Source organism: Anabrus simplex, chromosome 5, assembly GCF_040414725.1.
Source record: "Anabrus simplex isolate iqAnaSimp1 chromosome 5, ASM4041472v1, whole genome shotgun sequence".
Lineage (NCBI taxonomy): Eukaryota > Metazoa > Arthropoda > Insecta > Orthoptera > Tettigoniidae > Anabrus > Anabrus simplex.
Window position 1 is genome coordinate 314,096,804 of NC_090269.1, and position 144,179 is coordinate 314,240,982.

The 144,179-nt window shown below is 39.1% G+C and overlaps 1 protein-coding gene across 1 annotated transcript; it reads right to left on the reverse strand.

Moving 5' to 3' along the window:
- Positions 1 to 43,946: 43,946 nt before the first annotated feature.
- Positions 43,947 to 101,172, reverse strand: Uev1A (Ubiquitin-conjugating enzyme variant 1A). Its single transcript, XM_067147537.2, has 4 exons — positions 100,960 to 101,172; positions 100,363 to 100,505; positions 100,139 to 100,264; positions 43,947 to 47,666 (listed from the first exon to the last, which is right to left on the reverse strand). Exons 1-4 carry the CDS (start codon positions 100,982 to 100,984, stop codon positions 47,526 to 47,528), a joined length of 435 nt encoding a protein of 144 aa, XP_067003638.1. The 5' UTR covers positions 100,985 to 101,172; the 3' UTR covers positions 43,947 to 47,525.
- Positions 101,173 to 144,179: the final 43,007 nt, after the last annotated feature.

Sequence of the window (144,179 nt, forward strand, 5' to 3'; positions counted from 1 at the left end):
AAGTTCACCTGCATGCACCCCAGCATCAGTGGGTAGGGTCTGACACATCCCACTCTGACGAGTCTAGTGTCAGACATAAGACGAAACGCTGGTTAATAGAGCAAACGCCTGAAAAGCCATACATCTAATTTTTTATCTGATTTTTGATATGCTCTATTGGTCTAAAAATATCTAATTCCCTCCATGGGAACAGAATTTCCACCCATCAGGTATCCGTTCTTCCTCCCAAATCTTAATAATCAGTTCATGTATCTCTTGTAGCATTTCTTTGCTACAATTTTTAATCAATTCACTTGTTATTCCACCTTCTCCTGCTGCTTTATGGTTATTTAATTTTGCAATAGCTTTTTTTACATCTTTCAATGTGGGGGCATTTATCCATTGTTCTGGCCTACTCTGCTCCATATGTCTTTCACTTTCTTTCACATCTTCTCTTTCCTTGGAAAGTAGCTCTCGGCAGTGTTCGGTCCATCTTTCACTTATTTCCTCTTCAATCTGTAGTAACTTACCTTCTTTACTCTTACAACCATTCAATCTTGGCTTTTACCCCTTCCTGAAATAATTCATTTCATTATAGAATTCCTTTGTCCTCTTCTGTAACCTTTGTGTCCCTATACTCTCTAGTTTCTTCTTAAGCAGCTCTCTTTTCTTCTTCTTACAGATGTTATTAGCTTCATGTCTACATTTTTCATACTTTTCCCTATTTGACCTTGTATCTCTCTGTAACATTTTTGCTCTTGCTGCATTCTTCCTTCCAATCGCTTCATCACACTCCGCATCAAACCAATTATTTCTTTTCTTTTTAGCTATTGAAATCAATCAAAGGCATTTATGTTGACAATTGGGGTTCAGTGAGAATTGATGGTAGAATGAGTTCTTGGTTCAGGATAGTTACAGGGGTTAGACAAGGCTGTAATCTTTCATCTATGCTGTTCGTAGTTTATATGGATCATCTGCTGAAAGGTATAAAATGGCAGGGAGGGATTCAGTTAGGTGGAAATGTAATAAGCAGTCTGGCCTATGCTGACGACTTGGTCTTGATGGCAGATTGTGCCGAAAGACTGCAGTCTAATATCTTGGAACTTGAAAATAGGTACAATGAGTATGGTATGAAAATTAGCCTCTCGAAGACTAAATTGATGTCAGTAGGTAAGAAATTCAACAGAATTGAATGTCAGATTGGTGATACAAAGCTAGAACAGGTCGATAATTTCAAGTATTTAGGTTGTGTGTTCTCCCAGGATGGTAATATAGTAAATGAGATTCAGTCAAGGTTTTTTTTTTTGCTAGTTGCTTTACGTCGCACCAACACAGATAGGTCTTATGGCGACAATGGAACAGGGAAGGGCTGGGAGTGGGAGGGAAGCGGCCATGGCCTTAATTAAGGTACAGCCCCAGCATTTGCCTGGTGTGAAAATGGGAAACCACGGAAAACCATTTTCAGGGCTGCCGACAGTGGGGTTCGAACCTACTATCTCCCGAATACTGGATACTGGCCGCACTTAAGCGACTGCAGCTATCGAGTTCGGTCAGTCAAGGTGTAGTAAAGCTAATGCAGTGAGCTCGCAGTTGCGATCAACAGTATTCTGTAAGAAGGAAGTCAGCTCCCAGATGAAACTATCTTTGCATCGGTCTGTTTTCAGACTAACTTTGCTTTACGGGAGCGAAAGCTGGTTGGGCTCAGGATATCTTATTCATAAGTTAGAAGTAACAGACATGAAAATAGCGAGAACGATTGCTGGTACAAACAGGTAGGAACAATGGCAGGAGGGTATTCGGAATGAGCAGATAAAGGCCAATTTAGGAATGAACTCGATGGATGAAGCTGTACTCAGTTTCTAACAATGTAAAGGAAGAGGTTTAGAACTAAATGAGGCCACAGCACTAGTTGCAAATAGAGGATTGTGGCGACGTTTAGTAAATTCACAGAGGCTTGCAGACTGAATGCTGAAAGGCATAACAGTCTTTAATGTATGTATGTATGTATGTATGTATGTATGTATGTTTAGCTATACCCAGTGTTTCTTGTGCCGCATTTTGTATGCACCTTTGAACTTTTTCCCACCTTTCCTCTATTCCAGATACTTGTCCAATCGTGTGTAAAGTATTGTTCATTTTTGACTGGAATTCTTGTTTTCCTTCTGGTTGTTGTAGTTTTTCCAAATTCCATTTCCTTCTTTCCGTAGATTGTCTCCTCTGGTCCTGTTGCCAATTTTTATCTCACTATTGCTTTTACTAAATAATGATCAGAATCACATTTTGGCCCTCTGCATGTCCTTTCGTCAGTAATGGATGCTGCATGCCTCGCAGCCACTAGTACACATGATCTGTTTGATTTACCACTGTGCTTCCTGGCATTGTCCATGTTCCTTTATGTATTTTCTTATGATCAAAGCAGGTGCTTTTAATTGTAAGACCACTCATAGTTGCAAACTCTCCCAAATGAAAACCATTCTCATTTGATTCTTTATGTAGTGTATATTTCCCTGCTATTGGTCTCATACACTCTTCCTTTCCTACTTTGGCATTAAAATCTCCTAAAATAATAATCATGTCATATCTTGGTCCCTCTTCAACGGTTTGTACTAACTCATCATAAAACTGTTCCTTCCTTTCCTCATCCACATCTTCAATTGGTGCATGTGCTGATATAACAGTTATGTTCCTAAACTTCCCCTTAATCCAAAACTTACATATTCTATCTGAGATAGATTCAAATCCTATTACACTCTTCTTCAATTTTCCATGTACTATAAATCCCGTACAGAACTGTCCTGTTCTTTCTTCCGGCACACTGTAATAGAGGTTATAATCTTCCTTTTCAATATATCCTTGCCCTTTCCATCTTATTTCCTGAATCGCTACTAAGTCGTATCCAAATCTTTTTGTTTCATTTACTGTTTCTTGCATTTTTCACGGTTTCAACATTGTTTTTACATTCCACGTTGCCATGTTTATATCCGCTTTCCTTACTCGTGTCCTTTTCCTATGCTTTTGTTGTCTTTGATTTCCGTTCGGTTTTCTTGTAGAAGTTTTCTGAACAATGATTTTTTTTCACAAGGTGAAGCCGTTAACCCCACACTCAACCCTATCCACTGGCTGGGGACATTGAGTTTGGAGCATCCTACTCCTAGACATTTTGTCTTCACCACGACTGAGGAGTCCCATCTACCCCGTCTTATGTCCTCAACTAATTAACCCCAGTGAGGATGGGTTGCCTCATCCGCCTTTTCCACCATTCCGAAGGTCTCCTTCTCTGCTGGATCCACCGTTAAGATCTTCACCCATAACCCTAAGCATGGGTTCCACGTTATACCCCATGGGACTGGCTCCCCACCTGAACTTAGCCATCCTTTTACACCGCCTACTGGAGTAGAGGATGCCCACCTCCGCTACGTGGATGCGCCAGACAAGAGTTACTCAAGTGGAGAATAGGGAAGGTGGCCCTATCTCCCTTGAGTCGGGTTAATGGTTGTGTATGGTACCACAACCAAAGGCTCCTTTGGGTTCTAAAATATTGTTAATCTGATTAATTGGCCTACATCATCATAAGTGTCTGAAGGCAATGACTTGTTTATGCAACCAATGTTCTCAGTCCTCAGCCCCTCATTTCATTTCATAATAGGAACAATAATGAAGGAATCTTTTCCTCAGTCATCCTCGGCCTTTCTTCCCTGTGATTTTCCCTCCCAGCAGATTGGTAAGAAAGATATGTCACAGGATGTGGCCAGTGAATTTAGCTCTCTCTGTATCGTTAACATAAGTTCTCTCTTCTCTTGAATTTCTTGCAGAACGCTTTTGTTTGTTCTCTTTTCAATCCATTTAACCTGTAGCATTCGTCTCCAGACCCCACATTTCAAACACTTCAAGTCGTTTCCAATCCTGATCTCTGACTGTTCAAGATTCACAGCCATACAATAGCACACTCCATATGAAAGAAATTGCAAATTTCTTCCTACTTCTAAAATCTAAATTTGCACTGATTAAAATATTTCTCTTATTATTAAATGCCTGTTTGGCAACCACTATTCACCTCTTTTATCTCTTTGCTGCACCTGTTGTCATTGTTGATCAGGCTTCCTAGATACGGGAGACTGATGACCTGCTCCACCACCTTGTCAGTAAGCTTGATGTTGGTTTGAATTCGTTCAGGATGTTTACTCACAACTAATACCTTGGTCCTCTTAACATTAATGTTTAAGTGTGTATCTGATAATACTGATGACAATACATTCAGCAACTTGGACAACTCTTTCTCGAAGTCTGCTATAATTGCTATGTCATCTGCATATGGTGTCCATTTAATTTTACTCCTGTGGTATTTGCCTTAAACTTATTTATGTCTTCAATGAATACATTAAAAAGGTATGGTGAGAGAGAACACCCTGCCTTACACCTTTCCAGGTTTTTGCTGTCTGGATATTTCGTCCGATGTCTGTCATCGTGGTCTGTCCTTCATAGAGTTGCAGTATCAGCCTCCTGTCTTTCCAGTCCAAACTTGTAGCTTTAAGAATTTTAAACAGTTTGTCCCAACTCATAATTTCAAAACCCTTTTCAATATCTACGAACGCTACATAGGTGTTCCTGTTCATCTCCAACCTCCTTTCTAATATTGTTAGGAGAGCTAAGATGGCTTCTCTTTTTCCCATCCCTGTCATAGAGCCAAACTGTTCCTGATTAATTTGTAAATTTAATTTGTTATTTATCCTGTTACTTTTTTATTATTGATAATAGTATTTTGGACATGTGAGAGCAGAGTTGTGGTGATCGAAACATTCCACACTACTTCTCATCTTTGGTATCATAACCATCATCACAGCATCCGGATATCATGACATACACAGTAGAAGTTCTTTCAGCTTCTCTCCCATATTCTTTAGCAGTTCTCCAGGTACATTATCTGTACCGGTAGCTTTATCTTCATGTAATTGCTGAAGTGCTGATTCATACTCCCTCCTTGTGATTGCAGGACCTTTATCATCTTCCTCTACTTCATGTTCTGGTTCAATCATTCAGCACATTTCCTCCTTCCTACAGTTGTTTAAGATATTCCTTCCACCATGCACTGATGTCATCATTATCTATTACTGTAATATTTTCCCATGTTTATCTCTTACTATGGAGCTCTTCGCTTTAGGTTTTTGATTTAATATTTTAATGCTCCTATATGCTCTGTCCATCCTTCCTTCAACAATATATGTTCTTATATTCTTATTTACCTGAACTAGGGTCGAAACCGGTACCATTTCTAATTATTATTAAATGAGAATGTAATTCTCTACATTTCTTATTCTTTGGTATTGAATAGGTGGAATCTCCTTATCAATTATTTCAGTTTTAATTCACACTTCTTTCGCTCTTCTACATAGAGTTGTAATTTGATTTGTTACTTTTCTGTATTGATCTTGGCTTTCTATCATGTTCCCTCTCCTGTACTGATTTCTTTTCACTGTCAGACAGTGGCGGTTTCTGGTATAGTGCAAGTATTCTCGCTGCCATCTCTGCCACAACCGCTGCCGAATTTTCTGCAAGTGCTGCCAATGTGACAAGCAGTTATCGGGTTCTCTCAACAAATCCCTTTGCACGGGTTGCACGAATTGCAAAAATGCATCAAGTGGCATGATACCAATCGACGTGAATTTAATACTGTCTCTATATCGCAAAGAATAGTGTAGATTTCTTCTAAAGTTAGCACGCGTCGCTGTGTTTCAGTCAGCAAATGTCTTTGTCATCTTTACAGCTGCTTCCCACAATCCCCCAAAGTGGGGTGACCGGGGAGGAATGAAACTCCACTGTATCTGCGGCTGAGCGAGTGAGGAGGTAATGATCGTTTACCCCTTTTCCAAAAAGGACTGGATATCTTGTAGTGCGTTGGCTGCTCCAATGAAATTCTTCTCATTATCAAAGGAAAGCTGCTTGCACAAACCTCTTCTCGCCGTAAAGCGTTGCAGTGCAGCTAAGAAAGCTTCGGTCATTAGCTCCGACACCAACTCCAAATGCACTGGCTTGGTACTGAAGCATGTAAATACAGCTACGTAACTCTTGTAAGTATGAATGCAGCCTCTTCTGTGGCTTTCTGTTACAGATATTGGACCTGCATAGTCCACTTCTGTGGTAACAAAGGGTCGAACAACTAATGTAACCCTTTCTTTTGGTAAATCTGCCATGCGTACCTCTGGAACTGTAGGATAGTAACAAAAGCACTTCAGACACCTCTTGACAATCCTTTTCGCTTCTCTTCTGCCGCTGATAGGCCAATATCGTTGTCGAGTTGCATGTAGCAGTTGCTCTGGGGGACAATGCTTCAGACGACGATGTTCATTTTCCATGATCATTCTGGTGATGTGATGATTTGCTGGTAGAAGCACAGGATATCTCTGTTCTGATGTTAGCTCCGAAAAACGAAGCCTTTCTCCAACCTTAATCAATCCGTCACTATCCAGAAACGGACTGAGTGACTTTAGAGAACTCTTCTTTGAAAGGTCTTGATTATTAATTAAGCAATGTAGTACTTGAGGGAATGCTTCTAATTGTGTCCATTTGACTACCTGTTTCTCTGCTTTACAAGTTTCTTGTATTTCTTAGTGAACCTTTTTGCCTTTCTGGTGGTTTGAGTTTGCAATTATAAATTAATCTTTGACAGTATGCTACTATACGGCATAATTTTGGAAATGACGAGAATTTATTCAGTAGAATGCTGGTTGATGTTGCTGTCAATGTAACTGGTGTGACCTTCAGCTCTGGTAGTTCTGTTTCAAATTCTTCTGAATGCTCTGGTTGTTGACATTGTGTGCAAAGCCAAAATGGTCCACTCCACCACAGCTTTTTATTTTCGAGTTCTGCTGAAGTAATTCCTCTTGAGAGAAGATCAGCTGGATTTTCAGTCAAAGGAACATGCTTCCAGGTGGTTGCATCAGTGGCTTCTTGAATCTTCGCAATCCTGTTTGCCACAAATGTCTTCAGCAGCCTTGGCTCAGTGTTGATCCATCTCAAAACAATTGTACTGTCACTCCATAATCTGATCTGACCAATTTTTTCTTTCAAAGCACTCACTGTTGTTTTGACAAGTTGTGCAAGAAGAAGGGCTGCCTCAATTCAAGTCTTGGCAATGAAATGGTTTTTAAAGGAGCTACTTTTGTCTTCGCACAAAGTAAATTGGAAATGTAAAGACCACTTTGCGTTTGACAAACTGCATAAATGCAGGCTCCAAAGGCCTTCTCTGAAGCATCACTAAACCCAAACAAATCAAAAGAGCCAGGGGTTGCTATATTTGTAGAAAATAGATCTCAGAGAATTAGAGTAGGCGAAGCTTTATCTGAGCCTGTAATAATTAAGAGGGGAATTCCTCAAGACAGTATGATTGGACCTTTATGGTTTCTTATATATATAAATGATGTGAGTAAAGGAATGGAATCAGAAGTAGATCTTTTTGCGGATGATGTTATTCTGTATAGAGTAATAAATAAGTTACAAGATTGTGAGCAACTGCAAAATGACCTCGGTAATGTTGTGAGATGGACAGTAGGCAATGGTATGATGATAAACGGGGTTAAAAGTCAGGTAGTTAGTTTCACAAATAGGAAAAGTCCTCTCGGTTTTAATTACTGCATTGATGGGGTGATAGTTCCTTTTGGGGATCGTTATAAGTACCTAGGTGTTAATATAAGAAAAGACCTTCACTGGGGTAATCACATAAAAATTATTGTTAATAAAGGGTACAGATCACTGCACATGGTTATGAGGTTATTTAGGGGTTGTGGTAAGGATGTAAAGGAGAGGGCATATAAGTCTCTGGTAAGACCCCAACTACAGTATGGTTCCAGTGTATGGGACCCTTACCAGGATTACTTGATTCAAGAACTGGAAAAAAATCCAAAGAAAAGCAGCTCGATTTGTTGTGGGTGATTTCCGACAAAAGAGTAGCGTTACAAAAATGTTGCGAAGTTTGTGCTGGGAAGAACTGGGAGAAAGAAGATAAACTGCTAGACTAAGTGGTATGTTCTGAGCTGTCAGTGGGGAAATGGCATGGAATGACATTAGTACACAAATACGTTTCAGTGGCATCTTTATAAGTAGGAAAGATCACAATATGAAGGTAAAGTTAGAATTTAAGAGGACAAATCGGGGCAAATATTTATTTATAGGAAGGGGAGTTAGGGATTGGAATAACTTACCAAGGGAGATGTTCAATAAATTTCCAATGTCATTGAATCATTTAAGAAAAGGCTAGGAAACAACAGATGGGGAATCTGCCAGCTGGGCGACTGCCCTAATTGCAGATCAGTATTGATTGATTGATTGATTGATTGATTGATTGATTGATTGATTGATTGATTGATTGATTGATTGAAACTCTTCAGATGCTGCGTTTCAAGGTGTTGGAGCATCCTGCATACAGTCACGATCTCACCCTGTCGGATTATCATCTGTTTGGTCCGCTTCAAAATGCTCTTAGAAGCCGTCAATTCAGCTCCGATCAACAGGTGAAGGAAGTGATGCATACCTGGCTTGCTGCATAACCAAAAACCTTATTTGCAGAGGGTATCAGAAAATTTGTGAAACGGTGGAACGTCTGACTAGAATTTACTCCTGAAATAAAATAATACAAACTAAAACAAACACCAACAATAATCATCACGTGATGAGACCAACTTGTTTCGCTACTTACAAAAATAAACCTCCACAAACAACATCACACCTATACATAGTTCTGAAGTCCATGCTTCAGACTGATGATTTCATATAGGTAAAACGACTGCTCATTCTTAACTTTATTTACATGAACAAAATAGCACTTTCACCGGGTTATAATTGAATGTTAAAACAAATCCAGTCACCTCCCTATACTCGGTTAATGAAACAACTTCACCATGTAAAAAAAAACTTCTGTGGACTAGATGCAAGACAAATGCCACGTCAGATCAATCAAAGAACGACCAAGCACTGAACACTTGGCCTGCCATTTCTTCTAGCAATAATCAGTTCTGTGTGCAACAACACTCTCTCTCCAAATTACACCAATAAAAAACCATCCACAGTGTGCATTTCCTAGGAGAGGAATAATCCAGAGTCTGATTTACGAAAGAACACTATGTAGCATCTTTTACCGACTGCTCACCGGGAACTTGTAATTACCGAGTAATGCACTCGTCATGACTCCGTAATGGTACAGCAATGCAACCGCAAAGAACTTGTATAGCAAAGACTTTGTAATGGTAATCGTCATGAACAATAATAGTAGTAAACTCGTTGCACACGTATATATAAGCTTGCTACATGGCTGTCATGTCTGCAAAAGTCCACTGTAAATTATGCTCCAACTGCAACATCTTCAAGTGTCTCTTGGTCAACGCACCATCGTTCGAAATCGGAGCTTTTGGATTGGTTATCGAGCTGCCGATCCGCAAATAGCGATTTTGCACTTTCATCCACATTGATGAATTACCATACCATTAGCATACACTTCCCGGCCGTACCCTATGTTTCTAAACCACTTGTTGCAACACTTCTAACCGACTTCAACCATCTATATTGATACAGTACTGTTTTGCTTGTTGCACAATCTTCACTGCTGGGCCATGTGCACAGACTCTTACCCAAACATACATTTGTACAAAATATAAAGATGCACATATGCAATATTCCCTAACTACAAATTCTTCTTACAATATTATGTTCTTATATCTTAATTTAACGAACTCACAGGATATTCACTACTTTAAAATACAAATTATTTATGAAAATTTCTTAACCTAAAATCACAAAATCGTCATTTACAAACATTTCCTAACCTAAAATCGGCGATTGTACCTTTGTACAGTTACAGCCTCCATCAAACTCTATTTTCTCTTCTATAATATCTTGTAACATCATTCCTCTTGTTAGAAGATCTTCTTTAATTGGTCTAGCCACTTTCTTCTGGGACAGTCAACGGGTCTCTTTCCAGGTACCTTCCTTTCCTAGTACTGTCTAGGAATACATATCTCCGACATCCATTGTACGTGGCCAAACCATTTCAGCCCTGCAATGTGCAATTGTTAAGGTCACCTGCAGATCCCTCCTAAAACTCTCTTTTCTGATTCTGTCTCTTCTTGTCTTCTGCATAGAGGATCTCAAAAATTTAATTTCACATGCCTGTAATTTGCTGATGTCTTTCTTCAATAATGCATCACATGGTAACATTATACACATTAAAAAAACCAGCAAAATAATAAGTAAAGGAAACATAAACAAATACATAAAACCAGGACAATTAAAGATGATATGAACATACAGAGAACAGGATGTGGAAGATACTGGACAGCCCTACTGGGAAGGTAACCATGAAGCACTTAAATTCTTAGGATATAAATCCCCTCCCCCCCCATTTTGCACGCAGCAACATTCCAGAACAAGGGAACCAATCATGTGCAGAATTTTTATGAACACTCTCTGCATCCTCTTAAATGAGGGTGAAATATTTCCCACACTTTCTGATGTTCTTCAGAACACACTGACATTTGCCAGAACACCCGAAACAAAGTTTCAGCCTGGCATCGTTCCCCCACTCTTTGACATAAATCAGAACCCAGCAAACAAGGGTTCTTTCTTGCGTCAGAAAGACGTGAGAATGAATGGCCAGGCCTGCTATAGTGTGTTCCAACAGTTGTTACCATTTTACGGCGTAGAACCACAATTCATCATCTTCATTTCCTGTTTCCAACTTCCCAGATCGGGTTGTGAATCAAGGACCTCCATCGCTGCCTGTCTCTCCACCACTCTTCTCCTTTTTTAAGTAAATCTTCTGGTTTTCCTCCCCTCTTCACTCTGCACTCCCACACTGAATCTATCCACCTATTTTGGGGTCTTCCTCGTGGTCTCTTTCCTGAAAACTTCTCTGAAAAAGCTTTTTTGGGCACTCTCTCTTCTCCATTCTCATCATATGCCCATACCACTTTAGCTTTGTTGTTTCTATCCTGTCTTGAAGTTTCAAGATTCCTGCCCTTTTTCTTATCTCTTCATTTCTAATTCTGTCCTTTCTGGTCTTGCCCTTGATACCTCTTAAGAATTTCATCTCCGCTGCCTGTATTCTACTCTTCTTTTGTTTTGTTGTAGTCCACGATCCAGCTGCATAGGTTAGTATGGGTTCATAATAGGTTGAATATAATACTTTCTTACATTTCTTCGGAACATCTCGGTTCCACAAAATACCCCTTACACTCTGGTAGAAACTGTTTGCTTGTTGTATTCTTTTCCCAATTTCCTCGGTTATCTTTCCATCTTCTGTGATCACACTTCCCAAGTACGTGAAACTTTTAACCACTTCCAGAATTTTACCATTCAGTTTTATCTTTCCTCTTTCTTCCTTCCTTCCTTCCCCTTCTCATCACTATTGTTTTACTTTTCTCTCTGCTTACTTTCATCCCAAATTTTTCTATCTCTTGATTCCATACATCTACTTGTTTTTGCACTTCCGTTTCATCCTCACCCCATATCACTATATCATCTGTAAACAACATGGCTTTTGTTGCCTGTCTTCCCAATCTCTGTTTATTGTTCTTATGAATATCATCCATGACTATGATGAATAGTATAGGGATAGTACATTTTGTTGTACTACGATGCTGTAACTGATGTAAAACCTTCAATGAGTATGTTTAATATATTCTAATTATAGTTTATTTAATGCTAAATTATCTTTTGTTAAGTGTTAAACATGACTAGTATATGGATTCTCTGTAAATATGTAGTATAAAATTGTATAACCTCCAATACGTATTGTTTAACTTCAAAATCTATAGAGTCGAAAGCGGTAGAAAATTCCATAATGTTCGTATGTTACACTTATTGTACTATATTTGGTATATATGAAGGGTTCTGGAAACTTACTGTAAGGTTTTATTATCCAGATACATGTAGAGACATTAAGAATGTTGTAGATATTTCCATGTACATTTTTAAATGTTGGAGGAACGTTCGAGTACCCATTCAACTAGCTGGTCGATCGATGTTTTGAGTGTGTTCCATTAGTGTTGTAAGAACTCTTCCAGAAGTCCATCATTCTAGATGGTTGATCGAGTAGTATAAATATCGAGCTGTCAGTCAGTGAAGGCAGTTCTTCATTCTAAGTTTGCAGATCTTGGTTCTTGGGACTCAGTCAAGTGATGGACTGGGAGTGACTGTTGGGCTCCGAGGTGGAGTCTGAGTACTGAACTCAAGTGAGTCAGGCGGTGAATTTAAAAGGGAGTATGTTATAGTGTGTGCGTCAGTGTTGTTGATATCTGTACTGGTCAGAATCGACTTCAGGGTACTCCGCTATTGAGTGTTGTATATAGTATCATTTGCTAGTGTGTATAATTGTGTGTTGTGACGTACAGTGTGAATAAAGTAATTTATACAAGGAAGTAAACGTGTTCTCGTGTGATATTTATTTACGTCAAATAAAATGGCAACGTAGAACGATAATTTCCCTGTTGGAGACCAGTTTCAACTTTAAACCATTTTGTTTTTCCTGTACTAGTCTTCATACTACTAACACAATTTTGGTACATAGCTTTTATCATTTGCACTTCCACTCTATTAACTTAATTTTTCCTTAATGTGTTCCATACCAACTGTCTGGGCACACTGTCATAAGCTTTCTCAATGTCAATAAATGTCACTATGTCTTTTCGAAACTCCCATCTTTTCTTCATCATATGTCTTAGTGTAAAGATAGGTCAAATGGTGATATGTCTTTCCTAAAACCATACTGTTCTTCCATTTCTCCTAGCTTCCTCCTCAGTTTTCCGTCCAATACTCGTTCAAATATCTTAGCTACATGGGCAATAAGGGTGATCGCTCTGTAGTTATTACATTCCTTTTTATCACCTTTTTTTAAATATCAGGATAATTAAACCCTTTCCCCACTCTTCTGCAATCTTTTTCTTCCTCCAGATTATTCTAAATAATCTATACAGCCACTGTGATCCTATTGGTCCTGCTACTTTTATCATTTCCATAGTTACCTCATCTACTCCTGCTGCTTTACCGCTCTTCATCTTTTGTGTGGCTTCCTCTATTTCTAACATCAATATCTCCTTTTCTTGTTCTTCTTCTTTCCCCATTGTTTCTTCTTGCTCCTTCTCATCTACCAGTTCACTGTATTTAATATTTATCATTTCTGAGAAGTATTCTTCCCATCCTTTTAGTATATCATCTCTTTGCATCAATATCTGACCTGTTTCAGTTTTTACAAATTTTGTATCTTCCCTATTTCATAAACTATTCTTCACCAAACCATACAAAACCGTTTTACTTCCCTTTATATCCTCCTGTAAAGTATCTGTGAAACTTTCCCAGCTCTTCCGTTTCTCTTCTTGTGCTATTTTCTTACATACCTTTTTGGCTTCTTTATATTTCTGCCAATTCTCTGTACTATTGCTGCCTATCCACTTCCTCCAAGCCATTTGTTTCCCTTTAACTGCTTCCTTTACCCTGCTTTTCCACCGAAGAGTCTCCTTTTCCTTTTTCCTCCCTGATAGTCTTCCACAGGTTTTTACTGCACACTTTACAAAACCATTTCTGAAACATGTACATTCCTCTTCCACACTGTTCACGTCATCTTTGGGAATTTCTTTCTTCAGATCCTCTTGAAACTTTTCCCGTATTTCTTTCTCTTTTAACTTCCATCACTTTATTTTTCTTTCCCTTTTTTCTATTAACTTCGTTATTTTACCAAGTCTTAATTTGGCTACCGCCACTTTATGGTCTCCTTCGAAATCTGCTCTTGGCATTGCTGCCACATCTTCCAGTTGTCTACGTTTCTCCTTCTCCACTAGAATAAGATCAGTCATTGTCTTTGTCTTTGTGTCTCCCCAATCATATCTATTGTCGTGGCCACCAAATTAGTTAAGTAAATAAATTTCATTATTCGTCCGTATTGAACCAAGATTACAATTTATTAAAAATTCGTATCCACCTTATTCAATACAGTAAAATGTTGTTAAGATGAAATTACAACATGTATATTTATTTTATCAGAACTAGTTTCGACGCTTTATATTGCGTCATCATCAGCTGATATGCATTGGAAATATTGGCGATCGTTAAGAGGCGGATTGAGAAGCCGGTGCTTAAGGAAGTTAACAATTATCTCATTCCCAGTTCAATGCGGACCTGAAATAATATGAAACGATCGCGATATTACAACAATTTGAAGATTTTATGGAATAGTTTCAATATGGTTTTACAAAAAATTTTTAAAAGTGTCAAACAGAGACAGTGTTTTTAAGAAGATTGTGCCTTCAGTGTTTGTTGTTTAACCTTATTCTGATTCTTTATGATCACTACATTACAACAGCCTGAAGACTTTATTGAATAGTTTTAGTTCTACAAAAATACCTTTTAAATGTGTCAAACAGAGCTTATGTTTTTATGTAGATTGTGTTTTCAGTTTATTTTGTTTAAGTTATGATTATTTAAACCAAATTACATCTGATTTTATCAATTCAAAGTTTAATACTTGCAAGTCTTGGACAATATGGACTTGGAAATAGTATTATTATAAATGGTTTTAAATCTTCATTATGATTTTTATAATTTGTGTGACGTAGATAAACTTACATATGTTTGTCAATATTTCCAATGCATATCAGCTGATGATGATGCAATATAAAGTGTCAAAACTAGTTCTGATAAAATAAATATACATGTTGTAATTTCATCTTCATCATCATCATCATCATCATCTAAAGGCTTCGCCTTGTCGCTGCAACCATTGATCTCTTCTCTCTGCGATCCTTTTCATCTCTCCATAACCTTGGCATCCCATCATCTCAACTACCTCTTCAATGATCTTCTTCCGTGGTTTCCCTCTGCCTTTCTTTCCCATCACCTTGCCTTCGAACAAGTTCTTTATGAAGTTATTATGCCGGAGAATGTGACCGAAAACTGATGCTTTTCTCCTTTTTATCGCTGTTATTAAATGCCTCTGGGTGTTTATTTCTCTAAGCACTGCTTCATTAGTTTTCTTCTCAATCCAGCTAGTTCTAGTCATCTTCCTCCATAGCCACATTTCCACTGCCTCTAGTCGTTTCACGTCCTCCTTCAAGAGAGTCCATCCTTCACAGCCGTATAGCAGCACACTCCAAATGAACGTTTTGATAAATAATTTCTTTTGTTCAGTATTTAAGGATTTATTAGTTAAGAGCTGCTTCTTCTCCTCAAAGGCTTTCTTACACAGGGAAATCCTTTTTTTTATTTCCACAGTGCATCTGTTGTCATCGGTAATAACTGATCCTAAGTAGCAGAACTTGTGCACCTGTTTTATTAAAATATTTCCAATTCTGAGCTGTGCCTCTGGCTTCATTTTAGATTTGCTTACAACCATAACATTAGTTTTATTTACATTAATGTTAAGTTGGAAATCTTTTAAGATGGATGTTAATTTGTTGAGCATGATCTGCATGTTCTTCTCATTGTCAGCCAGAAGTGCAATATCGTCGGCAAATCTAATACAGTGTACAGTTGTTCCATTTATTTTAATGCCAGGTGTTTTGGATTTAAAAATTTTCATGGCCTCTTCAATGTACAGATTAAATAGAAATGGTGATAAGGAACACCCCTGTCTTACTCCTTTCCTGATTCTCACCTTGCATACTTTATCATTACTTTTGATGTTTATTCTTTGATTGATGTAGAGGTTGAGTATTGCTTTTCTGTCTTTCCAGTCCAAATGAATGTCCTTCATAATTTTGAACAGCCTTTTCCAATGAACATTGTCAAAAGCTTTTTCCAGGTCTACAAAAGCTATATATGTATTTCTGTTAAGCTCCAGTCTTCTCTCCAAGATGGTTTTAAGTGCTATAATAGCTTCTCTTGTTCCTACTCCTTTCCTGAACCCAAACTGATCATCATCTAGATTCTGCTCAATTTTCATTTTGATTCTGTTTTTTAATATGTATGTGAATATTTTTGCTGCATGTGAAACAAGACTTAGTATTCTGTAATTGGAGCATTCTGTTGAATCTCCTTTTTTGTGCAGAAGTACTGCTTTGCTTTCAACAAAATCCTCTGGCATATCTCCGTTTTCATAGCAGTCCTGGATGATTTTGAAGAGTTCATCCTTCAGCTTTTTTCCAGAGTTTTTCCACAGTTCAGCAGGCAGTTTGTCTGGTCCAGGAGCCTTGTTCTTTTTCAGCTGTTGCAGTGCTGTTTTGAATTCACTTCTCACTATGGGAGGACCTAGTTCATCTTGTGAAACCTGGTCTTGTTTTATGATGTACTCATCTACATTGTCAATTTCTTCTCCATTATATAGATCCTCCAAATACTCTTTCCATCTCTTCATTACCTCCTCATCTTCTATTAACAGACTTCCTTCCGTATCTTTTATTACACTGGATTTCATTTTAGCTTTGAATTGTGTTCTTTTTACTTGATTGTATGCTCTGTCAACATTTCCGATTTTCATATCATGTTGTATGCTTTTACAAATGTCATTCATCCATCTTTCTTTCGCCTCTCGGCACTTCTGTGTAACTAAGTTTTTTAGTTTCTTATAGTTTATCATTCCTTCTGGGGTATTTTTCCGATGCTCTTTGTTTCTTTCCTGAATGAGATTTAGTATTTCTTCGGTCATCCAGTTCTTCCTGGGTTCAAGCGTCTTCTTTCCTAGCACTTCATCTGCTGCCGTTGTAAGTGAAGCTTTGACAGCGTCCCAATCTGTTTCGTTGCAGTTGTTGTACATGATCGTATCTGTCTTTTCTTCGAATGCTACTTGTGTTAATGGATCATTTAACTTTTCTAGATTCCATTTCTTGCTTCTTGGTTTCCTAAACTTCTTCAGCCTAATTCGACATTTTGCTAATACTGGGACATGGTTGCTGTCGATGTCTAAGCCAGGATAGCTATGGCATGAAGTTACCTGATTTCTATACCTTCTCTTAACTAGAATGTAGTCAATTTGGTATCTGTTATTATCTCCGAAATCCTTCCATGTGTAACGTCTTCTATTAGGCATGTAAAATACAGTGTTCATTATGATCATGTCTTGTTCTTCACAGAAGTCCATCATACGTTCTCCTCTATCATTTGTTCGTCCTAGCCCGAATCTGCCAGCAACTTTTCTAGTAATATTGCTGCCAACCACAGCATTGAAGTCTCCCATTATGATTATGTTATCTTTGTCTTTGTTTAGTTTAATTATATCTTCTATTTTATGATACATTTCCTCAACTTCATCGTCGTCATGTCCAGTAGTAGGGAAGTATACCTGTATTATTACCATATCTGTTGGTTTGGCAGCTATTTTCACCATCATTATTCTATCATCAACATGATATGTGTTTAGCACGTTGTTTGCCCACTTCTTTCCTAATATTACAGCTACTCCATATTGTCCACCATTTTCATTTCCACTGTACACAATTCTGAATGGGTCACTGTGAAAATCACCTTTGCCAGGCCATCTAGTTTCACATAATCCCATGATATCTATTTTGTTTTCATCCATAATTCGTTTGAGTTCTTCTAGTCTTCCTGTTTTTAGCATTGTTCTTGTATTCCATGTCCCTATTTTAATCCCTTCTCCAAACTTCTGAGGTTTTCGCTTGCTGACGACCTGGGATACCTCAGTTACTCCCCTGCCGGATCTTGGTGTCCGAGTTCCATGATCAGTAGTATCTAAGTTACAATTCGTACTATCCATGGTTGCTATACTAGGAAAAATAATGTGGTGGTTTCCCGTTGCCTTCCACATCGCAGTTTTACTGCCATTCAAGTCTTCTTGACCATGCCAGTAAATTTTCAGCGACAGTCCAGTAGACACCTTAGTCCTGCACTGTGCTGATACTGATAGCGCTGCTTCCACTACCAGGAAGAGAGACTCCTCCGCCTTTCCAGCTGTTGGGACATATCCTCATCCACCCTTCAAGCCGTTGGTCCTCTTCACCTGTAACCCTAGGTAGGGGCCCTATAACAGGGTGCTACCATCCGGAGCCAGATGGACCCTGGTTTTTTAACGAGGTTTATACTCCTCCTGCTCCTCCCTTCCTCATCACTTGCGAGATGAGGCCCCGGGCTTGCAACCGGCATGGCGGAGTTAATTTCATCTTAACAACATTTTAATGTATTGAATAAAGTGGATACGAATTTTTAATAAATTGCCACCAAATTAGGCGGGTCAGATAAATTACGCTGTTGCCAAGGTTATGTAGCAACTGGAGAAGAAATGCCTAACTGAACACATCATTTCCCAGTGCGAGGCATGTTGTTCTCTCTCAAGCTCCTGATGTTCCTTTATATAATGTTTCAAAACAAATTATACAACAAGCTTCAGAAAAGACTGCTGATTTCAGTGGTATAACTATTTTCCATATAAATCACTTTAATTATTAAAAATACAATCTTGAACGAGTAATTTTAAATCTGTAGAATCATGTATTGAAAATTTCAGTAAGCGGCCAAGTTTTTATTTCTTCAGCCAATAAAATTTTGTCTGCGGGAAAAATGTAAAAAAACGCCTGACTTATATTTTATCTGAAACATATTTCCATGAGTCTTGTAATTTTCCTGGAAAATGGCCCGACAAGTGATCATGTAAATGTCCCTTCCTGAGGCAGTTCGGGGCGCGCGCGCCAGCACAGGCTGCAGGACGCCGTAAATACTTTCGGATTACATATTAATGTGTATCAGTTTTATTACATTATATCTTTCAATACTGTATATTGTACTGAGTAATATAGAAAAAGAACTACTTTAAATAATAGGTTTATATTAATTCACAATGAATTAAGAATCGGTTTCTAGCTTTAAGGCAGTCTAAGATTTCTTAGTCACTGTCATCACTCATCTCACTATCTGTCGAGTCGTCTTTTACACTAACGATGAATGGCTCCATTCTTTCGTACCTTACTATTTCCTTGGCCCAATCGTCTGTTTGAGGATTTTCCACGCGATTAAAGCACTTTTCCCAATCTGCAGTAGTTACATGGTCGATAGTTTCTGATGTAAGTTTTTCTACGTCCTTTATTTCGAATGTCTTGTTCCTCTCTGCCACTTCTCTCTTGACTTAAGCCCAAATCAATTCACATTCACTATCCATCTTTAACTGCACTTATGATGCGAGCTCAACAGCTGAATGACTCGGGTAAGGTGGGCTGGAGCAGATGGGCTTCAGTTAGACAGCACTGCACGATCAGCGTTGCCAATCCGTGCCCGGAATTAAGCGATTCTTGACCATCTGTCCCTTCGCCGTTCCCATATCTGACGACAGCGCAGTTTTCCTCACCCACCTAATTTGGTGGCTGTGACAATAGTTACTTTTTATGAGTTCTTTTTTCTAAACCACGTATTGCCAACAATTAATCTATTCCTTCTACAAAAATCTATTACCAAATATCCTTCTTTATCTTGGTTTCCATAACTATAGGTGCCAGTAATCTCTTCCTTTCCCTGTCTGTTCTAACATATGCATTCATGTCTCTTTGTCCTCAATACAACTTTCCAGTTCTTCTATAAACTCTTCTAAATATTCATCTGCATTCCCAATTGGGGTGCATAAACCTGTATAAAATCCTTTATTCCACTCACAAGTCCAAGTATAACTTCAATTATCCTGTCACTTACCTTGTGAATTTTGTCCACATATTGCACTAGGTCTTCTCTCAATATAACACCAATACCATTTGTTGCCATCTTTTCTCCACTCCAATATAATCTATACCCTTTCTTCAATTCTTTTTGACCTTTCCCCTTCCATTTTGTCTCATTCATTCCCATCATTGCTATGTCTTTCTTCTCCATATACTCTATCAGTTCTTCTACCTTGCCATTCAGAGTCATGACACTGATGATACCGATTCTTGTGATGTCTGGTAGCTCACTTCTCACAGTTCCCCCAGAGCACCGGGAACTGCGCGTCACTTCAGGGTGACGCCCTAGCATTTTCCGGGGCCTTGATTCACTCGCACTCATTACATTTTATTACAACAATAATAATCAAGAGCAGGACAAAGATTCCCCATGTTACACACACAACCCCAAAGATAATTTTATATGCATTTTATGAACTGATACAAATAAGACAACTCTCTAAGGTGTATTTCATAATTGACAAAAGATAAACTTTGAACATTGTCTGTTTTGTTCTTACGGGAACTGTACTATCCCAGACTATATTCTGCACTTGGTAGAAGAAAGTAGAGTCCTTTGACACTCTATTGTGGGATTCTAGCTTCGTGCTCCCATGATTTAAAATGATGCTCCCAAGATAACCAAAACTTGCCACATATTCAATCATTTTTCCATCAAGTTTTAGGTTACATTGGGCAGATGTTCTGCTCATTTTCATTGCCACTGTTTCCTGCTTACTAACAGTTAATTTAAACTCATTAAACTTGTTACTCCAACAATCGAACTTCCTTGGCATCTCTTGCTCTGTGTCTGCCCAAATAGCAACATCAGCACCATCTGCAAATACTAATGTATTTGAATTTTTGGAGTCTACAGCTTTGATTTCCCTAATAATTACATCCATGAGAGCAATGAAAAGAACTGGAGAGAGGGCCCTGCCTTGTTGAATGCATCTCTCAGTTCAAAACCGTTCTGATCTACCATTTCCCATTTGAACACAGCTTTCACAATCTTCACATAACAACTGGATGTTACGAATTAAAGAATTTGGAGCTCCCACTGCCTTATTGAATGCCTCCCTTAGTTCGAAACCATTCTGATCTACCCTTTCCAATTTGAACACAGTTTTTGCAATCTTCATATAACAATTGGATTTTGTGGATTAAAGAATTTAGAGCCTCCAGTTTATATAAGCATTCCCATATTTTACTCCTCGGCATGCTGTCGTAGGCCTTTTCTAAATCCAAGAACACAGCAATCAGATAATTTTCCCTTTCCCAGTATTTTAGTTGTCTCATTGTAAAAACTAGATCTACTGTTACATCTGAAACCATGCCATTCTTCATCAAATCGGTACTCTATCTGTGTTCTTAATCTTTTCTGTTATCCTGAGACAGTGTGACAATAGGGTAATTCCTCTATAACTCATACATTTTCTTCTACTCTCTTTCTTGAACAATGGTATGATCACTCCCTTCTTCCAGCCATCTGCTACCTTATTTTCTTTCCAGATTACTCTTAGTGTTTGATGCAACCACTGTAGGCTTGTATGCCCACTGCTCTGCTCATATCTGCTGACTGTCCATCTATTCCAGTTTCATGGCATTTTCTATTTCTGCCCATGCAATGGAGCTTTCTGTTATTATTGTATTTCATTAGATTCATTGATTTCATGCTCTTCTAGCTTACCATTTAACAGTTTGTATAAATAGTTGCTCATCTCCTGTCTTATTTCTTCTACATTCTAGAAAATAGTTTCATTCTCCATTTCAGTTGCCTTAATATCCTCTCTGGCTGATATTCTATTCTTCAATATTCTGTACAATATTTCCTGATTACCTTTACAGTCATTCGAGTTTTTGCGTGAATGTCTCCCAGCTTCTAATCTTCTCTTCCTTCATTATTCTTTTTACTAATAATTTCCTATCCCTGTATTGTTGTTCAAGGTGAACTATATTTTGGTAATCTTGTGGTATACCTTGTGCATTTGTTTTTCAACATCCTTACTTTTCTTTGCTACATTTCGATCTTTAGTAGCCATTTGTACTTTCTCACTCCATCAATTAGTTTCTTTCTCTTTTACGTTTCCGTATCCGTGTTGAAACACTGGATCCCGCGAGATCTCCGAAGTTAAGCAACATTGGGTGTGGTCAAGATTTGGATGAGTTGCCACGCACTGTTAATGGGGGTAAGGGAATGGAGGAGCGGAAAGGAACTGGCCACCCTATCGTACGTAAACTCCGGCTGAGGCACACACCTGCGGAGGTTCGGACCTGCCTTCGGGCAGAACACACCTTTACCTTACCTTTAATTTTGCCACAAACTCCTACTGCACAGTCCACTAATGTTGTTTTGAACAAGTTCTATTCCTTCTGGGCACTTTGTGTTCCATTCGTTGGTAGCTTTTGTATTATCAGCCTTTTTATTTACCTCATCTTTTAATATCCACTCCTTTATTTTGGGTGCTATTCTTGTACTTATTGTACACACAACCTTAAAGTTAAGTTAGCTACTAGGAGTCTGTGAACACTATCTAGATACTCACTGGGGATAACTTTTGTGTCTCTCACGCTTCCTCCTAATGAAAACCTACAACCTGTTTTCCAGACAATGACGGTGTCAGGAATGGGATGAATGAAGCCCCCAACTTGCAGCGAGGATAGGAATTGTCCCAGCTGCCGAGGCCTGTCGGCACTCCTCTGGGGCAATGATTAACGACTGACAGATGAAATGAAATGATAGTGGAGGGTGTTGCTGGAATGAAACATGACAGAGAAAACTGGAGTACGCTTCCTCCTAATAGTTTATCTATTATCACATAGTCAATTACTGTTTTATATCTTCCATCCCAGCTGTATCTGGTTATTTTATGACTATCTTGTTTCTTAAAGAAGGTATTTTTTTAAATTATCAGGTTATTTCTTACACAAAAGTCTTGGACATTTTCACCCTCAATATTTTTAACACCATAACCAAAGGGCCCCATCACCACCTCATAACCTGATCTGTCCACCCCAATTTGAGCATTGAAATCCTCTATTATGATATCTTTTTTTATTTGATCCTCCAGGTCTTCCAGAAACTCCTGCTTCTCAGCACCATCACATCCTTGCTGTGGGGCATATACAAGGGCTGTAAATAAAGTAGTGGCAATGTAGTCCAGACACTCGCAGGAGATCGGGCATGCACAAATAGGATATGGGAGCAGTCAGGTGGCGCTGTTGTTGATGTGTAGTGTGCATTTGACAGGCATCCAGTTGGGAGTGTTGTTGCTGTGAGGCAAAAGTAAAGTGTGTTGATTTCATCGCTCTAAAGCATGTTAATAATGTGCAACGGGTGATTGTTTAGTCCGCCCTGTCAATATAATATCAGTACCGTATTTGATATTTTACAATGTTTTACACGTACATGTTTCGGGAGCCTTAACTCCCTTCATCAGTGCTTTCTACATCAATATCAATCATCCTCAAATCCCAAGATCTAACATCACTCTGTTTTACATTAAACATTGCCATTTATAATATTAACTCTAAAAAACACAAACACACATACTCTCTCTCACTCACTCTCTCTCTCTTTTTTTCTTGTTAATGTCTGTTGTAATGTAACACATTCACACATACTAAAACACTTTAAAACACTCGTGAAAACCACCACCCATAACACCGTGCAAGGAGAATTTATCAACCTCAGCACTTAAACGAGGAGCTCAGCCACCTCAATATGGCCCTACTCGCTAATGGGTACAGCCATAAAGATATCCATCAAGCACTCCATCCCAGACGGCCCACAACTAGGGAGAAAGAAGAGGAGTGGCCGGCAAGTGAAGCTTTTCTGCCATATATTGGGAAGACAACTGACAGAAAAGGGAGGCTACTGGAGTTCTGTGGGGGTAAAAACCATATACAGTACAGGCGAACGAAGAAAATCCAGAAACTACCAAGGTCTGCTAAAGACAAGCATCATCCTCTTTCCACAGCAGGTGTCTACAAGATCTTGTGCAGCTGCGGCCAGGTATGCATAGGCACTACCAAACGCAGCGTCGCCACAGGACTGAAGAAGCATAACAGACATAGCCGGCTGAGACAAACAGATAGATCATTAGTCGCTCAACACTCACCGCTAGCAGGCCATGACATACAGACACACCAAAGTACTGTCAACTACTGTATTGTATCATGCCTAGCTACGAAGGGAAGCCATTGAAATCCTGAAGCACACGAACAGCTAGTGATGAGCAGTCTAAGACAAGATCTCGAGATTTCCTGAGATTTCTCGAGACTAGCGCAGGCACTATTTCTTGCGAGAAATATAGAGAGATCTCGAGAGCATTGTCTCCGCATTGTGCTGTGAGCAGCAAGTCGTAGGCCTACAGGTAGACGGAGCTGAATGTTGTTTGTGCCAAGTATGCGGATAGCCAACCACGGGCCTTCTTCATTCCGTAAATACATGTCAACAAGCAACTAGGGCGTTCATTTCTTCCATTTCTATCGAGGTCTATTTTGACAATATAATATTATAAAGGATATGCATTCTGGCAAAGTATGCAGCAGTAAGTACACGAATGAGTAGGCAAAGTACAGAAACTGACTGCTACTGTAGGTACACCTACTCGGATACTAGAGGCATGCATTTTTCGAACTCTAGCTAAGATATCCACCTTAAGTCGTGAACAGTTTAAGATTCTGACATTCTGTTTTCACTTGCGTTAATGATAATAAGGGGTTCATAGTTGAAGATGGAGTACTTTTCCACGCTTTTGACAAAATTTATCGGCTCACACGTTTCCATATGAGAACGTTATTTCACTCAAAAACCACTTATGGTATACTATCAAGTTTACACCATAGTTACTTGGACGTCGCACAGATCGCAGCACAGTAGAATCGGTCTCGAGATACTCGTAAGAGTCTCGAGAGACAGTGTTGCCTATCACTACGAACAGCATCAACCTTAAAAGGAGGCATCTGAATGGGTAAACAAACCCTGGTTTCCAGTCCTGAAAGCCTTAAATCCTGGAGAAGGCGATGGTCGCGGCAGACCAGAAAAAGCAACGGGCGATCAGTTGCCTATCTCTGCCAAGGCAGGCCGATGTACGTCAGACTCCTTAATGCTTCAATCATTGGCCAAAGAACAGCCAATCAGTGACTGCCCCACCAGCATGGTGAACCAACAGATGAGCAGTGCACCATATAATTAGGTGGAATTGCAACACCACTCCATTCCACTGTGAGCTCCGCTGCAATCGAAGTCAGTTGGCATCCTTGCTAATGCCAAGCGCAGTCTTCGGTGAAACAACGGAACCATCACATGATCTTGGACTACAGCTATATTACTTACATACATACATACATACATACATACATACATACATACATTATCATTATAGACTGTTATGCCTTTCAGCGTTCAGTCTGCAAGCCTCTGAGAATTTACTAAACGTCGCCACAATCCTCGATTTGCAACTAGTGTTGTGGCCTCATTTAGTTCTATACCTCTTATCTATAAATCGTTAGAAACCGAGTCTAACCATCGTCGTCTTGGTCTCCCTCTACTTCTCTTACCCTCCATAACAGAGTCCATTATTCTCCTAGGTAACCTATCCTCCTCCATTCGCCTCACATGACCCCACTGCCGAAGCCGGTTTATGCGTACAGCTTCATCCATCGAGTTCATTCCTAAATTAGCCTTTATCTCCTCATTCCCAGTACCCTCCTGCCATTGTTCCCACATGTTTGTACCAGCAATCATTCTCGCTACTTTCATGTCTGTTACTTCTAACTTATGAATAAGATATCCTGAGTTCACCCAGCTTTCGCTCCCGTAAACCAAAGTTGGTCTGAAAACAGACCGATGTAAAGATAGTTTCGTCTGGGAGCTGACTTCATTCTTACAGAATACTGCTGATCGCAACTGCGAGCTCACTGCATTAGCTTTACTACACTTTGATTCAATCTCACTTACTATATTACCATCCTGGGAGAACACACAACCAAAATACTCGAAATTACCTGTTCTAGCTTTGTATCACCAATCTGACATTCAATTCTGTTGCATTTCTTACCTACTGACATCAATTTAGTCTTCGAGAGGCTAATTTTCAAACCATACTCATTGCACCTATTCTCAAGTTCCAAGATATTAGACTGCAAGCTTTCGGCACAGTCTGCCATTAAGACCAAGTCGTCAGCATAGGCCAAACTGCTTACTACATTTCCACCTAACTGAATCCCTCCCTGCCATTTTATACCTTTCAGCAGATGATCCATGTAAACTACGAACAGCAAAGGTGAAAGATTACAGCCTTGTCTAACTCCTGTAAGTACCCTGAACCAAGAACTCATTCTACCATCAATTCTCACTGAAGCCCAATTGTCAACATAAATGCCTTTGATTGATTTTAATAATCTACCTTTAATTCCATAGTCCCCCAGTATGGCGAACATCTTTTCCCTCGGTACCCTGTCATATGCTTTCTCTAGATCTACGAAACATAAACACAACTGCCTATTCCTCTCGTAGCATTTTTCAGTTACCTGGCGCATACTGAAAATCTGATCCTGACAGCCTCTCTGTGGTCTGAAACCACACTGGTTTTCATCCAACTTCCTCTCAACGACTGATCGCACCCTCCCTTCCAGGATGCCAGTGAATACTTAGCCTGCTATACTAATCGATGAGATACCTCGATAGTTGTTGCAATCCTTCCTGTTCCATTGCTTATAGATAGGTGCAATTACTGCTTTTGTCCAATCTGAAGGTACCTTACCAACACTCCACGCTAATTTTACTACTCTATGAAGCCATTTCATCCCTGCCTTCCCACTGTACTTCACCATTTCAGGTCTAATTTCATCTATTCCTGCTGCCTTATGACAATGGAGTTTATTTACTATCCTTTCCACTTCCTTAAGCATAATTTCACCAACATCCTTTTCCTCCTCCCCATGAGCTTGGCTGTTTGCAACACCACCATGATGATTTCCTTTTACATTGAGAAGATGTTCAAAATATTCCCTCCACCTCTCCAGTGATTCCCTGGGATCTATTATGAGTTCACCTGAATTACTTAAAACACAGTTCATTTCCTTTTTCCCTCCCTTCCTAAGATTCTTTATTACTGTCCACAAAGGTTTCCCTGCTGCTTGACCTAGCCTTTCCAAGTTAATACCAAAATCTTCCCATGACTTCTTTTTGGATTCAACAACTATTTGTTTCACTCTGTTTCTTTCATCTTCGTACCAATCCCTGTCTGCCTTGGCCCTTGTTTGGAGCCATTTCTGATAAGCCTTCTTTTTACGTTTACAGGCTGCTTTCACTTCATCATTCCACCTTTTCCCATCTTTACACACAGTTGTTCCTAGACATTCCCTTGCTGTTTCTATTACAGCATCCCTGTATCCCACCCATTCACTTTCTATATCCTGAACCTGCTTACTGTCTACTGTTCGAAATTTCTCACTAATCATATCCATGTACTTCTGTCTAATTTCCTCGTCCTGGAGACTTTCTACCCTTATTTGTTTGCAGACAGATTTCACTTTCTCTACCCTAGGCCTAGAGATACTTAGTTCACTACAGATCAGATAGCGGTCTGTATCATCGAAAAATCCGCGAAAAACTCGTACATTCCTAGCAGATTTCCTGAATTCAAAGTCTGTTAAGATATAGTCTATTATGGATCTGGTACCCCTAACCTCCCATGTGTAGCGGTGAATAGCCTTATGTTTGAAGAATGTATTCGTAACAGCTAAACCCATACTAGCACAGAAGTCCAGCAAATGCTTCCCATTCCCATTAGCTTCCATATCTTCCCCACATTTACCAATCCCCCTTTTGTATCCTTCAGTTCTAATCCCAACTCTCGCATTGAAATCGCCCATTAGCACTATTCTATCCTTGCTGTTGACCCTGACCACGATGTCACTCAATGCCTCATAAAACTTGTCCACTTCACCCTCATCTGCACCTTCACATGGTGAATACACGGACACAATTCTAGTCGTAATTCCTGCAAGTGACAAATCTACCCACATCATTCGCTCATTTACGTGCCTAACAGAAACTATGTTGCGTGCAATGGTATTCCTGATAAAGAGCCCTACCCCAGACTCTGCCCTTCCCTTTCTAACACCCGTCAAGTACACTTTATAATCTCCTATCTCTTCCTCGTTATCTCCCCTTACCCGAATATCAGTCTTACTCCTAGCACATCCAAATGCATCCTCTTTGCTGACTCAGCCAGTTCTACTTTCTTTCTTCCATAAGCCCCATTAATATTGATAGCTCCCCATCGAATTCCATTTCGTTCGCCAAGTTGTTTCCAAAGAGTCCCTCGCCTGTCAAATGGGAGTGGGACTCCATTACTCCCATTGCTGCCCTACTTGCACATAGTCCAAGTGAGGATTTCTCCTCTAACGGGTTATGGACCACCGGTGAATTGTATAGTCCTAGCCGCCTGAACACAAGGAGGGCCACGACTCAGAATATGTCCGAGATGCCCACTCCCATTCCATAGCAACTGGTATCCTGACTCTCAGGACCACTTACTAGGCCACTCAGCCGTTGCCCATGGTTCACGAACTAGGACGTGACTACAGTAACCCACAAACATGAACCATATTAAGCAATTAAAATTATTAAACGTTTGTTTTAATTTAACTTTGCATAGTATTTCATACTGGTGCCTCTGTTCTATTTGTAGATTTTTAAAATACGAAAATTGGCCTATTATCAAGATGTAGCCCGCGATCTTGCCTAACGTTTCCAGTATGCCCTTGAGCACTTACAAGTCAGAAACCACTGTTGTAACATCATATCTGTGAGAAATAAAGAAAATATTTCTAAGTGCATAGCAGCCTTTCTAACAGGACTAATTAGGGACTGAATGAGATGAATAATATTTCTTAGAGGTGTATGGGCTGCCTTCTTGTCCCCCCTCTAGGGACACCACGACCTTGATGTGGTGTGGGGGGCTTATGTGCTTGTTGGTCCTGAGGGCTGTGCCAGCTCAGGGTTACCCATGCTGGATTGGCCTCAATGTATAGCCAGACTAACAAGGTGTCCCCCAAGTTGCCCGGGAGGTGACGGTGCTCTTTTTTCTTCATTTGTATTTCTTTCCTTCCTATCCTAAACTCCTGAATTTTCAATTCTCTTACTGTCTAGCCAGCCCCTCTGCCTCAGGTATCCCCCACATGGGTGGGGGCAGTAGAATAATACCCATGGCAGCCCATCTGTTGTAAGAGGCAATTTAAAGAGGCTTCAGGTGCTCTTAACTTGGGAGCATGGGTTGCCGACAACAGGGACCTTAGCTGAGTCCTGGCATTGCTTCCACTTACTTGTGCTAGGCTCTTCACTTTTACCTGTCCTCTCCAACCTCTCTTGGTCTACTCTTATTCATTTCAGACCCCCGGTATTAGGTCACGAGGTACGGAGACTTTCATTTTCACACCCTTCATGGCCCTCATCTTTGTTTGGCCGATACCTTCCATTTTCTCCCTGTGGTTAGTGTTAATAGAGGATGGTTGCCTGTTTTACTTCCTCTTAAAACAAAAATTGTGAATGTTTGTGTTGCAGGGTTAACAGTCTACCAAGGTACCCAGAATGATCTGAAAGTGAGAACTACTACAGGGTGGTACATGAACAGCTGATACATTTATACTGAAACTTTTTTCTTATTGGCTTTACGTCGCACCGACACAGATATGTCTTATGGCGACGATGGGACAGGAAAGGGCTAGGACTGGGAAGGAAGCGACCGTGGCCTTAATTAAGGTACAGCCCCAGCATTTGCCTGGTGTGAATATGGGAAACCACAGAAAACCATCTTCAGGGCTGCCGACAGTGGGGTTCGAACCTACTATCTCCCGAATACTGGATACTGGCCACATTTAAGCGACTGCAGCTATCGAGCTCGGTATATATACTGAAATTTACAATGCTAATTTACAATATATAATAATGAAATTTCACACATATTTCACTTTGACACATGTTCAATGTGGCTTCCATTACAGTGGTAGACAACCTGTTCACGACAAGTGTGCATGTTCACAACAACTTTGCAGAACTCTTCTTCAGTAATTCCATGGCATATTTCAACAATCTGCACATTCATTTTGATTGCATTATTGGGTCTTGCAGAAAATATTCTTCCTGCCAAGAAACCCCTAACAAAGAAGTACCAATTGAGCTGACTGTGCAATTTGAGTAATGCAACTGTAAGTTTGCATTCCAGAGAAGGAAGTTTTGATGCCGCCGTCAGCAGCCCTGAATATGGTTTTCATATACCACACTACTACACATCTTAAGGCCATAGTCACTTCGTTTCCAGATCTCCATGTCCAATCTTATCGTCACCATAAAAGCCGAGTCTGTGTAATGTAAATGCATTTAAAAAGAAGAGAAGTCTTAAGGATTTAAATCTGAATATGAAACATGGCTTGAATTGTCTTTGCGTTACCATGACACACACTATCTCGGCACAAAGCAACAGAATCTTAGCATACTATTGAACTGCAATTTGTCATGGTGCAAAAACAACTGAAACATAGTTGACAATTGGATCCATGATAATGACCTCTCCATAATTTTCCAGGAAATAGTCAAGCTGTGTACTAAAAGTTGAATGGCATTCGACCCATGATTTATCTTTTATTTGCTTTATAAATGTGTCAGCTGTTTGTACGCCACCCTGTAGAATCTTCTACAGGTCTTTATAAAGAGCCCAACTGGTCCACACCAATCAGTCTGTAGTCAGTTTTGTGTGCATCAATCATGAGTGTACATAAACAGACAATCACGAGTCCACGACAAGTCATTCATCGGAAGCGAGTGTGTCAGATAACTACATGAAGTTCAGCGATTTACTGTTGTGAGCTGTTTTGGAATGACACTGCAATTTGAGAAGCAATGTGGAGAATACAATTTTGACATGCTGGTGCCTGTTTGTATGTTAAACTCAAATGCAAGCAAACTTATGCTATCCCTCTGTCTAATAATTTAAGCTTTTAGGAGCCTGATAACCCAGGGGGGGGGGGGGGATATCAGAAGCCATTTCTGTTTAGTTTTGCCTCAGTTAATTCATAACTGTTAGATTCTTCAGTCTGTCAAAACTAATTTTGAGTAAATAAATTTACAGACTACATGAAAGAAAACATATGGTAACAGATTTATACCTGAAAAAATAATTTAATTAAGTTGTTTCTTTTTGAGGTATGATTCTGTTACCTAATGTTTTCTTTATCAGGTAGTTTATAAATATATTAATTCAAAATTAGTTTTGGCAGACTGAAGAATCTAACAGTTATAAAATGAACTTTATAATGTATTTTTATGTACAGTAATTCAGGGCCAAAGATTGTTTTTTTCTTTTAAATTTATTTATTTGTACATTTGGGAATAAGGGTATAAAAACATTCAGTTTCTGAATGCCATCCTTCCTGAATTCTGTTACCTAGGGTTGGTTTTGGAGTTTGATGTTCGTACCTCTGTACTGATTACTGGAGAAAAGTCATGTAAGACAAGAGACTTTAAGATCAGTCGCAACAAAACTGAGTCCCCTTGCCTTGCAGGAAGGGAACTTGAAACTATTCGGATGAGTGGTGTTAAGTTGCAGACAGTGAATAGTTTCAAATACTGTATCTAGAAATAACAGTGTATACTAGCACAGTTCAGACTGGCTGGTCAAAGTTTGGAATTCTACGTGACAGATAAGTGTATACGAGTTCAGTGGGACTAGAGATATTACACAGAGCACAGACATGGTCAATGGTGAAGCAACAATATCACAAGTGGGATGTAGTTTAAATGTTGTGATGAATGTGTGGGGTTTCAAGGAGGGACCACATAAAAAACAACTATATAAGAGGAAGTGTTAAAGTGACAAATATTTTTGAAAAATGAAAATGCAAGAAAGAATCCATTTTGGTAGATACCGACTCATCCGTACCTTATTCAATAATACACAAGTCATACACATGCAATGCTCAGTTGAACAGAATTACGTTATGAATTTAACGAATGAGAGACAAAAATTTAATCGGGCTTTCGATCCCACTTTTCCTTTGATATTATGGATTCCGACCCAGTCACATTATATGCAGGAATGACATGTATATGTGGGAATTTGCTGGACCTGGAGGTAGAAGGTAGTAACGAAAAAGCACGTCTGAGAAGAAGGTGGATGAACTGCATGCAGGAAGAACTGAGGGAGAAGCAGTTGTCACATTGTGTGGTTTGGGACAGAGGCAAACGGAAACATCTTCCCAGAAACTTTTTTTTGCTAGTGGCTTTATGTTGCATAGACACAGACAGGTCTTATGGTGACAAGCCAGAAACTTCAATCCAGCATGAACGATATATGACACAGAATAAGACGAGATTCAGAGATATTTCAAAATCTTTCTTTTGTACAGTGGGAGAGTAAAAGTGGACAATTATTCATATATTGTGGGATTATAAATATATAATAGTAATATCCAAATATGTCAATAACTCATTTAACATTGCTGAGCGCGTGGTGAATTTCGTTCACCATTCATTTTTCTTAGTCTTAGCAACTGGTTAACAAGTACTAACTCTTACACGACTGATATTACTCCTTATGTGCTTTATAATTCTTAGACATAATAATTACAACACAAATTGCAAGTGACAGAACATACATATAATAATAAAAGTAAAAATGTTCATGGGTTGAAGACCGAAAATAAAATTGAAACAGATGAATACTTAACTCTTGAGAACTTAAAATGAAACGCTTCTAACAATCTTCATTAATCATTATTTTCACAGGTTACACATCTAATGCATCTTTTAGAGTGTGCTTTACACACAAAGTTATGACACTGATTCCACTTCATTGTGGTGACTTGATTTTGTTTCCACTCACAGTGAATGCATCGTCCTCTCTTCGATGGCACTTTTATTTCTTCTGATGTTCCTTCCTGATGGTATGGAAATAACACTGCTCGGATATCTGGAGGCAGTGTTCCTATCTTAGCTCGTTCAACCAACCACTTATTCATGAGTTTAAATGAAAGATTCTTCAAAAACACGTGTATCTTTACTGGTTGGTTCTTCAAATTCCCTTTGTAAAGTACCTGACTATTGATTCCGGCAATACTGAGTAGAGAAAAAAAGACGCATGGTCCATCGTGGGGTTTTCCGGGCTACCGAGTGCTTGCCTTCCATTTGGTCAGAAGTATCGACTCCGCCTTTAGTTAGATTATAATCCAGTATAGCATGGGGTTTTGAACTGTTGGGATCCACAGAGGGTTCGTCGTGCATAGAAGAAAGAAAGATAACTGCTTTATTCCTTTTAGGAACATGCGAAATGAGCATGATTTCATACTGAAACCCAAACGTTGTTGAACTAACTGGCCTATCTTTATGAGGAAGAAACTGCTGTGGAATTTCTCTTTTATTCTTTCCGAGAGTGCCTATACACGTTATTTTATCTTCTAAAAGATCAAGGACTAGGTCATAACTGGTATATCAGTTGTCGATTGTTAGATTACGATTTTTTCCTTTCATGTGATCTATTAGACGTTTCACTATAACATACGGTTTACTAGCTGATGACCCGTGCTTTGCTACGGAATTTTACATAGTATACAAAATTCTAGGTTAGGTAGCGTATGTGTTGTGAGCAAGATTGTATTAAATTGCATAGCTTTTAATGTTACCGTAGAAACGCGATGGAGAAGACACCAAATGTCTTTTCTCATATGAAGACTGAGTTAGGGAATGAAAATGAAAACCTGCAACCTGTTTTCCAGTCATTGACTGGGTCAGGGATGTATGAATGAAGCAGATATAGGCTGTTAGTACGATGGGGTCGCCACTCCCAAAGTGATTTATTAATGAATGATAGATGCTATGGAATTAGAATGGAGAGTGTTGCTGGAATGAAAGATGACAGGGAAAACCGGAGTACCCGGAGAAAAACCTGTCCCGCCTCCGCTTTGTCCAGCACAAATCTCACATGGTGTGACCGGGATTTGAACCACGGTATCCAGCGGTGAAAGGCCGACACACTGCCGTCTGAGCCACGGAGGCTCCTGAGTTAGGGAATATTCATTGTAATGGTAGGCCCACTTGCCTACCATCAGTCACAATCAGGTTGGGGAGTTTTCATTATAATGGTAGACATTCACTCTCCACCTGCCTTTTTACATCCTCAGAAAGACTGTCTTAGTAGTTTTCCCAACTGAAATGAACATACGTCATTACAGTGACATCAGTAGGAATGACATGGTAAATGCAATGCTTTCATATGAAATACTCAAATGAAAAACCACACATTTTCTCACTTTTAACTAAAAGGACTAAGCTGCCGATCTAACAGTCCAAAGTTCTAGAGCTGGAAAGATCAAACCTGCAGACAGCCGTGATCCGTGAACATTCTTAGTCTTTTTTCGGCAGGAAGTGGGTTGAATAGTGGAGAATCCCAGGACAAAAACTATGCCCTTTTACTAATCTGTTTCCTAGGAGTACGCGATGAGTCGGAAAAATCTTAATTCACTACACTGGCAGTGGTAAAATCTATCTGACTTGGAGGGAAATTTTTCCTCCACACCAGAGGAGAAAGCCCCTCTTCACTGCTAATTTGGAATAAAATGAATGTAGAATTTAATAAAAGTGGAAGAAGTTTTTTCTTAAGAAACAGCTCTTTTAAGGGTTGAATTTTGAGTTATTTAGGGAACTGTGGTGCTGTAATTTGGAATAGGCCTAAATTGTTATTCTAGAGTAGGCCATACTACTACTACTACTACTACTACTACTACTACTACTACTACTACTACTACTACTACTACTACTGAGCCTCTGCCTTAAGTATTGCACACTGATTCAATCAATACTGATCTGCATTTAGGGCAGTCGCCCAGGTGGCAGATTCCCTATCTGTTGCTTTCCTAGCCTTTTCCGAAATGATTTCAAAGAAATTGGAGATTTATTGAACATCTCCCTTGGTAAGTTATTCCAATCCCTAACTCCCCTTCCTATAAATGAATATTTGCCCCAGTTTGTCCTCTTGAATTCCAACTTTATCTTCATATTGTGATCTTTCCTACTTTTATAAACGCCATTCAAACCTATTCGTCTACTAATGTCATTCCACGCCATCTCTCCGCTGACAGCTCGGAACATAGCACTTAGTCGAGCAGCTCTTCTTCTTTCTCTCAATTCTTCCCAACCCAAACATTGCAACATTTTTGTAACACTACTCTTTTGTCGGAAATCACCCAGAACAAATCGAGCTGCTTTTCTTTGGATTTTTTTTCCAGTTCTTGAATCAGGTAATCTTGGTTAGGGTCCCATACACTGGAACCATACTCTAGTTGGGGTCTTACCAGAGACTTATATGCACTCTCCTTTACATCCTTACTACAACCCCTAAACACCCTCATAACCATGTGTAGAGATCGGTACCCTTTATTTACAATCCCATTTATGTGATTACCCCAGTGAAGATCTTTCCTTATATTAACACCTAGATACTTACAATGATTCCCAAAAGGAACTTTCACCCCATCACCCCAACTGCGCGTCAGAGTAGGAATCGAATAGCTGGAATACTATGATGAACAAGTGTGTTACCTAACAGCTGTATCAGAAAATATATGAACCAGAGGAATGGCATGCTAAAGAAGAAAGTTTTCTAACTTCCCAGCTATTTCCTGCCAATATTCACTCAGACTGTTATACTCAGTACGCAGCAGTAATCCCATCTATTGGAGTTGAAAGGCAGCATAAGAGACATACAACATCACAATAAACAATGGTCAATGTAGTGTTATTGTTGATCAATGTTATGCGCTTTCGATATTGTAGGCCTTCACATTTAGTTGTCTTCCGACCCTGAAATACCACTCATACACAGTCGGTACGGTAAACCTGAATAAAACATAAATGATCGGAAATTGTATTCTCTATAACTTTTGATAATGTAATACTATTCGAAAGGACCAATAGCATACTGTAGGTATTTAAAAATTATATTTTAGGTGCCTTTCTATCAACTACAATTTCATCCAGGGTGAAAAAATTTGTTTATAGCTTAGACTGTTGTTTCTTATTCACCAACTCTATTATACCGATTTTCATTAAATTCTGTTAACCCATTTTCTCGTGGTTCGGCGTTGATATGTACTTACCAACAAAATTACAAATTCATGAATACTTCTGTTATCAAAGCCGGTACAGTAACAATGTATAAGACATAAATGGTCAGAAATTTAATTCTATATAACTTTGGCTATGTGGTATTTATTGATACAACCAGTAATAATATAAATATTTGAGAATATTAGGCCTTCCCCTAAACTACCATTTCACTCAGTGTTAATAAAATGATTTATACCCTAGATCAGGGCTGTCCAACATTCGTTTCTACGCGAGCACATTCACATGATAACTAAGTGTACGATTCCACTAATTCGGCTACTGTTATCGGTATTGAGATATCATGCCTCGCTTTTGCAGATGACCTGGCCATACTTACAGATGATGTATTCACAGCCGTTAAACAAATTGAAACCCTTAGCGAATGTGCTGGAAAGGTTGGCCTACAAATTTCCTTTGAAAAGACCAAGTTCTTCTGCTCAAAACTTGACATCCAAACTTTGAACACGACACATGGGCAAATCAACCGAGTACCACACTTCAAGTACTTGGGAGAAATACTTGAACCAACGGGAGGCGAGAAGGTTGCCCAGAAAATTCGCCTACAAAAATTTCGGAAAGCCTACGGTAGGGTTCACAACATATACAATAAAAAGTGCTTGTCCCGCCTTGCAAAGATCAGACACTATAATACAGTAATAAAGCCCGAAGTATTATATGCCAGTGAGACCCTTACACTAAACGGGAAAGGTGACCTAGAAAATATTTTAAAAGAAGAAAGGAGAATCCTGAGGAAAATTCTCGGTCCCCGAAAAACAGAAGATGGATATAGACTGAGGTTACGCAGAGAGACAGAAGAGCATTCCAACATTGCAGCAGACATCCGCAAAAGACGTCTGAAATTCTATGGGCACGTCCACAGATTGCCGGCAAGTAGACTGACACACAAGATTCTCACCTACATAGAACATCTAAAAAATATTCCCTGGGTACTAGAAGTGAAGAAGGATCTGGAAAAAGCCCAGATAAACCCAAATGACACCGCGGACAGAAACCTTTATAGGAAAAAAATTAATGGATGGAAAGTGCAACCAGAGAACGAAGTGAAAAAGAAGACTGGAGCAAAGTGGACAGAAGAACGAAAAAGGATCCACGGAGAAAGGATGAGAGCTGTTTGGCAACTCAGAAAACAGAATCGTTAGAGCTTTGCGTGATCCATTGGGTCCATACGCACATAATAATAATAATAATAATAATAATAATGAATCTAGAATTAAAAATATGTATGAAAATATATTTACTCACATAATTAATGTGAAATCTGGCACTGCATGCTCGCTGCAAGTTGAGGAATGTCTGGTGTGTAACTGGAACAGGCTGCTCTTAACGCGTAATCCAGGTGAGAGTCTTTCAGGCAGGATCAGTATTTGTTTTTTATTATGTTCATAGTCGAAAACGCGACTTCACAAAAATAAGGTGAACCAAAACAAGATTGCATCTTCAGAGCAACACTGCGGGTAATAGGATATTTTTTACCGTCCACCAGAGTCCAGAAATTGCCACATGTTGCTTAGGAGAATTTCAAAGAAAGGTCTGACTGAAGGCTTAAAAATTCCATTTCTAATTTTTCAGGATTATAACTTTCGAATATTTCACACACCCTCCCTCCAAGCTCACAAACATCAACAGAAGCAAAGGGATTATTGACAAACGTGATCACTGGTTCAAGCATTGAAAACTGGCTAAATCTGCTACCATATTCGGACCCAAGAGTTTCAAGATGTTTAGCAAGAGATGAAAAATTACGCTTGCCGCCATTTACTGTATCTGCCATAGATTTCAAATTTGGAAAATGTGAAAGGGAATTTCTATTTAAATGGACAATCCATACCTTAATTTTCAAATGCATTGACAATACTTACCATACCTGAAATATTTTGATCTTTTCCATGCAGTTCGAAAATTAACTCATTTAATTTTGAGGTGATGTCTGCCAAGAATGCGAATTCGATTAGCCAAGATATATCATCAAGTTCGTGATATTTCCCAGGAGATGATTTCATAAAGTCTCGTATCTCATCCAACAGGCAGCAAAACCGTTCGAGTCTGCATGAAGGATGACGTCACCATACTCCGAATCTGACATACTTTAAATATTTCTGAACAATCGATGACGAGTAGATGACGATCTTATATAATTCACAACATGAGTTAAAATTTTCATGACATGATCGAACTTTAAAACCTTGCATAAAATCAGCTTCATGGTCCGTATCGCACTTCAATAGATTCACAATTAAGTATTTATTTATTTTCCACCTAGTCGATACAATGATTGCTTAAGGCAATTTTTAATGGTCAAAAGTGGTACATGTTTCGTATATTATCAACATCTTCAACCACATAACACTGTTTAGATGAAAAATATATAAAATTGACAAAGTAATGCTTTAGAGGAAGTGTCCTTAAAATTAACATAAGATTGACAAGATTAAAACAAACAAATAACCTGGCGCTAGCCCCCCATCCACAGTGAGAGGTTTGCAGAGGATTTCCCTTTGTCGCAACTACTTACATGTCGAATAGCTGTCTTTCTGAACCTTTCTTCTATCTCTTCACTAATTGCGGACACAAGTCAGTTAGGCCTAGATCACATTTATGGCTTACTCAAAGATCTTTGTGTATCTGGAGGTACAGATATAACAAATTTCCTGACTTTGAGGACGGTATTTTTAAGGGAAAAGTAAGAATATTTATTGAAATGCAAAAGTATTGTTTTCAAATATTAAGTAAAATTTAATTTAGAAATTAATTGCGAAGGGCGCCATAAAAAGGCACCTCGGGCGCCATGGCGCCGCGTTGGACAGGGCTGCCCTAGATTGTAGTGGCTCATTCTCTGACTATGCATACCAATTTTCATTGAGATAGGACCACTAATAACATAAGAATTAAATCTTTGGCTTTCCCTTAAACTACCATTTCACTCAGTTATTTATAGCCTAGATTGTAGCGACTTATTCCCCAACTTTGCATGCCGATTTTCATTAAATTCTCACTAGCCATTTTCTAGTGATGCGTGTACATATATACAGACAGAAATTACGAAAAAGTAAAAAATGCATTTCCTTGTTACTGTGGACATAACCGATACAGAAATACCATTCTTTTCAAATTCTGAGTAATGTACAGGCTAAACTCTTATTTTATATATATAGATTAGAGAGTTCATAGGGGCCAGGAGGTTGCTTGCCACAGTATAACTCCATGGATGAAGTATAAAAAGTTTTGGCATCATTCAGGTCGTAGAATTTTAACCCATACTTTGCTGGCTTATTTGGCATAAACTGTATAAATGCACATCTGCCTCAGAAAGGCACTAGCTTCTTATCTATTGTTACAAATTTACTTGGTGTGTAGCTCTTTTTATAGTTCACTACAAAGGAATCCAACAATGTGCGAACTGCTGCTAGTTTATCTATTCGCAGACGATCATTACGAGTAGTTTTGTCATCAAAACGAAGACTCCGTAACAAAAATTGAAACCTCTTTGATGACATGCAGGCTCTTGCTATTCCCATTCCAGTTCCATCTTTTGCCCAGATTTCTTCCACAGATGTGTACTGTTCACCTTTCAAACCAGTGAGGAACAATAAACCAATCAAAGCAATTATTTCTTCATGGCATTTAGGTTTAGCATCATGCTCACGGCTGTAAGTCACTTCTTCGCAATGCCTTGCAATATAAATGTTAGAAAAAGAAACTATTTCATCAATCATTTCAGAATCAATTATGTGTAAGAAAGCATCCATTTCACATGACCCTGTTTTCGCATCTCCTTTTGGACAAGGGAATATTTATCACATTTTTTGATTTAATCTTAGAGGTAGTCCTTGAAACGCTAGTGGTGCACCACAGTTTTGTCTTTCCCAAAGAAAAAAATCCCTCTTTAGTTCGTCGTGTTCATAGCTATCAACTATGCCTACATCACCTTGTTCACACTCACTGTCATGATCAGTGTCTGAATAATTTACCACTTCATCTTCACCATCAGAAAAATCACAAACTTCAGCTCCCTCAGATCCTTCCTCCTCATCACTTAATTCCTGTAACAGCATTTGTATGTCTTCATCCTTCACAAACTTCGCCCTACAATAAAAATAGTTACTTTGTTTCCTCTATAGTCTACATTTTAAAATAATGAAACTCCAAGAATGTTTAAGGTACAATTTTACTTACATTTCCGGGCGCGTGGTGAAGAAAGTTCACCAAATGACGGTACGTGCGAGTCAAGGTTGAATTGCGCGACACGTACAACTTCCTGAACAGATACCACTACACTGAGAGTATCGATAAGACTTCGCCGGAAGGTACTAGCAGCGCGACGGCTGTAGTGCTTAGGAACTAAAAATTACAGATGAAATATGCAGGTTGGTGAACGAAATTCACCAGCGCGCCCGGTTTAGGGTTAACAATTTGTGGGTTAGCTCCCTCTTGCATTCTCGCACACAATTGTAATTGTTAGATTTTCAATCGTCTTTTCTTTGTGTTGCCAAGTTCCGTGATTTTTCCTTCCCTCGCAGATTTGAAAACATCCACCCACAGACTTTTTTCTGAAAGAAATACTGCTATACACAACCTCCACGAGAACATCTCAAAAGTATACATGTATACTCCCTGGTACATAACTCTATACACTAAGGGTTACAACCTTACTCTTTTCCCCTTTTAATACTGAAGGTAGTGATTTATAGTTATTTTCAAACTGTTGGGTTCGATTCAGTGTTGTTAACCATACAGTTTAGGGATCCTACTTACTGATACATCTTAAGTTACTGTTAATCTGGCACGTTGGCACTATACAGTCATGATTTATTTCATGAATTGTGAGAATTACATATTGCCACTGCAGGTATAATTAAAGCATATTTTCTTTTTCTGTAGGATTGTAAATCTGCTTTGGTAATACCAGGTAAGTAGAATTGCAGCATATTCAAATAATGCATTTAATAATGTAGTTGGTATGAAATTATGAACACAGTGTTTTATTAATTACGGTCTTATTTTGTCCAATACTTATGTATAGAATTCCATTAGGATGTCTAAGAAGCATGAAAAATTTGCAAGTCTCCGAAAAGGAAAGCAACATTACCTCCTCTATAAAGATCAGTTCATTTCGAATGGAAGGAAATTTCGTTATCAACCTAACTTAACCTTGTCTTGTCACGACTTTGGTACGGTTTGCAGACATGGCCTTTGTGTATTCTTATTGACTTACAACATATGTACATGTAATATATTTGCTTGTGTGTATTATTACTGTGGTTTCTCTTCAGTACGACAAATAGCAAATTTCAAGAAGGGAGCTGAATTATTTACACGAAGCAAGTTATAGTAATGTGTATATCAAAATAAAGGCAGAAATATGTAACATTAAATTGAGTGGGGTGTGTGTGTGTGTGTGTGTGTGTGTGTGTGTGAGAGAGAGAGAGAGAGAGAGTGTGTGTGTGTGTGTGTGTGTGTGTGTGTGTGTGTACTTCCCTAATTCCTCATTAAGCTTGAAAACAGACATATCTCAATTGATCATTTATTATCATTTAACTTGGGTAAGGGAACCTCCATTATTGATACATTGAAGTTAGTTTGTTGATGGTTATGCCTTGTGATTTCAATATGTAACTAGTCAAGTTGTCAGCAATGATGAGCCATTAAAAAAAAAAGACAATAGGGCAGCGATATTTGCTATTCAGTGTATTGCATCACGTGACTAGTACTATAACGGTATCATGAAAGGGGCCCAATGAAGTGTGCACATTCATACTGGACTATCACATCAAGAAGACTAAACCCAGGCATGAAGAAACTTCCTTGTACTCGGATGGATGCCCAGGCCAAAATATGAACCATTCATTTATCCATCTCTCTATGGGTTTGGTCAAAGATAAACAATTCAAGGATACCTGCACGTTGCAATAGGGATTTTAGTGTTTGCAAGAAACAAATTAAGCACAACAGAATCTACTCTACAAATGAATATTTTACAATCATTGCTAATGTTACAATAAAAATTGTGGAAGGAACTGACACCACCAATGCGGATGTACGGTGGTCTAAACGTTACGGGAAAACAACACAGAGGTGAATCAATAGGGAAGAAAATTCCTAAAATTTTAAAGGTGGCGTCTGCTCCTGCACTATCTTCTGAATTCCAGTATTCTGCAGATCACATCCTGGCAGAGTGGTTGCTCGGCCCTTCACTGGGAGCCTAGTCCGTAACATATTTCAATTCTCAGCCAAGCAAGGGTACACTTACGTATCAGGTGAGGAAGGAGGAGCAGCAATCAAATCAATAAAACAGGATCTCAAGGTCTTATGTCATGCTTTCTGAAGTGAGTAAAGCCTTCTTGGATGAATGGCCATGTCAGTGAAAACTCATTTATTTTTACAATATGTTTTATGATGCATCAACACATAGGTCTTATGGTAATGGCGAGATAGGAAAGGGCTAGGAGTGGAAAGGAAGCAATCGTGGCCTTAATTAAGGTACAGTCTCAGCATTTGCCAGGTGTAAAAATGGGAAACCACTGCAAAACCATCTTCAGGGCTATTGACAATGGGATTCAAATCCACTATCTCCTGAATGCAAGCTAACAGCTACGTTACAAAAACACATTACATGTCTCCTTTAACAGTAGGACTTATCTTACTATAGTTTTGGGTTTTACTGTTCAATATCTGTGACTTCAGTGCAGTTGTTTTATTAATTGTGGGGTCATAGAAAAATACCAAATTAAAAAAATAAACAACTTCTTTGAAAATAAGTTATTCCATGCATGTTTACTTTTCATACTTCAATATACATTTATCATTTTGGAATAAAGGTTATAAACCAAGTGAATGTTTTTCTTGCTTACAGGTTCTGTTTGTTCCATGTTGAAAAGAACCAAGTCCAGTTATGTATTTTGTCAGTAAAAGTGTTAGGTAACACACAAAACAACACTATTTTGGCTTGATTATAATTGCATATATATGAACTTGAAAGCAATGGGAATATGGGAATGATATGGTGATGACTTTCATTGGCATTGGAAAGACATATGACAATGTCCCAGGACTACAGTTTGGGACAGTTTGGCGCAGAAAGGAACTGGACAGGGACTGCGTGCAAAAATAAGTTGGCAGGACAAGTTGGTTCAAAATCACTAGTGGGCTGACACAGAGAAATGAACATATTTACAGATTATATTGTGATTTGGGGAGAAAAGGACATGAATGTTCAAGAACAGTTGGATGTGGTAAATGGGAAGATCAAAGAACGTGGACTGAAAATAAGTGTAGACAAAAGTAAAACTCTTGTTATGACTACAGGGGAGAAAGAAGGGAAAGGTCAGATTAGACTTGCAGACAAGCCCCTGGAAGTAGTGGAGACCTTCAAATATCAGGGGAGTGAATTAATGGAGAAAGCTTGACTGGATGCTGAAATCAGTAAGAGGATTCAAGCTGGAAGCGGTTTCTGTCATAGTGTAAGAAACGTTGTAGGACAAAGATGTGCCAATGGAAGCAAAGGAAACTATGTACAAGATGTATTACGTACCCATAACAACTTACGGAGCAGAAACGTGGACAATGACAAAGAAGAATGAGTCGAAAACAGGCAGCCGAAATGAAGTTCTTGAGGAGTATCATACAGAAGAGTAGAAGAGACAAAATAATGAGAAAATCCAGGAAGAAATTGGAGTGGAAAAAAGGAATGATAGAATATAGAAGAGCCGATTAAGATGGTTTGGGCACATAAAGCGAATGAGTGATGAAAGAATGCCAAAAAAGGGGGATGCAAATGCAAGGAAGGAGAGGCTGCGGACGACCACAATCGAGATGGAAGGACACAGTGTTGGACGAGTAGTGATAGACTGAAGAAAGTGGAGAGGAACCATATTTGCCCCTACCTGACTACAGCTGGATAATGGGAAATGATGATGTATATGCACTTAACATGTACAAACAATTATGGTTCATATTACATTACAAGAGTGTTAAAGGTTTTTTTTTTTCATATTTATCTCTAAACTTTAAAAACTGGACTTAGTGTCATTCAACAATGAGAGATTCATTTATAATGAATCCCACTGTCAAATATTGTATATGGCTTGTGTATTTATCAGTGCTCGATTAAGGTAAAAGCATAGAGAAGAATGCTGTAAGGAAATAATAAAGCAGGCCAATGGAACTACCTTTATTGAAAAATTTATTCTTATAGGCATATGATCGTAATAACAGAAACTGTGCACATTGAAATTTAGGGTTCCTATTGAATAAATGAAATTTCCTTGTTTTATATTCAGTTCATGAACTTTTAAAAATACCACCAAAATCTATAATTTTACACCGAAGTACAAAGCCGTAAGTTTTGCTTAACCACCTTAAAAGGACATTATTTCTGCCTAGGCTTGCACTCATTCTAGTAAAAGAAAATACCTGCCAACATGCAAGAATTACTTTACACTAGACTAGACCACCAAATTCATAAGTCTTTTCAGTTTTCAAACCATTCATGAACTCAGGAGAGCCAAAATGGTCTATCTTGATTGATATAATAGAGGCCAGTGCAAAATAAAGACTTGCAAGATGTCACAATCAGCACCTTGGAAAATAATTCCACACTCCACTTAATGGTGTACCTTTTAATATAGCAGAGAAAAATAAGAACAATGACTCGTGGGGTGGCAAAATCATCTGATAATATATGAACTTGGTCTATTACTTCAGAATCTCTATGGGTATAATGAAGCAGATTTGTATGTGCAATTACCAAGGGAGAGTTGATAATATAATAAGCATAATATCCAATGTGATACCTGAAGTACAGTAGGTGAAAATTTTGTTAGGAACATATTACATGAATTTTTTCTAAAACTTTCTTAGACTACCAGTAAGCAAATTCTATGAATTTTCTGTTTATACTGAAAATAATTTGCATTGATTTCATGGTCACCTGAAAGAAATAGTAATAACATACCAATATTTTTTACAATGGAAAATATCTTAATAGTTAAGTTTCTTTTCTTCATGGACAACAGAACCTGACAGAGTGGAACTGACCAAAAAAGACACTATTTTTTATTAAAATTGTGTAGTCATCAACTGTAGACCCTTTTAAATCTCTAAAGTAAGAATCATGAATACTCAGACTGGTCAAAATCAAGAAAATATGCCTAAATCTTTCCCTATTTCTGTATTCTTTAATCTGGAGCAGTATCTCCCCCCTGCCCCCCAGATTTTTAAAGATGCTGTTTTCAAGCTTTAATCAACACAAACAGGATATTAGACTGAGAAGGTTGCAGTGCTATCTTTACGAGAATAATTGCCACTTATGTATCTTAGTAAATTACGATGTTATGCCACAAACGACATTACAAATTGCACAAGCCAAAAAATGAGAAAGTTTTAAATACTTTCTTTGTAATGTATCAACTGTATTCAGAGAAAATAACAAGAAATTGTTTAATTCAGAATATATTATTGTTAAACCTAAAGTGGGGGAAATCTGAAGCAACTGAAATAGTGATATAAACTAAAAATTATTGTAAATATATAAAAGCAAAACAAAAGGCAAGGTCATTTTAATAAATAGTATGCTGGGAATTAGGACTCTGCCATCACATTCACTTTCTAAATTCTCAATTGTTCACTAATTCTCTCACTGATTTTTGCCATAGCACTGATTCGAAATTTAATGTAAAATGCAGAAAACCAAGAAAACAGCTAAGAAGAGTGTGCATTGAAGAGTTTCAAAAAACTGTCAACCGAACTGAACTATAATCCCTGAATACATGGCAGGATTCAAGCTTATTTCTTTTAACCCCACTTGTTTGGAAAGAGAATGCATGACATACAGTGTATACACAACACCAAATATGAAGTCATTATAATCAACAGAATCAGGTGACTAAGCCGTGATATGGTACCCTACTGTCTCATTAGAAAAGATACAGGAGAAAGAAGTAAACTGGCATATTGCAAAGACAAGTTAGACGATGTACTTTTTAATGTGCACAGTCACATCTTGACAGCTGATTTGTCCACAGCAATTCACAAAGTATCATTACAATGAACGTGGCATAACAGATCTTCAGCCGAGTAAAATTTCTAATCCCATCTCATATCATTACTGTAACTTCTGCCTTTGAATTTCCAATGCACAGTTACTAACTCTACTATTCTGCCATTAAAAAAATGGCAAACACTCCAGTTGGATTTTATTACTTCTGTTTTTAGCACCAAAAATTACAGCAAGACAATCCCCAATTCCCAGAATTGAAACAGCATATGAATATCTGTACACGTACAATATCATAACCTTGGACTTTCCAAACATTCTTGATCTCTTGGCATATCCATAACCTGAAGGCTTATGACCTTGTAGTTTGATATTAAAATAACAAAACTTGAGACATACAGCCCAGCAGTATGTGCAGCATCAAGTATTCCAAGTCTTTCAATCACTGGCAACACAGTATTCTAACTCCCTATTCTATCCTATTTGCCAAAAATATATAGATGGTGAGTGAAATACAAAAAGAAAAAAAAATCTTCATAATTATGTACGGAATATCTATATTTACAGTCTTAAATAATTCACTGAAGTAACTTTAATAAAATCAGTTCTCGTAAAATACTAAATTAATGGTTTATGAATTAACACTGGACCATATTAGTTCCATAAAGCAAAACATACTAAAAACTGAAAGAAATGAACACAAATTAAAGCTATCAATCATAAAATTACATCTGATTACACTGTCAATTAACAAATCTTAAGCTTGGTCCCTGTTACAACATAGGCAAACAGGATTTCACCAACATACAACTATTATACCCACAGCTGACAAAATTATCCAATGCACATGTTCACATAAAGAGATTATGTTATGTAAATTAATTATTAAACACTAAGCATTTTCCTGAATACTGTATTGTCTCCTAGGCCTGATTTTTATAAGACCTAGAATTACAAAAGCTCACCTTCCACAATTGTTTACATTGAATTCAAGGGATGTTTTCTAAAATTTGTTCACTAATGTGATCAAATGTACAGCCTACAAACAGGTACAAATAATATTTGATAACGCAAAGACAGAAGTCGACCAATCTTGGGTTAAAGCAGCTACAAATGTCATATAAAAATTGCCTGCACCTGCAGTTAAGTTTCACAGTGATAGAAAAGAATTCTTTCAGCATACAGCTATAGGGATGCAAAATGGAAGGATTACATTTAAGAAGCCAAATACATTGTTATCCACACTTTCTGAGCAACTATCAAAGAAAAAATTCAATACAACCGAATCAATATACATATCAAGTGAAAAAATTCTCCATTACCAATTCTGGATTTACACAGCTAAAACAGACATGAGTAAATTGTTATACCACAAATGAAAATACAGATACAGAACATACACGAACAACATTGTTAACAGTCGAATCAGCACAATGAGAATTATTAGGCTTGCACTTGAATAGCCAACTAACACTATCTTGGGAATCCCCATGACATTTTTAATTAAGAAAGACTGCGATCATAAAATTATCTCTGAATACAGATGAATGCGTCAAGTGCAATGCTAGACTGGAGCTATTTAAGGGAACATTTCTCTTTGTTTGGCTGTTATTAGATACATATTTCTGTTTACATAATTCAATACATCACTGTTTTAGAGACCGAAGTGAATATTCTGATTTTTCAGTATTCTTTCCTTCTCTCAATAAAGAGAGCCACACACTTCCTTTTAAGGTGCAGTGCTATATTGCTAAAAGGAACTGCCCTCAGGCGGCTGAGTAAGTTTCATATTTTCTTTCAATGTCATAATCCTCCGCAATTCCTGAAGAACAGTCTTAATAGTATAGTCTCGTTGCCATCTTGCTAAAACTGGTACGGCTCTACTGTCCACCTGAGAATTTAAAAAAATTGAAGTAGCATCAATATATAACAATACTTCATTTGTTCAAAAACTTGAATGCACACTATATGAATCAGTTGTTTTTGAAAGGGCATAAGTTTAAAAGGTCAACTGCTTGGAAATGCCAAAAAATAACTTAATAAATCTTCCCCATCATCACTGATGAAAACGAAGTCTGTAAACTTTCTCCTGCCACAAATTTGGCGAGTTTACACAATGAAAGTTTGATAATAGAAGCATATAAACATTTTTGAAGAATATTTTTCTTTAAAAATATTGAAATGATATATTTATTACCTTTCGCTTATTTTCATGTCTTTGGCAAGTTTTATGTAACCAAGTAACATCAACAACGCAGTTTAATAACAGAAGCATATAAACACTTTTTACTTACGTCTGTTCATAAATAAAGTTTAAGTTTATCATTGCTAAAATCCATACTTCTACACATTCAGTAAATTAACACCGTTTCCCTCCATATTACAAAAGATCCAATTGCAAAATGGAAAACTGAAGAACGCAGATCTAATCTTCCCAACAATGAGTACATAAATGCCGTAAGTGTGCTGACCAAGTTGTTACATATAAATGGAAAAAAAGAGACGGATGGTTTCATACACTTCTAAGCATCAGACTTACATCCTTTCACAACTAAAAGATACATCTACCCACAAAGAATCGTTTAACACCATAAACTCGTTTTTGCCAAAAACTGACATGCCCTTTCCATAAATAACCGGTTCATATATCAAACATATGGAAACAACTAATGAATAGGGTCACAAATTCTCTGTTTCTCAAAACAATAATGCTTGGTAATTATTTATTCGTGTCAGAGGTACCAATATATAAAAGAAATCAATTCAAATTCAATTCAAAAATTAAATAATAAAAATATGAAGTATGTTAATCACTCAAAAGGAAAGACATATGAACAAATTAATTGTAAAAAATAAAAAAAGGAGAAAGGAATTATTACATGAAAATATCTACACTATATATACATTATTTACACAAGTTATGACCAGTATTTGGCTACATTGATGGCATTGTTTCCAGCCAGTGCCAATTCCAACCCTGTACAACATGAATCTGGGCATAGACGACAGTGCAAGAGGTGCATAGAAGTCTGTTCCTCTCCACATTCGCATAATGAGTCCCCATCATGCACTATGCCCCATTTCACAAGATTGTCCTTAGATCTTGCAACGCCGGTCCACAGTCTGTTTAACGACTTCCATATACACCATCCCTCCTCGTGACCAGGTGGCAGCTTTTCTTCAATTTCAATACGTTCCGGATGATCTGGGTACCTTTGTTTCCATAGCTTAACCCTGGCCTTTTTTGGGTTAGAATCAAGTGGAGCAGAGGACTGTACAAAACTCTTCCAGGATTTCAGTCGAGCTGGTGGTGGCTGATGTTCATGAAGGGGATGGGCTGAGATGCTGCAAACCTTTTGTCTCTCGATATTAGCGGCCACCTCACGTCTAATATCAGGTGGGGCTATACCTGCAAGTGAATACAACTACTGTGTGGGTGTTGGTTTTAAACAGCCTGTAATTAGCCTGCAGGTTTCATTCAAGGCAATGTCGACTTTCTTTGTGTGAGCTGATTTATACCACACAGGACTAGCATATGCAGCAGCAGAGTAGCAGAGTGCTAGGGCAGTTGTCCTTACTGTCTGGGGATGGGCACCCCATCCAGAACCAGTTACCTTACGCAATAGGCAGTTTCGTGATGAAACTTTTGAACTGAGTTTGGTGCAGTGTGTGGTGAAGGTCAGCGAATGATCCAGGGTAACACCAAGGTAAACTGGAGTATTGCTATGTTCCAGCTCCATTCCTTTCCAATTCACACGCAGCTTCCGCAGGGCTTCTTTGTTTGTTAAATGAAAGGCGCACACATTAGTTTTCGATGGGTTTGGCTTGAGGCGATTTTCCTCATAATAATCTGAAAGCATCTTCAAAGCAGCAGTAAGGTTTTGTTCCACTTGCTCAAAGTTTTTACTCTGAGTTGCCAGGGCCAGGTCACCTGCGTACAGAAAGCTCCTTGTGCGAGGTCGAAGAGGTTGGTCGTTGGTATATATGTTAAATAGCATTGGTGCTAGGACACTGCCTTGTGGGAGACCGTTCTTCTGTATTCTCCATCTACTCCGCTGTCCTTGAAATTCAACGAAGAAACGTCGGTTCTGCAACAGCGTGGCAATAATTGTTGTGAGCCTGAAATCCATAGTAAGATGGTAAAACTTCCTTAGAACTATCTGGTGTTGTACAGTATCATATGCTGAAGAGAGATCAACAAAAGCCACTCCAGTAATATCACCACGTTGAAATCCATCTTCTATGTGCTGTGTCAGATTAAGGATCTGTGTACAGCAGTTCCTTCCTGGTCTAAATCCAGCCTGCTCCGGGATTAGAAAAGGTTCGACCACTGGTGTTATACGGTTCAGAAGTATTCTTTCAAAAATTTTATATAGATGGCACAGGAGTGATATTGGTCTGAAATTCTTCGGATCTGTAAGCTGCTTACCAGGTTTCAGAATTGCAACCACCTTAGTCTTCCTCCAGATTTTAGGGATTTGACATCGTTCCAGACAGTTAATGAAAAGCTGTAGGATCCATTGTTTGGTAGCATTCCCAAAGTGTTGTATCTGCTCCATACGCATGTCATCTAGACCGGCTGCCTTGCCAGTTTTGCTCATTTTTATGGAGTTTTCCAGCTCATTCATAGTGAAGGGATTGGACAAACTGGATGTTTCTTGTTCGATATTTTGGTGGTCTTGTTTGCTTATCTGTTTTGCCATTTATTAGGAGCTGATGAGCTATCTGGTTAGAAGTAATGTTGCTATGTAGAGGACTTTTCGTGGGGTCATTGTTCAGAAGTTTAAGTAGCTTCTCTGCTGTTTCTTGCCATATCTACTGTAGTTCTTGCATCAATGCTTGGTAATTCAACACAGGTATATCCAAGTTGAACCTGGTTGCATGAATAATGTAATTGCAAGAACATTTGCTAATAGCAGTAATATGACTTTTCAAGTTACCTAAAAGAGACAAATGCTAATCTAATGAGCACCAAAAGAAAGACAGAACCCTTTTGTATTAACATCACCAATCAGTTATCACAATGAAGTGATAAGAGACAACCAGAAAATTACCTGCAAGAAAAGGTCTAACATCACCAAAGCAATTTTTATTGTTTATTCTATCAAACTGAATGGGATTTCTGCAGCAACAAAAACATACGTACACACATACATCATTATAGACTGTTATGCATTTCAGTGTTCAGTCTGCAAGCCTCTGTGAATATAACTAATGCCATCACAATCCTACTTGTAACTAGCTCCATGGCCTCGTTTAGTTCTACACCTCTTACCTTTAAATCATTAGAAACAGAGTCAAACCATTGTCACTTCGACTCCCTCTACTTCTATTACCCATTATGACCAAGACCACTACTTGTTGTAATCACAAAGACGCACACAAAATGCTGTCACTCACGTACATGGATTTTATTTGCAATAATTTACAGGTTATACATTAACCACACAAATCAACAAAGCACCATTTTTAACAACTGCCTATCACGAAGCACATGGAGATTGCAACCTTGAAACAGTTGACTGCTGGCTGCTTACATTAGGATGACTGCCTAAATACAACACGTGTTCACATAAACAACTCCAGCTAACCAATAACTACTCTCCACCATCAAGACCGCTTCCTTTTATGTTGCCTGGCCAGGCTTCTAGAAGGATATGTCACAACATATCTTCTAGTAAATTCTAGAGTGCTTAATACATAGTTACAACTGGAAGGAAGGTTCTCCATAGTTCTCGTCCTACCTAGTGTTATTCTGGATATTACAATGTGCTGCACAATACTGTAGTAAATTACACATCACATACACAGGTAATAATAAATTATATACTATTAATTACAGGTTCTTACATTAGCTGAACTCATATACAGCACGTTTCATGACATAACCTCACAAAGAACATGATCGTATTCTCTGTACATATAACTAAACTACTAAATGGATGTAAACACTTCATAGCCATACCTCACAAGTCTTAATAATAATAATAATAATAATAATAATAATAATAATATAAATAATAATAATAATAATAATAATAATAATAATAATAATAATAATAATAATAATAATTCAAGCTCGATACTTGCATTATTTACCCAAGGGTTAAAGAATATTGTTTTCAAGTCATATCAGTCTATTACACTTGCGTCACACTCTCCTAGGTAACAAATCCTCATTCATTTGCCTCACATGACCCCATCACCAAAGACGGTTTATATGTACAGCTTCATCAGCCTTTTTCTCCTCATTCCAAAGACCGTCCTACTTCCATGTAAGTAAAAAAGAAAAGTAATCAGTATGAAACGTACACATTCTGGAAGTGAAAGTTTTAGGATTGCAAATATCTACAAGAAATTTAAGTTAAAAACAGCTTTTAGAACTTAAATACGGTTTAGAATTAAATATCCACAAAAATACTGAAATGTTTATGGCATGGAGGGAAAAAAAAAAAAAAAAAAAAAGAACTTGGTAAGATTTTGAATGAAACCGCTATTATTAACATATTGTTTTCAACCTTGTGATAATGTCATGTGCTAATAGCATACTCCTGCTCGAAGCTGAATGTCTGTTTAGTACCTTACCAACAGCTTAGACGACATGTCCAAGTCTAGAATAACATTCTTAGAGTCTGTTATTTGTTTCTCTTACTTATTTTACAGTTTATTTCACCCAGGCTGCATTTTATTGCAACAACACACCTATGATGTAGATTAACATTTTTTAAAATTGTTTTTTCTTTTTTGTCACTGACGATGGACCTTAAGAGTTTGAAAACAGATTCTAAACCAAATATTGTGTGCTGATATGACTTAAATTTTAATAATAATAATAATAATAATAATAATAATAATAATAATAATAATAATAATAATAATAATAATAATAATAATAATAATAAATTTGACTTGCATCGTACCGACACAGGTAGGTCTGTCACAACCATGGGTCATAACTAGGGAACAGATTTTTATGTTATTACATTCTTTTTTTGCGTAAGTTTTAGCGCAAGTTACAAAGTTCATTAATCCTATCGTGCATCTCCAAGTGTAAAAACTTAATCTTATTTCATTTCATAACACATTTTCACATTTTATAAATGTAAATACATATTTTAAGAAAATCTATAATAAGCACACAAATCGGCAATGTTTGTTAATCAATAAAATTTAAAATGCTTCTGTGTTATAAAATAGTGCTCAGATTACGGTATTGCTTTTAATAGTGCCTTTATCATGTATCTGAATGTTTTGGCTATTTATAGACTTCCCTCCAGAAGTTATAAAACTTGCTGGTCACTGGCTAAATCGTTACATTTAGACAGCGATCACATTTGCTGCACAAGATGTTTCCTTGCACGATGTCTTTCCAACTCGCTTTTACGAGTCAGTACGCTCGGGTTTTGTTTATAGAATATCAGCGAAAAGCAATCACGGAGAGATAAGGTGACTTAATACCGTTACGACGGGAGACTGGGAAGAATATTGCCCCACCATTAGATAGTGGGATTTCATCACTCCTCAAATTAAAGTTAGCTGTTTGGGTCCATATAACATTCCCGTGGTCGTGTGATTTTGTATGGATTTCTAAAATATATTTCCTTCAGTGTCCACTGCTATTCTTTTTATTGAAACAGTGATTCACCATAAATGTGTGTGCTGTATCCTGCAAAATAATGCCAAAAGAGAAGCCGAGTACAAGGTCGCGACTTCAACAATATGTAGTGGAATTTAAAAGCATTTTCACTACCGATGGAAAAGTATTATTTTGCTAACCATGTGGTAAAACAGTAAGAGCAGATCAACGCTCTCAAGTAACCCAGCATTTGTCTGGAAATAAGCAATAATAGCTGAATCAGCTACTTCAAATGCAGGCCCATCTAAATATTCCCAGTATTATTTAGATGTGTGCAGAGCATTTGTTTGCGCCAACATTCCTCTTCGCAAAATAAATAATCCGGGTCTGAAAAATTTCCTAACAAAGTACATTAATTTTGAGCCAACAGACGAATCCACGTTAAGGAAAAACTATCTCCCAAAATGTTACGAAGAAACTTTACAGAGAATTCGGGCAGCATGTGATAGCGAAAAACTGTGGGTGAGCTATGACAAAACCTCTGATTCAAGTGGCAGAAAAGTAGGAAATGTTGTAGTTGGTGTGTTGAAGAATGACAAAACTGCTTGTGAACATTCTTATTTGCTAGCATGTAAAGAAATGCTTGCTGCAAATCATGTCACTGTAGCTAGGTTATTCAATGAAGCCATGCACTTTCTTTGGCCAAAAGGTATAAAATACAACCATGTACTACTTTTTCTTACTGATAGTGCAGCTTAGATGAAAAAGGCAGCCGAAGATCTTTCTGTGAGCTTTCCGAAAATGATACACGTAACTTGCACTGTTCATGCTCTACAAAGGTTATGTGAAACTGTGCAGGCTCAGTATCCTCAAATGGATAAATTAATGTCTAATGGCAAAAAAGTCTTCGTAAAAGCACCCTCAAGAATCGATCTCTTTAAAGAGAAAAACCCGGATCTTGCGCTTCCTCCTCTGCCTATTGTTACGCGGTCGGGTACCTAGCTTAGCGCTGTGGTATACTATACAGACAATTTCGAAAATTTTGCATCCGTTGTGAATGCACTAGAAAACGACGCGTCATCAATTGAGATTCTTCAAGAGATACTGAAAGACAGCTCTTTGAAAAATGATTTGGCGTTTATATCTGCCAATCTAAGCTTCTTGTGTAAAACTATAGACATACTTGAAAAATCCACTAACCTGTTGTCCGGAACAGTGAAGGAAGTGCGCGCTGTTGAAAATAAATTAGATTCACTCCAGGCTTCGTAGGTACAGGGACTGTTAAAGGTCAAATATCAAAATTTGTTCAGGAAAAAACAGAGGATTTCAAACAATGTGCCAAATATCTAATGTATTAGAGGGTGCTCATGTTGGCGAAATTGATGGTGTTAGTGTTGGTGACATTTCTCTCTTTAACTATGCATGCCTGACTTCCTGAGATGTGCAGCAATCGTTTTCTTTAGAGATAATCGGCATGGATTTGTGATGGACAATTTGGAGAGGACCTTTATTGTTCACTGCAATTCTGAGACTACTTCTAGCAACTAATATTCCAGTGTGTGATGGGTGAGTACGAACTGGCACAATTTTTTCAAAGATGATAGGTTGCTTTTGCCATATTTAAAAACATTTCCTTTCAAAAAATAACCATTCATAATATCTACTCTGGGACATCAAAAATTAATATAATATACACAGACACCAATTTGCCTTAAAGAACACGTTTGGTAGTACCATATTCTAATACAAAATGTTATACTTATTTACTTGAGCGCGAGTAGTTGTGATATTTAACCCGATGAGTGCTACGCCAGCCTATAGACGGGCTGACGCGGCCGATCCAGCACTGCTACGCCCGTCTTTAGACGGTGCACAAGAATTTTAATTTTTTTTGTGTTTCCCAGTTCACTTTCAAGTGCCAATTTGATCTCTGACATTTTCTGCCATCTGTTGGGCATTATGTAGAACTAATTGATCAGAGGTTATAGCTTTTTGTAGACGTCTGTGGAATTCATCTGTGATGTAAACAAACTTGGCGGAACAACAATATAGTTGCTCTTGCAGCGATGTTATTTCGGATCACAGAATCTTTCAGTTATTAATCACAGCGGAAAGTGATGATGGAGATGATAATTTTAATGAATTGTTAAGCGATTTTGAAGGTGAGAGTGATACAGAGAGTACCGAAAATATTGTATGTGAGAACGAAACAGAGCTTCCTTCTTAACGAAAAAAGAAAAACACGGTGAGTACAAAAACTATTTTATCACTATTTTTGTGGCGGATGGATTACTTTTCTTCACCAGACCTGCATGTAACTGTGACAGGCTCTGAGGGCCAAGTAGTATTTGATGACAACCCAAAAATCATTGATTATTTAAAAACTCTTGTGCCAGTGGAGTTGGTGCAGATAGTTTAACAAAGTGGCATCACAAACAACCAGTAGAAAACAACTATCACCACATTCCAGGTTTAGAAACTATTTTAAAATATCAACTAATATACTTCTAAGAAGTTACACGTATTAGTTGCCTACAGATTTTAGGAAATATTTTTTTGGACTCTTTACTTTGTATAAAGATAGTGCACGCATGGACACGTAAGTGTAATTTTGTTATCTCTCAAAATAATATCAAACATAAGTGTAGGATTTCCCATTTGCATTTAGATTTATAAAGAACCAACATTCACAAACATTTTAAGCTAATCACCCCACTGATAAGTTCAAAATTGAGGCTTCTACAAATTTGTTTACATATGAATGAAAAAACTCAGCACTGAGATACCAAACAGCCAACTGGTAACTCAGCACTTAAAAGGTTAAAGGAAAATAATTTTAATTTCTTATCACCTATTTTAAAGTGTTTCAGCACATAAGTATTTTTCATGTTTTTAGCACATAAAATTCCACTCCCTATCAAATATGCCCCAAGAGTACAATGTGTAATATTGTGTAATACTGTGGACTCATTGCTAAAAGGAAGGCCTGGTGTAAGAGGAAGTTGCAAAATGCAAGCTCTCAGGAGCGCGTGGCATTGATAGTAGGTTATCTTCCATGGTAACAGCGAGCAGTTCGTATATTTTATATGAGTCAGTTGGGAATATTACGCGACTGCTTGAACGCGGCAGATTCGAAAGAGACCAATCACAAGCTTGGAGGCAAAATTGCAGAATGCAGGGATCTACAGAACAAATTAATTCAGACCTACCAACTTCGATTTTTACAGTACTACACCATTATGGATTTAACTAGGCAATCTATTATAAAGCCATACTCCACGTTTTTGATATGTAAAAGGAGTAGATCAAGTATTTAAAACTACCTGTGGACAGAAACAGTAATTAATTTCGATCTAATAAAGTAATAAATATATTGTTATTGAGTCAGCGCTTTCTACCAAGTAGGCGGCTGGGCCATTGCGTCATCGTATCAGTGGAGATCCCGAGGTGTTACTAATACAGGAAGTCTTGTAAGCGTGTGAGGTTTGATGCTATCGGTCTTTCATTCTGCTCTGTATTTTTGGACTGTGCGGGGCGGAACTTCTTATACTAAGCACATGTTGAATTGTGGTAACATTAACAGTGACAATTTTTTTTTTTTTTGCTAGGGGCACCGACACAAATAGGTCTTATGGCGATGATGGGATAGGAAAGGCCTAGGAGTTGAAAGGAAGCTGCCGTGGCCTTAAGGTACAGCCCCAGCATTTGCCTGGTGTGAAAATGGGAAACCACGGAAAACCATCTTCAGGGCTGCCTGTACGTGCACGGCCAACTCGCCCGGTCGCGATTTTCTTTAACCAAGTAGACACATTTATATCGTGAATTGCGAGATGTTATTTAACGAGTAATATGCATTATCCATGTAGAAGTGATATTCTTTAATCACGGAAGTGTACAGTGCAATTTACAAAGCAATTACCTTTGCTATATATAATCATGTATTACATTGCAGTATGCCAGAGTGCGGTTTTGGCACGGGATTGTTAATGACTAAGACGGTATTTATTATCAATATCTCCAAGCCCGTGTTTTCAGTTTGCATTTGCGTAGTGCAAAAACTGTAATCGGTACACGTTCCGTGATCGCGAAGACCGCGTGCGTATCGTCCTTTACCGTTCGGTATAAATTAATGGTGTGTGTGTGTGTGTGGCAGCACCATATTTCAAAGACAGCCATGGAAGAAGCACAGACCAGCAGTGTATTTTTTAACGCCATGCAGTGTGTTGCAATGATGGCATAATTTACTCAGACGTAGCGGCCTGGGGACTATGATGAAAGCCCAATTGACACCAGTTAAGTTTATCAAATTATAAGCATGCTTGAATAGAGGATTTAGCCTATTTCGATCCTAATGTAGTTTAATTGTAAATGTCAGTCTTTTTGTGGCTGAGCTAGTTTTGTTATTATTGTAATGTTATGTTTCAGGGGAAATGCATGTTCGAACCCTGAAGTTTTATTATTATTTTTCCTTTTTATTAGATGGGAAAGAGGGAAATTATTACGTGTAGATAGGGGTAGTGTTTGTCATGATGTTACTGTGTATTCCAATTTATGTTACGAGATGTAGACTCTTTCATTAAGGAGGCTGCACAGCCTTAAGTTTGTATGGGAACAAATTTCAGCAAGGAACAGTTGGTTTTTTTTAAGGCATGGATCATGTCTTACAGGTGTTTGCAGAGCAGATGTAACCAGCTTGAAAGTGCATCATTGAGTTAGTGTCTTTCACATAGGCAAAGAGGACCAGCTAATTGTGAATGTGTTGTGATACGAGAGAAAGGCAAGATTAGCCTGATAAACTGAGATTTATATAAATGTGTGCTAAGACAGGACAGAGGTGCCTGCTAAGTATTATGAAGGGAAAATACAATGGTGTTAGCTGCGTAGTTAGAGAAAGGCTTGATTTGCCTAGAATGTTCATTGATACGAGAATCAAACTCTTGTACCACGAGGTGTTAGGCCAGATGTGCCGTGTGTCATATAAAGTAGCTGTGTTGAACTGAAATTTGTAATTAACGCCGTAGTAATGCGTATTGAAGAGCATTGAGTTGAGTTTGAGGCCTATTGATTATATAATGAACAGCGCAGTGATTTGTGGCGTTAATATGTGTCCCCCGATATATTAGAATCTCTCAGGCAAGAATTAAGAATCCAATTAGCTGATGCCATCTCTTGCGAGGCAGGTTGTCTCATAGCTAGAGAATTAAAAGTGTCAGAAAATTTATGATACGATGTGCAAAATGATCTACCTTCAACATGTTTAACTGAGCCAGGATTTCCTTGTGGTTTCTAATAAGAAGTAGTTTAGCATCTCATAAATTGTAGTTCAGATATGCGGGTACAAAGTGATATTCTGTTTATTTTCTTTGCATGATATTTACAGTTTTTTTTAAAAAGTATTTATTTCATTTATATTGAATTGTGTTATGTTATTGATGTTTATGTCATTGTCATCGTTGTTAAAGACTTGTTTCTTACATATGAGGCCCTAGCTTACTTTGATGGGAAGTCGGCTTTCTAGCTGTCCAACTTGTAACAGAACGGTCTGTTTGTAAAATCAGTGTAGACTTAAGTTAGGAACCCCTGGAACATTGAATTGTTTATAACTGTTGTAAATATAACTTGTAATATGGATCGGATCTAGTACGATTCTATTCTGTCCTGGTATGTCTTATAAAATGTTTACTGAAATGATATCAGTCAGGATTTATTAAGATAAATTTAACTGTGTCGACTCGAAGCGAAGTGTGTATTTTTCCCCAGATTTATTTTGTAAATATTTTTATATTAATACAGGATATTGCCAGTCTTTTCATGTAATGTGTAATTAATATGTTAACAATGTGCACGGCACATATTCATAATTTTGGCATTTGTTTGAACCATTTTTCATTCGTTTAATTTATTATTTTGTTTATTACACGAATTATCTATAATGTTCTTAGACAATAAATCTATCTTACCCCCTATTTTTCATTTTATTCACGGAATTATGTTACCGTTTCCTGTTCACATACCTATGGTATATTTATCCTAAGATTTTTTATTTATTTTAGCCCTGATCTTATTTTTTTTAAACCGAACACGCAGCCCTCCGACGGCGCCGGTAGACTATTTTAGGATGGGAATGGTACAGTCTGACTGTTGCCCTACCCCTAACCTCTCCTATCCGAGATGAAGACACCCCAATGCCAGAGCTCATTAGTGAAATTGATCAATGAACTGCATTCACTTAAATTTTCAATCGCTACTTGCCCACCACGAGGAGCTGACAACTCTTATTGAAACAAGCGATGTACACGTAGTTTGTGTTAGTGAAAGCTAGTTACGCGCAACTATTCCTAGTAGCGTGGTACACATAACAGGCTATAATATTTACAGGCATGACAATAGATAAAAGAGAGGGAGGAGTAGTCTTGTTCTATAGAGATTATATTAAATGTAAAATTGTATGTTCTTCCACCCAATGTGCTGACCAGAGACCAGAGTTAATTTTTGCTGAGACACTGTGACAACAGTTAAAAGTCCAAATAGGAGTTGTTTATCGACCTCTATGGGTTGGTCACCTCTCAGACATTGAAGACATTCTACAGAGACTATCACCTGCTTATGAACATATTTTAATATCTGGAGACTTCAATACAAATTCACTTGAACAGGCTGGAGATACAAGACAACTAAGTATTTTCCATACTTGTGACATGACAATACTTCCACTAAAACTGACAAACCGTACCTATCTTCACATACACTAATTGACTTAATGATCACTAACAACCCACAGAAAATAGTATAACATGGCCAGATCCTTACTCCCAGCACATCAACACATGACTTAATATATTTGTCTTACTCGCTCAAAGTACCAAAGTACAGTAAAACCGTGATAATCTAGCACGGATAAGAAACAGATTTTTCCTGTTCTTGGAGGGATTTAGCGCATTCACGGTTGGCAGTACAGTTGGATGCATTCGGGAGATATCAGAACCGTCTGCCTCAGTGTGCGAGTCTGCTATCAGCAGCCTCAGCCAGTCACCATCTTGACTTTGTGGTAGTATCACTACGATTCTTCATTCACGCAGACCTACAGTTACAGTACTTACATTTGCATCAGTGTGGTGCTGTTTTATTTTTTTACAGTTATTTAACAAATTCACTGTACTGTATCAAAGTCTAGCTGTGTGTATGATTGTCAAATAGACTACAGCATGAAAAATCCGTATGTACCAAACATCTTGTGGGCTGAGTCTTAAACACCTTTGTAAAATTCACAGAAAGGAGCCAGCAATACATTATACAAAATATTTTCTGTCAAAAAAGAGCTTAATCCAACAAACAATAAAATATCTTTACAATGTTTCAGGGGGCTCAGAAAAAATTCAACCTATCCCATCAGTTTGATATGTTCCGCGCCCTCGATATCAGACACCTATACTAAGCCTACAGACAGTGATTCAGTTTTAACTGTATCAAAATCTTTGTATTTAACCATTTTTATTCTATTAAAATGAATTTGGTCTTGGTTTTCTCAAAGCCATGGTGCTTTTTTATTTCATAATAGGTCTACAAAAAGGATTTATATTGAACTTTCCTAAACTTTGAGCCTTGAACTGATTTTAACTGCACAGTACAGTATTTGATTTTCAATTGTTTTGTTTACAGTACAGTACTACATACTTTTAATCTTTTTGTATTGTAATATCTTCTGTTATGTTTAATAAATAACAATTATGTACTTTTGTACATTCAAACTGCGGTTTTCATTTATATCCCCTTGTTTAAACCAGGTTCTTAAAAACTACTTTGATAATCCAGCATTGGCAGATCCTCAAGCATGCCAGATAATTGCAGTCCTACTGTATGACACTAGATACATCGCATTCAGGGACATTAAACATAAATTTAAATCATCTGAGAGTTGATGCCTTCAATAGTCCTTGGGATGACATACAAAACAAACAAAGCTGAAAGTTTTAGTTCACTTATACAGTGAGTTTCTCTCATTGGTTGGCCGGCAGGCGTGCCCAGCTTGTCTGCCTCCCATCGACTCATCGCTCCCCCCTCTGAGGCATAGCAACAAGGGCAGCACTTCACTTGCTTTATCTGTGCATGACATGAGAGAATTCAAATTAAGAAAATAAGAATTAAGAAAATTAGTAATTAAAAACTAAGAAAATAAGCTCATACCTTATGACAGGAGATGGAAATGTTCTCCTCCTGCAACCACACATTTTTTGGCATCGCCTTAGGAAATTCCGATTCACACGCAATTCATCTTCTGTAATTGAAGCAATTTCTCTCCGGATATGTTCTTTCAGTTTGTCCAACGTGTGAGGGTTCCTTGCATACATTTTATTTTTTAAGTTTCCCATAAAGAAAAGTCACAAACACTTAAATCTTGGAACCGTGACAGCCATAAGTCATACTAATAACGCGGTCTTCAAAAATGTCCTCAATTAAGTTTAATGTGTCATTAGCTGTACGCATGGTGGCAGAGTCTTGCTGAAAATATCCATTTTGACAATCAGTGTCAGTCTGTCAAAAAATTGTTTGAGTATATTATCCCTGTATCTTTGTGCATTAATTGTGGCCTAAAAAAAAACAGATAGGTCCCATAATTCTGTATCCATTAACTACACACCATACTCCGATCCGTCATGTAGAGGAATTTCGTATATGCGATAGGGGTTTTCTGTACTCCAATATCTGTTATGCGTCGAAACATACCCCTGTAAAAGGAACCATGCTTTGTCAGAGAAAAATGATGATGATGATGATGATGATGCTTGTTGTATTAAGGGGCCTAACATCTAGGTCATCGGCCCCTGATGGTACGAAATGAGACGAAATGCAATGACAAAATAAAAATCCAAAATCCTCCACTGACCAGAATTGAAAGCATGAGAACGAAAAATGAATGGATGGATACGAAGTTAAAACAATCAGTGGAGCCGACCAGCAATGCCTCAGTCTCAGAAACTGATGGAAAACAATAGTAATACTGACCAAGGGACTGCTTCTATAGCTAAATACTGAATCGATGATGCTTGCAAGCTAAAGGGGTCGAAAATATAGGTCATTGGCCTCTCATAATGGTACTTATCGCTTGGAAAGTAGAACCATGGTATATGACAGGGTGCAGTACTAATCAAAAGTATCCTAGACTTGCGGTATTCCACACATTATGGTACTAACGTTAAAAATTAAATTGAAAAAGAGCTTCAACCTATTCAATACATAAGAGAAAGAAATGTAGTGATTACATTCTTATTTAATAGTAATTAGAAATGGGACCGGTTTCGACCCTAGTCCAGGTCATCGTAGGTAATGAAATTCGCACATATAATACAGATCTATGGTGTTTCACACATAGTGGCGCAATTTACAGGCAACACAAACCTATGGTTTTCGTCACATAAGTGTACTAACTACAGGGACTCATACTATCCCATGGTGTTCCTTATATTGTGGCTACTAATCATAGGCAAGCCAGAACCCTGGTGTCGCTCATATAGTGCTACTAATCACAGGTACCGTAAAAGCCTGACCACACAGTGCTCCTGATTGCTACTAATCACAAACCTATTTGGTTTGTAACATAGTGGTACTACGCACAAGTAATAGCAACCCATGGTGTTCCCTGCTGGTTGTACTAATCACAAGTAGTTTCATGGTTCTAATCCAATCATCCCTTGGTCGTCCCTTTTAGACGCCTCTTATGACAAGCAGGGGATACCGCGGGTGTACTCTACATGTGCGTCCCCCACCCGCAGGGGTTACTGTGTTTGGTCCGCGAGAGGTATTTTATTTCCTTCAAGTCCGCTGGCAAGCCGGTTAGGACCCCCCTATCCGCCACCTGAGACGTGCCACGTGGGAGTATCACCTCTCCCCCTGCTACGCCAGCATAGTAGGCTCGTGGCGTCAGAGAAAAATATTAATCGCGGATCAATTATTTCATCATGAACATTTTGCAACATCCAATTACAAAACGTATCTGCTTATCATGATCATGTGGATACAGTTAGTGTACTACAGTTACCTTGTATGGTTTCAATTGTAACATTTTTGTAGCCCATCATGCTGAGCTCTTCGAAACCTCAGTTTCTTGTCCAACTCGTCTTAGGATTTTGCAGGCGTATGTTCACATTTTTTTGTGATTTCATTTTTTTTCTCGTTAAGTATATTTTTTTAACACTTTGCTTCTTATCAAGTAAAGAATCAGTTCCTCTCAATTTGTTTACGAGTTTCCACACGGTGTCTGAACGGAGGACATAAATTGTGCTACAAATCGCCTAACAACTTCTCTCCCAGACTCTGTTTTCACAAGGTTATCGTACATAAATACCCTACAGTGTACACATGTGGAAGCATTATAAAAATCATACTACGAAATAACACAACACAATTCGAGAACAATTGGAGCGAGAGATCAACACTTAATACAAGTTCTAAGCATGAACTTGAACTGTGAAGTGCTAGCATTCCTGTGGTGTCACTGCGCTGTGTAACGAGAAGTGATGAGCCAATCAACGAGAGAAACTCACTGTACTTGGCCTCCTTGATAAACATGCACCAAAGCACATGGCAAAAGTCTCCGACCTCCTCCTCCATGGCTGATCGAGGACATCAAACAAATTGTCTCTCACCGTGACGCATTACATCGGCTCTACATATGTACTCTCTCCCGGTGTGTTTGAATAGAATTTTAGTAATAATCCAAACTAAGAAATTTTCTTTTTACCAACACCTGGCTGGAAACTTAAATGAGGCAAGCACTTGGAAACATCATCATTACATTGGTATTGGGAAAGCTTCGCCTAACCCATCTAATCCAGACATCTCTCTGGAAAGATTAAATGCTCATTTTTCTGAAATAAAAATAAAACCCAAAATGCAAACAATATCTCAGACTATAAATTCTTATCTTCTGAACCAACCACCATAAAGTAGGCCATTCCTTGAATTACACAAAGTCACAGAGACTGATGGGAAACGTGAGCTACAAAAGGCACTAGGAAAGTTTTGCAATGTGAGTAAATGCTTTCGACTTTTTTCAAAATAATTTCCACCATACCCAATACACTTCTCCATATGTCAAAGCCAGTCACTGAACCAACTCTGCCACTTTTCTTTGGTTACATTTTTACTCTCTTGATCCCATGCTGGCAGAAGCTCCCCGCCGGATGCAAAACGCCGCCCTTTCATCTTCACTTCTGGGAATACTGTGAAGTCACACGGGGCAAGATCAGGACTGTATGGAGGGTGATCAAGCACAGTCAACTCTGATCTGGCAAGAAAATCCACTGTTACATTAGCACGATGTGCTGGAGCATTATCGTGATGCAAGAGCCAAGTAGTGAGCCGTGACCATGGACGGAGCTGCTTGAGAGCCTGGATGACCTGAAGCAGACAAGTCGCACTGTACCACTTCGCAGTAACTGTCCTTTGTATTTCTAGCACAACCCGAGTCAGGATGCCCCGTTTAGTGAAGAATACTGCATCATCCTTTTCTTCACTGACCTTGACTTTCAAACAGTCACAGGAGTACCCTAATCTTCGAACAGCCACACCTTGTTCTGGGATTTTGTTGGGACATCGTAATGATAAAGCCAAGTTTCGTCACCTGTAACGATGCTGTTGATGTTACGCGAAGTCCCATTTTCAAACTGTTTCAGCATTTTTCGAAACCATTTCTCTCGATGTGCCCTTAGTTCCTCTGAAAGTGAATGGGGTACCCAAAGGGAACAAACCTTTCTAACATGGAGATTGTCGTGTAGAATTGAATGAATAGCTGGTGCAGGAATGTAGAGGGTCTCTTCTACCTGCCGATATGTCAACCGCCTCTCTTGCTGCAACATTTTCCTCATGGCTTCAATGTTTTCCCTCAGTCACTGATTCAGACAGTCGCCCACAACGAGGATCGTCTTCAACCCCAAAATTTCCCCTCTGGAACTCTTTGTACCAGCGGAAAATTGTTGTCCGATGTGGACAGTCATTCCCCAGCACAGGAGTCATTTCCTCCAGGCACTGGTCAACAATTAATCCACGAGCAAAATTGTAGCGGATAATTGCGCGATATTCACCTTTAGACCACACTGACATTTTAACTTGCTTTCAATCCCACTGCTTGGTAACAACTGATGTGAAGGTCGCACCTTGATGTCTTCCAGACTGGTTTTCACCCCTCTTTTCATCCCCCACCATAACAGGGGTGTCCAGCCAACCGTTTTTGCGTATTGCAAAACTTTCCTAGTGCCCTTTGTACTATCAAACCGAAACTTGCTCACCTGTACTTATACCAGATTATCGACTTGTTTGCATACTTATGTCTCTCGCTAAGCCTCTTGAACACACAGTACATATGCGCAATAAATGGACTACTGAAATAAATACTATTTGATCCTTTATGGCTAGGTTTCAAGAAAGGGACATAGTACAGCCACTGCCATACTGAAGGTTCCAGACAACATAAGACATGCTATGGATGAAAAACAGGCGACTTAACTTGCACTTTTTGATTTTAGCAGCGCCTTTGACACAGTAAATATAGAAATACTGGCATTCCCTCTGAATTACTGACTGCTTCAAGAGAAACCAGCATGGCGAGGTTATTCCATTTAGTGTGCAAGATGTATGAGATAGGAGAAGTACCACCCGATTTTCGGCAGAATGTTGTTATACCTATTCCCAAGAAAGCCGGTGTTGACACGTGTGAAAACTACTGCACCATTAGTTTAGTATCTCACACCTGCAAAATTCTAATATGGGGTAGTAAAATAACGATGGCAGAAGTGAGGAGGACAAAGTGCAGGCTAGCAAAAGCAAAGCAGGCCTTTTTTCAAGAAAAGAAATTTGCTCACTTTGAATATTGATATAGGAATTAGAAAAATGTTTTTGAAAACTTTTGTTCAGAGCGTGGCACTGTACGGAAGTGAAACGGACGATAACTCGCTCAGAAAGAAAGAGAACAGAAGCTTTAGAAATGTGGTGTTACAGAAGAATGCTGAATGTGAGACGGATAAATTGAATCACGAATGAAGAGATACTGAATCAAACTGGTGAGAGGAGATTGTTGGGGCTAAATTTGACGAGGAGAAGAGAGAATGATAGGACACATCTTACGACACCCAGGACTTGTGCAGTTGGTTTTTGAGGGAAATGTAAGGGGTAAGAACGGCAGGGGCAGACCAAGGTATGAATACGACAGATTAGAGCAGATGTAGGATGCAGCAGTTATGTAGAAATGAAAAGGTTAGCACATGATAGGGTGGCATGGAGGGCTGCATCCAACCAGTCTATGGACTGATGACTCAAACAACAACATAACCTGACATTCTACAATTCATATCCAAATGAGCCATAAACAGCCATCACCAGGTACAAGGATGTTCCCTCTTAGTCAAATTACAAAGCAACGCAACAACATCTAGCAAGTGGGCTATTAAAACAATATTACCCTATGCTTTCATTCAAGACAACATACTTGTATCTCACATGGAAACAACTGGTGCACAGCAAGTTTTAACAACCCTATTTTATTACAAAATATTTGAACACAACAACAGTGAAACTGAACTGTGATATAAACTACAAAAATATTTCAAAATAAGAATTGCAATGTTTGACAGCAGTGAACTGTGCTATTTTAGAGATTAGAATTATAATATATCCAGCTGAAGATGGTCTATAGGCTAAGGCTGAAACTAGTACTGCAATGTAATTCATTTTCCGGTCCAACGTCTAAGTCATATGATTTATTAAAGACACTATTATAGTTTTATTGAGTCCACCTTGTCAATACATCTTATAATGATAGAAAATTATTAATTTAACACACGTTTTGGAAAAACCATCCATTCCCTTCATCAGTATGTTAAATTATTAATTTTCTATCATTATAAGGTGTACTGACAAGGTGGACTCAAAATAAAACTATAATAGTTTCTTAATAGATTCAAACAAGTCAATCGTAGAGACTCCGTGACTCAGGCGGCAGCGCGCCCCGCTGGGTTCCATGGTTCAAATCCTGATCACTCCATGTGAGATTTGTGCTGGACAATGCGGAGACGGGACAGGTTTCTCTCCGGGTACTCCTGTTTTCCTTGTCATCTTTCATTTAAGCAACACACTCCAATATCATTTCATTAATCATTCATTAACCATTGCCTCAGAGGAGTGCGACTGGCTTCGGCAACCGGCACAACTCCCATCCTCGCTGCTGGAATGGGGCTTCATTCATTCCATTCCTGACCCGGTCAAATGACTGGAAACAGGCTGTGGATTTTTATTTCCAAGTCAATCATCATCATCATCATCATCCTCATTTTTCCATTTCCAGCTGACACCGGGTGGGGGCAAATATGATTCCTCTCCACTTTGTTCTGTCGTTCCACCCTCCTTTTTCCGACACGATTTTCCAATGGTAAACCATTTCCATGACATAGTTTGGCAGTAGCTTGTGCGTGCCTGACCGAGTCATCAGTACACCTAGCGGCACTGCAACTTTTGACGTCAGCTGTTGGTTGGAGTTTGCCTTTCTTGTTTCCAGTAGTGCTTTGACGAGCTCCACATTCCCCCTGATTATCGCGAGTGTGAGCAGAGAGTTCCCCAGGTAGAGTGCCTCACAATCTGCATAGAGCATGCAACACGTTCTTCCCATTACACTTGCAATCGCCATCATCTGTGAAATCAAAGGCTTTGTCATCTTCACTGTATTTCAACTTTGCCTAAAAATTGCATTCAAGCAAAAGTTCACACATTTCAAGTGTCCTTTGGCAGGGAACCATTAGTGCTAGTACATGAAGTGGACTTAGGCCTCCATCTCGGAAATTAGAACCATATCTGCTTAGTTCATATAGGCTATTGTTACAATGGGCTCGCCACACCCAAAGGCATTTTATACCTGCCAGGTTCAAAATTAGGCCGCCCATAACATGGAGACAGACTCCTTTCGTAGCCGCCCCTCTGGAGTACAGACGCTACGGGTTTGTGTCTTCCACCATCTCCACCGTACCGAAGTCCAACTTCTCCGCTGTAGATGCCGTTGAGGTCTTTACTCGTAACCCTGAGCTGGGACCCATACCAGATGTTACACACCGGGTCAATGTGCTCTGGGACTCACATAGGCCTTATATAAAAGCAGCAAATATGAAGAAGAAATACGCAGGGTCAGTCAGGGTAAATATGAGACATTTTTTACAACTTTGTTCATAAATTACAAACTACAACAGTGACAGCTATACAAAAAATCATAAGTTGTGACTGGTGTTACAAAAAACACTGGAAACAACAGATTACTATATATTCATTAACTTTTGAAAAATAAATATAAATGTGCGTCTCATTTTTAACCTACAAAAGGGGGAATCATGAGACAACCCAGGGGAAAAGTGAGACAGTATTGTAGCAGACTGTAAAATCATGTTGGATAGTTAATAGGGTAATTGTGAGACAGCTTAGGGTCAAAGGAAGACAGGAAAAAATCTGGGTGTAATAGTTTGCAACACTTTCCTCAGTTCTATTATAGGAACAAAATGGCCATGTTTTGATACCACGAAATTTAGGCTTGAGATGCATTTTTATACTCATTCCTGAAAAAAATTACTTAGTATAGACTGTTGACATACCATCTAATTAAATGGTACCTGAGCTTTATGCCGGAATTTATGTTACATTTTAATTATACTAAATAAATACATAGTGCCCATTGTAATCAGAATGCTGAAAAAATGAGACATCACTTGGTTTAAACTGGCTTAACAGAAATTGTAGGAGTTCTAGTTTTTTTTTTTTTTTTTTTTTCAAAAACATCAACTGTTCCTGGGAATGCAAATGCAATGCCTCTACCTTTCCCCGTTGTTATTGGAACAGGCAATTTCCCTAGTAATTTTGACTTTTCCACAACAGATACATCATTTTCATTAAGCCTTCACACAGCTTTGTTATTGTCCACACAATTGAGACACATGATTTGCATGTCTCCACCTTCCAGAACTTTCTGAACAGTGGCAACATATTTATATTGAAAAGAATGCCGCTTTCCAGAACTTTCAAAAAGTACAAGTACAAAGTCACCTGGATTTACTTCATCTGCCATGGTCATTTCCACAGCATCTGTGTCAAGCAGATCAACTTCGCCAAGACTGTCACCGCTACCTTGCCAATCTTCATCTTCGCTCGTAGCTGAGTCAGAAGAATGAACTACTTTTTTTTTTTTTTGTTAGTTGCTTTAAGTCGCACCAACACAGATTGGTCTTATGGCGATGATGGGTCAGGAAAGGGCTAGGAGCGGGAAGGAAGCGGCCGTAGCCTTAAGGTACAGCCCCAGCATTTGCCTGGTGTGAAAATGGGAAACCACGGAAAACCATTTTCAGGGCTGCCGACAGTGGCGTTCGAACCTACTATCTCCCAAATGCTGGATACTGGCCGCACTTATGCGACTGCAGCTATCGAGCTCAGTGAATGAACTTCTGCTCTTATCTTAGATGGAGGTTTTACTACTGGAACTGTTGCCTTTTGAATACCTGTACCCTTTCTATCCTTCTTATGAAGTGGTTTCTGCTTTTCCCTGACAAGCTGGGATTACTCTTCAGATGTTATCACCTTTGCTGTTGGGTCCACTCTTCTTCGCTTCAGAATGGTTTTGTCAGTGCATTTGATGTTTGAAAGTAGGATATTCTCGAAAGAATTTTCAGGAAGTATATCAGGAAAGGAGTCTGTAGGAATGACAAACATAAGTATTTAGGTACAGAAACAAGTGTACCAACTGTCTCATTTTCCCCCTAAAAGTGTCTCACTTTTACCCTAATGATGTCTCATATTTACCCCCTTTTTTAAAAATGAATTTTCTTCTCAAATCAAAAACTTAAAATTGTGTTTTCAAGCTGAAAAAGAAGATTCTCCCTTACACTACCAAATAAAACCAGAAACACTTTCCTGGATATTTGGGTTGAGCCAGAGTAACAAAATACAAAGTGCAATGCATGAAAGTTTTTTGGTTAGAAAAAACACCACTCAGGAAAAACTTGTGTACTGCTAGATATATAGTTCGGACACTTTCCAATTATTTTACCATAATGGATAAAAGACTAATACATAACATCATTCATGCAAAGTGTTGAGATTATTAATCAGAGCAGAAAAAATTGAGTGTCTCATTTTTCCCCCTTTTTTTTGTCTGTCTCATAATTACCCTGACTGACCCTATGCATGTTTATTTAGATAGCAGTGACGATTACTTCAATTAGATGAAGAGCTTAGAGAACTGTCAAGCGAAGATGAAGTTGTAGTGAACTACAGCATTGCAAGTTGTCAATTTTCCATGGTAAGGCACAAAGGATGCAATGTATCCACAAAGAGAGTCCGCCAAATATACACACGGAGCCCCCACTTAGTTGGTTTCTTGGAGTTGTAGGTTATAAAGAATATTCTTCCCTTGAAACCAACAACAGATTCGTCAACTGACAAGTTTTGCCCAGATATGAAATATTTCCTACATTTACTGTTAACATATTTTAGAAAATTACTGACTTTCTGAGCTCTGGTTCTAAGTCTGAGACCTTGCTTTTGAGTGTTTTCTAAATGGAGCATCTAAAATACCGTAATTGTAAAAGAAGTTTCCTAGTGAAAATTTCACAGAAGAAAGGCCCATGACAAACAAATTTTTTAGACCAGTAATCTTTCATATCTGGCAAATGAGATGTTAGACTTTTGTGTAAAGCTGTAAATATCTCACTAGACTCATATTTATAGAATATAATAATATAATTATAGTTACTAATAAAAGTTCTGAGTTTAATCTAACTAGGTAAAATTGTGCAAAATTAATTTGGACCAGACTGTTGGAACATGTGACAGAAAATTGGACTGCAAAGGGTTCAAATACATATATTTGTGAATGTATATAGTATTGATTAGGTGATAACATCCAACCCTTATAATCGTGAATTGCAGACCCATCAATATGAAAAAATGAAAGCAATATCATTTGACGCTTCATCTAATTCACACTGTTGATAAGCTTAAGATAAATCAAATTTTCCATAATACTGTATTTATTTCCACCTATCACATGAAATAAACCCTTGATTCTGGGTAGAGAATGATGGTCCATCTTTAAATGAGGGTTAACTTAACTTTTAATATCCACATATTCTAACAGAACCGTCCCCGTTTTAAAATCGGGATGATCTGAGACCCGTAAGGCCTATAATCAACAGGCTCCAGCATGCCTTCTTTGATGAGCCTATTGATTTCTAAACTAACTTTGTCCTGTAATGCATAAGGGATGTTCCTTGCTTTTATAAATCTAGGTTGTGTTCCCGGCAACGACTCTGGTTTTATTTTTCCCTTAGTAAATTTTCTGAGTTTATCAGTAAACATGTCAGGATAGAGCACACTGCTCTTTCATGACCAAATTTTCATTGTCTTGAAAAAATATTTAATCCATAGTGTCCACAGAAATGTTCACTCAAGTTTCACTGACTTTCCCTGACCCACTAAGAAAAATTTCCATGACTCATGAAAACTGAGTGACAATTTGGTGAACAGCATGTTTTACAAGGAAGAAAAAAAGGAATTCCAGCCTCCACCATTCCCATAGCTGGCCTAATTCTCTCTCCACTTCCTTTCTTTTCAATTATTTATGGAAAAACAATTACACTGATGGCTCTTTATACATGAACAAATTATTTAAAAATAACATGTAGGCCTAACATATACCTTTATCTTATTTCCAAGGAACAACGTACAACTAATTAATAGAGTAATTCGAATATGAAAATAAAATTATTTTACCACAGCAATCTAATACTATTTCATGTGGATTTAAAGCACTCTTGAGATCAAAAGCAATTAACTTGTGTTTCTAATGTAGGTGAATATAATGAATTCCAATTAGTCTAGGTCTATATTCAAAACAGTTTTCAAATTTGAAGAAAAATCAATCAGGAAAGATAAGGATGACAAAAAAATGTTTGCACTTATCGAAAAGATTACTGTTGTCATTTTATGTTTTCTAAAACTAGTTTCTTTCTTTCAATTTCAGCATCCTGCTTTTCTCTTTCAATTTTCAACTTTTTCTGTTTATCCTCCAAATCTTTCAATTATAATTCAATTTTCCTTTTTTTTCCATTTTCTTCTTTTCCTCTTCTGAATCCTTTTATTTTTTCTTTTCCAGGTATGACAGATAACTACTTCTTGAAGCTCAGATCGAGGTCAGCATACTTCTCTTGATAGCAACATTCCTCAAACCATCAACATGTTTCACACTATCAAAAATTATTCTCTGGGACAAAAATGGTTCTTCTAAAAGATCTGACTCGTAAATGTTTATCTAGAGAAGAGCCTGTCTCAACAAATGCATTACCATGGAATAAAATGAAACTAAGTTTCATTACAGACCAAAGATCTTCATATTTCTTATCTCCTGAAAGACTGTAATAAAATTCACCCAATCCCAAGTCATTCGTTCTTTTAGAAATTAAGTCATTAATTTGTCGATTCCTATGTTGTTCTGATCTTCTTCGGTTAGCAGAACTGCCGTTTGGCCTTCTCAATACTTTTATCACATTTTTGTATGGCTGTGCAAGTTTTCAAGAATGACCAATCCTTTTCATTGCCAAACTGGATTTGAGCCATATCATTTTAGGGTTTAGGGCAGTGAGACCCCTTGCTAAATGTGATTTTATACGACTTTTCTGAGTTTTTCTAATATGACGATTAAGAGATTTTTGAACTCATTCAAACAAGTAACTTTTTCCTTTTCAGAACATTTAACTTGTTTGAGTAACCAATATCCACTTTTTCTACTGAAAACAAAATGGCACTATCTTGTAAATCTAAATATTTTAACCTTTAGGAAGTACTTGCTTCAGCTATCTTTTCAGACTTAACAAATCTCATTATGGTTTTTCAATAGTTCAAGAGACATTGAAATTTTTGAAATCTTCTGAGGAAAGGTTCAACATCTGTCAAAATACTTCTAAAAGCACTTAATTTTGCAGTAATTTGTGAATTCTTCACATCTTCTCTAAGGTATTGAAGGTTTTTTTTTCAGTGTACTCTTTCACAAATTTGTCACTGTGATCATATATTTTAAGAGCTTGATCAACACAGCATCCATTTTCCAACCATCTTTTTGCAGTGAACTTTTAAGGAAATGTGGTGCTTGTTGTTATGCCTGTATATTTAGCACGTTGAGCAGGGCTATCTTTAAAAAGACTGTACATAGGCCTGAAAAAAAGGAAAAGGTCTCCCAGTAAATTTTGGAGATCCCAGTTTTTATGACTCCATTCACTGTATGCTTACTGCATATGCCTATATCAAGATGAGATTTGCCCTTGGGGTTTAGCACTTGCAAATGATCTTAAAGTTTTTAAATAAAACTGAGGTTAACATTCGGCCCATCCATTGAGACGTGCAAAATATTTCCTAAAGGTAAGGAGAGTCCATGTATAAACCCATCTAATAAGTGATCCGCAGTTCCCGTGCCTAAAAATACACTATTCCAATACCTTGTTGCAACTTTTTGAAGATTTACATCACAAAACCTTACACACAAGTCCATTTGTCATCTTCGGACAAATTTGTTTAACGATTCATCAAAACAAACAACGTAATCGGAGCACTGTTTAAGTCGTTTTGCAAATTTTGTTTAAAATATGGGGCTAATCCATTATTTATAACATAGGAAGCCTTAGTCTTGCTCATAGTAAAGTTTTGAGCAATTTTAGTGTCTGGGAACATTGTTGAGAGACATCTTTTCAGTGACAACCTGGAGAGCCCATATGGCTTCAGCTAATGTAACATCATCCTCATTCACACGGAAAGTCTTAAAACTCATTTGACTTGTTCCTGGCACTACTAATTCCTTTGTAGCTGTGGATGTAGTGCTAATCTTGGCTGTATATCTTCAAGTGGAGATGGAGTAGAAGTATTCTTTGCAAAGAAAGAAACTGTTGGTTGGAAAGACTTACCGTATTTACTCGTGTATTAGATCCCGCCCCTGGCTTTTTGGGACAAAGAAAATGAAGAAATAAATCTCGCTTACAAGACACCCCCCCAACATAATTCATCAGAGAAGAACAATGATTCTAATTCAAAGCGGGTACAAATCTTACTACAGCCCTGATGACATTACACAAATTTGTGAATAGTTTCGTCCATACAACCGGCACAATGAAAACATGCGTCAAAGTCATGCGGTACATCTGTGTTTCATAGTTAAGAAATGTCACCTCCATAGCGTAGGCCTACTACAGCTCTGATGACGTCATACAAATAGGTGAACAGTTTCGTGTCCGACCTACGCAATTAAAGCATGCTACAGTCATGCTATACAGGGTGAACAAAAAATGCCGCACTTGGAGGTCAGCATGCTATTCCTCATCCCATTGCAAGACAGAAGTTTCTATAGCCAAATCGGATCTGGTGCTGTTGGAAAACAAGTCAAAAACGAGAAGCTGGCAACACTGTCACATCCTGCGGTGCATCGGAATGTAATAGAGAAACGCGCATCATCCCGCTCTACCATACCCGCCGCCGTAGCTCATTGAGTAGACGGCTGGATTGAAAACTCACATGCACCATGGAGCTACGGCTCGAATCTACGTCATTTTTTTTCTTTTGTGTGTGTGACGTCAGGTCCCTAGTTTCAGTCGTGTAACTGCGTTTGTAAGCATGATATCCTGTTGTCACATGACAATAGTCAAACACATGACAGTGTGATCCATTCAACTGAATGCATGAGTTGAGTGGCGAAGTGTTTGCAAATGGAAGGTGATCACTGCTGTGAAGCGAACGTTGCTCGTAAGTGTACATACCGGCTCTGTAAAGATAAGACTGGACGTCACACAAACACTATGGAATTATTGTGCGTAGCATAATGAGCAATCCAGTGTAGCCTACCTACTGTACTGTATTGTGTTTCCTTGTACCGCATTGGATAGAGACGATGTTACTGTATCCACTATTATGTACTACGTATTGTCTTTATTTGTGCCAGGGACGAAACAAAATGATCGTTTACATCTGTAAGAAATTCATGTTATGTTAGAATGTTTAAATAAAGGTAACTGTAACGCGACTCCAACATCAGCACGTTCGCACAACCAGCATTCATGGCTTTACCTCGTCTCACAGAGCTAATGAGACAGCTCCAGCAGAGCGCCGAGTTCATGCGACCTGCGTTTGGACACGCTGCACACCATTACAGCGTTGCCAGAGCATCATTTCTTAACTCGCATTTTTATTAAACCTATTGGTGGGACTAGGTTTTGCAGGATAAATTTTTGTCATGAATTTCGACAAGGAACCCTATGGAAAATTCTAAATTCCCATGGAGGGAATTAGATATTTTTCCACCAATAGCACATGTCAAAAATATATCAGATGTAAGGCTTTTCAGGCATTTGCTCTATTAACCAGCATTTCGTCTTAGATCTGACACTAGACTCATCAGAGTGGGATGTGTCAGACCCAACCCACTGACGCTGGGGTGTATGCAGGTGAACTTATCAGAAGCCCTTATAAGAGGCACAGTCTGATAGTCTAGTGTCAGACCTAAGACAAAACGCTGGTTAATAGAGCAAACGCCTGAAAAGCCTTACATCTGATATGTTTTTTACATTAAGGAACCACATGCCGGCATTCTTTGTTCACCCTGTATGTCTGGTTTTTGTAGTTAAAGAATGTTTGCCGGCGTCATGGTTAGCACAGCTGCCATTCTCGGGGGACCTGAGTTAGATTCCAAGTACTGTATTGCCAGAGATTTAAAAACGGCAGGGAAGTTGATATGCGATAAAAATGGTACATTCAGCTCCCCTCCGTTGGGGGCTGCACCAGCTCGGGATGAAATGAGTTTACTTTAGTTAAGAAATATTCACGGTTGTTGCTGTTAATACAGCAGGGGAGATCATTACAAACTGATCATTTAATATCTCATAACTCGGGCCAATATAGCCTACGTAATCTTTGAAGAGAAGTAGGTTTAAAACGCGATAAAAACAATCCAATCATAACGATTGTTTTACTTGCCAACGTACCTAAATAATAATAATAACTGTACTGGGAGGTACACCTCAACCCCATGCATTTAAAAGAAGCACCTTGAAGAATGCTATCTAACACACCAACTTTGCAAGAACTATTTCAAGAAATTCGGACTTTTCTCCATAGGTGTCTCTATTAAAAAAATGATGTCATGCACTCTAGTGTATAGTCGAACTACTAAAAATTTAAAGAAATTTTGTATTTATAGGTTATCAAAACTGAACTGATATTTTCTTTGTTTTAATACTTCGAAGGCTGCAACACTTCTAACTTATCCCGCCAGCTTTGGATACTGGCCAATCAGAAATTGTGTAGGCCTATTTATTTTTCAGCCAAATCATTTTTATCTTGTACCTATTTTAACTACCAATAAAATGAGAGGGGTGTGTCTGATCTTAGTCCAGAGCCTTCTCGAACCTTTCTCTCGGGTATAAAAGCTGACGCTTTTACGAGTTAACTTGGCTTATTGATCGTCGTGTTACCGAGTGTGTGTGTGTTAAGAGAGTAGGCGGGGGCCTCATCCATTGGCAGGCAGAACATCAGCTAAGGTATTGCCCACCATCTTTCTAACTCGGTAGTTATCTCCGCAAGCCGACTCAAGGAGAAGGTCTCCTATCTTTAATAATGTAATCGTAAATTTTCTAAAGGTAAACTTTTCTTTCTTCTCATGTAAAAGTTCGAGTAAATCAAGTGCACTTAACTGAAATTCGGGAATAGAGAGTGTGACACCCTCTCGAGTTCCCTATCAACTCGTATTTGAGGCGACTATGTTTTGTAACAGTTTTCTATCTGTAGCCTTGTAACTTAAATTTCCTCCATCTAGTCACCTCAGTAATATGGGATTAGCCCCTGTAATGTCAGGCAGTGAGCCCTACTAGGGTTTAAAATTTTAAGTATCCGTGTCAAGGAGTGCAAGTGTCTGCCTCTGCATCACTTTGATTTTCGGGCCAGCAACTTTAACCTGTTTTTTTCTTCCCACCAAGGCTCGGTAGAATGAGTATTTCTATACCCCTGTAAAAACTTTTCTGTTAAGTGGTTAAACTGTTGTGTGTTTAAGACAGTGATATCTGTTTGAACTGTTAAATGTAGGTTGTGCCTCGAGAGGCCTGAAAGTGTAAAATCTTTTGAGCAAAGCCGCTCTAATGTAAACTTAAAGGTTGCCTTGCTTCGGCTGTAAGGGTTTGAGAGCGTAGTCTCCTTGGTAGAATTATAGAGCATAAAGAATCTTTCTTGTAATTTGTGTAAATATTGAATGGTGCCTTTGGAAGGCCGTAACTTGTAATCTTTGTAGCAAAAGGTAGTGACGTATGGACTTTTGTAAACTGTGAGCTTGAAGCTTAAATTTGGTAACTAACCTTACTAGGCTTTTTCTTTTTTTACTTTGTACCTAACTGGCTAGCTCTGTACCTGAAATATTGTTCTGTTAAAATTTAATATCTGAAAAGAAATATAACCTTTACCTTAAAGTTTTAAATTAATATTCGACTGTCGTAGAAAGACCCATTCAAGCCAGCATCTTCTTTCACCTCTCTGTTCCACGCAAACACAGTAACAACAACAACAACAACAACAATAGTATTGATTTTACGTCCCCACTAACTACTTTTACTATTTTCAGAGATGCCAAACAGAACTTATTATGCGTTAATAAAAATATATGGAGGCAACAAACGTGCAAAATTAAACGTTATGATAATAAAATGCATTACTGCCACACCTGTAGATATTGATAAATGTGACAAGCTTTTCTATTATTTATATTTGTTCTTTTCACCGTGGAATTTCTACACTAACCAGGCACTTACTGGTAGTAGCATACATAACCTGAACAATGCGATCTCTCTTATCTCAAATACAGCTGTTTAGGTAAATCTTGATGTGATAAATGTAGAGAACAAGCATGAAATACACGGACTTTGCAAATGCCATGGGATAGTCACCTAATAGCGTATGGGGCCTCTGGCCCTGCGAACTGCAGTGAGACGCCATGGAAGTGAGTCGACAAGTCCCTGGTAGTCCTCTGGACACAGCTGACACCAAATCGTTTGCCAATGCTGGTCTGTTCGTGGGTGCAGGATCCACGGCACGGAGCTTGTGTTCCAGGACATCCCACATATGCTCGATAAGGTTCATATCGAGGCTCTTGGGTGGCCATGGCAGTCGTTGGACCTCCGCTGCATGTTCCTGGAACCATTCCCGGGCGACGTGGGAACGATGTGGCGGCGTGTTATCATCTTGAAACACTGCAGAACCGTCTGGGCACTGGAAAGCCAAAAATGGGTGGAGATGGTCTCCGAGCAGCTCAACATACCGCGTACCATTTAAAGTCTCTTCTAGAACAACTAGGGGGCCCATTCCATACCAGGAAAATGCACCCCAGACCATAACGGAGACACAAGCACCCTGAACCACACCTTCGAGGCAGGCAGGATCCATTGCTTCATGTGGTCTGCGCCATACACAGTGCCTCTCATCGGCATGGTGCAGTTGAAATCGTGATTCGTCCGACCATATCACGTTACGCCATTGTTCCAGTGTCCATCCCTGGTGACTGGCGACAAATGCGCGTCGTCGTGCCCAATGACGTTGGGTTAATAGTGGCATCCGTGTGCGGCGCCGGCTCCCATATCACATAGAAACCATGTTCCTACGGATTGTCCACTGGTAGACGTGTCTAGCACGGCCTGTGTTGAATTGATCCGTAATTTGTTGCACGGTTGCCCGTCTGTCACTATTGACAATCTGTCTCAGATGTCGCCGGTCACGGTCATCGAGGGTGGCTGGACGGCCGGTCGTTCGTCTGTTGTGGACGGTGACACCCGCATTCAACCATTCACGATACACTCTGGACACAGTTGATCGTGTGAAGCCGAATTCCCGCACCACTTCCGGAATCACACTTCCCATCCACCGGGCACCGACCACCATACCCCGTTTGAACGGTGTCGGCTCACGACGATATTCCATGTTACACCTTTCACACACAGAGCCACTACTCACAAGGTGTTCTATACAACTGCCGCTGGCACAGGGGGCGTGTGGTGCGCAGACAACACACCTGCGCATCAGTGCTCTGCTATCCCATGACATTTGCTCAGTCAGTGTATACTCAGAAATAGAAGTCTGACTTTCAATAGTCGCATTTATCCAAAGAATACTTCCAGTCACTATGTATTACATAGTAGAATTCATAATATACGTTATCAGCTGGTGGGTTAGCACGCATTTTACAACAAGGCTTTATTCAGAAGGGGTGGCTTCTGCTACACATACACCAACTGGGAATAACAGAGGCCATCACCAGAAACTATTTGCGAAGAGATTCTCACCATTTGGACTCTATAGTCGGGAATGAAACTATTTTTTAAGCTGCAAAAAGACGGGATCTTGAACACTTACGATTGCCGTGAAGATGACTTCATTTGGAATGATGACACGCCGGTAGGAAGATGACACGCCGGTAGGAAGTTGGCAGCACCAAGACGACAATAATTCAAATGAAAGCAATGATCAGATTTACTACGTGGTAGGCCTACTGCTTAACTGACAAGACACAAATGACTGCCATTACGTTCTTTTGTATAAGTATTGCATAATACGATACCGCTATCCCTTTTCTCTACGGGGTCGAGTATGAAGTGAGACGAATTTTCCGTCCCATATTTACGATAAATTCAGGATGTATTCCATCAAAACCTGGTGCCTTACCAACTTTGATGTCCTTTAATGCGGTATCAACCTCATCAAACATGAAGGCTTCAGAGTACTCGGAAGAGATTGGAGAGGTACGTTTAAGCATCCTTAGGTTCTTTTTCACCGTTTTTGTATGTTTTTTTATCTTTAGTAACCCTTGAAGTTAAAACAATATGGGAGGCTATTTTGTTTGGTGAGATAGTTGACTTCTCTCTAACTCCTGTTGAGCTTCCTCCAAGTTTTCTCTACTGGAACGAGAGAAATCCGAGTTACTAACTGTATCTGTCCATTTCTGTCTATGATTTTCATCCAGACTCCGTAATAGCTCCTCGCCAGTCGTATGGGCACCTGCTTCAAGAAAATCTTTGTATAGGGCATCGCTCTGTTCACTCCATCCAGGAATGTATTCTTTCCTGTAGCCTCTTGGGATGTGCTTTTTGGCTACAGATTTCACAAGCCCTACAAATCTCTGATAATTATCGCTGGTTGCCGGAATCCATCTGATGCATTTGTCCAGCTCTTCAGAGTCCAGTTTGCCTTTTTAAAGTTCCAGCGTGGGCATGGGAAAGATCTAATTAAGGGAACAGAGAAGCCCATCTCAAGGAAAATATAAGATGTACATTTTGGTCTTCTAACCATTCTACTAAAGCTATGCCGTAATCATCGTTTCTTGCATATTTCCAAGTTTCATGATGGCTGTTGAAGTCGCCAGCATAGATAGTTGGGCGTCTTGCATCTGGAAGAGCTGGGATTGGCCAGCAGATGGCTGGAGGCTTGTAGATATTTACGATGGTTACATCTTGCAGTTTTATTGTTACAGTATGAATATTATTAATTGTACTAGATGATAAGAATTCAACCTGCTCCAGGTTGTTATGGGCATATGTAGCAATACCATAACCACTCACACAATAGCCGAGATTACAACTTACGCCAGTATACTTACACGGTTTGCTCTCTCTCTTAGTTTCTCATGTTCCATCTACAATGACACACACACACACACACACACACACACACACACACACACACACACACACACACACACACACACACACACACACACACACACACACACACACACACACACACACACACACACACACACACACACACACACACACACACACACACACACACACACACACACACACACACACACACACACACACACACACACACACACACACACACACACACACACACACACACATCCATAGGTTAAACCTTAAAAAGCCCTACACATGACCCTTGGGTGGTGCTAAGGAAGCAACAACATTGGCTGCTGGACCTATCTTCTAAAGATCTCCCAGCAAATATGCAAACTGTACGAAGTAATTCACTCAACGGCTATCTTTTAAGAGCCAATTGACTCGAAAGCTTGGACATGGTATTAAAATTTGCCAACTGAATATTGAAGGTATCAGTAGATCTGAGTGTGACATTTTGTCAAAATTGCTACGTAATAATGACATTGATCTGGTACTCATTCAAGAAACACATGCTGCTACAGAAGATGAGCTAAGCAAGAGAGGGAAGATTTATGGTTATAGTATTATTGGTGCTACCTTTGACAATGTATACGGGATATAAATAGAGACTAGTAGATGAAAGATCTCGTATCAACAGCTGTGAAAGAGAAATGGAACAGTTTGGAGCAATGCAAGTTCTACCATCACGAAGGCGTATGCAGAATGACAGATTGTATGTATTCGAGAAGTGAATGAATAGCAGAATGTGTTCCTTTGTGCAGTTCCATGAATGCGAACCAAGTATTATTGTGATGTTATTAAAATGGGATTTTGTTTTATGACAATGTATGAAGAAAAAACAGCGTAGAAGGTTGATTCGAGAATAGCTCTAATACATATTGAAAGGAATTGAGGAGATTATAAGAGTTTTTAAAATATTGCAAGGTTTAAAAGAGCTCAACAACCAATTATACGACGTCAATATACGAAGGCGAGTTTAGTAAATGAAATTGAGAATTTTAAACTCTGTTTAGCACTATTCTAATCTGGTCTTTACAAGTTTCAGGGTGGAAGATCAACGAAACTAGTTATCATGATGAAGGATCTAAATAAGACGGAGATGCATGCCTAACTCGAGACTGGGATCCTGATGGGTCCGAGTTTTGCTGGAGTCGCCACAATAACATGAAAACAGATGTCCATAGCTACCACAACTTAAAGGATGGGATGAACGACAGAGTCTTCGGATGTTAAGTACCCAAGCATTGTCTTTCCTTGTTCTATTTGTAGAAGCTTATAATAGTGTTAGATTTGTCATCATAATGGGTGATTTTTTTAAGAATAAGGCTTGAGTAACCTAACATGTCTGTCATTATGTAATCTGTGTGAAGTGTTGATCCAATCATTGGTAGGAGTGGAATTCGGTATATCGTCGGTGTCAAGTAGTAGAAGTATACAGGCACGATTATATCTCATCTAATGTCCTAATACTGTCTGAATAATAATAATCGTGAGAATCTATTTGCAATGAGATATCGAGTGCTGTGTAGATAAGTTCAGTGAGTGATTGTACGTAATTTATGTCAATGTCGAGATCCTCTTAGAATAACTTGTGCCGCAGAATAATTTAACGAAGTGCGTACATGCTGTAAGTGATATGATGTTTTTATATGCGTATAGCTGAGGTTCTCCAATACCTGTGCTTGTATATTTGAATAATGATGTAGACATGGTGTACATTTTTTATGAGATATGGTAAGTATTAGGGTCGTCGAATGTGTTATGATAAAATAGTGTGATTATTATAAGAATGAGGTTTGTTGAAATTGATGCTACGGTAACGTGGTAAATCTTCGAGGTGGTCAATGAACCTAGGGTAGTGATGTTAAGTGAGGTGTTCATCATGTAATATTAAAGATTTTGAATAGGCAAGCGGAATAATATGATGCTAGTATTTTCAAAGGTATCCCAGAGAGATTAAATGTTAAGCATGTAGAAATCGTCAAAATACGAATTTACGGCACAGCATAGAGGTAAAACGGATGTATTATTGGATGAATTTTTAGGATCTTTGGTAAATGACATATCTAAACAATAAATAAGTTGTTTTAGGAGGTTAATGTCACCTGATGAAGTGCGTTGGCATTCAAGGTAATTGCTTGCTGTAGTTATTTGGCAGTAGTATTATTTTCAGGATCACTGGAGGAGAGCAGATGCAGTACAGACCTTCCGATATCGTTTCATTGAACATACCAGTAGTTAGATGATGTTGATTTTCAGAAGCCGCAAAGCTGAATGTTCCCGATGAGTGTCACAGCACCACGATTGTTAATATATTGAATTTGTGTCTTTTAGATGATTGAAAGATAATTATATTTTTCTCTTGCAACGTTAGGGAGACTAACCGTCAGGATATTCAAGTTGTATATTAGATAGCTAGACAGTTAAATGATCAAACAAATAGAACTGGGGAAGGCAAACTATGGGCTAGTATCGACTCAGATGAATGAACAAAGTGAATGACTTTACAATTGGCAGATTTTTAAAACTATTAATAATTTCATTATTTGTGGAAAAGATTTCAGATATTGTGACGAATTATTTTTAGAGTTTTAATTTAATGTCAGATAATGTTGTTTAATGTGTTTGCGGAACCAACAAAGATTGATAAGATGTGTTACTTGTGAAACTCCGTCCTGTTGTCTAATCAGATTATTATTATTATTATTATTATAATAATATTTTTCTTCATGATTACTTAAATGGAATATCCTTCCAAAATTTTATTGCGAACTTTCATTTTAAAATTATAATTTAAGAGCCTTTACATAGTTAGGTAGGACGTGGAAATTACTCTGAGCTGATGTTGGAAGAGATTTGACCGGTACTCGCCAAATGACCATGCCCGCGAGTGGAGTTTCTTGCGAACCATTGATACTAGCCGAGGTTTAATTGAAGAAAATCGTATCATTTCGAACCACCCACATCCACGAACGGTCACAATATTATACTTTCCACCTTTCAATACTTACCAAGTTATAATTATAATAATAATCCTCAAATAAGGATTTTGGCCTACACCCATAATAAACCTATCTTTAATCGAAAGTTCTAAATTAGTTTCATCAAACTTACAGTTTGCTGTCAATGAACTAACTCTAGCCAACCACTGATTTACAGATTCATTAGGTTCTTTTACCGCATTATAACATTTAAACCTAGTGGAAAAAACAGATTCAGCAGGTAAAAAATGTCTATCAAAGCTACTAGCTCCCTGTATGGTTATGTCTTGGGTAAGTCTGGAACTGTAACATTAGCCATCAAACTATATGCATTCATACTGAGTGAATTATAAATAACGCTTTCATCCACACGTTGCTTGTTATTTCATTCACAGTTAAGACATTTTCCATTTGTGCCTTAAAAATTTTCCAATCATTTTCCGGCAAAAACTCGCGTGTCCTAGCATGAAACTAATATGGTAGTTTTAATTTTTACGTTGTCTTTTTCACCCAAGAAATATTACTTTTATTTTGTACCTCAGTTAACCACATGGATTCCAAAATAATAATCCTCATCACCAATTTCTAGTATCCTGGATTCTTTTAGATGTTAATAAATACAGTACTTTATTAATACTGTTATTCATCAACCTTAGCACACTTAATCTTAATACGTAGATTTCCACGACCACTAAATTACATGTTAATTATTTGGGGATATTAGGTCATGTAATATTAAATACCAGCTGACGCATACTAGAAAGTTTTCTTATTCATCTTTTAATATTTATGTGGGTTACAAGCTTTTGCTATAGCTGTTAATATCCTAAATCATCGGTCGCAGGATCGAAATGCGTCAGTTGGTTTTTAATATTACATTACCTAATATCCCCAAATAATTAACATAATGTCATTAGCATACTTGTTTATTCTGTATACCCATATCCAGCAAAAAGGAGACTATCCATCCCAATAGCATTGTATAAATAGAATAGATTACATCGTTGCCTTTTATTACTTATATAGTCTCTTAGATCATGAAATGATTGATATAGTACATGTGTACAATTGAATTCTTGCATTGTAAATATTAGCAGAAACATTGATATTAAATAGTAGAAGTTTTATGCATTATGTTCAATTAAAATAATTTGGAATTTTTGTTCATGAAAATTACAGGGTGCTTGTTATCAAATAAAATATTTTTTGTAAAGTTACTACTCTCATCTTCTGTATTCAGAAAGGTTATTTTCCAGCACAATGTAACGCACTAAATGATAATTAGGAAGCACTGCAAAACCTTGTCACCGATGATTCAGGATATTAACAACTCTAGTGAAAGCTTGTAACCCACATAAATATTAAAAGATGAATAAGAATACTTTCTGGTATGGACTGATCATTATCAACCTGTACTTAAAACAATACATCAACATATCAGAAGTGCATTGGCAGAAGTAACAGAATGGGAAAGTTCTTGTACCTTCTGTAAAAGTGTGTTTTTGGGGTTACAAGGTATCGCACAAGCACCGTTGATATGTAATAAAAATCAATACCGGCCTTAACCATACCTTTATGAAATCTACGTTTCATAATAAGCCACTTCTTAATATAAAAATAAAGAAACAGCTGAACAACATGAAATGCTGCTGTAAAGGATGTGCAGTACCATACGGTACCAGAATGCTGCTTCTGCTACCAGATCAAGCTAATGGGAAGCTACAGTATTCATTGGTATTTCTGATATTCCTTTTATCTGTTACAAACACATTTATGGTTCATGTTTGTGGGTTACTGTAGTCACGTCCTAGTTCGTGAACCATGGGCAACGGCCGATGGCCTAGTAAGTGGTCCTGAGAGTCGGGATACCAGTTGCTATGGAATGGGAGTGGGCATCTCGGACATATTCTGAGTCATGGCCCTCCTTGTGCTCAGGTGGTTAGGACTATACAATTCACCGGTGGTCCATAACCCGTTAGAGGAGAGATCATCACTTGGACTATGTGCAAGTAGGGTAGCATCCTGCTTCATGAATTTACCAAGCTCAGAACATTTTAAGCAAGCCTCGGACCTATGGGAGTAATGGAGTCCCACTCCCATTTGACAGGCGAGGGAGGGACTCCTTGGAAACAACTTGGCGAACGAAATGGAAATCGATGGGGAGCTATCAATATTAATGGGGCTTATGGAAGAAAGAAGTCAGCAAAGAGGATGCATCTGGATGTGCTAGGAGTGATATTTGGGTAAGGGGAGATAACAAGGAAGAGATAGGAGATTATAAAGTGTACTTGACGGGTGTTAGAAAGGGAAGGACAGAGTCTGAGGTAGGGCTCTTTACCAGGAATACCATTGCACGCAACATAGTTTCTGTTAGGCACGTAAATGAGCGAATGATATGGATACATTTGCCAGTTGGAGGAATCAGGACAAGAATTGTAACCGTGTATTCACCATGTGAGGGTGCAGATGAGGATGAAGTTGACAAGTTTTACGAAGCATTGAGCGACATCGTGGTCAGGGTCAACAGCAAGGATAGAATAGTGCTAACGGGCGATTTCAATGCGAGAGTTGGGAATAGAACTGAAGGATATAAAAGGGTGATTGGTAAATGTGGGGAAGATATGGAAGCTAATGGGAATGGGAAGCGTTTGCTGGACTTATGTACTAGTATGGGTTTAGCTGTTACGAATACTTTCTTAAAGCATAAGGCTATTCACCGCTACACATGGTGCTAGTATGGGTTTAGCTGTTACGAATACTTTCTTCAAGCATAAGGCTATTCACTGCTACACATGGGAGGCTAGGGGTACCGGATCCATAATAGACTAATCTTAACAGACTTTGAATTCAGGAAATCTGTTAGGAATGTACGAGTTTTTCGCGGATTTTTTGATACAGACCACTATCTGATCTGTAGTGAACTAAGTATCTCTAGGCTAGAGTAGAGAAAGTGAAATCTGTCTGCAAACGAATAAGGGTAGCAAATCTCCAGGACGAGGAAATTAGAAGTACATGGATATGGTTAGTGAGAAGGTTCGAAAAGTAGACTGTAAGCAGGTTCGGGATATAGAAAGTGAATGGGTGGCATACAGGGAAGCTGCAGTAGAAACAGCAAGGGAATGCCTAGGAACAACTTTGTGTAAAGATGGGAAAAGGCGAACATCTTGGTGGAATGATGAAGTCAGAGCAGCCTGTAAACGTAAAAAGAAGGCTTATAAGAAATGGCTCCAAACAAGGGCTGAGGCAGACAGGGATTTGTACGTAGATGAAAGTAACAGAGCGAAACAAATAGTTGCTGAATCCAAAAAGAAGTCATGGGAAGATTTTGGTAATAACCTGGAAAGGCTAGGTCAAGCAGCAGGGAAACCTCTCTGGACAGTAATGAAGAATCTTAGGAAGGGAGGAAAAAGGAAACAATAAATAACACTATTTCTTTTACGTCCCACTAACTACTCTTTTACGGTTTTCAGAGACACTGAGGTGCCGGAATTTAGTCTCGCAGGAGTTCTTTTACGTGCCAGTAAATCTACCGACACGAGGCTGACGTATTTGAGCACCTTCAAATACCACCGGACTGAGCCAGGATCGAACCTGCCAAGTTGGGGTCAGAAGGCCAGCGCCTTAACCGTCTGAGCCACTCAGCCCAGCGGAAAAAGGAAATGAAGTGTTTTGAGTAATTCAGGTGAACTCATAATAGATCCCAGGGAATCACTGGAGAGGTGGAGGGAATACTTTGAACATCTTCTCAATGTAAAAGGAAATCATCCTGGTGGTGTTGCAAACAGCCAAGCTCATGGGGAGGAGGAAAATGATGTTGCTGAAATTATGCTTGAGGAAGTGGAAAGGATGGTATATAAACTCCATTGTCATAAGGCAGCAGGAATAGATGAATTTAGACCTGAAATGGTGAAGTATAGTGGGAAGGTAGGGTTGATATGGCTTCATAGAGTAGTAAAATTAGCGTGGAGTGTTGGTAAGGTACCTTCAGATTGGACAAAAGCAGTAATTGCACCTATCTATAAGCAAGGGAACAGGAAGGATTGCAACAACTATCGAGGTATCTCACTGATTAGTATACCAGGCAAAGTATTCACTGGCATCTTGGAAGGGAGGGTGCGATCAGTCGTTGAGAGGAAGTTGGATGAAAAAACCAGTGTGGTTTCAGACCACGGAGAGGCTGTCAGGATCAGATTTTCAGCATGCGCCAGGTAATTGAGAAATGCTACGAGAGGAATAGGCAGTTGTGTTTATGTTTCGTAGATCTAGAGAAAGCATATGACAGGGTACTGAGGGAAAATATGTTTACTATACTAGGGGACTATGGAATTAAAGATAGATTATTAAAATCAATCAAAGGCTTTTATGTTGACAATTGGGCTTCAGTGAGAATTGATGGTAGAATGAGTTTGTGGTTCAGGGTACTTACAGGGGTTAGACAAGGCTGTAATCTTTCACCTTTGCTGTTCGTAGTTTACATGGATCATCTGCTGAAAGGTATAAAATGGCACGGAGGGATTCAGTTAGGTGGAAATGTAGTAAGCAGTTTGGCCTATGCTGACGACTTGGTCTTAATGGCAGACTGTGCCGAAAGCCTGCAGTCTAATATCTTGGAACTTGAAAATAGGTGCAATGAGTATGGAATGAAAATTAGCCTCTCGAAGACTAAACTGATGTCAGTAGGTAAGAAATTCAACAGAACTGAATGTCAGATTGGTGATACAAAGCTAGAACAGGTCGATAATTTTAAGTATTTAGGTTGTGTGTTCTCCCAGGATGGTAATATTGTAAGTGAGATTGAATCAAGGTGTAGTAAAGCTAATGCAGTGAGCTCGCAGTTGCGATCAGCAGTATTCTGTAAGAAGGAAGTCAGCTCCCAGACGAAACTATCTTTACATCGGTCTGTTTTCAGACCAACTTTGGTTTACGGGAGCGAAAGCTGGGTGGACTCATGATATCTTATTTATAAGGTAGAAGTAACAGACATGAAAGTAGCAAGAATGATTGCTGGTACAAACAGGTGGGAACAATGGCAGGAGGGTACACGGAATGAGGAGATAAAGGCTAATTTAGGAATGAACTCGATAGATGAAGCTGTACGCATAAACCGGCTTCGGTGGTGGGGTCATGTGAGGCGAATGGAGGAGGATAGGTTACCTAGGAGAATAATGGACTCTGCTAAGGAGGGTAAGAGAAGTAGAGGGAGACCAAGACGACTATGGTTAGACTCAGTTTCTAACGATTTAAAGATAAGAGGTATAGAACTAAATGAGGCCACAACACTAGTTGCAAATCAAGGATTGTGGCGACGTTTAGTAAATTCTCAGAGGCTTGTAGACTGAACGCTGAAAGGCATAACAGTCTATAATGATTATGTATGTATGTACAGTAGAGTCTCGCTCAACCGACCTTCGTTTATCCGACACTCTGTGTTATCCGACACTGGTAGTCTTAATTTGAACTTTAGGTGGATGCAATTCTGAGACACGGGGTGTGGAGGGTGCGACTGTGGAACAAGCACTGGCAGTCTTGCGGTAGGATTGTTAAATATAGTATTGGGTGGGTGCGGATGCTATAGTTTTCAGATCCTCTGTGAGTATGGCGAGTAAACGTAAGAAAGTGATTGTTTCTGTGGAAGACAAGTAGAGTGGGTTAAAGAGACTGGACAAAGGGGAAGCTCTCCAAAAAATGGCTTCAGATTATGCTGTTGGAAGTGTTACAGTGGGAGACTGGAAACATACGAGGGAATAAATTGAAAAGTGGTGCTCTACCAGAGCAACAAGTGATGCACTGAAAATCAGAAGAAAAAAAAAAAAAATAATAATAATAATAATAATAATAATAATAATAATAATAATAATAATAATAATAATAAAAAAAAAACAATGAAAAATGTGAGTACGAAAAAGTAAGTGTAGCACTATTTCTCCGGTTCACTAAAAACCAGGAAAAGGGCTTGTCAATATCTGGCCTCATTCTGCAAGAAATGGCGGTGTATATCCAGAAGGAGTTTAATAAAGGGACCCTAATTTTACTGCCAGTGCTGGGTGGCTTGATCGGTGGAAAAAACGGTACTGCATTGGGCAGCTTAATATCTGTGGAGAAAAACTTTCAGCTAAATCCGATGAGGTTGTGAAATTTAAAAGACAATTTCAAGAAATAATTCTTGCTGAAGGATTAACCGGTGATCAGATTTTTAATTGTGATGAGACTGGGCTGAATTTCAAGATGATGGCATCAAAACTCTTGTAGCCCAAGCCAAGACGTCTGCACCTGGCTACAGGCGTAGTAAGAAAAGAGTACTGCATCTACTGTACAAATGAATTAATAAGTCAATAAATAGAGTCCCGTAAAACATAGTACATAATACAGTATAGCCTTCCTTTTTGTTTTAGTTCATTTTCAAAGTTATTCCATATTATCCGACATTTTCGGTGATCCGACGTACTGCAGGTCCCGTTTAAGTCGGATAATCAAGACTGTACTGTATGTTAATGTGTTGAAATGTTTCTGTACACTTACTTGTAAAATCACTAATGCTACATACACCAGACAGGCTGCCATAGTCACTTCATATAAAGAAAGTGCCAATTCAGAGCACTGTTGATTAACTCTTTTGCTGCGCTATTCTTAAACAGAACACTTACAGATTTTTTTTTTTTTTTTGTATTTTCCCAATGAACTGAAACTTTATTTTTTTAAAGATTAGTGATATTCAACACCATTGCACCATTTTAAACTCAACTTTGGCAAGCTAGCAGTGACATTTGACCTTGAAACAAACATTACTGTGATACATCTCGAAACATGGAACTTGACACATTGCAGGCTGTCCTGCGCAATTCTTACAAAAAAAATATTGTCTGTTTTCTCTTGCACAGTCCCTTTCATTTCTTTGAACATTTTGCTGGTAATATAGAACAAACAACAGTTAGGTTTGTGACTTGTCTGGCTGCTCCCCAAGGAAGTGCCTCTCCGTCAGGCGCGCTTGAGGTATGTAATCAGAAGGTCTTCCTCGTTTCGCCAGCGGACTGCGCTGATACTCTCGTAGAAGTCCCATTATGACAGAATTTCTGAAGTCGGGAGCACTAATTTCCCTTTTTTGAAGCTTATTGTACAATATTCTTCCATTTATTAGTGCAGTTTCAATGAGAAAATACAAGACCTGATACCACTTGAGTTTCTTATGTACAAATGCATAGTTAATTTTCAGTTGATCAAATTTATCAACTCCGTTCATTTCATGGTTGTAATTTACAACTAACTTGGGTTTTTCAACAGTTGTATAGTCACTTTCACCTTTTTTTGACCTCTTCTGAATCTTCAACGGTCGATGACATGTTTACCTGGCCAGTATCTTGCCACGCTCACGCAAGCATTTCTTTGGATAGAAGATACAAGAACAGAGGTTTTTGCTCTTTCTTCATTTTCAGGGTTTTCATCTCTTGAGGTAGTCGGTTACATCTAAATGTCCCGCAGGCACCTATGTTCTTTTTAGAAAGCTGGGTGAAAAGCGCTGGGCTTGAAAAAAAATTGTCCACATACACAATTCTGCCAGTGTTCTTAAAACCTTCTGTCAGGCTTCTTAGCACTCTCTCTCCCAATATTTCCCCAGGCACTGACTCATCACTGTCGTTTCCTACGTAAATCTGAAACTTGCAAAGGTAACCACTTTTACTGTCACATAGTGATCACAACTTTACACCCCATTTTGTCGATGGCTTTGAAGGAAGGTATTGCTTACACCACAGCCTTCTCGTAAATTTTAGCATAGACTCATCAACTGATAAGCATTTTCCAGGTGACGCATGCTCCAGGTACGTATTTTCTACAATAGAAATGACAGGTCTTATCTTGAATAATGGATCATAACCTGGCGACCCCTTAGCAATGTGGTTTTCATTGTTATTGAAATGTATGAAGCTTCGAAGAAGGCAGTACTTGTCTCGCGACATCACTTGGCCAAAATTAGGCGTAGCAGTAAGCCAATATTTTTCGGAAAAGTAAGTCTGTTATGTTGATTTACGGCACAATCCCATTCCAATATCAATAGCCACCATTGCCTGAATATCTTCTATTCTGCATTCAGTCCATCAATTATATCTCGAACGCGGAGGAAAATCAAATGTTTTATCTAAACACTGTGCAGCATATCTATTTGTTTCCATTACTGCATGCTCAAAAACTGAGCGCGGCATAAATTGAAGAAATGCCTTGTATGGGTCATCAAAATTCGAAACTTCGCTTTTTACTGTTATATCAAAATTAACCCCGTCACAATTTCATTTTTGTAATTTTTATGTCATCACTAATATCCTGCCAATCCGATACAAACTGAAGATCTTCCTCGTTGGCACTTTCCTCTGAACAATCACTATGCACATCATCACTTGTTTCATTATCCAAATTTACTGAACAGTCAGAATCAGAATCGGCCACTAAAAGATTGAAGATTTCTTCACTGTCATTACTAATGTTGTTCCGCGCGCTCATAGCTGCTGAGTGAAGCCTGCTTTAGGCCAGACAGCTGACAGGAATGTTGGCGGGCGGGCGAAAGATATCAAATAAACATAGGTCCAGTATTGGCGGCAACATTTTCAAACAATGCTTAGTACATCGTCAATACATGACCATAGATGTTTGTATTGTTAAATGCATTTTACTGAACACGCGGACACTACAGCAGGAAAGTACCAAGACCGACTCCAATCCTCAGACCGTAATATAAAAAAAAACATGGCAGCTGAAGTAGCCGGATTGCTGGTATTGGCTAACACGAAAATATCACGTACATATTATATAAACGGCGGTAATTTAACATGATAAATGTAACATCACAGGAAAAATCACTTTTACACGTATGAAAACGCTTCGCCAACAAGTACGCACCACATATATACGAATGTTTCAAAATAAATTAAGGTGCGGAATTCCTCGATTTATTCGCTCTCATGAGAGCTGTGAAACAATTTGTTACCTTAGTTTTGAAGTGGTGGACAATTTCTTAAATTCAGCACCCAATGAATGGGAATTACACCCGAAAAAATAATGTTATTGGCTTTACGTCCCACTAACTAAATTTTTTACGGTTTTCGGAGACGTTGAAGTGCCGAAATTTAGTCCTGCAGTAGTTCTTTTACGTGCCAGTAAGCAGTGGTGATGGTGGTGATTATTGTTTTAAAAAGAAGTACAACTAGGCAACCACCCTCTATGTAACACTAATCAGAGGGAAAAAATGGAAGGGATTTGACACTTCAAAAAATGAAGATATCGGCCAAAGGAAGACAAGTGCCACGAAGGGCATGAAAATGAAAGACTCCCTAGCCCTCGCAAACCTAATAGTGCCGGGGTCGGAAAAGAACAATAGTTGACCAAGGGAGATCGGATAGGATAGATGAAAGTGAGGAGCCTGGCACAAGTAAGTGGAAGCAATGCCAGTACTCAGCTAAGGGCACCATGGTCGCCAACCCATGCTCCAAAGTTAAGAGCCCCTGGGCCCCCTTTAGTCGCCTCCTACGACAGGCAGGGGATACCGTAGGTGTTATTCTACCGCCCCCACCCACAGGGGGGTACGTGGCAGTAAATCTACCGACACAAGGCTGACGTATTTGAGCACCTTCAAATACCATCGGATTGAGCAAGGGTAAATCTGCCAACTTGGGGTCAGAAGGCCAGCGCCTTAACCGTCTGAGTCACTCAGTCCAAGTACACCCGAAATGATTATGTATGTACGTTCAGTCCGTCAGCGATGCCGCTGGTGGGATCCTCAACAGCTCTGCCATCAGCTGTCATAGATGGCCTAGGCATCACTGAAGAGGCGTACTAGGGAAATCAGGAGCGAGGTAGTGTCCCGTTGCTTTCCTCACTGAGCCAGAGTTGCTATAACATATCAGTCTGCCAAGCCCACTGAAATGCATACGGGTCCGGTACACAAGCTGGCTATCTCCAGATCGGGTTTCAGAAATTTTTTAACCTAAAGGGCGAATTCTACTATGTCCAAAAAAGGAACTTAGATGCGAAAATTAAGAGTTTTTGCAATTTGTATGTAATTATTAAATGCCAATATGTGCCAAGCGCTACAGCTCTCTTGCCAGGGTAGCCATGTTGATAACGTCATAGTTCATCCCGTCAACCTCTGGAAGGTCAGCCATGATGAAACTATGACGTCACGAGGCAACATCTGACATTTAAATGTACATACAAACAAAACTAAGCATCCCATGGGTTACAGCAGAAAATTAGCACAGCAAATCACAGAATGCATACCTATGATAGAAAGGTACTGGGTAAAACTGTACATTCCGCATCCGAACGTTTATAACAGTATAAGGAAGGGAACAAAATGCAAATAGCCAGCGTAAACACAACGCAAACAGCCGGCATACCTATGATATAAATTTACCTCCAGGACAAACTTTACCTTCCGCAGCCCACCCGGTAGATAACATTATATGGACGTGAAACGAATATACACTGTACGTGGAATTATTATGCATTTTCTGCCATATTCCTTCATGTGCCATGGATATGTACATATTTCGATGAACCCACACACATCGGGACAGCTGGTGTTACTCCACCTTCGTTACGTGCGGAGGGGTTGGCGGCCCTGTGTGACGTCACAGCTCCCGTTGCCATTACCAGGTGTACCACATGAATTATCTATAGAGGAACAGGGGGGCATGACGTCATAATTATGACATCACGATCATTTTTCTTGTCCACGGTGAAATGCTAAATAATTAAATTGGCGGCGCATGCGCAGTAGCAAAAATTCGGACTTAGTTTTCGGATATTAATTCCCTGTCGCTCTCTTACACCCTGTGAGGTCATCACCCCTCCGTCACCTAGTAAACATGGTTGCCATGTGCTCTACCAGTCCTATATAGTGCCTTCTTCAGTGTTCTATATGGCAGGTAATAATACAAAAACCTAGTATTTTCGCACCTCTACTCCTTCCTTGTACCCTAATGGACATATTTAACAGCGTATGATGGCGCCTACCAGTGAACTGGCGATAGCCGGCTTGTGTACCGTAACCGGTTTTTGCCCATTAAAGAACATGAGTGCAAAAACTCTTTACTAAACATTGATATTTAACCACATGGACGAGCTTCAGTTCGGCGCTGTCTGCTTGATAACAAATAACCACAGCATGAATCTGAAGGTGTTGGTAGTGTAAAACCCTACATTACAAACCCAGCTAATCCCTCAAGTCACTATATCTTCTGTGTACCAGTATACAGATTGCTCCATCTGTCACATTTATAAGTTTTGTTATACTCCAAGATCCTGCCAAACATTTCCGCAGGCAAAGCACAGATTATTGTAAAATACACTTGCATCTAAATCATTCGACATTTTGAAGCACATAGACACTGACAGAATAAAACAATATCAGTTATATTCTATCTAAATTAATATTTTTCGAGGAACACGAATAGTTTGGAAGTACAGAAATGGCTTTCCTAACGTCAGACTTATTCTCAAAATGATGTAGCCTATGCACGCTACAGTTTTTTCATGGACTTCGAAATAATAACGATGTATATTCCTAATCCATTTCTCTCTTAATGTTTTATTCCGCAGGAAACTTAAGAATAGTTGTATGAGAGGCATTGCCATAGTTAGACTAAAACCTGGTCCATGTTCTTTAATGGGTAAAAACACGATCAAAACAAGCACATTCTCACATTACTGTGTATAATATACAGATCCTATGTGTCCACTGACTCGTATAAATACACTCACACACTTATATTCTACAAAGAAACTAACATTTATCGTCAACTATCATAAAATAACACCGACTACATACGATAACAAACCCACATTTCGAACAATTCCAGCTACTCGATTCACCACTTTGAACGATCGAGAGTAGCATTAAGGTCTGAGCAAGACTGACTCCAATCCTCAGACCGTAATATAAAAAGAACATGGCGGCCGAAGTAGCCGGATTGCTGGTATTGCCTAACACGAAAATATCACGTACATATTATATAAACGGCGGTAATTTAACATGATACATGTAACATCATAGAGAATATCACTTTAGACATATGAAAACGCTTCACCAACAAGTACGCACCACATATAATCAACTAGAATCACAAATATTCTAGTAGAAAAGAGCCCAACAAGGTGATTATTTAGAAATTTCAATTCGTCAAATAACGTTTTCTCTTAGATTTCACTTTGCTGGATAGATGAAAATACATGATAAAACTGTTAAAATGATATATCCGACATCATTTTGAATGTTTCAAAATAAATTAAGGTGCCGAATTCCACGATTTATTTGCTCTCATGAGAACTGTGAAACATAACTTGTTACCTTAGTTTTGAAGTGGTGGACAATTTCTTAAGTTCAGCACGCAATGAATGGAAAGTACACCCGAAATAATGTTATTGGCTTTACGTCCCACAAACTACATTTTTACGGTTTTCGGAGACATCGAAGTGCCGAAATTTAGTCCTGCAGTAGTTCTTTTACGTGCCAGTAAATGTACCGACACAAGGCTGACGTATTTGAGCACCTTCAAATACCACCGGACTGAACCAGGATCGAACCTGCCAACTTGGGTTCAGAAGGCCAGCGCCTTAAACGTCTGAGTCACTCAGCCCAAGTACACCCGAAAGGATTATGTTAACCCAATGAACGGCCCTGGTAATTTTAACATAATGTTGACATGTGGCATAGCAGCACTTCACACAATGATGGTAACCTTAGTAATGAAACGTTCAGACACTGCAGATATAATAGGTTTTTACCCATTACAGAACATGAGTGCAAAAACTATATTGACTAAACATTGATATTTAACCACATGGACGAGTTTCAGTTCGGCGCTGTCTGCTTAATAACAGATAACCACAGCATGAATCTGAAGGTGTTGGTAGTATAAAACCCCACGTTACAAACCCAGCTAATCCCTGAAGTCACTATATCTTCTGTGTACCAGTATACAGATTGCTCCATCTGTCACACTTATAAGTTTTGTTATACTCCAAGATCCAGCCAAACATTTCCCCAGGCAAAGCACAGATTATTGTAAAATACACTTGCATCTAAATTACTCGACATTTTGAAGCACATAGGCACTGACGGAATAACACAATATCAGTTATATTCTACTTACATTAATTTTTTTTTTCGAGGAACACGAATAGTTTGGTGGAAGTAGAGAAATGGTTTCCCTAACCTCAGACTTATTCTCAAAATGATGTATGCACGCTACAGTTTTCTCATGGACTTCAAAATAATCACAATGTATATTACTAATCCATTTCTCTCATAATGTTCTATTCCGTAGAATACTTAAGAATAGTTGTATGAGAGGCATTGCCATAGTAAGACTAAAACCTGGTCCACCTAGTGCACTCATGTTCTTTAATGGGTAAGAACACGATCAAAACAAGCACATTCTCACATTACTGTGTATTATTACAGATCCTATATGTCCACTGACTCATATAAATACACTCGCACACTTATGTTCTACAAAGAAACTAACATTTATCGTCAACTTTCATAAAATTATACAGACTACATACGATAACAACAAACCAAAACAAACCCACATTTCCAACAATTCCGGCTACTCGATTCGCCTACTTGGAACGATCAAGAGTAGCATTAAGGTCTGAGGATTGGAGTCTGTCTTGAAAGTACCAAGTCGACAAAAGTCGATTACCGCAGCGAATGCTATACGGTAGTACATCAACAAAAGTCGACTTCCGTAGCGAAAGAGTTAAACATGGCACTGAATTACCAAAAGATCAGTTTTCATTCGACGTGCAATCTTACCACAATTACAGCATCCTTTTCGATAATCAGGATAAAATCATTAGTAGTATGCAGGTACCATGCGGTACTGCAAGTACTTCCCAGGTTAACTAGAGATATAAACAGCATGACAATAGAACTATTCACACGAAACTCACAAAATACAGCACTGCTCATTACCAGGGCCAGAACTGTAATAACCTAGTAAGTGCCAAAAAAGACCTTAAAAAATCATAGGACTTACAATGAGCAAGAAAATGACCTAAAACTATGAATCACAATAATAATTATTAAATTAATGTTGTAAGGATCCACTTATTCAATAGTATAATACGCAATATTTTTGAATTACTAGTAATATCAAGTCTAATTGCATCTATTCCTGCTACTTTATGACAATGGAGTTTGTTTACCATCCTTTCCACTTCCTCAAGCGTAATTTCATCAACATCATTTTCCTCCTCCCCATAAGCTTGGCTGTTCGCAACCCCACCAGGATGATTTCCTTTTACATTGAGAAGGTGTTCAAAATGTTCCCTCCACCTCTCCAGTGATTCCCTGGGATCAATGAGTTAACCTGATTTACTCAAAACACTGTTCATTTCCAATTTCCCTTCCTTCCTAAGATTCTTTATTAAAGTCCAGAAAGGTTTCCCTGCTGCTTGACCTAGCCTTTCCAGGTTATTACCAAAATCTTCCCACGACTTCTTTTTGAATTCAACTACTATTTGTTTCGCTCTGTTTCTTTCATCTACGTACAAATCCCTGTCTGCCTCGGCCCTTGTTTGGAGCCATTTCTGATAAGCCTTCTTTTTACGTTTACAAACTGCTCTCACTTCATCATTCCACCAAGATCTTCACCTTTTCCCATTTTTACACACAGTTGTTCCTAGGCATTCCCTTGCTGTTTCTACTACAGCATCCTTGTATGCCACCCATTCACTTTCTATATCCTGAACCTGCTTACTGTCTACTGTTCTTAACTCACTAATCATATCCATGTACTCCTGTCTAATTTCCTCGTCCTGGAGATTTTCTACCCTTATTCATTTGCAAACAGCTTTCACTTTCTCTACCCTCGGCCTAGAGATAGTTCACTACAGATCAGATAGTGGTCTGTATCATCGAAAAATCCCCAGAAAACTTGTACATTCCCAACACATTTCCTGAATTCTAAGTCGGTTAAGATATAGTCTATTATGGATTTGGTAACCTCCCATGTGTAACGGTGAATAGCCTTATGCTTGAAGAAAATATTCTGTTAAACCCATACTAGCACAGAAATTCAGCAAACGCTTCCCATTCCCATTAGCTTCCATATCTTCCCCACATTTACCAATCACCCTTTCGCATCCTTCAGTTCTATTCCCAACTCTCGCATTGAAATTACCCGTTAGCACTATTCTATCCTTGCTGTTGACCCTGAGCACGAAGTCACTCAATGCTTCATAAATCTTGTTAGCTTCATCCTCATCTGCACCCTCGCATGGTGAATACACGGAGACAATTCTAGGCCCGATTCCTCCAACGAACAAATCTACCCACATCATTCGCTCATTTACGTGCCTAACAGAAACTATGTTGCGTGCAATGGTATTCCTGATAAAGAACCCTACCCCAGACTCTGCCCTTCCCTTTCTAACACCCATCAAGTACACTTTACAATCTCCTATCTCTTCCTAGTTATCTCCCCTTACCCGAATATCACTTGCTCCTAGCACATCCAGATGCATCCTCTTTGCTGACTTCTTTCTTCCATAAGCCCCATTAATATTGATAGCTCCCCATCGATTTCCATTTCGTTCGCCAAGTTGTTTCCAAGGAGTCCCTCCCTCGCCTGTCAAATGGGAGTGGGACTCCATTACTCCCATAGGTCCGAGGCTTGCTTAAAATGTTCTGAGCTTGGTAAATTCATGAAGCAGGATGCTACCCTACTTGCACATAGTCCAAGTGATGATCTCTCCTCTAACGGGTTATGGACCACCGGTGAATTGTATAGTCCTAGCCGCCTGAGCACAAGGAGGGCCATGACTCAGAATATGTCCGAGATGCCCACACCCATTCCATAGCAACTGGTATCCCGACTCTCAGGACCACTTACTAGGCCACTCAGTGCCGTTGTCCATGGTTCACGAATCAGGACGTGACTACAGTAACCCACGCCATGAACCAATGGAATATTACATCACTTTTAAATTCTTAGATCATAGAAACTACTCTGTTAATGGATTGAAAATCAGCAAGTCTGACACTTATACTAAACAGAATATCTACAAGAGTATAACTTACCACACCCGTAGTAGTATTGACACAATTCATATTAATCCTAGAAATAAATTTCGCGCTTGGACACTCATCAGGATACCTCTGCCCACATTCAATTTTTAAACTGTACATTCTGTTTTCATAAGGAGTCTGGAAATAAACAAATGGACATTTTATATGTCAGATCAGCTAAAATCATTGACTCAGATTAGTAGCAAATGAATCAACAATTTAGTATACATTCTTACTCTTGGAGGACCAATTATCATTCCAGTCCAGTGTGTCAGGGTCATGTCGTCGTCATTTTCTAAACCCCAGCTGATAGTTCCATCACCAACACCCTTCTGACCCTGTTCCAGTTCTTCAAGCAATCTGAAGTTACGAGGTACAACTGAAATATATAAAATTAATTTCAATGAGCCAAAAAGGGGCGAATTTCTGCACTAAACCTTGAAATAAAAGCCTTGCATCTTTGGAGCAGTAAAAGAAACGAGAGAAGGCTTGCCACACTTAACCTCAAAACAAGTTGCAGAACCGGTAAAAGTCTGTGGAGGCAGAACACTGGGAAAAGGTAAGCATGCTTACAATTATACCGGTTGTAAGAATTGAGAACTATTACTGTCATTCGGAATAATAAGCCCAAACTTTCTGAAAATGGCGGGTACATTGATTACCGGTGTGCTGCGGAGAGACAAGTGTCACAAATTTGAAAAGTTTTATACAAATGTTATACCTACTAAAATAAAACAGGGACTAAAATAATAGTATTAAATATCTTTGGTATTAAAATATCTTGAAATTTAGACATTTTTAACAGTCTCAATTGCTTCTCGGCAAATACCTACCCACACCTCCTGTGGAAGTCGCCATGTTCTGATACCAAATAGACGTCCGCTCGCAATTGAAAGGAAGGACGAATTTACACAGTTTGTTCGACTGTAAATAATTTATGAGAATAGGTCGCAGCTCGTGACCAACACAGACTTCGCCCAGGCTGGGGTATTTTAATCCTTAATTCTACTAGGTAGAATATAGAAAATTGGTTCAAAGAGAAAATAAAACACTCAACAAATATTTAGAAATAGCATGGTATCCAGAACCACGCACATGTCGAGAATGCCATGAGAGCAGTATTTACAAAACCATCTTTTTGACCTGGCCCAGATATTACAGTATATCCTTTCCCAAAATTTCTCATCTTTTTCCGACTTGGCCGCTCCGTCGTAATCCGCCTTTTCTCTTGAAAAACGTTGGATAATCAAAAACATATTAAATGAAATGTAGTTCCAGGAATGTGTGATGGATAAATTACAATGATGGATCAAAATCGGCCCTGATACTTTATAAGGTACATAATTCTGACACACTGATCACATTATGTACACGTTATAGCTCTGTAGTTACGTAGGCCTACCCAATTATTACTTAGTGCTCTGTAAGTACGATGTAGTGGGTATTGTTGTTTTAAAGTGCAAAATCGTAAAGTTGTGAAGGACTTTTGAATATAAATATCTAAGGGGGTTTTCCCATTGTTAAAACTTGCTATAAATTATTTTCTTCTCAATCTAACCGGAATTACTTTGGTAAACGGCTTGCTTATTTTTTATCCAAGTATATTTATGAATACCTTTGTTGTTTAGTCTGGTCGATGTTTGACAAATCTTGGAGGGAAAGTATTATTTTTTAAATCATAAAACGGTTTAACTTTTGACCATCCTAACACATGATATGATAAACACACTACGGTACTACAGTTGTAAAAAAACTAGTGGCATGTAGCACAAAAATGAATCCAAGGCCAAGAAACGAAGCAAAACTTCAGTCAGGCTGAAATTAGGATTTTGGTTTCATAAAAATTAATCCAAGATTTTCTCCCGTTAATCTGTCTGAACGGTGAGATTTGTAATTATAGATGAAGAAATACGTTTGTTGATGATATTTCACACAGTAATAATTACTTGTGTATTGTTATTTACATATCAAAAGTGAAGAGTTCAAATAAGCGTATGTTATTGTTGGGTTAATACGTTAAATGATTTTCAGATTTCGGGTTTCTCTGATGTTTCGTCTTCTTGTTTTTCTTTTTTCCTCTTAAAATAATAATAATAATAATAATAATAATAATAATAATAATAATAATAATAATAATAATAATAATAATAATAATAATAATAATAATAATAATCGTATGGCATCATCTGCCGTGTGCAGACATTTGAATTTGATGCCGTCTTGCTGTCTGCGCGTCAATTTCGACCTTCAGTTTTACTCCAGGCCTAGTAGAAGGCAGACAGAGAAAATCGAATCTCTCTTGGGCATCTGTGGCTGAGATTTAATTCATTTTGTCGTGTATACACCAAATTGTGTCAGGAGAAATCTTTTACATACCGACATCGTACGATATGGTGTGTCGAATGAACTTTTTCCGGCCCTTCAAAAATACGACAACCTCTGCCGCGTATGAACCCGCTATCTTGGCATACGGAGGCTGACACTTTACCACTGATCCACATAGGCAGCTTCTTCTTAGTAATGTTATGGGCTTCGCGATTGCTCGTAGTTCAAAATCACAGATACATATCTCATCAAGGGATAATCGATTAATGCCAAGGGCAAATACTCTCGGTGTAAAAATACACATATAGCATGAGGTTCCCTACATCATTCTCCCCTTAACATACACGAATATTGTCTAAGAACCCACTAGAAGGCGAACTGTCCGTCCCCTTCTAGATGTTTTCACATCTTGATCACTTTCATTGTGTTGATTGGATTTAGAGACTTCCCAGGCATTGTTCTGGATTGATTACGATCGTGATTGGAGTGTTCCGCAGGAGGACAAATACTCTATTTCGTGAAAGTGGAATCCTCACCCAAAGGCTTTTCGTCTGTTACCACACAGGTGGGTTCAAGGCGGTCGCGTGGTATGTAGGCGCCCAAGGCAAGGCTAAATTCGGCGCCCCTCTCCCCGGTAAAACGTTGTATCCCACAATACTCTTCTTATCCATTATTCTCCTCAATCAATCAATACTGATCTGCATTTAGGGCAGTCGCCCAGGTGGCAGATTCCCTATCTGTTGCTTTCCTAGCCTTTTCCGAAATGATTTCAAAGAAATTGGAAATTTATTGAACATCTCCCTTGGTAAGTTATTCCAATCCCTAACTCCCCTTCCTATAAATGAATATTTGCCCCAGTTTGTCCTCTTGAATTCCAACTTTATCTTCATATTGTGATCTTTCCTACTTTTATAGACGCCATTCAAACCTATTCGTCTACTAATGTCATTCCACGCCATCTCTCCGCTGACAGCTCGGAACATAGCACTTAGTCGAGCAGCTCTTCTTCTTTCTCTCAATTCTTCCCAACCCAAACATTGCAACATTTTTGTAACGCTACTCTTTTGTCGGAAATCATCCAGAACAAATCGAGCTGCTTTTCTTTGGACTGGTCACGCCTCCCAGCCACATATGGATAGGCAGTCCATCAGAACAATGTCCGTTGTGTTCGTTTTCCTATGTCGACGATTAAACGAAAATGAACCTTACATGCATTGTACACTGGGAGTGCGTAAATACATAATGCAAACGTACATTCCTACAGTACGGTACTGTAAGGTTCATTTTCCTTTACACATGGGCATAGGAAAATGAACACAACAAATTTGTTCCGATGGACTGCATATCCATACGTGGCTGGGAGGCGTGACCAGTCTTAAGGAGAATAATTGATAGGAAGAGCTTTGTAGAATACAACTTTTCACCGGTCGAGAGACGATATAATAGGATTTGATTTATTTATATGCAAAATACCGTCTTTGGTTTTCCATTATTTGTTCTTGTGTTTGGTGCTCTTTTTTTTTGTCGTCTGTATACAAACATCAAACATTGGAAGGCATTCGCGTGGCTTTTGTATGAGCAAATGTTTTCAGAATTTTTCTAAAGTCTAAGTTTTTTGCAGTGTCATTTTCTATTGCTAGAAAAGCGGGAGAATTCAGCCTTTCCTGTGCCACTGTAGAGCACAAATAAGTTTTATAAGCTTAAGCTTACTAAAGCTTCGTTCGGCACTAGCAACTGTCACAGGTATTGTTAGTAACACTCTTAATGCGACTCACACGTTTGTAGACAAATCTTTACTGTTTGTGTTTTGGATCATACGCAATACTCCTTTTGGTGTGACTGTGTTCTTTCCACGATCCAAAATCGAACTTACATGTAAAAGTTCCAGATACAGTTCGGTGTCGTTGATATCAGACATTTTGGTTGTTTTGTCAGTTAAATGTCTTTTAAGGTCCAAACAACTTTGTTTTAGATCTTATTTTCCTGGAAGTTGAGCAACACTACCCAGAAATCCCCACACTTTCTGTTTTGCTGTACTATCAACGCAGTTGACCTCCTGTTAAGTGAGTTCAAAACTTTATCGATTAACAGATAAAAATCTTCTCACATAAAGGTTTCTTCAGGGGACGGCAATTCCTCAGAAGACTCATACAAAAAAAGCGTTTTTGCTTATGAATCAATTTCTAGGGAAAAACAGGTTCGATACCAAGTTCAGCAGCTATTCCTTTAGTGCAGATTACCGCGTCCACATATCTATTCTCTCTAAATCTGTTTAAAAACTCCAAACTCTTATTGAACTTTTTAGAACAGTCACTGATGTATACCTCTTTCCCTGGAATGCTTTTAATGATCAAATTAACATAAAAAAGAATGTCATTCCACAAGATCAAAGTTACGATGAAGGAAAAGTCTTCCATCTGATTAATCAAAGGTTGAGCTTCAGAGGCTGTTTGGAGGTCATCAATTTTGTCGCCTAACTCAACCAATGCCGCCCGAACTTCCGCGTATTGGTATCTAACAGCCTGAACAGCACTTATGCGAGATTCCCAACGCGTTTCACACAATTGCTTTAAAGTAAGTGCTTTAGTATGGTCGCTTATTACACACCAGCACTTCGTTGAACTAGAGAAGATGGTAAAGAGGCGTTGTAAAATACCAAATAAAGATGTGGACTTAACTGACGATTTTGCTCCATCAGCAATTAATAAGTTTAGGCTATGGCACCCACAAGGAATGAACACAGCCAAAGGGAAGATGGCCAATGCGAAAACAGGTTTGTACCTTTAAGGGTGGTAAGGAATGGTAAAGATCCACCTTATTATAATAGAGAAATAAAGAGACTAAGAAGGAGGTGCAGACTGGAAAGAAATAGAGTTAGAAATGGCTGTGGAAGTAAGGAGAAATTGAAGGAACTTACTAGAAAATTGAATCTAGCAAAGAAGACAGCTAAGGATAACATGATGGCAAGCATAATTGGCAGTCATACAAATTTTAGTGAAAAATGGAAGGGTATGTATAGGTATTTTAAGGCAGAAACAGGTTCCAAGAAGGATATTCCAGGAATAATTAATGAACAAGGGGAGTGTGTAAGTGAGGATCTTCAAAAGGCAGAAGTATTCAGTCAGCAGTATGTAAAGATTGTTGGTTACAAGGATAATGTCGAGATAGAGGAAGAGACTAAGGCCAAAGAAGTAATAAAATTTACATATGATAACAATGACATTTACAATAAGATACAAAAGTTGAAAACTAGAAAAGCGGCTGGAATTGATCAGATTTCTGGGGATATACTAAAGACAATGGGTTGGAATGTAGTACCATATCTGAAGTACTTATTTGATTATTGTTTGGTCGAAGGAGCTATACCAGATGAATGAAGAGTTGCTATAGTAGCCCCTGTGTATAAAGGAAAGGGTGATAGACATAAAGCTGAAAATTACAGGCCAGTAAGTTTGACATGCATTGTATGTAAGCTTTGGGAAGGCATTCTTTCTGATTATATTAGACATGTTTGTGAAATTAATAACTGGTTCGATAGAAGGCAATTCGGTTTTAGGAAAGGTTATTCCACTGAAGCTCAACTTGTAGGTTTCCAGCAAGATATAGCAGATATCTTGGATTCTGGAGGTCAAATGGACTGCATCGCGATTGACCTGTCTAAAGCGTTTGATAGGGTGGATCATGGGAGACTACTGGCAAAAATGAGTGCAATTGGACTAGACAAAAGAGTGACTGAATGGGTTGCTATATTTCTAGAAAATAGATCTCAGAGAGTTAGAGTAGGCGAAGCTTTGTCTGACCCTGTAATAGTTGAGAGGGGAGTTCCTCAGGGCAGTGTTATCGGACCTTTATGTTTTCTTATATATATAAATGATATGAGTAAAGGAGTGGAATCGGAGATAAGGCTTTTTGCGGATGATGTTATTCTCTATAGAGTGATAAATAAGTTACAAGATTGTGAGCAACTGCAACGTGACCTCGAAAATGTTGTGAGATGGACAGCAGGCAATGGTATGTTGATAAACGGGGCTAAAAGTCAGGTTGTGAGTTTCACAAATAGGAAAAGTCCTCTCAGTTTTAATTACTGCGTTGATGGGGTGAAAGTTCCTTTTGGGGATCATTGTAAGTATCTAGGTGTTAATATAAGGAAAGATCTTCACTGGGGTAATCACATAAATGGGATTGTAAATAAAGGGTACCGATCTCTACACATGGTTATGAGGGTGTTTAGGGGTTGTAGTAAGGATGTAAAGGAGAGTGCATATAAGTCTATGGTAAGACCCCAACTAGAGTATGGTTCCAGTGTATGGGACCCTCACCAGGATTACCTGATTCAAGAACTGGAAAAAATCCAAAGAAAAGCAGCTCGATTTGTTCTGGGTGATTTCCGACAAAAGAGTAGCGTTACAAAAATGTTGCAATGTTTGGGTTGGGAAGAATTGAGAGAAAGAAGAAGAGCTGCTCGACTAAGTGGTATGTTCCGAGCTGTCAGCGGAGAGATGGCGTGGAATGACATTAGTAGACGAATAGGTTTGAATGGCGTTTATAAAAGTAGGAAAGATCGCAATATGAAGATAAAGTTGGAATTCAAGAGGAAAAACTGGGGCAAATATTCATTTATAGGAAGGGGAGTTAGGGATTGGAATAACTTACCAAGGGAGATGTTCAATAAATTTCCAATTTCTTTGAAATCATTTCCGAAAAGGCTAGGAAAGCAACAGATAGGGAATCTGCCACCTGGGCGACTGCCCTAAATGCAGATCAGTATTGATTGACCGGCTTGAACTCCTTTATGAACACCTGCCATGTTGGTGCCGTTGTCGTATCCTTGACCACAACAGTTTGTCATGTTCAAACCACAATCTTCAATTTTTTAACAGCAAGTCGGCGAGAGCTTCTCCAGTGGTTTCTTTGGCAACTCGATAGGCTATGAAGCTTTCTTCTACAATGATCTTCCCAACATCATCTTCAGTGACGTGGCGAATCGCTAATGAAACTTGCTTCTTGTAACTTATGTGTGGGGTACAATCAAGGACAACGGAAAAGCATCTGGTTTCCTTTATTTTCGTCAAGATACTTTGCTGTGCTGAGTCACCTAGTATAGTTATTAGCTCATTTTGTATTGCCACACTGTTACGGATGGTTTGTGGTAGGACGAGGATACATTTAGTGTATCCATATTAGGTGTGTTAAACAGTACAAACTCAGTGAAAAGTCGGTGATGACAAATAGTATGGGTAATGGTGTACGAATGCTAAATTAAGTAGCAATCTGCCTGTGCGCTGAGGAAGAAATGAGACCCTAGCCAAAGGACGTGTACAATAGAGACCACAAGGCAAAATAATTACGTGGCAGACACAAAATATTACCAAGCTCCAGCGCCAGACCAAAAAGGAAAAACACGCAAAGCATAATCACAAATCAAAACCTCAACATATCAGCAGAATTAGCTAAGAGTTCACTGGCCCATTTTTCCAGTAGGTATGACGTGGTAAGCGCATAGTAAGCAGGAGAAAAAATGGGAAGTTAAGACAGCTAGGGAAGCTCAAATAACAAAGTTCAAAATCTCAAAAATGTATTGATGACACCCAAAGAAGAAAGAGTTTTACAAACAGGGATTTCCACAAATACCAACATTAATATGTGATATCATTACTTCAAAACATAAATAATTTAAAATACGTTATAGTGCTCATTGAGGAAGACGTTCATTAAAGTCGTGACTAGAATTTTACAATATTGCTTTGGCAACACAAATAAGACCATAAAAATAGGTGATCATTAGACCATGACTAGACCTAGGTATAATTACGTAGATACAAATAACATGACCATGAAAGGTAATGCTTATGGGATCGTGACTAGAGTTCTTTGATAATAGAACACTTTTATCGACATTAAGAAGAGATCAAAATAATTATTTTTCACCTGAGGAGAATATGTAGAATAGCTAAACACCGATATCAGTCACGAGCGAGACATCGGGAAGTGCGGACGTGTGAATGAGCTGAGGTGCGCAATATGGGAATAACGATACAGCAATACAGGCTAAGAATTGGAAGATGGCATAGTGCAAGGCAGTGTTGGAAGGAAGGTGGAGTTGAGAGAGGAAGAGAAATTAGTGGTTATAAAGGACTGTTGGAGATTATGTTGTGTGCGACGGTTATTGCGACGCTGCTGGTGGTAGGAGGTACAGAAAAAAATTCGGGTCCAAACCAGGGACCGTTCGGCTGGGAGGAGCTTGAAGAGATCAAGAGAGTGGTGAAGGAAGCAAGCAAAGGAGAAGAAATTAAGGAAATGATGCAGGAACACCAGGCAACCCAAATGAAGGAGATGAAGGACTTAAAAAGTTTTATAAAAGAAGAAATTGGAGGTGTAAATGACAAGTTAGCGGAGATAGAAGATGAGGTAGGGAGCTTGAAAAAGAAGGTGGTGGTACTGGAAGAGGAATTAACAGCAATGAAGAGAGAAGTGAGGTTAGCGAGGAACGAATCAACAAGAAAAAATGTGTTTGTGTATGGTGTACCTGAGGAAGGAACAGAATCAAAAGTGGAATTAGTATTGAAAGTGGTGGACATAGTTTCGAACAAAATGAAGATAAACTTTTCTGAAGTTGATATAGATGATATATATAGAGTGGGAAGGAACAAGGGACATAGGCCGGTGAAGTTAAGATTAATATCAACCCTGATGGCTGATATACTTCTGAGGAATGCTGGAAATTTGAAAGGATCGAACATTTATTTGAAGGCTGAGATAGATTAAGAAGACAGGATGCGGTCGGATGTCTATAAGCGGCATATGTAGCGTGCTAGAGCGCAGGGATTGCGAGTCAAGATAGTGGGGAGGTGTCTGGTTACTTAAGGCAGAAATTGGTCGCGATCGTGGACACAGGAGGAACTGCTGAGGATGGAAAAATGTGAGGAGGAAATGAGTTGCAGAAATCGAGAGCAGGGCGACATCAGTACGGAGAATGAAGAGAGAAGAGGGGACTGCGGTGTCAGCGGGCAGGTAGCGAAGACAGCAGAGTCCTTGGTGAGTCAGAACAGCCCAGGAAGGAGTGAATCAACAAGTAGGACACTAGACCGAAGTGAAGTGGATACAGGTAGTGAAGAGGTGACGAGAAGGGAAAGGAGTCAGGGTAGTGACTCAACCTCCCCGAATAGGAATAATGCAGAAATAAACCTGGAGAGAAAGCAGGCGTTAAATAAGGCGAGATCCTTAAGTTTAAAAGATCTATGGGGTGGGAAAAAAGGCTCTGGCACGGAAAAGGGGAAGGATGGGGGTGAGAAGAAAGAGAGGGATGGGGTGGAGCCAAAAGGAAGAATCACGAGAAGTAAGGGGGGAAGTGGTGAAATGCAGAAGTATAGGGAGGGAGGGGGAGGAAATAAATAACTAGATATGGTGATAGGGATGCTGAATATTGAGGGGTTGATGGGGAAGTTAGGGAATAAGGAAATTGTGGATTTAGTGAAAGATTTTGAGATTATTGCTCTAGTAGAGACGTGGTTAGGGAAGGGGGTTGAAATTACATGGGACGGTTATAGAGTAGTTAACGTGTTAAGGAAAAAAATAGGGAAGAGGGGCCGAAACCCAGGGGGCATAGTAGTTTTAATAAGAAATGAGATAGCTGAATGGGTGGAGACGTTACAGACTAGGGTAGAAGGGGTAGTGTGGTTGAGAGTAAAAATGGGGAAGGAGGCAGCGGAAGCAATTTGTCTGGCACTGCTTTATAACCATCCGAGCGATTCAGTGTATGCAAATAAACATTATTTTGACGAACTGATTGAAGAAATAAACACAATTAAAGGAATGTATGTAGAAGATGGGATGATTTTATTGGGGGATTGGAATGCGAGAGTGAGCAATAGAGTACCGGTATACGGGAAAGAAGTAAAAGTAGACGGGGTACTGCAAAGGAAGAGTAAGGATAATGTTGTAAATAGTTATGGAGAAAGGTTATTAGAGTTATGTGCTCTAGAACATTTATTTATTTTAAATGGGTGGATGAAGGGGGATAGTGTGGGAGATTTGACGTATATTACAACAAATGGAGGGAGTGTGGTGGACATAGGAATAAGCTCAGAGATAGCGTTAAGGAGAATAATAAGTTTTGAGGTGTTAGAATATGGGTTGACAGAACATATGCCTATCAAAATAAAATTGAGAACGTTGCTCGCTGATGAGAAGGGAAAGATGGAGGAAAGTAAGGAGAGGTATAGGAATGGAGGATGGAAGTATGTATGGGATGATAATACTAAAGAGAAATTAAGACGGCATTTGAAAGAGGAGGGAGATATATTAAGGGTAGGAATTGAAAGGGCGGTAGAAGGGAATGATATAGATAACGTGCTAAAATTAATTGAACTCCCTGTATGGAGGGTGGGGAAGAAAGTGAGGAGAAGTGTAGAGGGAAAAAAGAATAAAATGAATGGATGGTTTGATGAAGACTGTAGGAGAAAACGTGAGGTTGTAATGAGAGCCCTAGCGGAGTTTAGGAAGGAGGGTGTGCAAGAAAAAAGGAAGAAATATTGTAAATTGAGAAGGGAATATAAGGAGGTATTGAATGAGAAGAAAAGAGGATGGAAGGAGGCGGAAGCTGAAAAAATAAATATATATTGTAGAGAGAAGAAATTTGAGAGGATTTGGGAGTCAATAAACAAGATCAGAAGAACGAAACCGGAGGGGAAGGGGGATAAAATAGGAGAAAACGAGTGGGTTAGGCATTTTAAAAGGCTTTTAGAAGGGGAGAGGAAATTGGGTAGAGAATTAGACAAGTTACAAATTGGAAGGGAACTGGAAGTAGGCATTACAATATTGGATGGGGAGATAACAAGGCAGGAGGTAATTACAGTATTAAAAAATGCTAGACCCAAGGCTGCAGGAGGTGTGAATGATATTTCCAATAGTGTATGGAAAGAGGTAGGGGCAAATGAACCGATTTGAGAGGGATTGTGAAATTCTTTAATAGGTTGCTGGAAACGGGGAAATTTCCTAGAGAATGGAGGAAGGGGGTATTATGCCCTATTTATAAAAATAAAGGAGCTAGTAGTGATCCAAACAACTGTAGAGGAATTACACTCCTAGACTCGCTGTCAAAGGTGTACACAGGGGTTTTGGCGAATAGGATAACAAATTGGGCGGAGCAGTACGGTAGGATATCTGAGTTCCAAAATGGATTTAGGAAAGGATGTAATACAGTTGATAATGTTTGGATTCTGGACACTTTGATTACAAAGTATGTGAGGATAGCAGGGCGTAAATTATTTATAGCAGCGATTGACTTAGAAAAAGCCTTTGATACGGTCAGTAGGGAGGCGCTATTTTTGAGATTAGGGGAGGTTGGAATGTCGAAAAAAATGAGGGTGGCAATTGAAACTATTTATGAGGAAGTGTTTGTGATGATTAAATTGCAGGATGGAAGGTTGAGTAAGTGTTTTGAATCGAAAAGCGGGGTGAGACAGGGATGTAAGCTATCCCCGATATTATTTATATTATTTATAAATAATATTTTAGAGGGTCATGGTGGAGACGCATGGCAATGCCCTTGGGTAGGGAAAATGGAGGTTCCGGGGTTGCTATTCGCGGATGACCTATTGATTTTGGCTTTGACGGCAAATGGGTTGCAAAAAGGGTTGGACAAGGTAGTTGAATATACTAGGAAATGGTCTCTCAGAGTAAATGTAAGAAAGACTCAGATAATGGTGTGTAGGAAAAGGGGTGGGAGAAAGAATAAGGAAGTCTGGAGGCTGGAGCAGGAAGAAATTAAACCAGGGGGAAAAATTGAGTACCTAGGTGTAATAATTAGTAAGAATGCACAGTCTAGCTCGAGCAGTCGAGGAGAGAGGTTGCGTAGCGAAGTGCGTGCTGTAAACATGGTTGGCATTGAACAGTACCGGGCCGCTATTGGGAAATGGCAGGCAAGGCAGAAGAAGGAGGTCAGGAATGGATTGGTGACGGACGGATTGAAAATGAGTGAAGCGGTGCTGGTGGTGACAGTGATAGCAGTGTTACTGGTTATTGGGGGGGTGGAAGTGAACCCAGGCCCAAATACCAGTGGAAAATTTAGCGCAGAGGATTTAGCCGCACTCAGGGTGGTTGTAAGTGAAGTGATGCAGGAAAAGTGTCAATGGGATAAGGTGCAGGAAATAAAGGACATGATGGAGGAGCAGAGAAGGGAGATAGGGAACATGAAGAAATGGCTTGAAACGAAGACAGAGGAATCGAGCAGGAGAGTGGTCAATAACGAGAAAGAAATCGAGTTATTGAGAGGGGAAGTGAAGCATCTGAAAGACGAGGTGATGAAGATGAAGAAAGAAGCGGAGGGGTACAGGCAGGAGAGATTGAAAAAAGCCATATTTTTATATGGAATTGAGGAAGGGGCGAGAGAGAGCAAGATTGAGCTGATATTTAAGGTGGTGGAAGCTATACGGGATGTTATGAAGGTAAACTTTAGTGAGGTAGACATTGATGATGTAGAGAGAGTTGGTAGAATCAAAGGTCGGAGGCCAATTAGGGTTACATTGTTCTCAACCCTAATGGCAGATTCTGTGTTAAGAAACAGCAAGAATTTACAAGGGCGGAAAATAGGGGTGAAAGGAGACATGGGAAGAGAAGGAAGTGAAAACGCGAAGATCTTGAATAGGCACCTTTGGAGAGCGAGGAACCAGGGGCTAAAGGCCCGAATAAGAGGTCTGAGGTTGGAGGTGACGAACGGGCGATGGGTCAGAGTTCATTCAGTTTCTAAGCTAAAGGAAATGGACGAAAACGAGAGGGTTGAGAGTGGTGAGAGGTCAAGGCAAGATGGGAAGAAGAAAGAAGAAAAGAAGAGGAGGAGGGACGTGGCAGGAGAGCAAGGCATCTCGGAAGAGAATGGGCAGTGCAGCCGGGAGACAGAAGACCAAGATAGTGAAGTGGACGGTGAGAGTGGACCGCAAGAAACTGGGAGAGGAGATTGTAGTGGTGCAGTGAGTAAGAAAGGACAAAGGGAGATGGATTCAGAAGTCCAAAATAGTGAGGGGGAGAGTGGGGGTGAGCAGCAAGAAGAGGTGAGTGCAGGGTGCAGTGGTGTAGCGAAAAAGAAAGGTCAAGAGGAGACAGACCGACAAGAAGGTAAAAAACTTATGAGTAAAGTCAGGAGTAAGAGCTTAAAAGACATATGGGGAAAAGTACGTAAAGGGATGGAGGATACAGAGGGAGAGAGGTCGATAAATACTAGAAGTAAGAATAGAGTAGGAGACCTAGAAGGGAGGGAGGGAAAGTTATAACAATTTTGGAAGATAGGATGTGTGAATATTGAAGGAGTAAGGAGCAAATTAGGAAACAAGAAAGTTAGGGAAGTAATTGAAAGTTTCGATGTTGTGGCACTCTTAGAGACGTGGTTGGAAACAGGGAGGGAGATTACATGGAAGGGGTTTGAGATAAAATATAAATATAGAAGAAAAGAGAGGAATAAGGGACGAGCACCAGGAGGGATGATAGTTCTAATTAGGGAAGAAATTAGTGAAAGAGTAGAGGATATAGAGACCGATATGATGGAAACCATATGGCTGAGATTGAATTTGGGAGAGAGAGAGGGACGGAGGAAGAAAATAAATCTAGCTTTTGTTTACTGTCATCCTAGTAATTCAGAATATGCAAATAAATATTTTTTTGAAGAGTTATTGGTGGATATTGGTAGGATAAGGGGAATGTATCCAGGGGAGGAGGATATGTTGTTATTTGGGGATTGGAACGCGAGAATAGGAGAACAGAGCCCAATTTATAGTAGGGAGGATGGAATGTGTTTGTTAGAAAGCAGGAGGAGTGAGGACAAAATTACAAATAGTTATGGAGAGAAGCTCCTAGAGATGTGTGCTGTGGGAAACTTGTATATTCTGAATGGGTGGATAGAGGGTGACAGGACGGGGAAATTGACATATGTCACGGAGAAAGGGGGTAGTGTGATAGATATGGTTCTGAGCTCGGAAGGGATGATTGAGGAAGTTGTAAGTATGGAAATAGGAGATTGGATTGAGTCTCACCATTTCCCGGTGAGGGTTATGCTGAAAAGAGAGGTAGAGAAGCGTACAATGAAGGAAAATGAGACAAAGGATAAACGAGGGAGGGGTTATAATAAGTACAAATGGACAGAGAAGGTAGGCCGGGATTGGAATAGGGTAGTAAAGGAGGAGTTACATCTTCTGAAATATGGGTGGGAAGGGGCGTTAGAAGAGAATGATACTGATAAAGCCTTGGAATTGTTGCTACATCCAATAAAGATGATAGCGCAGAAGGTGAAAGCTAGAAAAGGAAATAAGAAAGAGGGAGAAGAATGGTTTAATAGGGAGTGTGAAGGATTGCGGAGGAGGGTGATGGACGCTTTAGGAGAATATAGAAGGAAAGGTGGAAGCCAAGAAAGGGAGTTTTTCTGTAGATTGAGGAAGGAGTATAAAAAGAAAATTTCTGAGACAAAAAAGACGTGGTTAGAGGAACAAATGGAAGCCATAAATAATGACTGCAAGACTAACAATTTTGAGAGAGTCTGGGATAAGATTAATAGAATTATTAAGGGTGGAAGGAATATGGAGAGAACGAGTATTGAGGAAGTGCAATGGGTCAGGCACTTCGAGGAATTACTAGGAAAAAAGGGGGGTGATAGATGGAGAGGTTCGGGAGAAGAAGTAATTTGGTGTAATAGGGGAGTGGCAATTTATGACTTGGATAAAGAAATCACAAGAGAGGAAATCCGGGGAGTGATAAGTAGAGCCAGAGCGAAGTCGGCCGGGGGGTGTAATGGTATAAATAATAAGTTTTGGAAGGAAATTAGTAAAAATGAGATAATGATAGAGGGCATGGTGAAACTATTCAATAGGATATTCGAGGGAGGAAATTACCCTAGGGAATGGGAAACAGGAATTATATGCCATATATACAAGGGAAAGGGTAGTAGGAACGATGTGAACAGTTATAGGGGTATATCTCTGTTGGATTCTCTGAGTAAAATATATACGGGGGTGCTAGCGAACAGAATAAGTGGGTGGGCGGAAGAAAATGGGATTTTGACAGATTACCAAGGGGGATTTAGGAAAAAGAAAAGAACAGTGGATAATATAATGATAGTAAAGACTATTTTAGAAAAGTATAAGAATATGAATAGAAGTACGGTTTATGTAGCAGCAATAGATTTTGAGAAAGCTTTTGATAAGGTAAATAGAGAGGCCCTACGAGAGAAATTAGGTAGGCTAGGGATTTCGGAGAAGATGTTGAGGGCAGTGGAAGGAATATACAGGGACGTCAGGTTTTGTGTAAAATTGGGAGAAGAGAGAATGAGTGGACCATTGGAGTCCAAGGTGGGATTAAAACAAGGTTGCAAGTTATCGCCCATACTGTTTATTTTATTTATAAACGATATTTTAGAGGGGTTTGGGGCAGGAAATTGGGCGGTACCGGTAATTAATGGTTTGGAAGTGCCAGGACTGATATTTGCGGATGATGTGTTATTGATGACGTTAACTTCAGGGGCGATGAATAGGGCCTTAGAGTCAGTGATGCTATTTGCGAGGAAATGGGGATTGAAAATTAATGGAAATAAGTCTAAAATATTGATAGTACAGGTGAACAAAAGAAGAAAGATGGAAGGGAATTGGGTAATACAGGGAGAAAGATTGGAACAGGTAAGGAAGCTGGAATATCTAGGAGTTATTTTTAATGATAAAGGAACTTGGAGTGACCAGATCAAAAGAATGAAATATAGAGGCTTGGCAGCCTTAGCCTCAGTCAGAAATTTGCTACTCAAGTTCCCGGGGATCAGTTATAAAACACTGAGACTCGTGTTCAGGTCGGTAATAGTGGGGAGGGTATTATACGGAGCAGAAGTTTGGGGGCTGGATGAAAAAAGAGAGGAACTAAGAAAGATTGTTAGTAGTTTTGCTAAGTTAGTGATGGGCTTACCGAGGTGTACAGCAAATGTAGGGGCGGAATTAATGTGTGGGGAGGATTTGGAATCAGAGGGTGTGAAAAGAATAGTTAGATATTGGATGAATTTAAAAAGACAGGAAGGTGGGAGAGTTTTACAGGCTGCATATGTACAGCAATTTAAGAGCATGTATAAGGGGGGATGGTTAGAAAAAATAAAAGGATATTTAGAGAGGATAGGATTAGGGCACCTGTGGGGGGAGGTTTGGTCAAAGACAGAAGTGAGAGGGATGAAAATACTAGAAAGGAGAATTAGGGATATCCATAGGCAGAAATTATTGGGGGAAAGCAGACTAAGAAATTCGCTGATTGTTTTGACGAAAATAGAGGAGATAGCAGGGTTGAATATTAGATACGTTGATAGGTCAAATCGATATGGGATGATGTGGTGGCTTTTAGGTCTGCCAAGGAATAAGGGCTGGTTACAGGGTAGGGATAAGACAAGGTGTGTACTTTGTGGAGATGTGAATGATGAGTTTCACTTGCTAAGAGACTGTGAGGGAACGAGGGGGTTAAGACATAGATTATTGAGTGCCGAGAATCGGGAAGTACTGGGGAGAGGGGATGAGAACGCAATACTGAGATGGATTCTTAAACAATGGGAAAAAGGGGGTGAATTGAACAGGTATTTTTGTGCGACAAAAAAGGCCTGCGAGAGTAAAATGAAGGAGAGTGAGTTAGAGGGTGGGCAGGGGAATAGGGGGGTAGAATAGTTATCTGTATAAGGGAAGGAGATAGTAGGTTAAAATTTTAATGGTTTAGTGTATATAGGGACTGAGTATTTAGTTAGGGGAGTTGGGTAAGAGGACAGGATGGCATGGTCTGTTTGTTTTATGATATGTCAGTAATTGTTATTCATTGTAATTTTATTAGGCTAGGATGGTAACTATTTGTGAAGACTGAAATATGGTAAATAATATGTGAAGGCTGAGACGTGGCAAGGGTGAAGTGATATATTTATTGTGATATTTGGAGTTGACGCTGATTGGTGAGTCTTACGATATGTCAGAAATTGTTATTCACTGTAAATTTATTAGGTTATGATGGTAATTATTTGTGAAGGCCGATATGTGGCAATGGTGAAGTGGTATATTTATTGTTGATGTATATAAGAGAGAGGATAGCATGATAGTGTGGTATGAGATTGAGAGGTGGTATATGAAGCGATGTGTTGGTATTGAAGGGTAGCTGTATTAGATTTTGGTTGGGTAGGAGGTTTATTTAATGCTAACTAAGTGAGTGTTAAGAGGGACAAGAGTTTTGGATGGTAGAGATTGGAATGTGGTGTTGGTGAAGAGATGGTATATGAGTGTTTGGTATTTTAAGGTGAAGATGGCCTGGTATCTAGATACGATTAAGGTAAGATGTGTCATATTGCTGAAATGAGGTGTTGGAGAAGTGGTGGTATAAAATGGTCGCAGTTATTGAGGACTATGGTTGAAATATGGTGAGAAGCGGTGTTAAGCGGTGTTATTTTGTAAATCTGAGATGTTGTAAATTTAGATTTAGTGGTGTATTGTGGAAGGTATATGAGGTGGATCTGGAATGGAAATTGTGGATAAGAGGTGGTATCTGAATCCGGGAGTTGGTATGTAGATTGCTGAATTAGTTTAGATTTATCAAAAAAAAAAAAAAATGTGGTGTGGGAGAAGTGTTGGTATAGGCGAAGATGGTTTGGTAATGAGATGGTTTAATTTATTGCTGAAACTTTTGGAGTTGGAGAGATGATTGTATTAAGTGCGGGTTGGTAAATGTAGTGTATGATGGATTGAAGGGCAATTGCGGAATGTTGGTTGTTATGGTTTGGACAGAGAGTAAGTTAGAGGACAATGAAGATGACGTATGTGCTGAATCCACAAGGACACGGAATGAGTGGTGGTTGCGATAGCAAATGTAATGCTGAGCATGGCTTGGGTTTTAAAATGAGATCAAGCATGGCTAAATAATGGTCAAGTTGCAACATGAGAGGTAGTAATGCATTGAAATAAAAGTGGTATTTAAGGTAAGTGTGGAGGGAGACCAGTGTTGAAATTTGATTGTAAGTTATTATGATTTTCTGCTGGGTTAGGATTGTGTTATTTATTGTTGTGAACGTGGAGAACTTTTGTTTGTGTTATGGCTGGTTAGAATGTAAGTGCTGACTGTCGATGTTTTGGTATTGATCGGGAGTAGGTCAGGGAAAAGGAATGTGACGAAAGTTGCTGTAGGCATAAGGACAAGTGATGAGTTTGCTGGATCCTCGAGCCGAGGACTGCTACAGAATTGTTATCATTTTTGTTATTATTTATTCCTATTATCTCTATTATTATTATTTTATTTTTATGTATTATATTATTATTATCATTATTTTATTATTATTTTTATTATTATTATTATTATTTTTTTATTTTTTTTTTATTATTATAATTATTAATATTGTGTCTTATTGCTTTGTGAACATGTAATGGGGCGGAAAGCCTGTTTGTTCATAAATAAATACTAATACTAATACTAATACTAGTAAGAATGCTTCTTGGAAAAATCAGTGTAAGAAGGCAAAACTTAAAGGAAGAGGAGCGCTTGCGGTAGTAGGAGTATTAGAAAAGAAATTTCCAGATGTTAAATACAAAATTCAGAAAACGGTGTTTAAATCACTGGTAATGGGCAAAATGCTATTTGGGGTTGAAGTATGGGGAATGGAGGAAGACAGGAGTGAACTAAACCATGTGGTGGCGAAATTTAGCAAGATCATGATGGACCTACCGAATTGTACAGCCAATGCCGGGGCCAGATTAGTCTGTAAAGAATCGATAGAGGTTGAAATAGCTAAGAGGGTGTTCAAGTACTGGATTATATTGGAGGAAGGGAAGGGTGGGGCTTTAGTACAAGAAACGTTTAATTTTCAGAAAGGTATGACGAATGAAGGTTACTGGGTGAATAAGTGCAAAAAATGGTTACAAAAGATTGGATTGGGGGTATATGGAGAGGTCTGGGGGGATGGTAGGAATAAATGGGTATGGGAAAGGATAAAGGGAAGACTACTAGATATTGAAAGACAGAGCTTAATAGGGGAATGTAGAGAGAGAGTCTCTTTATCAGTATTAAATAAATTGGTGGAAGTAATAAACCCGAAAACGGAGTTTGAGGGTAGAAGGGATAAGAGAGGTTTGTATTGGTGGCTATTGTGTGTACCGTGGAATAGGGGGTGGGTAGGTAGTGAGAATAGGGATAGATGTGTGTTATGTGGAGAGAAGTGGGAGGACCTGCATATTTTTAATCAATGCCGACCTTTGGCGGAGATAAAGATCAAACTACTAAGTAAGAAGGAGCTGCATATGGTAGGGGAAAGCTATAAGATAACATCTTGGTTATGTAAAGAGTGGGAGAAAGGAACGAATATAGCGAAATTCTTAAATGTGGCCAGAGCTATATTTATAAAGAAATTGAGGGAGTAACAGGGGTTGTGCAGATAATGTGGTTCGTGCTGAGGGAGAAAGGGGGAAGGCATTCTGCTCAGAGGAATGGATATCCGCCCTGAGCAAATGCGGAAAGGGTATCATGGTAATCATGATATCAGAAGAGGGGGCTGTAGTGTTAGGGGAAAGGGGGAGAACACTTTGCCCTGTGGAAAGGTGATCCGCCTGGGGCAAAGGGAAAGCCTGAGAAAATTAGGTAAGCGTTGAGAAAAGGGGAGGTTGAGTAGGTTTGAGGGTAGTGTAAAGCTTAGGTGGAAGTAAAAAAAATAAAAAAAATAAAACAAAAAAAGCGAGTTGACTGAGTGAACTAATGGACTTGGAATGGAGTACTGTCTGTTGGTGTGTAAATGAGGAGTGAAAAAAAAATGGATTGTTTAAGTGTATTTGTGTGAGGAGGGAGTATAAAGAAGGTATATGTGATAGAATTGAGATAGATTAAGTGGGAATGTAGTTAAGGAGAAAATGCTGGCAGTATGGAATTTATGAAAGTAGGTCATAAAAAAAATAATTTAAAAAAATTTTAAATGGTGTAGATGCCTTGATGAGGGGTGTAAAATTGAGGGATTCTTGATGTTTATGTATTAAGTTTAATAGGATGGAAGAAATGGGATCTAACAGTTTGATGTAATTGAGGTGTTGTAGACTGAGAAGACGGAGTGAACTAATGGATTTAGAATGGAAACTGTTTGTTTGTGTGTAAGTGAAATGTTAAAAAAAAGTCAAATTGTTTTAAGTGCGATATAAAATGATTGTTAGTTGATGTTTAAGTCTGAAGCTTAATAAGGTGAGTAGGTTTGATATATGAAGTGTGGTGCGGTAGGTGGAGAAGACTGAGTGGACTAATGGACTTCGAATGAAAAAAAGTTGGTCTGTGTAAAAAAAAAAAGTGTTAATTGTTTTAGGTGCGTTGATGAGGGATTTTAAATGGTTATGTTTAAGTCTTAAGTTTTATAAGGTGAGATGTAGATAGCGGAAGTAGTGCGTGAGAGGTGAGGGTGACGTATCAAGGGAAGAGGGAGGGGTGGGGGACTTGACCCCACTCCAAAGAAGTTAGACTTGAGCATGTCTGCACGGAAATGAAAAGGATAGGGAAGGTAGTGTGCTGACAATGGTCAAGAGTATGTGTGACGTACATAGCGGAAGTGTGTTGCAGGCCACCTGTTGGGTCTGGTTTCAGCCAGGGTGGCTTGTAACACATGATAAGGAAAGGAACACAGTGTTTGTCAGCGAGGGTCGGTGAGATACGATACCAGTTCTTACGTGGCAAGGCTGGTGGCTGCTGTAGACGGGTTGGTGGGCGTGTGTTCCATGCCAGGGCTGTTGAAGCGACCAGTCTAATTAATTTTTTTATATTATTTTTTAGGTGGTAGTCAGGGGTTGGGCTTTGGGTAGTTAGTAGTGCGGTATCGTCCTGCATGTGTGCTGGCTATCCGCGTACGTGTGGGATGATACTGAGTAGATGTAGAGGTAGTAAATGTAGTTAAGTAGTTTTAAGAGAGATGTAGTTGCTATTATTGCTTGTTTTCCTTTGTTTCGCTCTGTCTGTCTTTATTGCCTGTAAGCCGATGGTGTACACTAGGGTGGGCAATAAAGATATGTATGTATGTAAACACCGATATTCATAGTAGATGAAACATGAAGGACACTTTTACAAATTTAGAATTTAGATGTTGACGGGGTGGCTGTAGGGCTGTTTTGTCTTATGTTGTGTAAAAAAAAAAAAACAAGGCATCACTGGGATATGTGTTTAATTGACTGTACAGTTGAAGGTGTGCCGTAAAACTACCTCTGTCTATAATATTTATCCATTTACACAGGTGAAAAGTTATTTGTTGCCTAATGGCAGCAGTATGCAGTAGAGGGTTAAGAAGAGATCAAAATAATTATTTTTCACCTTAGGAGAATATGTAGAATAGGTAAACACCGATATTCATAGTAGATGAAACATGAAGGACACTTTTACAAATTTAGAATCACTGAAATTATGGAAAAGAAAAAGATTGGAGGGGCAGGAAAGGAAACGACAGGAAATAATAAGCAATGTTAACAGTGACAAGAAAAAGAGGGAAAAAATTGGAGTGGCGAGGGTGAGAGATGGTAAAAATCAGGCTGCAATAATTGACAGTTATTCTATCACACGCACACAGGTCGTATATAAAAGCTCCGTATTCGTCAGTCTTTCACTTGATTCAATATTAAAACCGTTCGCCCAAGCTATGAGTCCTTGTGACAAAAACGTGCAAAATTTAGTAACTAAGCGTTGACGATAGAAGTTCATGAAATACGTAGTGAGAATTGCCCTCGAAATACAAATAAGGCCTGTGGGGCAAGGTTGGAGAAGATTAATCCAGAGTGCCTAGAGTAACATAATAACGTTCTGCTCACCCAGCATAGTGAAGATAATAAAGATATCACGTTGAAGATGGAAAAAAAAATTAAATCGAAACGGACCAGCCGTGCGTAACAGTTTCTGCTCCCTGCACAGAATGCCTGACTGCCGGTAACAGGGCAGCGGAAGAGAAACGGAGCCGAGAACATGCGAGAACATCGTGATGTAATAGAATGGAGGCCAGGAAGGAGAGGCAACAAACAGTCGCAGGTGGGCCGTGTGAGCAGACGGTGCAAGATGAGTTGAGTTTCAATATACAGAGCAGCAAGCCGGTGAAGTAGGCAGAAGGCAAGATCAAACATCAACGTCGTGAATATGATTAGGGGGCTAGTAACAACACTTAATAAATGAAGTTGTGTTTCTTTGTTACTTATACGTCTTAAGTGTTCCATTACTATATTATCAAATTTTCGTAGAAGTTGCACAAGTCCAAGAAAGTTTCCATTATTTTTGTGAAAACTTTGGAAGATGACCCACGAAAAGCCATATTGTGCTCTGCTAGATATAAAGTAATTTGGTCGCAATACTTCTTCTGAAAGCTGAACCTCAGTTTCAATTGGCTTCATAATGTGCTGGTTGATTGATGTGTCTCCTTAAATTCTTTTCTCTGCTTCAAACCATGTAGCCATATTTTCGAAATGTCTGGTGACAACTCATGGGATTTTAAACGGTCTGCCAAATTTTCCCGATTGTTAAAACCCATTGCTCGACCAAAATGTGACTTTGATGAGGGATTAAACAATCTACAAAAGAAAAATAGAAAGAATCTGATTTCTCTGAATAAATCAATAATCGCCTTGATATTTTTTCTCCATTTTCCAAAATCCTATACAGAAACTGGTTTGAAAATTGCCTATTTTTGTAATATTTTGGGTAATCATGGTCTTCATTAGAATATTCAGTCGATCCTTTCAAACAAACTCATCACGCTGAATGTGCATAATATGTGCTGGCCACGTTGCAGGATCTAAAGTAATCTCCGGCACCTGCTCCGATTTGGAAAGAAATTCAATTACAGTTTCAGTGTCTGTTGACAGTTTTATCACTCTTTTATTGCCATTATCACGCTCGCTTGTAACGGTATCATCAGTAGGGGAAGGTACAGGTACAAATTCAGTGTCTTTGGCCTCTTAACTGCTACTTTGTGAGGAGGAACTACAGCTAGTGCAGTCGTAATGGTCTCAGCCGCAGCAAAATTTTGTGTTATATTAGTTTTGAAAAATTATTTAGTTTTGGCACTTTACTTAAAAACCGGCTTCGGTGGTGGGGTCATGTGAGGCGAATGGAGGCGGATAGGTTACCTAGGAGAATAATGGACTCTGCTATGGAGGGTAAGAGAAGTAGAGGTAGACCAAGACGACGATGGTTAGACTCGGTTTCTAACGATTTAAAGATAAGAGGTATAGAACTAAATGAGGCCACAACACTAGTTGCAAATCGAGGATTGTGGCGACGTTTAGTAAATTCACAGAGGCTTGCAGACTCAACGCTGAAAGGCATAACAGTCTATAATGATAGTGTATGTATGTATGTATGTATGTATGTATGTATGTATGTATGTATGTATGTATGTATGTACACTGATTGACAGAGCAAATGCAACACCAAGAAGGAGTGGTCAGAACTTTATGCCAATTGCAGGGTAGACTGACGTCACTGAGGTATGCTCATGATGTGAAATGCGCCGCTGTGCTGCGCACGTAGCGAACGATAAATGGGACACGGCGTTGGCGAATGGCCCACTTCGTACCGTGATTTCTCAGGCGACAGTCATTGTAGAACGTGTTGTCGTGTGCCACAGGACACGTGTATAGCTAAGAATGCCAGGCCGCCGTCAACGGAGGCATTTCCAGCAGACAGACGACTTTACGAGGGGTATGGTGATCGGGCTGAGAAGGGCAGGTTGGTCGCTTCGTCAAATCGCAGCCGATACCCATAGGGATGTGTCCACGGTGCAGCGCCTGTGGCGAAGATGGTTGGCGCAGGGACATGTGGCACGTGCGAGGGGTCCAGGCGCAGCCCGAGTGACGTCAGCACGCGAGGATCGGCGCATCCGCCGCCAAGCGGTGGCAGCCCCGCACGCCACGTCAACCGCCATTCTTCAGCATGTGCAAGACACCCTGGCTGTTCCAATATCGACCAGAACAATTTCCCGTCGATTGGTTGAAGGAGGCCTGCACTCCCGGCGTCCGCTCAGAAGACTACCATTGACTCCACAGCATAGACAGCATAGACGTGCACGCCTGGCATGGTGCCGGGCTAGAGCGACTTGGATGAGGGAATGGAGGAACGTCGTGTTCTCCGATGAGTCACGCTTCTGTTCTGTCAGTGATAGTCACCGCAGACGAGTGTGGCGTCGGCGTGGAGAAAGGTCAAATCCGGCAGTAACTGTGGAGCGACCTACCGCTAGACAACGCGGCATCATGGTTTGGAGCGCTATTGCGTATGATTCCACGTCACCTCTAGTGCGTATTCAAGGCACGTTAAATGCCCACCGCTACGTGCAGCATGTGCTGCGGCCGGTGGCACTCCCGTACCTTCAGGGGCTGCCCAATGCTCTGTTTCAGCAGGATAATGCCCACCCACACACTGCTCGCATCTCCCAACAGGCTCTACGAGGTGTACAGATGCTTCCGTGGCCAGCGTACTCTCCGGATCTCTCACCAATCGAACACGTATGGGATCTCATTGGACGCCGTTTGCAAACTCTGCCCCAGCCTCGTACGGACGACCAACTGTGGCAAATGGTTGACAGAGAATGGAGAACCATCCCTCAGGACACCATCCGCACTCTTATTGACTCTGTACCTCGAAGTGTTTCTGCGTGCATCGCCGCTCGCGGTGGTCCTACATCCTACTGAGTCGATGCCGTGCGCATTGTGTAACCTGCATATCGGTTTGAAATAAACATCAATTATTCGTCCGTGCCGTCTCTGTTTTTCCCCAACTTTCATCCCTTTCGAACCACTCCTTCTTGGTGTTGCATTTGCTCTGTCAGTCAGTGTATGTATGTATGTATGTATGTATGTATGTATGTATGTATGTATGTATGTATGTATGTATGTATGTATGTATGTATGTATGTATGTATGTATGTATGTATGTATGTATGTACTTTACTTAATAAAGCCTCATTCACTAACTCACTTTCCTTGTACAACTTTCTCCTATGCGCCCCTGACAAATGCGTGAGTTTTGCACTAATTACTCTCAGTATGCACTTCACAGCAACATCGTTCAGTATTCATAAAGCTCGTAACGCATGGAAGAATAAACTATTAGCAATTGACGTAAACACCGACGGCCTGTCTATATCAATGTCACTATAAAACCAGGTAACCAAGACAAGTGTAAACTGTCCGACGCGCACTGCGGGTGGTGAGAGGTGTTGATGTCGACTCGCCGGCACCGATGAGTCACGATCCTACACCCACCCTCACCACCTGCTACCACAGCGGACAACGCCGCTCCGTATACACATTTACTACAGTACATTGTCGTTCTCTATATGCGATTTTCTATTTTACGCAATAAAAATATCACACGAGAACACTTTTACGTATTTCTAAAAAAAACAACTTTATTATCGCTACGAACTTATCCTGTCAGATGAAGAAAACAATCAGTGCCTCTCTCAGAATACAAAAACGAACAATCGCTCTCTAAAACAATCTACATAGAATTTATACATGTTTTACATCAGAGATCTAATGGTGCTGTTCCCTGACGCCATATTGGAAGTCTGTGTGTCCGTACGTCCGCACGTTATACGTCCATGGACACGAAACATAAATATATTAACATAATACTTTCGGCTCATCATAAAACTTCAAAATACGAGTATTGAAGGTTTTATCCTAATTAGGATACCTGTCCTACGACAATTATCCCCCCCTAAAACCTTCAATACTGAATCCGGACCTTCTCTTCTCCAGGTCCCAAATTACAACTAGTCGTCTTGTTATCTATGTCTTCAGCTATTCCATCCTCCAGAACAGGTATCAGTGTATGTTGATACTCTCCGAAGTCCGTACTCCTCCGGGACCCCCTAGAGAGTGCCCACTCTCCGGTCCCTCCGCTATCCTGTAGGGGTCGAGATAACATCTTCTCCTTGAGAAACCTCACTGCCATTTCAGTCGTCTTTTTTCTTTTTCTTGGAAGATTCATCTGTTGTATCTTCAGAGCTTTTCTCACCATCCTTCTCACTTTTTTTCTTATTTTCCGCTGTTTTACTATCTGATTGATCCTTCTCTCCAGATGCCTTTCCGGACCTTGCTTCTTTTTCAGAATCTTTCTTGCCAACTTTTTCTGATGAAGTCTCTCAGCCTCTTTTCTAAGAAATCTATCTTCACGATAACGTACATATCGCCGTAAGCGTGCCCTTGAGTGATAATGGATGGTTAGAACTCTCTCTTGTTCTTCATACCATGACAAGTAGGTACGACACCAATCATAGTAATACACCCCCACCATCCGGGCATATTCAGCACCTATGGTTTCAGATTTGGGTACGATTTCCTTCTCTTCTTCTCCCCCGGCTTTCTTTTCAGCTCTTCCATCTCCTCCACTTTCTCCTTCCTTACTACCAATAGAACGTACTGAATCAAGAATCATAAAGTTGACAAGGTTGAGCTCCTTTTCATCTTTTCCACCACTCTCTTCATCGTCACTCTTGGATTTGTCGGCCAAGAGAGCCTTGAACTTGATGTGATCTAAGGAACACAGATGATGTTCTTAAGACATTAGTGTATTGAATCTTTGTTTACACACCCGGCAATATGGATTCAAGAATTTCACCATATTCTCATGATCCTCAGAAGTCATGTGTGTTGATTTGGGTTGCTTGTAGTTGAGCTTACAAATGGCACAGAACTTCGTTCTATCAGACAGTGTATGCCGGAACTCTTCAGTTTCCTCTAGTTTGCGGTGCTTTTGACGTTGATTCATACGCATTTGCTGCAAGGTCTGTTTATGTAATAATGATTGTTTCCTCACGGCATTTATGTGTTTAGGTGAATAGTGGTGCATTTTGTACTCCTGTACTGTGTCACATTGTATTAAGCAATGAGGACAGGACAGATCATACGCAGGTTTCTTTCGTTGATCTTCTTCAGTTGTAGAATGAGCATCAAAATCTTGGTCTTTTGCATTGTTAGCCTCTGAAATGGTTTTCTCTTCGTCTTTCTTCTTCTTGACTTTGTTTTCCAAGGTGTTCATATCACTTACTACTTTATCTACCGGTACATCTAACTCTACGCTGTTGCTTTGGTCATTAATTTTGGAAATATCCTTTTTCAGATCTCTTACCAAGGAATCGATTCGGCCTTTTAACTCCCGAGCCTGGGCCTCGATTTTCCTTTCGAGTTTTTCAGATTGTGTCCCAATCAAAGTAGTTAATTGCGTAAGCATCATGCCTACCCGGTCGTTGGCTTCCTTCTCCGAGACGACTTCAAAATCGAAACTGCCTGGGTCTTCCTCATTTTCTATCAGATCCCGGCGTAGTCTCTCTTGTAGTTCCGACTTGCTCCCAGCCGTCGGTAACCCTCGGGATATCAGCGCCTTTCGTAAAATCACTACGGTCATTTGTTCAATCTTCATCATTAAACTTCGAAAGTCCTGTCACGGTCGCCAATTTGTCGTTCTCTATATGCGATTTTCTATTTTACGCAATAAAAATATCACACGAGAACACTTTTACGTATTTCTAAATAAAAACTTTATTATCGCTACGAACTTATCCTGTCAGATGAAGAAAACAATCAGTGCCTCTCTCAGAATACAAAAACGAACAATCGCTCTCTAAAACAATCTACATAGAATTTATACATGTTTTACATCAGAGATCTAATGGTGCTGTTCCCTGACGCCATATTGGAAGTCTGTGTGTCCGTACGTCCGCACGTTATACGTCCATGGACACGAAACATAAATATAATAACATAAAACTTTCGGCTCATCATAAAACTTCAAAATACGAGTATTGAAGGTTTTATCCTAATTAGGATACCTGTCCTACGACAACATTATGCATAGAGAGAATTTGTGCGCACTCAGCCACGCATCCATTGTATTATTGTATAACACAGACGTATATAGAATTAGACTACAAGCACATAAAATATATTTTTTACCCACTGCGGCGCCTCCCCCGATCGCGGTGCCCAAGGCGACCACCTCGGTAGCCCCACCCACGCGACGGCCCTGGGTGGGCTCAAGACGGTCAGTTGATATGCTGATTGGTTTGACTTTGGTGGCGATAGAATAGTACTTATCGTGCCTCTTCAACACGCAGAATTCATCTGCGTATGTTAGTTCAAAGGATTTCTTGATTCGATCAATTCTGACAAATACATGAACGAGGACGCTTCTTCCAGTCTTTTGTGCTGTGTCTTTGTTTCAGTCTGTTCATGCACTTTGGTAAGTTTTGTAAACATATTTCTCGATAAACATTAGTCTTGGATTTAGATTCTTCCAAAAATTGACCCGGAATGTGAATAGGCTTTCCATACGCCATTTCTGCTACTGAGCTTTCGGAATCGGGTCACAAAGTGTTGGACGTAATGTCCGTAACGCAGTTGGGAGAGAGTCAATCAGCCCAATTTTAGTACCACATACAAACTTTTTGATATCATGTCTGAACATTTAATTTTGTTATTGTTATTGTTATTGTTTTGTTATTGTTAGCACATAAAATAGATTTAAATAAAGTCTTTTACATGGATGTGATTTTAATCTTAAGAGAATTTTAATTCTCAAAATATTAACTTATGTGTATGAATGTATTTGTTGGTTTAGCATTTATACTAGATTTTGAATTGTATTGTCAAGGCTGACCTTGATATTAATAAAAGTTGACTTAACAACGGATTGAGTCATGTGAAAAATTCTCGACGATAATATTGTGGAATGACTGGTGTAGTGTTTTCGCGTCACACGCCATACCATAATTGCTTCCCAGAAGGCAACTGATAACTTTTAAAGTAAAGTGATTGAGTATTCTCATGCATGTTTCACAGTTTTCCATCATTCACTTGACTTTCGCTTATTTTGCCATAATCAATGACCGCGATCTTTTCAATTCGCGATAACTTATCAGCAACTACATTTTTCTGGCCACTGATATAGCAGATATTAGTCGTAAGTTCCACACAATACTTTAGATGCCTTTGTTACCTTGGTGAAGCTTTTTGCTTGAACGCAAACACCAACGGTTTATGTATCGTCCGTGAAAATCACGGTGTCTATTCCCTCAAGAAAATGCTAAAAACAATTACTGATACCGGTATATAACATCTCAATAATTACTTAACACACGTAGAATAATCTTTCTGAACACCATTCAGTTTCTTGAAATGAAAACCTATGGGTTTCCATCCACTCTCTTCGTATTGCTGGAGAAGTCTTCCAATTGCGAAATCACTTGCATCTACCACGAATGTTAGCAGTTTGGGAACGTAAGCAGTTCTTCGTTTGCCAAATATTGCTTGCATTTCTCGAACTTCCCCTGTGCATCTGGTGTCCAGCTGATGTTCTTCCTGTATTTCTTCTTTGCGCCCTTGAGATAGTCGTGGAAGATTGCTTGGGTCTCTGCTGCATCTTTTAAGTATCGTCGATACAATTTAACGTACCGAGAAAGGCACCTAGGCAATTAATTGTTTCTGGAAGTTTGTACTCCGTTACAGGGTGCGAAATCGCCGGGAGGAAAGGGGGTTTCTCCCCACCGACAATGTTATTTCAGAGGTTTTCCCCCACTAAAATTGCCCGGGGGGGGAGGGAATCATTCATTATAAAATAATGAAGAAAATATGTACCGTAACACATATATTACTGAAATGAATATTCTTGCTGTACATATTTTCATAAAAACATCAGCAATAATACACATAATATAGAAGTAGAATGACTGGCAGACCTTGAGCAATATAGCAACGAAGCGGTGGCAACTCCGCACCTGCAGCCTATTGTTCCTGTTTCAAACTGGCATGAAGTACCATCTGAAACCCGGGTAACTCGAGCATACTCCACTCCCGTACTTCTTGGAGAGAGCGTGTTTATGATAGGTAGCCAATAGGACAATATTCATTTAAGAAGTGTATAAAGTGTCAATTTATTTCAGTTTGTATTTAGCCCTGGTAGAGGAAGGTTCCATTAATAAGGCAATAAATCAGGACAAACCGCGCCTCACCTGGCCTTTCTTAGGAAAGGGACTGTCTCTCATAAACCTCTCAGCTGATTTTCTTTCTTTCTCCTTCGCTGCATCGACTTCTCTCTTACTCTGTAGAACAGCCCTCCCGTCTGGATTTTGGATGAATTTGTCTGAAGTTACCGCAGCCAAATCCGCCATTGGCACCAGTCTGCAACGAACAGTCGATGTCGAGAATCTAGAAATGAAACATGCGGTAAAATGTAAGAATAGTTTATTTACTAAATTTTTTAAAACTAGTACCGGCAATGGTCACAACGCAAGTTCAATCAGTGACATATGAACTGATGTGCAGGAAAAACCCCAATTAAATACCTAACTGTGATAGTAATCCATAAGTTGACTGCGAAATGTCCTTTACACAGCGAGCACAATGTCGAATGCAGCGATGACGATAATCCAGGAATATCAATGCTGGTGACAACCGAGAAGTTTTCTACGTCTAGCCAGAAAAATCGAGTCTGGTTGCTGTTTACTATCAATGAGAAAGACTGTAATGATGTGTAGTGTGTGTGTCAAATATTCGCAACACGTGTGTAAAATGGTAGGAAATTCATCTGATTTACCTTGTGCAGAATACGGTGTAATGAGGAAAAATAAAAGAAGAATCTGGACTCTGTATATAAACACGAAAATATCGTAATTAATTCTCACGGTATGCAGCAGGATGACATGTGAAAGAAACAGTTTCTAGAAGCGGGTGCAGAAAATGCTCGTGATTTGTTCATGAAAAGTCGAATGAAAAGTTGGATAAAACTGTTAAAGTGTTAAGGTCAGTTTCTGTAGCAGCGAAAAGGGAGTGGAGTTTCCGTGATCATCCGGATCTTATAAATCTACAGATCGCAAATAGCTTAGACATGGGGACACATCTTAATACAGACAACAGTGCGGCGGCAATGACCGATTGTATTGCGGAACAATTACGCTTAAAATTAGTTAATTTCATCAAAGTGACTGAATGTTTTTCAAATTATGTGGACGAGTGTACGGATAAGTTTTCTGAAAAAAACATTTGGTTTTATACATTACTTACGTTGGCGAACAGAATGACACTTGCTGCTGTTTCTTTAAGCTAGTACCTGTTCAAAATGCTGATGCTAAGTCGCTGGAAGAGAAAATTGTCCAACCTTTTCAGAAGATGATATAGATGTAGAAATGCTCAAAGATAAACTTATGGGGTTTGGTTCGGGCGGAGCTGCAGTGTTTGCTGGCGAAAAGAAGGTGTTGCTGCTAGAATGAGGAGGAATTTATCTCCGTACTAGATCAGCGCGATTGTGTGGCTTATAGAATGGACCTTGTTTCAGAACAAGTTTTCAGTGTTGTGAATGCTTCATAATTTTGAATGCGTACTAGAGGAACTTTATAAACATTTCAGTAGACCTTCTGCAGATGCTGAACTGAGAGATATTGTGGCAGTCACAGGTGTTTCGGGGTTCAAGAAAGTCAAAAAACTCTTCCAAGTTCGTTGGATTTCAAGTGAGAAGGGCTGTTTATTGGCAGTTTTTAAAGACTCCCCTTGCATTGTGGAGTACCTATTTCGTGAATCTGAAAACTATGAAGTGTTGAGTAGAGATCGTTGTAAATTTGCTGGGCTGTACAGAAAGTTGTCGCAGAGAAGAATATATTCTCTTTTTGGGTTTTCTGTTAGATATACCGTGTGCACTGTCCCTCCCAAGTACAACAATGCAAAAGGAATCGGTTTCTTATGGTGAAATCGAAAAAAGCTTAATGCTTCAATGCAGACCCTTGAAGAAATGCGCGCGAAAGGCGATGTCTAATTGGCTCTTTCCAAGGAAAAGTATTTAACATATTGCAATTGCGATACTAAGGACGATGAAAAGAGACAGTTTGACAGAGTAAGAGGACAAATAATTCAGGGTTTATTAGATGACGTCGGAAACAGATTTCCTTCAATCGAAGTTCTGAAGCGTTTTGCAGTATTTGCAATTTGCAAGTTGCTGTACGTCGCACCGACACAGACAGTTTTTAAGGCGACGATGGGACAGGAAGGAGCTAGGAGTGGGAAGGTAGCGGCCGTGGCCTTAATTAGTTGCAGCCCCAGCATTTGCCTGGTGTGAAAGTGGGAAACCACGGAAAACCATCTTCAGGTCTGCCGACAGTGGTTGCAGTGTTTGAAAAAGAAACAAGTAGTGATATGAGTGGTTCGCATGGCGATTTCGATGTATGTAAAGCAGGCTCGAAAAGCCTAAATGATTTGGTTAATTTGAAAGGATTAATACGAAAATTTCGTTCAGTACCCATGTCAACCGCCGCTTGTGAACGAGGTTTCAGTGTTGCTCATAACATCAAAACAACCGAAAGAAATCGCTTGTTGGTGAACACTTTGCAGGCTCTGATGACTATTAAACTCAATGGATCCCTTTGGAGATTGTATGATGCAGTTACCGTCGCTGATAAATGGGTCACCGCTGGGCATTAATTGGCAGACCAACGCAACGCTACTCATTGAACAACAGCAGCGAGGAGAAATACAACCTCAGAATTTTTCTTTGAGGTGAATTTCGTTTTATTACATTTTTATCCTATAATAATATCCTTTTCTATAAAATGGACCTGCATTTTCATTTTGAAGATTTCAAATTACTCAAGATTCTCTAAGATACCTCCGTGACGCAGTTGGTAGAACGTCGGCCTCCCACCATTGCTCCGGTGGTTGAAACACTGATCACTACTTGCGAGATTAATGCTGGACAATTCGGAGCAGGAAAAATTTTTTCACGTTTCTCCTGTCATCTCAGCTCCATGGCTAAACGGTTAGCGTACTGGACTTTGGTCACAGGTGTCCCGGGTTCGATTCCCGGCAGGGTTGGTAATTTTAAACGTCATTGGTTAATTTCTTTGCCACGCGGGTTCGGTGTATGTGTTGTCTTCATCATCACTTCATCCTCACCACGAAGCGCAGGAGTCAAATCAAGAGACCTGCACATGGCGAGCCGAACATGTCCTCGGACACTCCCGGTACTAAAAGCCGTCCGCCATTTCATTTTTCATCCCGGCAACACTTTCCACAATCTCTTCATCTTACGCCCTTCATTCATTCACTTTCTTTTTTTCCACTTATGATTTTCCAGTTGTTAGCAGGAATTCTTTCAGAAACAAATCTTCTGTGGCATATTTTGTACCTTGGGGATGTGCTACAAAGATAGGACAAAAATGATGGACTATACAATATTAAGTACACTGTATGTTTATAATTTGTATCTTTTAATTAGTTTATTAAATTAAATTTTGTTTACAGTTCTACTTCCTTTGTCGCTGTAGGGTTCCATGGTCACAATGTGTGCGTCGATCCAGCATCTGTTGCAGATAAATTATTGTTGAACATTGCAACTGGTCTGCCACCAGCCGTGCTCAAGGGAGAGACAGATGAGTGCCTAGGCTTCCGAAATTCACATTTATATTTTCCATCGAATACGTGCGGGGATTCAGTGAAATTGCACCTAGTATGAAGTGATACTTGTTACTATTCTTTTTATTGAACTCTGTAATGACTAACGGAAAAAATGTAATTGCCTACATGGAACAGCTCTCCAATAATTATAACAACAGAATTCAAGTAAAAGGATTTAAAATATACATTTTTCTGAGAGAGGGGTTAATTTACTAACAGGGCATTAAATACGCTGATGGCTGTATTTTGCCTTTAATTCTTAGCTTAGTTTCACCATCAATTACGAGTTTGTTACTCAGATCGATCAGCAAGTTGAATTTCTTACTGAAATAAGCGCCAAAAATTCCTTTAATTGCTTGGTAAGTAATAAATGGCCATTGACCTTTGCGCCGTAGACCTAAATCAGTATTAATTGTTTTAATACCGCAAGTAGGATTCTCAAACTGCTTCCTGGAAAGAGTTTATAATCCACATTTAAATGCTTGTCCCTGGCAGAAGCAGGAAGGTTTGACATATCGCTCCACTATCAACGAGAAATCGCAATTTGTTATTCGTATCGACCACGAATAATCGAGATATGCAGAAACTTGAATCAAGACCGACTCCAATCCTCAGACCTTAATGCTACTCTCGATCGTTCAAAGATGGCGAATCGAGTAGCCGGATATGTTGGAAACGTGGGTTTGTTTTGGTTTGTTGTTATCGTATGTAGTCGGTATAATTTAATGAAAGTTGACGATAAATATTAGTTTCTTTCTAGAATATAAATGTGCGAGTGTATTTACATGAGTCAGTGGACACGTAGGATCTGTAATTATACGCAGTAATGTGTGGATGTGTTCGTTTTGATCGTGTTGTGAACCAGTTTAACTATGGCAATGCCTCTCATACAACTATTCTTAAGTTTTCTACGGAATAAAATATTAAGAGAGAAATAGATTAGGAATATACATCGTGATTGTTTTGAAGTCGATAAAACTTTAGTGTACATACATCATTTTGAGAATAAGTCTGAGGTTAAGGAAGACTTTTCTCTAATTCCAAACGGTGAACCTGTTCGTGTTCCTCGAAAAATATTAATTTAGACAGAATATAACTGGTATTGTGATATTCCATCAGTGTCTATGTGCTTCAAAGTGTCGAGTGATTTAGATGCAAGTGTATTTTGCAATAATCTGTGCTTGCCTACGGAAATGTCTGGCTAGATCTTGGAGTATAACAGTACTTATACGTGTGAGAGATGGAGCAGTCCGCATACTGTTTCACAGAAGAAATATTGACTTGGAGGGATTAGCTGGGTGTGTAACGCAGGGTTTTACACTACCGACACTTCTGATTCATGCTGTAGTTATCTGTTATCAAGCAGAATACCACCGAACTGAAGCTCGTCCATGTGGTTAAATATCAACGTTTAGAGTCAATAGATTTTTTTCACTCATGTTCTTTAATGGTGAAAACCTATTATATATTGAGTGTCTGAACGTTGCATTACTAAGGTTACCATCATTGTATGAAGTGCTGCTATGCCGTATGTCAACATTATGTTAACAGTACCACGGCCGTTCATTGGCTTAACATAATCATTTCGGGTGTACTCGCCTTAGAGGCTCAGAGGGTTAAGGCGCTGGCCTCCTGATCCCAAGTTGGCAGGCTCGATCCAGGCTCAGTCCGGTGATATTTGAAGGTGCTCATATACGTTAGCCTCGTGTCGGTAGATTTATTGGCACATAAAAGAACTCCTCCGGGACTAAATTCCGTCACTTTGGCGTCTCAAAAAACAGTAAAAAGTAGTTAGTGGTACGTAAAGCCAATAACATTATTATTTCGGGTGTACTTCCCTTTCATTGTGTGCTGAACGTACGAGATTTTCCACCACTTCGAAACTAAGGCAACAAATTATGTTTCATTGTTCACATGAGACCTAATAAATTGAGGAATTTCGCACTTTAATTTATTTTTAAACATTCAAAATGAAGGTATAAATATCATTTTAACAGTTTTATCATGTATTTTCATGTATCCATCGAAGTGAAATCTGTGAGAAAACATTATTTGACTAATTGAAATTTCTAAATAATCAGATAGTGGGGAGATAGTGGATTCGAACCCCACTGTCGGAAGCCCTGAAGATGGCTTTCCGTGGTTTCCAATTTTCACACCAGGCAAATGCTGGGGCTGTACGTTAATTAAGGCCACGCCCGCTTCCTTCCCAGTCCTAGCCCTTTCCTGTCCCATCGTCGCCATAAGACCTATCTGTGTCGGTGCGACGTAAAGCCAATATAAAAAAAGTTGTACTCTTTTCTAGTAGAATATATGTGATTCGAGTTGATTATATGTGGTGCGTACTTGTTGGCGAAGCGTTTTCATATGTGTAAAAGTGATTTTCCCTGTGATGTTACATGTATCAAGTTAAATTACCGCCGTTTGTATAATATGTACGTGATATTTTCGTGTTAGCCAATACCAGCAATCCGGCTACTACGGCCGCCATGTTTTTTTAATATTACCGTCTGAGGATTGGAGTCGGTCTTGCTTGAATTATGGTATGACAAGCTACATCCGACTCAGACCAAGACCAACTACAATCTATCGGACCTTAATGCAGAATCCAATATGGCGGAAACATTGGGCCACTGTCTGCTGTGGGACACAGCTGGGCATTAATATCTAATAACATAACTAACGCCGATAACGTCCACAATCTTCGTAAAGAAGAATTAGTATAGGGTATCTAAAACATGTTTCCGTACTTAGAAAACACGAAACGGTTTATAATAATATACCAAAATCGAAAAAACTATTCGACCGACTTACATAACCCTACACAAGTATATTCGACAATGAAAAAAATGTAAGTTATTAATATTCCTTGGTTAATCAACAACACACAATTCATTACAAGAAACCACAAATCTTTCACAACAGTGATGTATCATACTCAGTACCCAGCAAGCAACACTACTTTATAAATACTTTATAAATGCATTTGAATCGCTAACACAACCCTACAAACCAGGTACTTGAAAATGACAAAATTTAACCAAAATTCGTTGGTAAAACACAACAACGCGCACACAACACATTACAAGAAAAACACTCATAGTACTGAAATGGCATATCGTACTCATTAAATAAGAAATTCTGCACCCTAGGTTCCTTTAAATATGCACATAACTCACTAATATAACCCTACAGCCAGTACACTTGAAAATGACAAAACCAAATCAACATTCGTTTGCAAATCACATGAATGCACAACATATTACAAGAAAAATACAAATTACACGGTAAAATGAATTAACATTATTAACAAACACATTCACCAGCCTAGTCCTACTTGAAATATACAATTAAAGATATATTAAAAAAAAATTATAATTATTGATAAAAACATTTGCTAACACCTTAAAGTACCTTTTAGTCATAGTTTTCAACTTCACAACGCACTGACACTCAGCATCAAGGTTACAAAGGCTACTCTCAATTAACTAAAATCCTAACGCTACCAGTGCCTCTCTTTCAGTGGCGTGCGGTGGTTTTGAAAAATGGGTATGCTGTCCAAAGTAGGACGTACTGATTACCGGACGTAGGAAGTACAGTTTAACGTGCATCATTATATAAAATAATGTAACCAAGCTGTAACCATATAGATTTATGGGTAATCTCATGAATATTGAAGAACGTCTAACCAGAGCGTACGGTATCATGTTAAATCCTTGGCTTTTCAGGAAACACAAAATAACTAGTAGGCCCCTGTATGACATCCATAGATTTTCAAAATCGATATAATTGTTAAAGCTGCAATTAACTTATTGATATGTATAGATATAGTTTATTTATTTATTTATTTATTTATTTATTTATTTATTTATTTATTTATTTATTTATTTATTTATTTATTTATTTACTTATTTATTTATTTATTTATTTATTCCCAATGACAGTGCGTAATCCGTAAGAAAGGGAAGATAAGCGTATCATTGTTGCGTTTTTGTCCGAAAATTGATATTTTATCGTTTAGAGGATTTGTGAAAATTTGAAACTTATCCCGTTAAGGTCTGAAAATATATTCTTTATTCCTTGATACAGGAAACTGACTGTGACAAAATCAGATTAAGCCTATGCCTAAAGCAATGGATAAATATGGCCTTGGGAAAGAGTTCTTGTACTTTGGTTCTTAGTCCACTTGTGTGGCTGGCCATCACAGCTGCTCCGTCGAACGTTTGTGCAACCAACCTGCAGTCTAGCTCAAACTCAGTAACAATGTTTTTACGTGTTCAAGCAAACCACTGGCTGTTCGATCTGCACTGACGTCAGTGAAATAAATGAACGTTTCGTAAACTTTACCACTTTCAGAATCAACGTATCTCAGAGTGGTTGATAGTTGTGACAAATTCATAATATCTGAAGTCTTGTCAAGAAGAAGGGCAACAAAAATAGCGTGTTTTATTTCTGACTTCACGTTTTCCAAAACCACATCACTGACTGCCCTTATTAAGTCGTTTTGTATCCTGTTTGAAGTTCCGCGAAACACGGTCAATGTTTCTAGGTGTGTGCTTAACGTCGCATCGTAAGTGGTGAGTAAGTTCAGTGCACCCAAATAAGCACCCCTGTTCAATGAATCTTCACACTGAGAATGTCCTTGGAATGGTAATTTAGCTAAAAAACACACACACCATCAATCAATCGCTTCAGCAACTCTCTGTTTTTTCGAACGGTCTCATTATAGTGTACAGTGCTTGCACGCAATTGAGCATCAAGCTGAATATCAGTTCTAGATTTTCCAAACGTTCTCAGCTGCAATAGTACAGAAATGTGTGACTGCGATTTCTCATGCTTCTGAACGGCACTGTGCGAGTTACTCAGATTCTTCTTCTTCTTCTTGAACTGTTTTGGGCTCCTTATTTAATAATTTTTGCCCAGTCAATATTCTTATGTAGTTAACAAGAACTATATACACACCTAACCATACGGAGCACTGAATAAAGACACACGACAATGTACACAATATACACTTGATAAACTCATATAGCGGGAGCAATAAGTAAAGCAAGTGCTAAAACTTCATATAGAAGGTAGAAAGTCGGGTTCAAGGGAACAAAAGGAGATGAATAATCAGTTATGAAAAAAACCCTCAAAAAAGACAATCGAACATGCTATGTACACAAAGGAACTAGGATTACTCAGATTATCATAACCAGTGTCAGACCAAACAGTTTGGTCTCTTGCAAAGAGTAAACATGGCCAGCAAAACAGTTGGTTAGATTTGGAACTTCCAGCAATCCATTCTGTTTACTGTACTGTGAAGTTTGGAAATGACGAATGTACTCTTGATTTTTGTTTTTATGCGTCCCTTTAAGGTTGGACATGTCTGGAGAAGGTTTTCCAGATTGAACAATTTCTAGTTTCTCACATAAGCTCCTAAAACGAAACGGTTTGTCCAACAGTTGTTCAATCTCACAAATAGAGTCAGCCATCGCAAATATTACGATAGTTGAAACGAATAAGAAATTATATTTCACTAAATACTTCTATATATATACACAACTGCACACTCATGTCACAGCACTGCCCACGCTGCATGTTATTATTGTGAAAATCATTAGAACGCACCGGTACGCTGCTACAAACCCGTCACATGGTCCACAACAATTCTGGTACCTACTAGTACCTAGGCAAGTTCTTCTCACATTGTTACATTTAAGAAAAACTTTCAAATCTAAAATGAACTGTATACTCGTACTTTTAAAACGTTCTTTACTGCTGTCAGTTATCACTCGCAAGAGCTGTTTCAGCAATAAGCCAAATCACAATAACTAAGCGTATCATAAACCCGCTCAAAGCTGCTTCACACTGCTACACCATGCGATCAGGCCGGGCAGAGTTGAGTTGTCGGCTTACCAAACTCGCTTACTGGATCAGTTACTACGCATGCGTCACCTTGAACTCAACGCTGGGCGAGCCAAGCGGTATTTGTGTCGCGTACCCTCGCTACTGCAGAAATTCGTACTGCAGAATAAACTTTGTACATCCTGCAGAAAACCAGACTGCAGCAATTGCTATTATGTAAAGAATAGTATTGCCAAATGACAAGATAAAATTGCACTTACAATTGCATTACTGCTTACTTTGCATCTCAAGTCCAACGGGTAAGCCCGGCTTAGCCTGCATACCCACAATGCACGCTACTGCTCTCTTTGAATCTGTAACTTAAGAATTTCTGGTTTACACCTGTCACTAATTAACACCTGGGAAAGTCTTAACACTTTAAAACACAAGGACATGACCATCAATGACGGACATTTCAAACCACCTCTCTTCACTTGGCTGTATTGCACTTTATCACATTCCCGAGAAACAATTCAATGCCCGTCAGGTACGCCGTAGGGTCGAGGCGTGCTAGCGGACAAGAGGTATTTGATTTCAGATATTAAAGTGACTATGAATAACATAAGGGAGTAGCATACACAAATTATTAATATATTTAATTTACAGATATTCAATAAGCACAGGTACGTTATATATCAGGCACGAAAGGAACGTGTTATTAGGGAGTATATGCGTATGTTCCATTCCGATGAAAAATTTTCTTTAATATCACGGTTAAATGCATTTCTCCGGGACAAGACACGAGTAGGGATTAGTGAGATTTGTAATACTTGCTGTCGGTACCATACACCCTGAAAATGTTCCTGGAAAATTCTTTCGATTCAGGGACATTATACTCTCGTCGTATCGGACAAGCACGGAAGATTGCATAGTATAGTAATATACGCTGACTTTGAGTCGTATACACAACTGTTGAGACGAAGCAGCATGTCCCTTCCGCATACGCCCGGTATGCGCTACTTAATGGGGAAGTGATACATGAAGAATTACAAACTCTGAACACGGTTAATGATGTAGCCGCTGCATTTGTTGAGTCTATTAGGCTGTGGACGAAAGACTGGTTGTCATCACCTGGTGCGGCGTCAGCTAACTGTCTAATATGCGGCAACGAGATTACGGAACGGGATCCTGTGATCCACTATAGTAAATATACTATAGACGGAAGAGGGGGTTCCTACCACGCACATTGTTGGCGTTTTATGGAAAATTGCATTACGATATTCTTTCATAACCTTAAGGTGTACGATTCACATTTATTGCTATGGGATGTAATTCGAAGGTTTGGTGAATCGGTGCAGATACGGGTGAAAGGGTTCGAAAAAATCGATACCCTATGTATTGACGGATCAGGTGAGATTCAAAACTTGTGATAGTTATAATTTCCTGTCTACGTCCTTGTCCAACCTTGCTAAATATATTGAACACCGAAGGTATGCTGTACATGCAGATGAAAAAGTCATATTTCCATATGAATTGTTTGATATAGCTGAGAAACTAAACATGCCCTTACCAACGACGACGCTGCATGGTCTTCCCTTTCAATAGGAACGGGACAAGATAAAACGAACGCTTTTGCTGTTTGGGATGCAAAAGGAATGCAAAAATTCGAAGAATATCTTAATTATTATCTCGACCTTGGTGTTGCTATATTGGCTGATGTGTTTGAACAATTCCGCACAGTCTCCTATCAGGCGTGTGGAGTAGATCCCGTTTATTTTCAGGGAGCACCTGGTTATACGTGGTACTGTGCGGTGAGCCGGAATAACAGCGATTTTAAAATTATTCATGATGTGAATGTGTATACATCAATTCAAGACAGCATGCGCGGTGGTATGTCTCAATGCACACACCGTTATGCGAATGTTGAAAACAAACCGGATGAATATCTATTGTATCTCGATGTTAATTCGCTGTACTCTAATTGTATCTTAAATGAACTTCCGATAGAGCTTTTGTTAACAGAAACCGAGTTACCCGTGGACTGGGACAGCTTGACTAATAAATCGGATAGATGCTTTTCAGCGGTTGTGGACCTTTAGTACCCTGACTTGTCGGGAATCGAACCCGGGGAGCTAAAAGATATCAGGGAATATCTGTTCCCGCCTCCACACAGATCTCACGTAGAGTGACCAAGGATTGGAACCACGGAATCCAGCGGTGCTCCGTGGTTACTGTGCACGCACATGGCCTAGTCGGGGGAATCGAACCCGTGGACCCTCCGAGTAAGAGGTAGGAATTCTTCCCCTAAAACCGCTGCCCAATATCTTAAATATTAATTTACTTATTGTACTGTATCAAAATGAACAGCAGAGATATTTGTTGGGCAATATTGTGTGCAAAGTTTATACTGACACACACATCCGTTTCCTGCCAACGACGTGCAAACGGACGCAGCGTTCTGTACGAAAGTCTCACTCATTTCGTCTTATGCCCCCACGCACTGAGGGCAGACCTATCTTAAAAATGTTTAATTTCCCCTTACATTTTAATTTTTTATGTAAGTATAATGGTAATCTGAGGTAAGGAAATAATGTGGATGAAGTGTGTGTATGCTATGTCTAAGTTTTTTACTGCGTGCAGTGATGAAATATTTACGTGTGTAGGGCCAGCTCACAGCATTTGCTTGGCACACCAATTTCCCGTTGCATACTGTTATATCTGTGCAGTGTTGTAAGAAGTGATGTAGTTCCCCGTTGCTTTCATCATCAAGTGTAGTGCGTTTGTTTTTAAGCTTTTTTTACTGCGTGAGTGGGGGTCAGCTCACAGCATTTGCTTGACAAGTGCCATTGCATTTTATTATTTCCTGAGCGTAGGAATGAGAACGTGCTCGAGACTGTGAAACAGGTAGGAAAGGCTCTTGACATGGAAGTGACGGACAGCATGGTTGATGCAAGCCACCGTCTGCCAAAGCAGCCGAGTCAAGAGCACAGTGCAATTATTGTGAAGTTTGTGAGGAGATTTGATAAAGACAGCTTTATAGAACGTCGTACATTGGAGATAAATCTTAGTACAAGACACCTTGGGCTACGTGGAGACAACACGGTATATATCAACGAGAGTCTGACTCCAGAGAGGAGGAGATTGCTGGCAGCTGCATGTCAGAAGAGAAGAGAAAAAGACTATTCTGTCTTATGGGTAAGAAATTGGAAAATAAAAATGCGTAAAAATCAGGGTACCCGTATTGTTGATATTAGTCATGTCGATGATCTAGAAAAAATTTAGAGGGCGACGGTAAAAGAACTGATAATTTATTATCAAAATGTACGTGGACTGAGACAAAATTAGGTATATTCAGTGAGAACCTATTATGTACAGTAGTAATATGGATATTTGTATCTTAACTGAAAGCAAGCTATCTCTAGTGTTATGACAGGGAGGTCAACAGTGGGCAGTACAGAGCCGATAGAGCCAGGGGCGGGACGGGGAGGGGAGGTAGTGTCCTCACAGCAGTCAAGAGCCGATTATCTGTCTTGAAAGTTGAGCAAGTAACGAGGGGTTTCGAAGTATTGCTTCTAAGGGAAAATCTGGCATGTTTGCGGTATTTAAATGCCACCTTCTTCAAACTTAAAGATATATTCGGAGGTATTTGGGTGGGTGAAATCTCGCTATGAGATCCACAACAGTAATATAATAATTGCCGGGGATTTTAACATACCATCAATATGTAATAACAAAACAGACCTAAATTTAAATATACAAACACAGGATATTAGAAATTTCATGAACTATACAATTTGGCTTCGTATAACTCTGTTCTAAATTGTAAGAATAGATCTTTGGATTTAATGTTATTTAGTCGGTCGGTAACAAACGTATCATGCATAAAGAGCATACTGTCTGAGGACGCTCACCACCCCGCCCTGGAAATAAAACTCCAGGTCACTTCAGATCGTAGAAAGGGCTATGGATTCTCTCAAATAGCTTACAATTTCAGGAGAGCTGACTTTGAACGTCTGTACACTGAGCTCGGAAATATAAATTTGGGAGCATTATACGAGTTCACTGTTGTCGATAGTGCAGTAGACTGCTTTTACACGAACGAATACTCGGCAATAAACACATCGGTTCCTCGAACATGCAAGGCAAAGTCTAGGAAGTATCCGGTTTGATTTACAGATGACATAATAAAAACAATAAAAGAAAATGAATACTTCAGAAAACGAAAGCACACTTCAGAATATTGCAATAGATAATTTAAAATATTAAGGTCGTAAGTCAAGTCGGAGATAAGGTCGGCTTATATAAAACATAGCCTATAGCATCAGTAGAACAAGATATATCAAGTAATACAAAATATTTTGGGCTTATGTTAAAAATAAAAGAAAAAATAATGGTAATTGCAATGCATTCAAATACGGGGATAAAATATTAGATAACGATCAGAATATAGCAGAAGAATTTTCAATTTTTTTTCTATTCTGTAT

Bases quoted from the DNA above. Each gene is read 5' to 3' on its own strand.
- Uev1A (XM_067147537.2), bottom strand. From the start codon at position 100,984: ATGGCGACTTCCACAGGAGGTGTGG. The intron at 100,506-100,959 runs GTAGGTATTTGC...TATATATTTCAG, and splicing joins GACTTCCACAGGAGGTGTGG to TTGTACCTCGTAACTTCAGA. The intron at 100,265-100,362 runs GTAAGAATGTAT...GTTTATTTCCAG, and splicing joins TGATAATTGGTCCTCCAAGA to ACTCCTTATGAAAACAGAAT.